Here is a 125,546-nt window from a genome sequence, read left to right as displayed (position 1 = left end):
GCTCTGTCACCTGCAAGGGCACAACATTATTCCATCAGATATTGGCCAAGTTGTGCTAAGTCTATAAATATATAGTAAGAGAGAGATTTTTAAAACATATCACATGATGAACCTGGAGGACACTATGCCAGGTGCAGAGAAACAAGTCCTACATGTGCTGTCTTTACAAGGTCAAACATACAGAAACGGAGTACAGCCGCGTGGCCAGAAGGAGGAACCAGGAGGGCTGCGGGTCAAAGGGCACAGAGCAGCAGTGACGTGGGATGAGTACAATGAGCTGCAACGCGCAGCGTGAGGACATCGTTCAGAGGATCGTACATTAGAAATTTGCGGAGAGACTTTAGGTGTTCTTTCCATGCTCAAAAAAAAAAAAACCCCACACGACTGTGAGGTGATGAATATGTGAATCTGCCTGACTGTAGCCATCATGTCACTGTGTGCATGTGTACCAAAACATCACATCGTGCACCTTAAATAAATACAAAGAAAGGGAACAGCCGGGAGTGGTGGTGGCACGTGCAGTCCCAGCAGGAGAATCACCTGAACCTGGCAGGCGAAAGTCTCATTGAGCCAAGATTGCGCCATTGCACTCCAGCCTGAATGACAGAGTGAGACTCTGTCAAAAAGAAAAAAAAAGAGAGAGAAAGAAAGAAGGAAAAAAGATAAGATAAAACACATGTTTGCACTGGTTTGTACATGTGTAGACCAATGAGGAGGATCTGTGTCTGAAACTTGGCATAGGAAGTGGGAGAGCACGAGGAACTTGATTTTCTAGACCTTATCCATTTCTGTATTGATTGACTTTTTTCCGAAGAAGCATACATAACTTTGTGATTAAATGAAGAGAAAAGGAGGTGTTCCTAGGGCAGACACCAGGTTGGTACGATTCTGGTGGCCGTGAAATGAGGTGATAGTGACAGTGGTTCTCTCCTGCGTTTTCAGGCCCTGTTGTCACACCAGCCTTCAGGTGGCAAAGCTCCTTTTTCAAAACGTCCTCCTTCCCCAGCACGCGCCAGTTCTTCCTCCAGTTACAGGGCACGCGCTGCATGAGGCTTGTGCTCTGCCTTGTGATACGGCACAGTATTTGAACAGGGGCAGCGGATCCCATAGGTGATCCGACCATCCATGGGGGCAGAACCTATCAGATCTAGCAGAGAGCAACACACCTCACGGTCCCGACGTGACCCAGAGAAAGAAACGTCTCTTCTAAAACAACAGGGAATGGGTACCCAGGTGCCAGCGGAGCAGGCCAGGACATGCTCATGAAACACTGCACGGCTCAGGCCCAAGGAAGAAACAGAAGTTTCTGAGATGACAGGAAATCCCGGGAGGCCTGACGCCGGGTTGAGGGTGCGGTGCCAGACACAGCTGAGGAGGCGGCTAGTGCCCAAGCTGCTGTGGCCGGAATACTGGTGTCCCTCCAAAATTCACGTTAGAAATTCATCCCGAGCTGGGTGCCTGTAATCCTATGACTGGGAGGCCGAGGCAGGAGAATCTCTTGGGTCCAGGAGTTCAAGACCAGCCTGGGCAACATGCTGAAACCCTGTCTCTACAAAAATTGCAAAAATTAGCCGGGTGTGGTGGCACATACCTGTGGTCCCCAGCTGCTTGGGAGGCTGAGGTGGGAGGATCGTTTGAACCCTGGAAGTCAAGGCTGCAGTGAGCCGAGATTGTCACTGCACTCCAGCCTGGATGACAGAGCCAAATCCTGCCTCAAAATAAATAAATGAATAAATGAAAATACATGAATAAACAAATTTTTAAAAAGAACTGAAAACCGTATTAAGGGGTGTGGTCTTTGTAGGGTAATTAACATGCGGGCTCTGCCTTCACGAATGGGATTAACACCCTTGTGAAAGGGCTCAAGGCTCCAGGGGGTGCAGTCTCTTGCCTTTGTGCCACTGGCCACATGAGGACACAGCAGCTGGGCAAGAGCAGTCCTCACTGGGCGCCGAGGCCAGTGCCTTGACCTTGGACCTCATGGCCTCCCAAGTTCTAAGAAATAAATTCCTGTTCTTCATAAATTACCCAGTCTCAGGTGTTTTGTGAGTTCAAATGGACGGAGACACGAGCGGCTCAGCAAAGGCAGAGATCAGCCCCGAAGTCAGACCCCCCCCACCAGAGGGAGCAGAAGAGATGGGAGGGAGCATTCACCGACAGAGAGACTGCATTTCAGACGGAAAGCGGCTGACATGGAAATGGCAGTTTCACTCTCTCTCACCCGTGAAAATGTGACATAGCAGGAAGGGGAAAGTCATGAACAAAGACAAATTGGGTTTTAGAAAGTGCCATCAGAACACGACGGAGATTTTGTGAGATCTTGTGAGGAGAAGCCGCCTTCTGCTGCCCTGCTGCTCCTGCCCCTTCCCAGGGATGAGTGTTACCTGGGACCCGAGTGCCGGGCTGAGACGGCTTCCCCGGCTGAGACGGGTTTTCCTAATGTGTCCGTGACCCAAGAGTCCCAGGGGCCCCAGTTCCTGGTCCTCTGCACTTTCTGAGACACGGCTTAAAATGTGGATGGCCATCATGAAAAAGCTGTTTACTTTCTAAGAGACAAGTCCTTAAGGTGAGCATGCTATGGAACATGCTTGGAATTGGCCTCTCAGCCCCATTTAGCTTCTCCTTTTCCTGTTTAGAATCCGGCCTCTAGAACGTACCGAGAGTGTCAGAGGCCTTTCTCACGGTTCTCAGGGGCCTCATCTATCTTTGAGGAATGGCCCCAGTGCTCTCCAGTATTTCTGAAAGACACATTCCAAGTTAAAGCAAATTGAGAAGACTTTATTGCAAACTCAAAAAGAGAAGGAAAATAGATAAGTATTCTTCATTACATAAGTAATAGATAGTATGAATTTGGTTTTTGTTTGTCTGAGACGGAGTCTCACTCCGTCTCCCAGGCTGGAGTGCAGTGGCGCGATCTCAGCTCACCGCAACCTCCACCTCCGGGGTTCAAGCGATTCTCCTGTCTCAGCCTCCTAGGTAGCTGGGATTTCAGGCACACGCCACCACGCCAGGCTAATTTTTGTATTTTTAGTAGAGACGGGGTTTCACTATATTGGCCAGGCTGGTCTCAAACCCCCAGCCTCAGATGATCCACCTGCCTTCGCCTCCCAAAGTGCTAGGATTAAAGGCGCGGGCCACCACGCCCAGCCAACAGTATGAGTTTGTGAGCCCTACATGGCTTGACTAAAAACCAGAGACTGGGTCATGTATACTTCATTGTATTGCTCAAATATAAACAGTTTCACATTTGAGGGAATAAATTCAATCCCACCTACATTTTTTTTTCTTTTTCATAATTGTGGGTACTTTTAAAAATTTTTATCTCCTTTTGAATACATTTTTAGTTAATTCATCTTTATTGTGATGTATAGAAACAAAATATTGGCCTCATGGTATACTTATATTTGTAAGTTGTTGCCAAGATGTAAAAGCAGGCTTTTACATGAAGTAGACAGATTTCAGGTTTCTCTTTAAAAGTTAGAATTCAGAGGCTGGGCATGGTGGCTCAAGCCTGTAATCCCAGCACTTTGGGAGGCCGAGGTGGGTGGATTACGAGGTCAAGAGATCGAGACCATCCTGGTCAACAAGGTGAAACCCCGTCTCTACCAAAAATACAAAAATTAGCTGGGCATGGTGGCTCGTGCCTGTAATCCCAGCTACTCAGGAGGCTGAGGCAGGAGAATTGCCTGAACCCGGGAGACAGAGGTTGCAGTGGGCTGAAATCATGCCACTGCACTCCAGCCTGGGTGACAGAGCAAGACTCTGTCTTAAATAAATAAATAATAAAGACAAAGGAAATTATGACACACGCTGTAACATGGATGAACCTTGAGAATATTTGCTGAGTGAAATAGGCCAGTCACCAAAGGACACAGACTGTATGAGTCTATATGAGGTTTCTACACTAATCAAATTCACAGAAACAAAAATTAGAACCGGGGGCAAAAAAAAAAAAAAAAAAAAAACTGGGAGGATGGGGAAGAGAAGAAGAGGAAATTAGCCTTTCCTGAGGTCAGAGTTTCACTTTTGCAAGATGAAAGAATTCTGGAGAGGTTGTGCAACAATGTGACTATTAAAAGTAAGAAACTGCCGGCGCGGTGGCTCACGCCTGTAATCCCAGCACTATGGGAGGACGAGGCGGGTGGATCACGAGGTCAAGAGATTGAGACCATCCTGGTCAACATGGTGAAACCCCATCTCTACTAAAAATACAAAAAATTAGCTGGGCATGGTGGCGCGTGCCTGTAATCCCAGCTACTCGGGAGGCTGAGGCAGGAGAATTGCTTGAACCCAGGAGGCGGAGGTTGCGGTGAGCCGAGATCGCGCCATTGCACTCCAGCCTGGGTAACAAGAGCGAAACTCCGTCTCAAAAAAAAAAAAAAAAAAAGTAAGAAACTGTATTTCACATTACCAGACATACCAATATAAATAATAAACGGACTGAAGTTGTGAAATACATTGATAAGCATAGAGAAAATGATGGAAAATACAGACCACTTTTTCCTCTGAGTTCATCCCTAGGAGGGGTGACTGAGTGGGGAGAAGAAAGAGAAGTTTCTGCTTCATGCAATTCTGTATCATTTGTTTGTTGCAAATAGCATCAGCAATTTATTAAAAAGTTATGGAAAAAGTTAAAAAGTGTTCCTGTTAAAGAGGGCAGGGGACGCCGGGCACGGTGGCTCACACCTGTAATCCCAGAACTTTGGGAGCCGAGGCAGGTGGATCACCTGAAGCCAGGAGTTCAAGACCATCCTGGCCAACATGACGAAGCCCCATATCTACTAAAAATACAAAAAATTAGCTGGGCATGGTGGTGCTCACCTGTAACCCCGGCTACTCGGGAGGCTGAGGCAGGAGGATCACTTAAACCTGGGAGACAGAGGTTGCAGTGAGCTGAGATCGTGCCACTGCACTCCAACCTGGGCAACAAGAGCAGAAAACTCCATCTCAAAAGATAAAAGGTGGGGGGCAGGGGAGAAAGTCCCAGTGTCACTTCTAAAATAACTAAGAACAACAATAAAGAGAAACAGAAAAGGAATGTCCACTTCTCTGAGAGGACTGACTGCAGGTGGGCCTGGGAGGGGGCCCAGGGTGAGGGAGACCCTCTGCAGACCTTGGGGCTGGTAAAGAAAACCAAGGTTTCTCCAGGGCTGAAGCACGAAGCATTGGGACTTGTCACCCTGAGCCCCACGCTCTTTGGAACCACAGGTCAATATGTGGGCAAACCCCAAAACCTCTTGGGCACCGTGAGCCACGGCAGGAAGTGGGGAGGAAACACGGGCATCATGGCACGAGCAAGTGTTACCAGCACGCGAGCAACTGCGGGCCGGGACCACCTAAGCCACGCGGACACCATCGGCTGAGCAGTGCAGGTAAGTCACCCCAAATCTGTGACACGGAGGGTTTCGTGGTGAGTCAAGGAGACTTCCCGCTCGTCTGGAGAGGACCACACCCAGCACGGAGGCGCAGGGAGCACAGGAGGAAGGAGGAAGGCGGCACTCCGCTGCCTGCGCGGCTGCTGGTCCCCGGCCTGGGGGTCCCCGGCCTGGGGGTCCCACTGCTTCAGCGCCAGAACCTCGCTGCCAGTGTGACGAGTGATGACCTGACACTTCCTTTCTCAGAACAAGGACTTCTCAAGTGCCTGAAACACAACGCAGAGATGATAAAGGGGACGTTAAAATACTTTTACAGTTTGTGCATGTATGCGCTGATTAATCAGGTCTGGCAGTGGGCCTCCTAACTGGCATCATTTGAAGGTGGTCGTGACAGTAACTGACGTTTCAGCAAATCTGTGGCAATATGAAAGTGTCTAATTTCCACTGGTGGGCAGTGTGTAGACTCTGCTGATACTGTTCGCCGACGTCACTCACATTCACCAGAGAAAATAAAGAAGAGAAAATTCTCCCACCCAGACTCACAGACCTCCCTGCACGACATCCACAGACTCCTTGGGGATATTCGCTAGGCCTTCTCCCAGCGACTCTCCAAATAAGCGCTACTCCAGGAAAACTTCCATTATTTCAAAGAACACTGACTCAACTTTTTTAAAACAACCACCGTGGAAACTGTTAAAGATAATGTCAGAGGAGAAACGAAAAGCAGAAAGGCACATGGCAGCAGAAAGATCGTGAAGCCTGAGCAACGGTGACCTCCACAAAGCCGGCGAAAATCAACGTGGCAGGCACAACAGGGGTTAGGACAAAGGTGCCCGTGCCCTAACCCCTGAAAACCATAAGTACAGGGTCCCAGCACTTTGGGAGTGCCGGTGCTTTGGTTTGAATATGCCCCCACAAAACCATGTGCTGGAAACCTACTCACCAAGGCGATGGTGTTAGAAGGTAGGGCCTAATTAGATAGGTGATTCGTTCACGAGGACACTGAGCTTCTGAATGAATTAATGTCCTTATCCAGGGAATGGGTCAGTTATTGCAAGAATCGTTTTGCTATAAAAGCCGCGGCTCATGCCTGTGATCCCATACTTTGGGAGGCTGAGGCAGGAGGATCACTTAAGGCCACGAGTTCAAGACTAGCCTGAGAAACATAGTGAGACCCCCTCTTTACAAAAAAAAAAATTTTTAATTAGCTGGATCACTTGAGGCCAGGAGTTCAAGACGAGCCTGGTGCACACCTAACATCCCAACTACTTGGGAGACTGAAGTGGGAAGATCATTTCAGCCCTGGGGTTCAAGGCTACAGTGATCTGTGATTGTGCCTTGGCACTCCAGCCGGGATAACTGAGAGAGACCCTGTCTCTCAAAACAACCACCACCACAACAACAACAACAAGCAAGCTCAGCCTCTGAGGACAGATGTCAGAAAGAAGGTTTCATGGGGCACGCTTCCCCTACGCATTCCCATCATGCTCAGAGTCCCCTGACATCCACAAGCAAGCCATTTCAAACACAATGATACAGGTGGGCTGAAAGTTAAAGGATTAAAAAAATATATATGGGGGCCGGGCGCGGTGGTTCAGGCCTCTAATCCCAGCACTTTGGGAGGCCGAGGCGGGTGGATCACAAGGTCAAGAGATTGGGACCATCCTGGTCAACATGGTGAAACCCCGTCTCTACTAAAAATACAAAAAATTAGCTGGGCATGGTGGTGCGTGCCTGTAATCCCAGCTACTCAGGAGGCTGAGGCAGGAGAATTGCCTGAACCCAGGAGGCGGAGGTTGCGGTGAGCCGAGATCGCGCCATTGCACTCCAGCCTGGGTAACAAGAGTGAAACTCCGTCTCAAAAAAAAATAAAATAAAATAAAAAATAAAAAATAGGCTGGGCACGGTGGCTCAAGCCTGTAATCCCAGCACTTTGGGAGGCCGAGGCGGGTGGATCACGAGGTCGAGAGATTGAGACCATCCTGGTCAACATGGTGAAACCCCGTCTCTACTGAAAATACAAAAAAAAATTAGCTGGGCATGGTGGCGCGTGCCTGTAATCCCAGCTACTCAGGAGGCTGAGGCAGGAGAATTGCCTGAACCCAGGAGGCGGAGGTTGCGGTGAGCCGAGATCGCGCCATTGCACTCCAGCCTGGGTAACAAGAGCGAAACTCCGTCTCAAAAAAAAAATAAATAAATAAATAAAATTTAAAAATAAAAATAAAAAATAAAAAAAATAAAAAGCTAGAAGCAAATTCCCCAAAGTGGGGACAATTCTAGTTGTGTTTTACTACACAATTAGAATAGATGTTTTCTAAATTTCTTTTTTCTAAATTTCTGTACTTTCACATTTAAGTCATTGTGTCTTGTTTTTGCTTCGTTCTGTTAAATAACACATAATATTACATATGATAATCATTTTAAGATTAGGGAATTTATTTATGTGGTGATACATATTTTATGACCCCATAATATGTGTGAGTTGAAAGCCAGAACCATGACTATCGGGAAGCTGACAGACCCCTGCTGTGGTCTAAATGTTTGTGTCCCCTCTAAATTCATATGTTAAAATCTAGTCACCAGCAGGGGGCTCATGGGCTCACGCCTGTAATCCCAGCACTTTGGGAGGCTGAGGCGGGTGGCTCATGAGGTCAGAAGTTCAAGACCAGACTGGCCAACACAGTGAAACCTGGTCTCTACTAAAAATTACAAAAATTAGCTGGGCACGGTGGCTTCTGCCTGTAATCCCAGCTACTTGGGAGACTAAGGTAGGAGAATTGCTTGAACTGGGACCCGGGAGGCGGAGGTTGCAGTGAGCCGAGATTGTAGGACCTAGAAGGGCAGCGGCCGGGGCCCCCAGGAGTTACAGAGCCACTGGGCCAGCTGGAATGACTGTCTTGAAGTTTCTGTGCTCGGTATTTGAGCTTTTTGACAGCGTCTCGTACTAACCTAGATTCACTGAGGTAGAAACAGCATTGCTTATTTAAAAAGAGGCACAGACCTCCTTTTTCAGCAGTAAGGAGGTGGGTCTAAGCCTCTGCAGTTTTGTGGGGTGACTGTTGCTAAAGAGTCTAGCTGGTTTTGAGGGTGAGTGACAGGGTCTGTTGTTTCTTCTAGTGATGATTGGAAGTCTCGGGAGAGTGACTAGAAATATGATAATGAGTTTCTAGGCTTCCCGCTTTTAACCCGACACTGGTCGTGACTCCAGGGGCTGCTAAGAAGGGAATGAGCTGTGTTGCTCCTCTTGGGTGGGCGTGTAGCATAGCAGGGACAGGGAGTTCTTGGTCTGGAGGGACAAGGTAAATGTTGGGGGCCAGGCAGACTAGAGTGCAAGTACCTGTCCAGTGGGCAGGAGACAGAAGTAGGTTGTGGATCTGCAGAGGAAGGAGATGCCTGCCCTGTTAATGAGACAGACAAGTGGATGGAGACCAGGTGTTGGAGTGCAGAGGTTCCTCGTTCGGAGGGACTCGGGTCACCTTCAGCAACTCAGAGTAAGCAGGAGAGAGAGACCCCTTGGAGAACCCCTGTCTGGGGACAGGGCTTCCATGTTTGGGAGGTATTCGGAGGGGCTGGGTAGAGGTCGGTAGCCTCAGGGGAAGCTGAATGGGAAGAGGGACAAGAGACAGTTTGAGCTGAGCCACAGGCAGAGGGAGGGATGGTGCCCACGTGTCTGTCCATCGAAAGAGGTGACACATAAGTGGGCGTGGCCAAGCTCTGGGGTGTGGAGGGTGAGGCAGTTTTGCACGGCTATAATTGGCAGTATATGTGGAGAGAAGTTTGGTGGCTGTTAGCGAGGGCAGTGGGACAGTTCCCAGTGAGGGTGAGGGCTTTGTCTGCAAAGGCAGAGCCTTTTTGGACGCTGTGTGAGAAGCCAATGGAAATACGGTCCCAGGGCTGAGAACCTGGGATGCTGGGCAGGCCGCGGAGGAAGGAGAAGCAGGCCCAGCTGCAGGAATCGAGTGCACAGCTGGATAGCAGCAAGGAGTGCGTGAGATCAGGAGATCCCTCAGGCTTTGCAGAAGTGAGTGGAGACCCCGAGGGAGCAGAGGCAGTGGGGCTGGCGGTTAAAAGAGTTGGAACTGGAGGAAGATTTGGAGCCTGTATCTGGGGGAAGGAGCTAGTGAATAAGGGGCCATTCGTGATGGGGGTCCCTCTGGCAGTAAGAATGTGCTCTCTTGCCAGATGGCTGCATGGGAATGCAGGCAAACTTGGAGTCTGTAAAAATGTTGGCTCGTTTGCCTTTGGAAAGGGTTAGGGCCCTGGTGAGAGCGACGCATTCTGCTTTCTGGGAGGAGGTTCCGGAGGGTAGGGGTTTGGCTGTAATTACTCTGTCAAGAGTGACAGCTGCATACCCAGCAGTTTTATGGAAGGTGACCGACTTGGAAGAGTAGCCACTTAGAAATAACCAATCATCAGGATCGGGGAGAGGCTCAAAAGAGATATTAGGGGGCCGGGCGCGGTGGCTCAAGCCTGTAATCCCAGCACTTTGGGAGGCCGAGGCGGGTGGATCACGAGGTCAAGAGATCGAGACCGTCCTGGACAACGAGGTGAAACCCCGTCTCTACTAAAAATACAAAAAAAAAAAAAATTAGCTGGGCATGGTGGCGCGTGCCTGTAATCCCAGCTACTCAGGAGGCTGAGGCAGGAGAATTGCCTGAACCCGGGAGGCGGAGGTTGCGGTGAGCCGAGATCGCGCCATTGCACTCCAGCCTGGGTAACAAGAGCGAAACTCCGTCTCAAAAAAAGAAAAAGAAAAAAAAAGAGATATCAGGGAAACGAGGCTGTAGGTGATGGAGGATTTCAGCACAGGAGTGGGTGGGAGGAGAGGAAGGTACAGGAAGCAGAGATGCAGGATTGAGGGGAACCCCTTCGGAGAGGCCGAACGCAGGGTTTCCAAGAAAGAGGGCGTGCCGCAGTTGGATGCAAGGACGAGGAAGTGCCCAGTGCTCGGAGGAGAACGGATCTTGTAGACGGCGTGGGCTGTGGACTGTGCTGTCTTGACGGAATGTGAGTTTCTTGCATTCTAAGGCTGGGGCTGTGAGGCAGGTCTAGTTGTTTGGAGAGGCAAGCTATGGGGGCAGAGGAAGGGGGGCTTCCTCTTTGCTGGCCAAGGACACCAAGGGCTGCTCCATGGTTTTCGGCCGTGCAGAGATGTCAGGCAGAGATGGAGCAGGAGCAGTGACGAGGGCGGCTTTAAGTTTGAGGGAGCCAGGGAGGATGTCGTGTGAAGGATTTAGGGGCTTATTTAGAGGCCCTTTCGCTGCTTCAAAGAGGGGTAGAGGACGAGAAGGGCAAAATTGGGAATCCATAATCTGAAGAAGCCTGCAAGTCCTAGGAAAGAGAGGATTTCACCCTTAGAGGTGGGTGGGGGCAGGCCACCTGTCAATGCCGCCCCTGCTGAGGTCTGAGGTCATGGTTCCGGCCCCGGGGCACAGCTGGACCCCTAAGTACGTCACTGTTGGAGTGGACAGCTGTGCTTTGGAGGGGAAACCCCGTATCCTTTATTAGCAAGAAAGTTTAGAAGGGCAATAGCGTGAGTCTGAGAGTCCTCTCGGGAGGGGTTACAAAGGAGAAGGTCATCCAGGTGCTGGAGAAACCGACCAGGGGAGGGGTCTGCAGCTAGAGCTTGTCCCGAGAAATGGGGGTTATCTCCAAAGCCTTGAGGGAGGACTGTCCAAGTGACTTGTCATGACCGGAGGGTTTCAGCGTCAGTCAGTGAAAGCAAAGAGGCTGTGGGAGTCAGGGTGAAGAGGAATGGTAAAACAGGCATCTTTTCAGTCTATTACAGGGTAATGGGCTGCGTCCGGAGGGATAACGGAAAGGAGCGTGTAGGGGCTGGGGACTACCAGGTGGACAGGAAGAACTGCCTGCGGGACAGCCCAGGGATCCTGGATGTCGGAAACAGATGCTCAGTTGGAGCCGCAGAGAAAATCAGCACTGAGAGAAAAGAGCTTTCCACAACGCAGTTACCTCCTGGACTGCAGGAAGGGGACCCTCGGTAGCCAGCATGCCACGAGAGGACAGTGAGCAAAGGAAGCGCACACACGTCTCCCTTACACATTTGGGGTTGTCCCTACTGCTGTGTCTGATCTCCGTTGGCTGGAGCCAGACCTCACCGTCTAAACTAAAACCCGATTGGCTAACAACATAAAACTTTCTAAACATGTCAAAGCCGTGGAGAGCTGGGACACCCCTGTGAGCACGTCCAGCACAAGGACACAGAGTGTACTACGTGCCTGTGAGCATGGCATGTCTAACAGCTGCGTCGGATAGGGCTTAACAGACCTAACAAGAAAGAAAACTTTACGGCCGGGCGCGGTGGCTCAAGCTTGTAATCCCAGCACTTTGGGAGGCCGAGGCGGGTGGATCACGAGGTCAAGAGATCGAGACCATCCTGGTCAACATGGTGAAACCCCGTCTCTACTAAAATACAAAAAAAATTAGCTGGGCGTGGTGGCGCATGCCTGTAATCCCAGCTACTCAGGAGGCTGAGGCAGGAGAATTGCCTGAACCCAGGAGGCGGAGGTTGCGGTGAGCCGAGATCGCGCCATTGCACTCCAGCCTGGGTAACAAGAGCGAAACTTCGTCTCAAAAAAAAAAAAAAAAGAAAGAAAGGAAACTTGAAAAAGAACCTTTTCTCCTTCCCACACTGGACTAGCCAACGTGAGCCATGGCCTTTGTGACGCGGAGTACAGGGGTATCGTATGGAGAATGAGTCGGCCTAAGGTGGCCTTGGAGAGGAGTCTGTTTACAGTGGGTCAAAAGCCTTTAGGTGCGTTAATGAAATGCGATACTGGGGAAATTAGGAAATTTAGACGGGTCTTTAGCTGGATTTTGATGAGATCATGGTGAGCCGCTAGAGAAGGGGCAATGGAATCCCAAACTACTGGATTAACAGGAGAAGCCAGGAGTGGATGTTGTGGGGAGGGGTTGAGGGCTGGCGTGGCAGTGGGGGAGAGAAGGTCATGGAAGCTCTGAAGTTGGTGAGGAAGTCTCTGCCTAGGATGGGGGTAGGGCAGGAGGCGTGACAAGGAAGGGGTGTGAGAAAACAGTATCGAATAGGGAGCAAGGGAGAGGTCCGGTGGCACGTGGGTGAAGATGGGTCCGCCAGCCCCCCACAACTGAGACCTGAGAGCGACGAGTGGGTCCTGAGAATTCAGGCAAAGCCCAGTGGGTGGCCGCGGTATTGATTAAAAAAGAGATGGGCTTGCCTGCTACTAGTAGGGTGACCCTGGGTCCGATGCAGGGATGGCAGCTGGGGCTGGGGCCCCGGGCCGCGGAGCTGCGGAACTGCAAGCGATTCTTCCCTTGCCTTGCTGAGTGGGTGGTGGCTCTGAGGTGCTGGCTTTTCAGTCATCTGTTGAGAGGACAGTCAGACGTCCGGGGCCTGTGTGCCGGCAGACTGGGCAGGGGCTCTTCGGCACGCACGGGTCAGGACATACCTGCACCCGGTGGCCTCCTTTGCTGCACTCAGAACAGGGCCCGGAGCATGACGACCTTGTGGCCTTGGGTACCACGGCTGGGCTGATGGAGAGCCGCAGCTAGAAGCTGGTGTTTAGCACGGTCTCTTTGGGAATCTATTAGTTTATTTTGCTTATCCCTGTTACGGAAGACTTGGAAGGCCAGGCTGAGGGGGTCTCGTTGTGGGGTTTGAGGCCCTCTTCAGCCTTTTTAAGTTTGCGCCAGATGTCGGGGCGGAGTGGGAGATAGAATGGGTGTCAAGATCAGCAGGTTCTTCTCGGGAGGCAGGGCCGACGCAAGTGTATTTTGGGGGAGCCTCTGTAAGGCGGGAAAGGGGTTGGGCAGGACTTTCATCCGCCTTTTGGGAAATTTCTTTAACTTTTTCAAAATGTACGGTCTGTGGGCAGCCCTGTGAAGGTCTGCAATAAGGCAAGTCATCGTCCGTGGCAGGAAGCCCGGCCGGGGTCTGCGGGTTGGTGCTTCCAGGAAGGGTTTTCCCAGGGAAGGCAGCGGCTCCGACGGGCTCAGGGGGGCCTCGCTGATGAAGACTATCAGCTTGTGCCTGGGCCGTGAGCCACACTCTTTGCTTCTCTCATGGAAGGAGGGTAGAAGAGAGGATAAATAACATAGGGATCATGCCAACTGAGTTCATAAGACTGGGCGAGATATTTAAATTCTTTGATGTAAGTATTGGGATCGGAGGAGAAGGACCCAAGACGTTTTTCAGTCCGGGAGAGATCAGAGGGGAAGGAGATGTGGATACAGATGACCCTGCAGCCCCAGCTGCCTCCCCGGGGGGAGCAAGGGAGCGGGTTGCCTGGCATGCTGGGCACGCGGGGTGCGCCGGGCACGCTGGGCTACAGAGCAGGGAGAGGCGGAGACAGAGGGGTGGCTGAGGAGAGGTGGGGACCGGATCGTGATGCTGTCAGGAAGGGGGAATTGGCAGGGTCAGAGAAAGAGTCATTGGCTGGGGCTGTGGGGAGGGAGGCAGGTTTGGAGGAAGCCAGGAGGATTTGAAAGCAGAGCAGCAGGACCTGCCAGCTGCTCCGAAACAGTCAGAGGGGCAGCCCGGAGCTTACAAAACAAGGGGTTTATATGGGGTGAGAGGGACTTAAGGGAGTTTCGGGACCAAGATAGTGTGTCAGCTTGTAACAGGCACAGAGATAGTCTGTCAGCTTGCGACAGACTTACATCATCCTGTGACTTTTGTGGCAGCAGTTTAAATAAAACAGGAATTCACAGGTATGTGTAAAACAGGAATTTACAAGTCCCTATGACAAAGCTCTGTTTCCCGTGACCCTCCCCATCTGCTCAGCTGGCTGTGGCCTGTCGGGTGGCCTTGCTGCTGCGGCGCCTGCACGCGGGGTTAGGAAGGCGGCTGCAGAGCAGCAGGGTGAGGGCCAGCTGCGCCAGGGCGTCCTGGGGGCGGCTCGTCCCTAACAGCTCACTGTACCGGAGTCTTGAGTTTTCTGTAAAAGGAAGTTATTCGATGTAAACGGTTAAAACACAGCAGAGTTTCGTAACTCTGCTTTGTCATTTCTTGTTTTTCTTTTTTAATATAGTAAAAAGAAAGAAAGAAAAAGAAAGAAAGAAAGAAAAAGAAAGAAAGAAAGAAAAAGAAAAAGAAAGAAAGAAAGAAAGAAAGAAAGAAAGAAAGAAAGAAAGAAAGAAAGAAAGAAAGAAAGAAAGAAAGAAAGAGAGAAAGAAAAAGAGAACGAAAAAGAAAGAAAGAGAAAGAGACCGCTGCTGCCTGCTCTTCCTGGCACTCTGAGCACCGCGCTTTTCAGCCGCCCGACTCCAGCTGCTGCACACCCTAAACCGGGGCGCCCCAGCACCCGGGACGGGGCCTCTGTCCCCCGGCCTCCTGGCCCGGCTCACCGGCTTCCTGAGAGGGGAGCCCCTCGTTCGGCTCCGCCGGAGGCTCCTGCCGCTCTCTTCCGCCCTCTGCTGGTCACGGGTGTTCGTGGCAGTCACTCCTCGGCCCTCCCCAGGTGACAACAGGAAGGGGAGGGAGCGCACCTGCGGATGGAGAAAGTCACCTGCTGTAAAACAGAGCGCCTGATGGGCGTCACTGAAGTCCCCAGGAGAGAAGCGGAGGGTGGGGTGTTGGGGAAGATGCACCGCTGCATGAAAGCTAATATAAAGAGGTGCTGGCATAAATGAAACGTTCGTGTCTCTGCCAAATTCATATGTTGAAATCTTAACCCCCCAGGTGAGGGGAGGCTTTGCGGAGGTGATTATGTCCTGTGAGTGGAGCCGCCTGCATGCAATTAGCGCCCTTAGAAAAGGGGCCGCAGAGCCAGCTGGGTCCTTCCACCATGTGAGATTATAGCTAACTGACATACATGGCCATCCGTAGAAGAGAAAGTGTGTTCTCATCAGACACCAGATCTGCTGGTGTCTCGATCGCGGAGTTCCCAGCCTTCAGACCTGTGAGAAATAGATTTCTGTTAGGCCAGGCGTAGTAGCTCATTCCTGTAATCCCAACTCTTTGGGAGGTCAAGGCAGGAGGATCACTTGAGGCCAGGAGTTTCAGACCAGCCTGGCAAAGCAGTGAGACCTCATCTCTACAAAAACTTAAAAGTTAGCCAGGCATGGTGGCATATACCTGGAGTCCCAGCTGCTTGGGAGGCTGAGGCAGGAGGACGACTTGGGCCCAGGAGTCTGAGGTTGTGGTGAGAGCTATGATCGTATTATAGTCCAACCTGGGTGTCAGAATGAGACCCTGTCTCAAAAAAAATTTTTTTTAATCCTGTTGTTTCTTTTTTTTTTTTAATGTTTTTTCTTTTCTTTTCTTTTCTTTTTTTTTGAGATGGAGTTTCGCTCTTGTTACCCAGGCTGGAATGCAATGGCGCGATCTCGGCTCACCGCAACCTCCGCCTCCTGGGTTCAGGCAATTCTCCTGCCTCAGCCTCCTGAGTAGCTGGGATTACAGGCACGCGCCACCATGCCCAGCTAATTTTTTGTATTTTTAGTTGAGACGGGGTTTCACCATGTTGACCAGGATGGTCTCGATCTCTTGACCTCGTGATCCACCCGCCTCGGCCTCCCAAAGTGCTGGGATGACAGGCTTGAGCCACCGCGCCCGGCCAAACTCCTGTTGTTTATAAGCCACGCAGTCCATGGTACTGAAGCACAGGAGCTCGGAAGGACGGGGCAGGAGGGGAGGAGTCAGTCTTGCACGCAGTTGTCACTTTGAACTTAGGTGAGAATTCTCACTTGGCTGTAAAATCGGTCAGTAGAAACCTAGATTCTATAGGTCAGCAGGAGCAACTCCCTTTCCTGACTGTGACCAGGAAGGGAAGACAAAGGGTCGTGGCCTTTCCCCACGCTCCTGCTGGTCAGCTTCCCTGACACCAAGGCCCAGCAATCCTGCCTGGGCGGCTGGGAGAACAAGCCCCTCTTTTGTTAGGAAGTTGGACCAAAGACTCCCCATGGGCCCGTCCCGCTCTGGACATCTGGAAATCCAGGGGCAAAGACACAGTGTTCCTCCCCACCGTTTCACAGGGTTGTGACATGGCCTCTTAGTGTGCTCTCGGGTTCCTCTGTCTCTTGAGGTCAAGGACCCTGGCAAAACCCTTTACTTGGATAGAGCAACCGTGACAGTTAATCTTATGTGTCAACTTGGCTGGGAAGAGATGTCAAGAGAAGCGGTAAAACATCATTTGTAGGCATGTCTGTAAGGGTGCGTCGGGAAAATGTTAGCGTGTATATCCGGGGCTAGGTAAGGAAGAGCCGCCCTCACTCACATGGGCAGACATCTTTCGAACCACTGAGGAACTGAACAGAAAAGCGGAGGAAAGGCAAGCTCTGTCTCAGCTGGGACACTCATCCTCTCCTGTCCTCGGAAATCAGTGCTCCTGCTTCTAAAACCACCTTTGCAAAACTGTGGCTGAGACACTGAAAGAGATCTAACTTAACTGACTCCATCTTGCTTCTAACCTCCCAGCTGTCCTTGTTCATTCCTGGGCATGGGCTGAACTAACTTTGGGAGAGCCTTAGTTTATAGTTAGAAACAACGACCGTAACAGCCCTTTCCCAAAGCCCTTTCCCCAAACCTCCTTCTTGCCTGGGGACTAGAGTGTCTTTGTAGGACTAGCAAATTAGCCACAGGATTAGAAATGACGGTTTAGGAGCCATGCAGCTGGAGGCCACAAGATTCCCAGTCTCTCTAAGATCAGTGCTTGAGACACTTTGCAGACCCTGCTCTTGACGGACAGCTGGTGCCACCCAGACTGACCATCTGGCTCAGCGGACCTTGTGGGCCCCACCCAGGATCGGACTCCGCGCAAGACAACACCTTTGACTCCCTATGATTAAATCTCTAACCAATCAGCACTCCCGGCCCACTGGCTTCCCCCAACCCACTGAGTTGTCCTTAAAAACTCTGCTGCCCAAGTGTTCTGGGAGACTGATTTGAGCAGTAGTGACACCCCGGTCACCCGCACGGCCGGCTCTGCGCGCATCACCCTATCCGTTGCAATTCCCCTCTCTTGCTAAATTGGCTCTGCGTAGGCCCTGGGCAAGGTGAACCCACTGGGCGGTTACACTTCTCCGGCCTTCAAGCTCAGACTCAGTTTCCCCGCTGGCTTTCCTGGCTCTCTAGCCTGCAGAGAGCGGGTGGTGGAGTTCCTCTGCTTCCAGAATCGCGGGAGCTGATTCCCACAATAAATCTCATATACTGTATGTATCCTATTGGTTCTGTTTCTCTGAAGAACCCCCCAAAATACAGAAGTCAACCCTGATTTTCCCACCACTCACTCCCCAGCAACAATTTGGCCAAGTTCTCTTGGTTAGAGTGGAACTCAAAAGCACCAAACTGCGAGCAGAACAGGGAAGCAGGAATCCGTTTCTTTGAGACTCAGGGCACCACGCTGTGGAACGGTTCGCTCTAGGGGGGGGGCCTCCCCTCCCTTCACCCCCAAAGTCAGGCTCGCTTTAAACCTACCAGCCAAGTTAGGCCATCTTCAGCTGCCTAGAGCTGGAGATACTAGAAATCATCTTATCTCCATGTTCTTCTTTTAGGAAGAATACACTGAGACCAGAGAGGCCGGCTTCCTCCGGGTTTAAAACACTCTCAGTTCTAGGGCTGGGGCTCCCAATCGATTTGGTATCAAGGCCCCATGACACTCTTGAAAATGAGAACTCCAGGGGGCTTTGGTGTGGGGATTACGTCTATTGATATTTACTGTATCAGAAGCCAGAACTGAGAAAAGCCGTGACGGGCCTGGTGAGAAGAGCAGCTCCGGCTGCCTGCACGTCTCACTCACGTCTGACTCAGCAGAAAGCAGCTGGAGTCTCTCACACTTCTGCATTCCGTCTGTTGCAATATCACAGAGTAGTCGCCTGTAGAAAATTCCAGTCTAAGCCGGGCACGGTGCCTCACGCCTGTAACCCCAGCACCTCGGAGGGCTGAGGTGTGTAGATCGCTTGAGCTCACAAGTTAGAAGCCAGCCTCGGCAACATGAAGGGACCCCATTTCTTCACAGACTTAAAAATCGGTTGAGCACGGCGACGCACGCCTGTGGTTCAAGCAACTCAGGAGGCTGAGATCAGAGGATTGCTTGAGGCCGGGAAGTTGAGGCTGCAGAGAGCCGTGATCACGCCACAGAACTTCAGCGTGGAATTCAGGGGAATGAAGTGAGGCCCTGCCAAAAAAAGGAGAGAAAGAGAGGAAGGGAGGAACGAAAAGGAAAACTCTAGTCTACACACGTGAGAGCGAAAAAGAAACGCAACGTCACAGCATGACGATGAAAATCGTTTTGACCTTGCAGATCCCCTGAAAGACCTCAGGGGGTCCATGGGGTCCCCAACCACACACTGAGAACTGTAGGTATCGAATAAGCAGGAGTATGTCTGGAGTGCTCGCCTCCCAAATCTCCATCTGGCACCTTTATTTTTTATTTTTATATACTGATGGTGAAGAATCCCTGTTTTATTATTATTATCTTTATTTTTATTTTTTTTTTGAGATGGGTCTTCCTATGTTGCCCAGGCTAGGCTGAAATGCCTGGGCTCAGTCTACAGTATTTCATGACAGCATAAATCTGACACTTCTCCCCTCAGTCCACCTACATAGTTAACGTGGTTGGGGAGAAAAGAATAACGTGGGAAAAGCCAGAAAACCCTGAAAAGGAAGTAAAGATGAAAAATCAACCCGCCGGATATTAAAATGTCTAGAGACCAGAGCTGGCCCGTAGAGGCGGACGAGAAGGGCTTGCTCGTCCGGCCACCGCGTCTTGCGCCATGTCCCACATTATATTTGTTTATGTCTGGCTCCCCAGCTGGCCACCCACATCCTCAGGTCCATGGCCCAGTGTATTCATCTCTGCATACCCAGTGCCCAGATTGCCTGACACACAAAGGGAACTCAGGGAATGCCCCGCGGAGCAACATGCTCTTCCTGCTCCCTCCGCGAAGGGACACGTGTGGGGGACGGGGGGCAGGCAGAGCAGCGTGGCCAGGTTGGCAGAATCGGATGCTCCTAGGTTTCAGTGCCCACGTCACACCTCTGAATGTTGAAAGCAGACGGATCACTGAGGTTCTCCGCTCACACTGCATGAGTTCTCTTTGCTTCATGGGAAGTTGTTCTCCCACTGTCTCCCTTGCCAACAGCCAAGCTGCCCGGCGTCCCTTTCCTGACAGAGGGTGTGTTGTAGGGTTCAGCTTCTGTCCAGGAGCCTCAGGATGATAGACAGCCTCCTCTGTTCTTGGAAACACCCCTGCACCTCCAAATCCGTAAGTCAGGGTGCCTGGAACCACCCCGGAGCCATCTGTTGTCCCTGTTAAAGTGATCACGTTACTGGAAGTTTGGTTTCTTCTGAGGCCTTTGGTTTTTTTCCCCTTGGCTTATAGGTGCCCACCCTCCTGCTGTGTCCCCCTCTGCCCTTCCCTCAAGACGTGTCTGTCCTGATCCGCTCCTCCACATGCACACTCACGGTGCACCCTATGTACAGAGGCCTTCTCATCCCACCTCTCCCAGGGGTCAGCACCATGCTTTGCAAATAGGTGCACGATCAGCATCTCTTGGATTTATATGCAGTCGTGAAAAAGAACTTGATTCGTTTTTCTTGGTAACGTTAATGCAATCCTTATGAAAAATCAGGTCCAAGAGCTACGCAAAGCACCGTGTAACATCACCCCGCTTAATCCTCTGAACTGGGCTTGTCAAAGGCACGTGAGCCAGAACCGTCTTGAATGGGGCTGAGGCCTACTGGGCTTCATTCCCAGACAGTTGAGGAATTCTAAGTCACGGGATGAGACAGGAGGTCACCACAAGATACAGGTCACACAGACTGTGCTGATAAAACAGGTCGCAGTGAGAAAGCTGGTCACATCTCACCAAGCCCAAGACGGCCGTGGCAGTGACCTCTGCTCGTCCTCCCTGCTGCACTCCTACCAAGTGCCGTGACAGCTTACAAATGCCAAGAAGTTGCCCTAAGTGGTCTAAAAAGAGGAGGCATGAATGATCCACCCCTTGTTCAGCACACCACCAATACCATAAAAATGGGCGACCAGCAGCCCTGGGGCTGCGCTGTCTGTGGAGCAGCCACTCCACTCTCTGGCTCCTTTACTTTGCTAATAAACTTGCTTTCATTTTCCTCCGCAGACTGGCCCTGAATTCTTTCTTCTGCAAGATCCAGGAACCCTCACTTGGGGTCTGGACATGGACAGTTTTACTCACAACACAGCTGACACCAAATCTGTGGGTTTTTCTTCCACCCAGCAACCAATCAATTCTGATTCTCCAGATATCAACTAGGTATCCTACAGTTCAATTCTGACCTGCCTACCTGGAGCTAGAATCGAATTCCACAGGTTACGGTTTCGGTCTCACAAAACTGCCCCCACTTCACGGGATCTCCAGGTTCTCACCGGCACTTTTGACTGACCAGCTATAAATTCAAGGGTTCCCACACACAATTCCTCCATCTCAGATTTGATAAATCAAGAGAACAGGCTCATAAAACTCAGGAAAGTATTTTACTTACTATTACCAGTTTCTTATAAACAGCACAACTTAGCAACACCCAGATGAGAGAGACAGGCAGGGCAAAGCACGGGGAGAGTGTGCAGAGCTTCCCAGCCTTCAGCCGGCACCACCCCCTCCCAGCGCCTGACAGTGCCCCTGAACCCAGCAGCTCTCAGATACTCTTCTTCGGGTTTCTTAGGGTTCCATCATTTAAGCATGATTGATTAATCACTGATCGTCGGTGATTAACCTGAATCTCCAGCCCCTATTCCTTCCTGGGAAGTCACGGGCTGGAGCTGACAGTTGCAATCCTCTCATCAAGGCAGAGTTGCTCCCCCTGGCAACTAGCAACCAGCCCCCACCCTCCAGGAGTCCCCTCATTAGCAAAAACTCAGGTATGGATGAAAGGGGCTAGTTAGGAATAACAAAAGATTTCCTCTTGCCCCTATCAGTCAAGGAATTCCAAGGGGTTCAGAAGCCTCCATCAGGAAACAGGGACAAAGACCGAATATGTAATTCTTGTTATCACAAATTCTCACAGCCATCCTGTCTGGCACGCACTGTTAACAACGTCCTCATTCTATCGATGAAGCAACTGGTAGATAATAATCACAACATAAATTATAGCGTTTGTTATGTATAAGCAACAGTTCTATAATTATAGATTATACCCTATACTGCAGTACATATATAATCACACATATACTATACATAAGGTATTATCCTATAACCTAAAAGTAGTAGATATTAGACCAGGTGTGGTGGCTCACGCTTGTAATCCCAGCCCTTTTGGGCCGAGGCGGGTGGATCATCTGAGGTCAGGAGGTCGAGACCAGCCTGGCCAACATGGTGAAACCCTGCCTCTACTAAAAATACAAAAATTAGCTGGGAACGGTGGCACATGCCTGTAATTCCAGCTACTTGGAAGGCTGAAGCAGGAGAACCACTTGAACCCGGGAAGTGGAGATTGCAGTGAGCAGAGGTCGAACCACTGTACTGCAGCCTGGGCAACAAGAGTGAAACTCCGGCTCAAAAAAAAAAAAAAAAGTAGTAGACATCAATACTTGTTGTTGTGTTATATATATATATTTATTATTATTATTATTTTCTTTTTCTTTTTTAAAGACGGGGTCTCACCACGTGGGTCAGGCTGGTCTTGAACTCCCGACCTCAGGTGATCCGCCCGCCTTGGCCTCCAAAGGGCTTGGATTACAGGCGTGAGCCACCACGCCCGGCTGTGTTATATATGATTTCTACAATAACGCTATGTGGAGAGAACTACTTGACCCTGATTTGATGAGTGAGGAAACAGTTCTACAGAGAAGTTAAATAACGTGCACAGATCCACTCTATGATGTGCCCTAAAGAAATTCTGAGCCGTGTTCACAGTGACACACACAAGGGTACTCAGTGAGGAACTGTTCGCTGCACCGAGAGTAAACACTGCCAGGGGGAAGCGTATCCGTGTCACCCAGCAGGCTCACCTTGCCGCTGCTAGATGGAGCCCGTTGCTCAAGACAGGGGAACCGCAAGGGAGAAAGGAATTCCCGCAGAGCCGGCTGCGCAGGAGACCTCGGTGCCATTATCACTCAAATCAGTCTCGGTGGCAGCAGAGTTTTTAGGAACACTTGGTGGGTGGGGGAGAGCCAGCGAGCCAGGAGGGCTGACTGGCCAGAGATGAAATCGCAGGGAGTCCAGGCTGTCCTGTGCTGAGTCAGCTGCGGGTGGGGGCCCGGGACCGGCTGGCGAGTCCAAGTGGAGCCATCAGTTGTCAGCTCCACAGGAGCCCGAAAAGGCCTCTGACGAGGCGGATCTGAGGTTCTGCAATAGTGATGCCATCTGCAGGAGTAGTCGGGGGAGCTGCAAAGCTTGTGTCCTCAGGAGTAACTGGCGGGTAATTATTTAACTATGCCCACAACTCGGAATCCAGGCCTCTGTCATCCTTCTAACTCGGTGGCCTTTCGTTAGTCTGTTTTCTTCTGTTTTGAGACGGAGTCTCGCTCTGTCGCCCAGGCTGGAGTGCAGCGGCACCACCTCTGCTCACTGCGACCTCCTCCTCCTGGGTTCAAGTGATTCCCCTGCCTCAGCCTCGAGAGTAGCTGGGATTACAGGCACCTGCCAGCACGCAGGTGTCTATTTTTAGTAGACACGGGGGTTTCACTGTGTTGGCCAAGCTGGTCTCAAACTCCTGACCTCATGATCTGTCTGCCTTGGCCTCCCAAAGTGCTGGGATTACAGGCATGACCCACCCCGCGCAGTGGCCTTTCATTAGTTTGATGAGGGCAGTTTAGTTTTGAGGAAGGGTTACGATCATTTAAACCAGGCATCCCTAAACTGCGGCCCCCTGAGGCCATTTATCTGGCCCCCGGCCGCACTTCAGGAAGGGGCACCTCTTTCATTGGTGGTCAGTGAGAGGAGCACAGTATGTGGCGGCCCTCCAGCGGTCTGAGGGACAGTGAACTGGCCCCCTGTGTACAAAGTTTGGGGACGCCTGATAAACCATAAACAAGATTTCTCCCAAAGTTAGCCTGGCCTGTAACCGCCCAGTGGGTTCACCTTGCCGGCTCTGCAGACAGCCGATCTATCACGACAGCAATTGCAATAGAGAAAGAGTGATTCATACAGCCGGCTGTGCAGGAGCCTTGTTTTATTATCACCCAAATCAGTCTCCTCCAGCACGTGGGGATCAGAGTTTTTAAGGACAACTTGGTGGGTGAGGGGAGCCAGTGAGCCAGGAGTGCTGATTGTTTAGGTAGGATTAAATCAGGGAACTGAGATCATATGAGCCAGTTTATCTATCTGGGTGGTGCCAGCTGACCCATTAAGCACACGATCTGCAAAATATCTCAAGCACTGAGCAGTTCAGGGAGGGTCAGAATCTTGTAGCCTCTAGCTGCATGACTTCTAAACTATAATTTCTGATCTTGTGACTAATCTGTTAATCCTAAAAAGGCACTCCAGTCCCCAGGCAGGAAAGTTAATTTCCTCCCAAAGTGAGTTCAGCCTACACCCAGGAATGAACAGACAGAGGTCAGAAGCAAGACAGACTCGGTTAGGTCAGGTCTCTTCTGCTGTCTCAGCTGCAGTTTTGCGAGGGTGGTTTCAGGCCCATGCCCAGGAATGAGCTCAGACAGGCAGACTGTGAGGCTAAAAGCAGGATGGAGAGAGCTGCCTCAGATTCTCTCACTGTCTGCGCTGAGTTGGCAGCTCATGCACATTGCGCCTGAGGGTTGCCAGGTGAAGAAAGCTGGGTGCTGCATATACGTATCCTCTGATCCAAATGAATTTTGTTAAAGATTGTTTTAATTGTTGTGTAGATAATACAGACGTGTACCGCACCACACACACGCAAACTGCAGAAATACAAGAAACCTATAGGCCTTGTCCACAGCTCGACCCTCTGTGAACAGAGCCACCCTGGTATAAAAAAAAGGATGCCGGAGCCGGGCGCGGTGGCTCAAGCCTGTAATCCCAGCACTTTGGGAGGCCGAGGCGGGTGGATCACGAGGTCAAGAGATCGAGACCATCCTGGTCAACATGGTGAAACCCCGTCTCTACTAAAAATACAAAAAATTAGCTGGGCGTGGTGGCGTGTGCCTGTAATCCCAGCTACTCAGGAGGCTGAGGCAGGAGAATTGCCTGAACCCAGGAGGCGGAGGTTGCGGTGAGCCGAGATCGCGCCATTGCACTCCAGCCTGGGTAACAAGAGCGAAACTCCGTCTCAAAAAAAAAAAAAAAAAAAAGGATGCCTCCAAAATATCTCGATATAAATAAAGAGGTATCTAGAGGGAAACAGTGATACAAAAGCGCGCATTCGGGCCTGCGTGTGCGGGTGTGCGTCAACAATTCATCAACAATTAACGAACTTTATTTCCTTCCCACCGCCAGCTCTAAAGCGAGCCCAGCGAAGCCCGAAGTCAGCAGGACGCAGGCCGGCCGCGGGGCCTCCTTCGGGAACGTCACACGCTTCAGTCCGAAATCGGTGCAAAGAAGGAAAAGGGAGGAGGGAGGAGGGCGGAGGGCGGAGGGCGGAGGACGGGAGGGCGGGAGGGCGGAGGGAGGAAGGCGGAGGGCGGGAGGGAGGAGGGAGGAGGGGGGAGGGAGGAGGGGGGAGGGCGGGAGGGAGGAGGGGGGAGGGGGAGGGGGGAGGGCGGGAGGGAGGAGGGAGGAGGGCGGCAGGGCGGGAGGGAGGAGGGAGGAGGGCGGCAGGGAGGGAGGGAGGAGGGAGGAGGGAGGGAGGAGGGCGGGAGGGAGGAGGGCGGAGAGGAAGCAGAGGAGGAGGAGGAGGAGGGGGAGCGCCCTGGGTCACGGGCGGACGCTCACGTGGGTGTGCGGAGAAGCGAACACGCGCCACGAGAGGGCGCGGGAAAGCGGCCTGACCTGCTCGGCGGAGACGCGGCCTCGTGCATCTAAGAACGCAGAGCAGGCGCTGGGCGCGGGTGCGGCGGGCCTTGGGCCGGGACCGCGGGAGCCAGGGCGTGCTGAGGGGCGCGGGGTGGGGCCGTGGGGGGCGCGGGGCAGGGGGCGGGGTGCGCGGAGTCGGGGGTGCGGAGTGAACCAAGACGGAGCCCTCATACATGGAGTTAGCGCCCTTATGGAAGAGACTCCAGAGAGCTCCACCCACCCCCGTCATAGAAACACCGCCTTCGGCCAGGTACGGTGACTCACGCCCGCAGTCCCGGCATTTTGGGAGGCCGAGGCGGGCGGATCCTGAGGTCGGGAGTTCCAGACCAGCCTGGCCAGCACGGAGAAACCCCATCTCTACTAAAAATACAAAATTGGCCGGGCCTGGTGCTGCGTGTCTGTAGTCCCAGCTAGCGGGAGGCTGAGGCAGGAGAATTGCAGGAGAATCGCTTGAACCCGGGAGGCAGAGGTTGCAGTGAGCTGAGATCGCACCACTGCACTCCAGCTTGGGCAACAAGAGCAAAACTCCATGTCCAAAAAAAGAAGGAAAGAAAGCAAGCCCTCTATGAAACGGAACGGATCTATTTGATTATACCGGCTCCTTGATTTTGGACTTCGGAGCCTCCAGAAATAAATGTTTGTTCATGTCACCCAGTCTGTGGTACAGACTGAGTATCCCTTATCTGAAGTGCTTGGGAGCAGCGGTGTTTCGGATTTGGGATTTTTTTTTTTAAATTTTGGAATCTTTACAAATATATAATGAGGTATCTTCAAGATGTGACCTGCGTGTAAACATAAAATTCATTTATTTCTTTTTTTTTTTTTTTTTTTTTTTTGAGACGGAGTTTCACTCTTGTTACCCAGGCTGGAGTGCAATGGCGCGATCTCAGCTGACCGCAACCTCCGCCTCCTGGATTCAGGCAATTCTCCTGCCTCAGCCTCCTGAGTAGCTGGGCTTACAGGCACGTGCCACCACGCCCAGCTAATTTTTTGTATTTTTAGTACAGACGGGGTTTCACCATGCTGACCAGGATGGTCTCGATCTCTTGACCTCGTGATCCACCCGCCTCGGCCTCCCAAAGTGCTGGGATTACAGGCTTGAGCCACCGCGCCCAGCCATTTATTTCTTTTAAAAAGAAAAGTCAGTGTCTTGGTCTGTTGCCCAGGCTGGTGTGCAGTGGTGGGAACACAGCTCCCGGCAGTCTCAAACCGGGCTCAGGCAGCTCAGGCGGGTGCCACCGTGCCAGCTAGTTGTTTGTTTGTTTAAAGTCCTGCTCTTTTCACCCAGGATGAAGTGCTGTGGTGCGATCTTGGCTCACTGGAACCTCCTCCTCCCAGGTTCAAGAAGCAGCTCCCTGCCTCAGCCTCTTGAGTAGCTGGGATTACAGGTGCCTGCCACCACACCTGGCTAATTTTTGTATTTTTAGTGGGGACAGGGTTTCACCATCTTGGCCAGGCTGGTCTCAAAACTCCCGACCTCATGATCCACCCGCCTCACCCTCCCAAAGTGCTGGGATTACAGGCATGAGCCACTGTACCTGGACTTTTTTCTTTTTAATGTTTATTGATACAGTCTTCCTATGTTGCCCAGACTGATCTCGAACTCTTGGCTTCCCAGTGTTGGGATTACAGGCGTAAGCCATGACACCTGGCTCGTTTTTGTTTTATATACACCTTATACTTATAACCTGAAGCTAATTTTGTACAGTATTTTAAAGAACACGATACAACCATCACATGAGGTCAAGTGTGCAATTTGCTGCTTGTGGCATTATCTTGTCACTTGGCCAGTGAGCCAGTGGCCTGCACTTCTCTCTCCTGGCCTTGGGGCTGCAGTCTGTCCCTCTCAGATATGCTAACAGAACCCTGCTACCTGTTAAGGTGCCCTTAGCCTGACGAGAACCTTTCACTAACATCTTGTCTTTTTTGTTTGCTTTCAGACACAGGGTTTTGCACTGTTGCCCAGGCTAGATGCAGTGGTGCAATCACAGCTCACTGCAGCCTTAACTTCCTGAGTTCAAACAATCCTCTCAAGGCCAGACACAGTGGCTCATGCCTGTAATCCCAGTACTTTGGGAGGCTGAGGCAGATGAATCACTTGAGGTCAGGAGTTCAAACCAGCCGGGCCAAAATAGTGAAACCTCATCTCTACTAAAAATGCAAAAATTAGCTGGGCGTGGTGGCATGCACCTGTAGTCCCAGCTACTCAGGAGGCTGAGGCAGGAGAATTGCTTGAGCTCGGGAAGCAGAGGTTGCAATGAGCTGAGATCGTGCCACTGCACTCCAGTCTGGGTGACAGAGCAAGACTTTGTCTCAAAAAATAAATCAATAAAAGTCCTCTGGAGTAGCTAGGAATCTAGATGTGAGCCACCGTGCCTAGCTAATTAAGTCAGGCGTCCCCAAAGTACGGCCCCGCAGGCTGCATGCGGCCCCCTGAGGCCATTTATCCGGCCCCCCACCGCACTTCAGGAAGGGGCACCTCTTTGGTGGTCAGTGAGAGGAGCACAGCATGTGGCGGCCCTCCAACGGTCTGAGGGACAGTGAACTGGCCCCCTGTGTAAAAAGTTTGGGGACGCCTGTATTAAGTTATTGATTTTACGTAGAGGTGTGCCTAGGCTGGTCTTGAACTCTTGGGCTCAAACAATCTGCCTGCTTTGGCCTCCCAAAGTGCTGGGATTACAGGCATGACCTGAAAGAGTCATTATAACATGTGACAGTGTTCATGAAAAAATCATGATGCTACTGACTGAAGAATAGTAAAGTAGATGTTATCCAAGTGGCCAATCGGGATAAGTATGGGACCACCGCAGTGATGCATTACAACAGCGAAGAGAGATTGGGCTCAACTCTGAACACAAGTAAAGGTGGAAATCTATAGCCAAGGAGCAGGGTGGGGGTCAGCAGATAAATTACTAAGAAGAAACACCACAGGTCGGGGGATTCTGGCTAAACTGGCCTAGCAGGATTCTTGCTGAAGGCAGGCCATGGTGATCAGATGCCACATCACCGGAGGGATCACTGAAGGAACTCCGTCAGACATCATGGTGATCAGCACCACTAGACTGACACCAGGATTAGACAATGCGGAGAGAAACACAGAAGCCCAAAAGCAGGACTTGAGGAGTTCAGGGAGCACGAGCAGAGTCAATAGCAGTCCTGCCTTTTTCTCTTTTTTGAGACGGAGTTTCGCTCTTGTTGTCCAGGCTGGAGTGCTATGGCTCGATCTCGGCTCAGCGCAACCTCCGCCTCCCGGGTTCAGGCAATTCTCCTGCCTCAGCCTCCCGAGTAGCTGGAATTACAGGCGTCCGACACCACACCTGGCTAATGTTTTGTATTTTTAGTAGAGATAAGGCTTTACCATATCAGCCAGGCTGGTCTTGAACTCCTGACCTCAGGTGATCCACCTGCCTCGACTTCCCAAAGTGATGGGATTACAGGTGGAAGCCACCATGCCCGGCCTAGTCCTGCCCTCATCTAACAGAATAGAGCAGGAATTATCAGAGCGTGTGCCTTTTTTGGGGATTCAGGCAAAAAATCATAAAACTAGCCTGCAGAGTAAAAACCAAATTCTTTAGCTTGGTGTACAGTGGGGCCTCCAGGTCTCACCTCCCAGTCTGTTACACAGTTTCCTCCAGGGTTTTCAAGACGCTTGGCCAGGCACGGTGGCCCATGCCTGTAATCCCAGCACTTTGGGAGGTCGCGGTGGGCAGACTGCTTGAGGCCAGGAGTTTGAGACCAGCCTGGCTAACATGGCGAAACCCCATCTCTACTAAAATTACAAAAACTAGCCGCCCATGGTGGTGCATGCCTGTAATTCCAGCTACTTGGGAGGCTGAAGAATGAGAATTGCTTATACCCAGGAGGCAGAGGTTGCAATGAGCCAATTGCACCATTGCACTCCAGCCTGGGCAACAGAGTGAGGCTCTGTCCCCACCCCCCCCAAAAAAAGAGACCACACCTTTGTGCAGGTCACTTGGATGCTTGTCCCTCTTTCAAGATGGTGGATCTCAAATAAGCCTGAAAGAAAACCTAAAAGATGCCACTTTGGAGCCATCCCTGGCTGCTGGCAGGGCAGGGAGTGCAAAGCTGATGTGGGTCTGCTGACTGTCCTGCCAGCTCTTCCCCAAATGCATGGTGCCCTCTTCACCCGCAGGCCTCCCCTCCCGGCTGTGAACACTTCGGTAGGGATTGAAGCTTCTTGTTCTTGAGGTTCAGAAGATGACACCCCAAAATGAAGACCTCAGTAGCAGCCTCAGAAGCAAATTTTCTCTCTGACCTTCTCCTGCCTTCTTCTCTCTGGCCCCTCATTTTCTCCTGAGGTCAACAATAGAAACTAGAATTATTCTTCCCCAAAGTGAAGCCAGAACCCCTTTTCCCTAAAGCCAGCCATTATAGCTAAAAACATTAATCTAACTTTCTCCCCACCTTTCTGCATAAAAACTGACCACAAATAAATCATCTGGGCTGGGCACAGGAGCTCACACCTGTCATCCCACCACTTTGGGAGGCTGAGGTGAGTGGATCATGAGGTCAGGAGTTCAAGACTTGCCTGGTCAAGATGGTGAACTCTGTGTCTACTAAAAATACAAAAAATTAGTTAGGTGTGGTGGTGTGCGCCTGTGGTACCAGCTACTAGAGAGGCTGAGCCAGGAAAATTGCTTGAACCCAGGAGGCAGAGGTTGCAGTAAGCCAAGATTGCGCATTGCACTCCAGCCTGGGCAACAGAGCAAGATTCCATCTCAATGAATAAATCATCTGACTACCTTTTTTGATTGTAGGTCATAAGACACCCCCCCCCGCCCCCCGCCATTCCACAGAGGGCCTACTCTGTACTCAGAAGCAATGCTGCACACGGAGGCCAGGAAGAATCTGAACAGGCTCCGTGGGGCTTCCTCACTCCGTCTGCCTTCTGCCCAGTCGTTTCTCTGCATAGCTTTCTACACGCTGTTGAACCACAGCATAAAAATAGACGTTTTCCCTGTGTCTTTGGTCTTCGTTCCGAAGGCTCCTGAGTCACCTAAAACTGTGATCAAATCAATCTGTATGCCTTTTCTCCTATTCATCTGACTTTTGTGAGTTGATTTTCCAGCAGACCTTCAGAGGGCGATTCCCTTGGCTGCCACACTGTCTTGTTGGTGGGAGGGGACTTACCAGGGAGGCTTTCTGTTCCTCTCCCTGGGAGGTGACCGCCCACCTCTTTGCATGACTGTCAGTCTCATTCATCTCACCTTCCTGTTGCACCCGTGGGGTTTCCAGGTCATCCAGAATAAGCCCCACCTGCTCACGCCTGAGTGGGGCTGCTCGCTCATTTGATACCCAGCAGATGCCAAGCTGAATTAACTCAGAGGGAGAGAAATAAAGGCACTGAGGTCTGTTGGCAATTATCTCAATATTCCGGGAGACAACTGAACAAAAGGCTACCAGAATTCAAAAGAGCTGATGGATCGGAGTTGGGGGACATTGCAAATTTCAACCAGTGAGGTGTGGGAACTAAAAGGCAGGGAAAAGCCAGTCATGGAGGTGTGCGCCTGCAATCCCAGCTACTCAGGAAAATCCTGTGGGCCTGGGAGTTCAGGGCTGCCTGGGCAATGTGGCAAGACCTCACTTCAAAAAAAAAAAAAGTGTTGGTGGGAAAAGCTGAAGGTGACAAGCTTCGAGCCCCCACGCAGGGGCTCAGAGTTGTCCACAGGATACTCAGTGTGAACAGACTGGGAACAATCATCACAGAACACGCAGAAAAGCAGGAAGGCAATACATTTCCTAAGACCGTCGGTCAGGTCAGTGGGTGTAAGGGTGCGTGCACACAAGCCTCTGCTTGATTCCGAGGGCTGCTGTCCTGACTTTCATGAAGCAAGTGGCCTGAAACAACAGTCAGAAATCAAGGCATCTGCAGGCCACGCTGTCCCCGAGGCTCTGAGAACGGACCCTTTCCTGCCTCGTCCGAGACTCTGGCGATTGGCAGCCATCCATGGTGCTCCTGACCTTGTACACACCCCTCCAGTCTCTGTCTCTGTCATCACATTGGCCTCACAGGGACACCAGTCATTGGATTTCGGGCCTACTCTAGCTCAGTCTGACATTTATTCAGTAAAATCTTAACTTGATTACATCTGCAAATAGGCTGCTTCCAAATTAAGTTCACATTTTCAGGAACCAAAAGTTAGGACGTAAAAACCTCGTTAGGGGACACAGTTCACCCGTTAATAAGACTCTCCCCGCCACTCCTGTTTGCAACAGGGTCTGAAGGAATGAGGACGGAAGAAGACTGGCAAAAGGAAAAAACAGCAGCTACCGAGTGCTAAGGAATTCCTGCAACAGATCATGCTATGCTTACAAGATTCAGTGGCCTGGCACAGTGGCTCACACCTGTAATCCCAAGACTTTGAGAGGCCAAGGTGAGAGGATGCCTTGAGCCCAAGAGCTCGAGACCAGCCTGAGCAACACAGTGAGACCCCACCTCTACAAAGAATGTTTTAAAATTAGCAGGGCATGGTGGTACCTGCCTGTAATTCCAGCTACTTGGGAGGCTGAGCTGGGAGGATTGCTGGAGTCCAGGATGTAGAGGCTACAGTGAGCTGTGCCTGTGCCACTGCACTCCAGCTTAGGCAACAGAGAGAGAGCCTGTCTCAGAGAAATAAATAAATAAATACGTAGAGAAAGTCCTTGCAATGTTTGGAGACTAGGGAGGAATTTAGAATACCTAACGTTGGAGCACAAATAATTGGCAGGTGGTGTTTGTATTAGAGTTATTCAGAGAAACAGAACTAGCCGGATACAGACAGAAACATAGATTAAGAGGATATTCAGTATGAAAACTGGCTTGGATAATGGTAGGGACTGAGACGTCCCATGATATCCAATCTGCAGGCTGGAGAACCGGTGAAGCTACTGGTGTAATTCTCAGACCAAGGCTGAAGGCCTAGGAAACCGAAAGGCCACTGTCAGAGCACGAAGGGGCAAGAGCCTGGAGCCCCAGTGCCCAAGGCCAGGAGAAGACGGGCGCTCCAGCTCAAGAAGCAAAGAGAACACCTCCTTCCTCTGCCTTTCTGCTCCCTCTGGCATTCAGCAGACTGGATAATGCCGGCCCACGTCAGTGAGGGCGAATCTTCATTACTCAGTCTCATTCAAACACCAGTCTCTTTGGTAAACCCCCCATAGACACACCTGGAATGATTGTCTGACAGAGGGAAAATACCCAGGACAGCTATCTGGTCATCCCTTAGCCCTGTCACTTTGACACCTAAAATTAATTATTACAGTGTTCACTGGCAGGAGGGCCGACTACCATACACTAAAATGAGAGATGTCATACACTATCAAGTTTAAAAGTTTACATGCAGCTAACGGAGGAGGAAGAAGGACTGTGATGAGCAGTCACCTGTGAACTGTCTCTAACTCTGCACTGGGAACGGATTACGTACTAGATTCTGTTTTATCCATTTGAGCCAGGTGTTGTATCAATGGTTTATGAATGGAAAAATTAACCTATCACCTCCCACTACTTAAGTAATACACACAGTAACGGGACAGAGATAGAATTTCCCTGTACCTGGGTCTGACAGAGGGAAAATACCCAGGACAGCATGGCTTAAATTGCACCTTAGTGAACAGGCTAGAGAGAGATGTTGAGGCCAGGGAGAAGTCTGAGCTCTGAGCTGCAATCAGGACACACATCGGGATGTGGGATCCAGGATGAGATCTCTGCTCTGAGGTGGAATCAGGATATAGATTAGGGTTCCTTTTTCTTCTTTTTTGAGACGGAGTCTCAATCTCTCGCCCAGGCTAGAGTGCAGTGGCACAATCTTGGCTCACTGCAACCTCCTCCTCCCGGGTTCAAGCAATTCTGCCTCAGCCTCCCGAGTAACTGGGACTACAGGCGCCTGCCACCATGCGCAGTTAATTTCTGTATTTTTAGTAGAGACAGGGTTTCACCATATTGGCCAGGCTGTTCTCAAACTCCTGACCTTGTGATTCACTCGCCTCAGCCTCCCAAAGTGCTGGGATTCCAGGCGTGAGCCACTGCACCCAGCCTACGTTAGGGCTTCTAGGCAGTATTGCACAGAAAAAAATAAACCTAAGACACATTGAGGCTGCCAGACTTTATATCAATTGGCAAATACGAGATGTGACGAGAGAAATGCTGAGATGTCAAAGGCGACTTGAGTTTCAGAAAATGCTATGGAAAGAGCAAGATGGCAGGAAGCTGAACAGAACTGACAGCTGTTTCGTTTGAGACAGTCTCGCTCGGTCGCCCAGGCTGGAGTGCAGTGGCACAATCACAGCTCAACTCCTCAGCTCAACTCCTCAGCTCCAGCGATCTTCTTGCTTCAGCCTCCCAGGCAGCTGGGACTACAAGTGTACGCCACTTGCCCAGATGATTTTTAAGTTTTTTGTGGAGACAGGTTCTTGCTACGTTGCCTACGCTAGTCTCAAACTTCTGGACTCAAGCAATCCTTCTGCTTTGACCTCCCAAAGTTCTGGTATTATAGACATGCATGAGCCACCATGCCCAGCCAGATAGTTACTTTTTAAATGTTCCTAACTGTCACGGCATACAAGGAATAGCTGGACATAAAATTCCAGAACTGTCAGTAAGGATGTTTCCCCCTTTACTAGATCAACCAAAACACTGTCCTGCAATATACAGGATCTGCATTTACTCACCCAGAAACCAATCACCCCATTTGAGGCCTGCAGCAAACCCTTCTTTCCTGGAAGGCAAATTCCAAACTCTACTCAAGGCTCCAACTTCCTGGAATAGAGCTGAGAATTCGGCAGTAAAATACAGATAATACGCCCAGCAAATGAGTGATTCAGCAAATGCTGAACAGATGCTGTACAAAGTCTGCTTTCTCATCCCTCCCTCACTCAGACTCAGACACACACACACACACACCCGTAACACTGGGTCCCTCACTCAGACAGACACACACACATACACACACACACACCCCTACATACCTGTAACACTGGGTCCCTGACCACTATCCTTAGGGATTCAAAGCACTTAAGGAGCAGACAGCAAAGAAGATCACGAAGGATCAAACTCACATTCATGGAAATATCTGCAGAACTGTGATGATCAGGGTGTTTCCCTCCTAAGAGAGTCAAAACCTCTCCAGGAGCGAAAGTGAGAAAATTTGCAAGGACTGAAAAAAAGAACAGGTAGCCCTGCCTTTCATCAGGCTAAGGAGACAGACAAGTAACCCGCTGTGCATTCACAGGACACGGTTTCCCCCAACGTCTTGCGGAAGTGGTGAAATGCCACAACAGCCACTTGACAGAGGGACCCCTTGCTTCACTCATTTGTGACTGGGGGAACTCAATGACTAAGCCACCCTTGCCTCCTGACAGCCGATAGACCTCAGTGAACCCCAACTTTTCCCAAGCCCACCTCTAAACAACAACCAGTGCAGATTTGACTCCCACTTCCCTGACATGATCAGTTATTAAAACCTCATGCTTCCATGAGGCCTCACCATCACACACAGGCTGAGCACCCCAAGCAGCTAGGCACACTGGTGTGATAAGCCTGGTCACCACCTGGAGGTCCTTCCCCTGTGACCCAGCAACATGCACCAGTAAAATCCCCTCATACCTTTTGCTCGTGGTGTACCCCACCCTGACCCCCCAACATGGGTGCTTGTCCATAGGTTCTCTTTCTTGGCTCCCCACCTGCACTTCGCAGCCTGCTCCCTTCGCGGTCCTCCAACATGGCCCCTGTACCTCTCCAGGGCCTTTGAGCGTAACAAATCCTTTAATTGCATATCATTCCTGGACTCCAATTGCTGCAGCCACTTGGGTTAAAAGATCCCACAAGGGAGACTTACTCTCACATTTATATCACACCTGACATCCTCACCCTCCTCCATCCTCCACCTGGAGCCAAACCTTGCAAAGATGTCTCCCCTGATCAAGCCACGCTCCCGCCTCCTCTGGGTGCCCCCCTCACTGCATCAAGACGATCAATCCGGTCATTTCAGCAAATCTGAATTTGTCAAGGTACAAGCTTGTCCCTGATGGTCTGGATGAATAAGCATTAACCACCCAATGCTCAAGATTAGCTCTAAATACCAATGGTTGGGGTCTCTGCTTTATTTTCTTGACTGTAGCATCCAATACAGATTTCAAAGACAGAGATGTCATCTCTTTAATGATAAATCCGACATTTTTAGAGGTACTTTCACTGGAGCTTCTGAGAGAGGGTTATGTCGGTGTATCTGCAGACCTCAAAGTGTTTTTGCTTTCAACAAAAGAAAAAAAAAAGATGAACAGGCCTCTGTGACAGTTGAGAGGCCTCTATAGTGAAAAAATATAATCATGCAAAGCTCTTTCACCGAACAGCTTCTCACTAACCCCTTTCCACAGGCCACGATAAGGGACCAGAGCAATGCTTTTGCTGTCCATGCCCCCTCCAAGCCTGTGACCAACACAGTAAGAACTAGCACTTTTTCCGAGGACTGTTCCTAAAGCACAGTTTATTGAGCATTTGCTATGCCCAGCTTACAACAGAGCTTCTCACACTGCAAAAAAGCAACCCAGTCCCTGCTGCCTGGTTAGCACTCAGGCTGTGGTTGGGGCCTGTGAGTTCTGACAGCTCCCAGAGAAGGCAGGTGCGGTTGGTCCAGTGATGGGTGGTGGCGCTTCACACATTTGCACACTTGTGTTTGTTGTAGTCTACACGCATGTTTTGAGGCACGATGGCCTCCTCCGCAGGGGGCCGACGTCAATGTGATGGCTGCCCACCTGCACAGCCCTGGGCTTTAAGCCACACAGCGCATTTCCCTGTGCACACTTCACTTTAGGGTTATACCTCATTCACACTTGCCTTTGCTATCGTCCATTCCTTTCCACTCTGCAAGATGACTGTCTCCCGCCCTCTGCCTCCTGCCCTCACGTTGCGCCCGCTCTCCTCCCGTCAGCTAAGGGCCCTGGGTCGCAGTCAGGGTTCTGCAGAGAAACAGAACGAACAGCTTATGGAGCGGGGAGAGGGAGAGGTGGGGGACAGAGAGCTAGAGATCAACAGAGAGAGGAGAGAGAGATCGTTTTCTCTTAGGGAACTGATGGGCTCCGTAGATTGCAGGGGCTTGTGAGTCCAAACTGCAGCGCGGGGGCAGATTCCGAGTCGGGGCTGCAGCCGGTCCCAAGGCGCCGCGGGCGGAGCTCCTTCCTCTGGAGGCCGCAGGCTTTGCTCCCGGGGCCTTCAGCAGATCCGACAGGGCCCACCCACGTCCCGGAGGGTGACCCGCGGCAGTCAAAGGCCACGGATTGAACTGCTCATCACATCTTTAAAACAGCCTCCCAGAAACAGCCTGACCGGTGTCTCAACAGAAACCGAGCACCGCGGCGAGCCAAGACGGCCCCTAAAACGAAACGCCACACTGACTCCCCGTTGCCTGGCATCGGGCTGTCATCCGGGGGACGGTCACGGTTCCCCCACGGGCGCTCCGCTCCCGCGCTCGGTCGGAATGTGGACGGTGCCAGCCCGCGGCGCGCAGAGGCTCCGCCCGGAGCAGGAGGCCCACGGCCCCGAGGTGAGAAGCGCGACGGAGCCTGCGCCCCGGTCCGACCACCGTGTCCCATCCACTCAGCGGGGCCCCCTTCTCTGGGGACCCTGACGTCCTTCTGCTTGCCCTGGAAAGGGGCGCCGGAGTCCCCCCCGGAACACGGAGCGGGGCGCGGGGAATCGGGCCTGCTCAGGGACCTCAGCACGTCCTCTCAAGCTCTGGAGCCCGAAAAACGAGCTTGCCCCGGGGACGGCGCACGGAGGGGCCGGCAGCCCCGTCTCAGGTGGGGTCCCCTAACTTCTGCCTGCTCACCCCCTCCCTGCGCCACCGCGGCCCCTCCCCGACCCCGCTCCGGGCCCGGACTCACGGCAGCCCCTCTGCGCCCTCCCCAGGGCTGTCCCGTCCTCGGAGCGGCGATCCCGGGACCCCGCACGTGGGCGTCAGGCCCGGAAGCGCGTCCCGCAGCGGTGGGGGGTGGGGGGGCTGGCGGTCCCGGCTTCGGCGGGGGAGTCCCCCCGCTCCGCCCCCCACTCTGCACCCCGCACCCCAGTTCCAGCTGCCAGCCTCGGCCGTTCCGGGCGCCCACCGGCCGGCGCGTCCCGGGAGCGCCGCAGGAACGAGACCGGCGGAGCCGAGAGCCCCCGGGCCGCCCTTCCGGACCGCGGCCGCCCCCGCGAGCGCCTCCCCCTGGCGGGCCCGCGGGGAGGCCGGGCGCGGCGACGCGGCCGACCCACAAAGCCCCCGGCCCGGCGGCCAGGCCCGGGCGCGCGCGGCGCGGGGCGGGCCGGGGGTGTCGGGTGTCACCCCCGGCGCACACCTCGGCCGGGGGGCGGGGGAGCGAACCACTGAGATGCGGAGACCTCCCCGGTCCTAGAGCGGAGCAGGAAGTGTCCCAGGGGAGGGAGCCCGGGGGCTCCGGCCTTTCCTTCCCGCGGCGTCCGGCGCGCGGCGGCGGCGAACGGCCTGCGCGCCCGCCAACAGGGACGCGCGGCGGCGGTGAGTGCCCCGGGCCGGCCCCGCCCCGCCCCCCCGGCCCGGCCCCGGCGCTCGGGAAGCCGCGGGCGGCGGCCAGAGCAGCGCGATTGTCTTTCAGGCGCCCCCATCTGCCCCCGAGCCGAGCCGCGGCTTTCCGGATGAGCCAGAGACGCGGCGTGGACGCGCCGGGAGAGGAGCCGGGCGCCGGCGGGGCGCGCGGGGAGGATGCGGACGGCCGCGCTGGACTTCCGCCGCCGCGGGGCGGCTTTCGGCCGGGCGCCGCGCGGGAGCCGCAGGCCGTGAGGTGAGGCGGGGGCCGGGCGCGGGCGGGGCGGGGCGGGGCGGCTCTTCCTTCCGCCGGCCCCGCGCGGCCCTGCTCCGCCCCGCCCGCGCGGGTCCGTTCCCCGGGCGGCTCCCCCGGGCCCCCGCGCGCCGGGCGCCGCGGTGACAAAGACGGACGCGGCCGTCTGCTCGGACCCGACCCGAGCGCGAGCGGGCGGCCGCGGGCGGTCCCGGGCGCCGCAGGTGTGTGATGGGCGCCGCGGGGCCGCCGAGCGGGGCGCGCGGGCCGGAGCCTCCCGGGAAGCGAACCCGGGGAGGGGAGCGCGGCGACGTTTCCGCACAGGCTGGGACTCCGGAGAGCGGTCGTGCCGAGGAGTGGGTTTTCCGGAGCCGCTCGGTCGTCTGGCAGCTTTTCGGGCATCACCTGCCTTCCCGGGACACGGGAGTGAGGCCCGTGCCCCCTTCCCACCTCCGAGCCGTGGGAGGTTGAGACCCGCCACGCCGGACGCCCTCGTGCGCGTGGGGGAGTGGCAGGCTCCTGCCGGCGCCCGGGGGTCACGGAGGCCCGAGGGCAGAGAAGGGCGCTGTGAGTGTCCGCAGGTGCCTGTCCCGGGCCCGTGTTCTCAAGCGGGGACCGTGGGCACCAGCCAGGCACGCGGGGTGCGGATCCTTCGCCACCCTGCGCGTGGCGGCCAGCTGTCTGCACGGCAGCCGGGAGGTGTGAGCCTCGCTGAGCCCCACCGTGGGGCGGTGGTGGCCGCAGCGTCTAGGGGTTCGAGGAGGGCCGAGCCAGGCGCCGACCGACCCGCTCTTAGGGAAGGCTGTGCCGCTGCCTGGAATGTGGTTTGAGGACGGCGAGCGTAGAGAAGGGAGCGGAGGCGCGGTTGAGGGTCACGGCATCTAAGTGTGTGCGAACGTGTAGGTGTTCTGAGATGCCCCAGAGAGTTGGCGGAAGGCTTCGGTGAAACCAGCGAGATTTCTGAGTGCCGCCGCGTTGTGCCTCTCTGGTGAACTGCGTGTGGCTGCCTCATGTGCTTTCCCTGCCTCTGGGTGTTTTCTCACCTGTGCAGCGTCCCCTGCCTCCCATAGCAGACTCTCTCTGCTGGGCAAACCTGATTCCGGCTGGGTAGTCCATCAGCCCTCCGCCACCAGCAGGGTGGATTTTCTATTCCTGGATGTGCTTTTGAAGCCTCATCCAGTGCGTATCTGTCTTTGTTTTCCCAGCTCTGTTTGTAAAGGTCTTAAGAGCAAGAACAGTGACTTCGGCTCCAAACCTTCAAGATAGTGGCCTGCTTGGCCTGCCCATCGCAGCGCTCTCCAGGAGGACCCAGCCACTCAAGGTACCAGAGAGTCTTGATTACATCTGCATGTGGCAGCTGTTGGTTTCCTGAGATGCTCAGAACACCAGTGTCACGTCGAAATGCCACCACTTTTCTCCCAGATTTCCAGCCTTGTTCACCCAGTCACTGACTTAGGGGAATCCACACTTAATGGTACTGTCGTGGGTGGGGGAGGGGAGGGCACCTTTCTGTCTGTTTCATCCTGTGTGCAAAGCCCAGCGACACCAACACTCCCTGCATTTCCCAGGGCTTCTCCAAAGGGCTGGTATCTGAGGGCGTTGACAGTTTCCTTGTCACTATCCCCCAGAAACGACCGCAGGAGACCAGAACACTGAAGCCAGTGATTTCTGTTTGGAAATAGGGTCGTCTTCTGCCGCTGACCCCCATCAAATCCCATCATGCCCACAGCCCTGTGCCCCCGAGTCTTGGCTCCGAAGGAAAGTGAGGAGCCCAGGAAAATGAGGAGCCCACCGGGAGAGAACGCTAGCCCCCAGGGGGAGCTTCCCAGCCCCGAGTCCTCTCGGCGCCTCTTCCGCCGTTTCCGCTACCAGGAGGCGGCGGGCCCCCGGGAGGCCCTGCAGCGCCTCTGGGACCTGTGCCGGGGTTGGCTGCGGCCAGAGAGGCACACCAAGGAGCAGATTCTGGAGCTGCTGGTGCTGGAGCAGTTCCTGGCCATCCTGCCCCGGGAGATCCAGAGCTGGGTGCGGGCCCAGGAGCCTGAGAGCGGGGAGCAGGCTGTGGCCGCAGTGGAGGCACTGGAACTGGAGCCGGGGAGACCCTGGCAGTGGGTGAGTAGAAGGCGTGGAGCTGGCACCGGGAGAGAGCTGGTGCTCAGACAGTTTGGCTGGGCCATGCATCCGCATGGGGAGCAAGGAGTTCCATCTGGAGCCATGTACTTTGGTTAGGCCCAGACTAGAGTTTCCTAAGAAAGCAAGTGTTACTCCCTGAAGGCTCTAATTTGGGTGTGATAGTGTCATCCCCCTTTACTGCCCAGTCCAAGGCCTAAGTTGAGCCTTTGGTGGTCTACTGTGGTCACCAGACCCAGGGAGAGATGGGACCTCTTCACCTAGCCCTGAAAAGCTCTCTCTGGGATTACAGCTCAAGCACTGTGAAGACCCTGTGGTGATTGATGATGGGGACAGCCCTCTGGACCAGGAGCAGGAACAGCTGCCGGTAGAGCCCCACAGCGACCTTGCAAAGAGCCAGGATGCCCAGCCCATGGCCCTGGCACAGTGCCTGGGGCTCCCAGGCAGACCATCAAGCCAGCTCAGTGGCGACCCAGGTATGCAGCCCAGGGGTGTGTAGGAGGGGTAGTCTGGGGGAGTGCATACCCCATACTGTGCACTGGGTGTGGTTTTTGTTAAGCTGATGGCTTTTCCATCAGCAGTTTTCTCCTATCTGTGAGCTGTTAGCAGGGTCTGAGTCCCTTCCTAGAGCAGTAAATGGGAACCTCATCAGCATGTTTGTCCTCTTCGGGGTTCTGGATCCTCTCAGAGGGAACTCTTCTGTAGTGGGTGTTGTGAAGTTGTGCCCTCTCAATCTCTTTGAGGATGCATCTCTGCAGCATATGTCAGCTGCATGACAGCTAGGGCTTGCTGCATGAACTGAGCATAACCATCTCTTCTTGTCCCTTGGAACCTGTTTCTTTGGCTAAACAACTCCTGTCTACAGAATCATTGTGATGCTGCAAAAAGATATAAAAAGATTTTGGAGGACATAGGGTGGAATCTACTGTGTGGGGCCAGAACATCAGCTAGAGTTGGTTTGAGTATGTATACAAAGTACACGGTGGGTACAGAAGGTAGTTTTGTCATCAGATAAACTTAGAGTTGAATCTTTGGGTTTGACCTGAGGCGTACTTCTAAACTCTGAAAGCCTCGGTTTCTTCCTCTGTCCAACAGAGATGGTAATTACCCTTTTTGGGGTTTTTAGAAGATTAAATGAGATACAGCCTGTAAAAGGTTTAGCGCAACTTCTGAGGTGCCCAAAATTTAACTTGAAGTACTTGTCCTGGGAAATGGGCGCCCTTGGGTTGAAGGAAGTTGGGCACATGAGTTCCTTTTGCCACGTGCTCTATAGGTACAATGGAAAAAAAGTGTCTGGGGGGCCAGGGATGCTTTCTGATGATTTGTGGAAGTCATGTTTGGTGTTATGGTAAACTTTTCCATAGTAAAACCAAAATGCCTATTAAATTTCTCTGTGTGGAAAAACTATGGTGGCTTCTGTGCAAACCACATAAACTCTTCTGCCTCTTCTTGCTGAAAGTCAATATTGGTGTGATAATTTGCTACCATAGCAAACTACCACAGACTGGATGGCTTATGTAACAGAAATGTATTCTCTCACAGTTCAGGAGGCTGGAAGTCTGAAGCCAAAAATATCAGCAACCTTGGGTTCTTCAGAACGTTTTCTTCTTGGCTTGTAGACAGGTCTGATGTTAACACTAAGAGAAGTTTGCAGATAGACATATAGAAGGAGCTAGGGGCCGGCGTGGTGGCTCATCCCTGTAATCCCAGCATTTTGGGAGGCTGAGGTGGGCAGATCACCTGAGGTCAGGAGTTTGAAACCAGCCTGGCCAACATGGTGAAAACCCATCTCTGTTAAAAATAAAAATTAGCCATGTGTAGTGGTGGGCACCTGTAATTACAGCTGCTTGGGAGGCTGAGGCAGGAGAGTCATTTGAACCTGGGAGGCGGAGGTTGCAGTGAGCTGAGATCACGTCATTGCTCTCCAGCCTGGGAAAAAAGCAGTGAAACTCCGTCTCAAGAAAGAAGGAAAGAAGGAGCTAGGAGGGGAGACCTCTTAGGCCACTGGCTGTCCTTGGGACCCGTAAAACCTGTGACTAACCAGCCCTGAAAGCCGACAACAAGCTTTGTGCCAGGACTCTGGATGAAGGGCAGTTTTTTTTCAGGGAAAGGAAGAAGATGTTTACACTAAAAGTTTGTAGAGCAGGTGTAATAGATACTGTCTCTCTCTGCGTATCTTTACATGGTCCTTCCTCTGTGTGTGTCTGTGTCTTGATCTCCTCTTATAAGTACAGCAGTCATATTGGATTAGGGTCCACCAGTATGGCCTGATTTTCTCTTAATTACTTCTTTAAAGACCCTGTCTGCAAATACAGTCACATTCTGAGGAACCTAAGGGTTAGGGCTTCAACATGGGAATTTGAGAGGGGCATAACCTAGCCCCGTAACAACAGGCATAAGGGAAGCAGCCAGTCGCCCACATCAGCAATGCACGTGCAAGTGGCTTGTGTTATGCAGGAAGTGGGGGGCTGTGAGCGGCCTTGTAATGGGGTCTGGGAAGGCACGGTGGAGTGGGGGAAGGAGTTTCAGGAACCACAACAGCCTGTGCAGTTGCTTCTTGGTAAAGTTCTGAGGTAAGCCAGCAACGCAGGTGGGCTCTGGGACAACAGGGCCAGCTGTCCCGTTTCCATGAGCAATAATGAGTAGGCAAAGCAGATGGGAGGAGAGTTCGCAGTCAGGACAACCTTGACTCTTAGGACAGTTTCCGACTGGAATGTACTACCCGTCAGAGCTCTATAGTTCCTCATCTTGAAGGCCTTCCCCAAAAGCTAGATTCTGTGTAGGGCTGCAACTCTCTGAAGTGATTCTCGGAAGAGTCTGTGTATTCATTTATCAGGGCCAGAAGTAGGGCAGGGCTACGTATTCATCCATGTACACATATGTAGGATGTCTACATGTCCATGTCCCAGAAGGCGGCAGGTGCGAGGGAGCAGAATGAAAACACCACCTCCTAGCCAGGCTCGGTGGCTCTCACCTGTGCTTCCAGCTACGCAGGGAGCTAAAGCCGAAGAATCGCTTGAGGCCAGGAGTTCGAGACCAACCTGGGCAACATATTGAGGCCCCACCTCTAAAAAGTAAAATACCCCTCTAGGGGATGTTGGTCAAACAGTAAAGTTTCTATTAGATAAGATGAATGAATTCTGGAGATCGATGGTACGGCATGGTGATGGTGATTAAAAACAGTGAATCTTATACTTGAAAATTGCTAAGAAAGTAAATAACAAATGTTCTCATCACAAAAATACATGAAGCTTGTTAATTAGGTTAATTTAATCATTTCACAGTGTATACTTACCACATTGTAGAGTTTTTATACGCAAAATACATACAGTTTTTCTCAGTTATACCTCAATAAAACTGGGAGGTAAAAGGCAGTTAAATGAAGATAGAAACTCAAAACAGAACATACACACAAGAAATACCACGTCCTCAGATCTACACCCGTCCAGCCTGAGCTTCCCTTCGGACACTGGGAAGAGGCTGCCTTGCACTGGGACCCCTAGAATGGCACTGCCATCTTCATGGGTTCCTGCCCCAGGCCTTAGCTCCACATAGCCACTCCTGCAGCTGCCGTTCTGAAGCCTTCGTATCCAGGTCTGAAAGGTCCCAGGCCCTGGCTTCTGGGGTTTGCTTTGGTAATGACTTAACATGTGACCTAGCATTAACCAGTAGACTGTAGCGCAGCTCTCCTAGTCTTACTCTGAGAAAGGAGTGCCTTCTGAAACACAGAGTCCGTTTTACATGGCCACACTGTTGGCAGGGGATGGGGCTCATTGCAGAAGCCTGCGCAAGGTGTAGTTTCCAATCACAGGACAGAAAGTGGCAGAGTCCCTCGTAGGCTGGTGAGATTGTCCGAAAGCCACACTCAGCACTTTGTATGAGGGTCTTTAGGGTACTGTGCCAAATGCTTTTTCACAGTGCCTACAGTGATAACAGTTTTTCTTTTTTTGTTTAATTTCTGTTTTGAGATGGACAAAAAATTATATGTATTTACGGTGTGCAGTGTGATGCTTTGATATCTATACACATTGTGAAATGACTAAATCAAGCTAATTAGCTAGGCATGGTGGCACACCTGTAGTTCAGGAGGCTGAGATGGGAGGATCCCTTGAGCTCAGGAGTTCTGTTCCAGCCTAGGCAACATGGTGAGACTAGTCTCTTAAAAAAAAAAAATTCAAGCTAGTTAATATAATGTGTTACCTTACATACCTGTCCTTTTTGTGTGTGTGGTGAAAATACTTCAGATCTACTCTCTAAGCAGTCTTCAAGTACGTCGTGCGTTGTTACTGCCTGTAGTCACCATGTTGTGCAAAAGGACTCCTGGACTTATTCCTCACGTAATTGAAATTGTGCACCCTTTAGCCAGTGCCCCCCAGTCCCTCCATTCCCTACCCTCTGGCAACCAGCACTCTGCTCTCTGCTTCTATGAGTCGAACTTGTTTAGAGTCCACGTTTAAGTGAGAACATGCCGTATCTCTGTTTCTGTGCCCGGCTGATTGCTTGCAGCATGTCCTTCAGGTTATTCCATGTTGTCACTGATGACAGGATTTTCCTTCTCTTTTCTGGAGTTCCACAGCTATTCTGATTGCCAATAGCCCTTACCTTTTTTTTTCTTTTGAGACAGAGCCATGTTCTGTCGCCCAGGCTGGAGTGCAGTGGTGGTAGCTGTGGCTCACTGCAGCCTCGATCTCTCAGGCTCAAGCAATCCTCTGCTTCAGCTTCCCAGTTTTCTGGTTTTTAGTAGAAGTGATGTTTCGCTGTGTTGCCCAGGCTGGTCTCGAACTCCTTAGCTTAAGCAGTCCTCCCACCTTGGCTTCCCAAAGTGCTGGGATTACAGGCATGAGCCACCACATCCAGACCCGAACAATCCTTAGAGATTCCTCAACTCTATAGCTTTTTCTTCTTTTTCTGCTGCTGCTTTTTTTTTTTTTTTTTTTTAGACGGAGTTGTTGTTTTTTTTGTTTGTTTGTTTGTTTGTTTTTGGAGACGGAGTTTCACTCTCGTTACCCAGGCTGGAGTGCAATGGCGCCATCTCGGCTCACCGCAACCTCTGCCTCCTGGGTTCAAGCAATTCCCCTGCCTCAGCCTCCTGAGTAGCTGGGATTACAGGCACGCACCACCATGCCCAGCTAATTTTTTGTATTTTTAGTAGAGACAGGGTTTCACCATGTTGACCAGGATGGTCTCGATCTCTCGACCTCGTGATCCACCCGCCTCAGCCTCCCAAAGTGCTGGGATTACAGGCTTGAGCCACAGCACCCGGCCTTCTTTTTCTTTCTTTTTTTTTTTTTGAGACGGAGTTTCGCTCTTGTTACCCAGGCTGGAGTGCAATGGCACGATCTCGGCTCACCGCAACCTCCGCCTCCTGGGTTCAGGCAATTCTCCTGCCTCAGCCTCCCGAGTAGCTGGGATTACAGGCATGCTCCACCATACCCAGCTATTTTTTGTATTTTTAGTAGAAACGGGGTTTCACAATGTTGACCAGGATGGTCTCAATCTCTCGACCTTGTGATCCACCCGCCTCGGCCTCCCAAAGTGCTGGGATTACAGGCTTGAGCCACCGCGCCCGGCTCTTTTTTTTTTTCTTTTCGAGACGGAGTTTCACTCTTGTTACCCAGGCTGGAGTGCAATGGCACGATCTCGGCTCATCGCAACCTCCGCCTCCTGGGTTCAGGCAATTCTCCTGCCTCAGCCTCCCGAGTAGCTGGGATTACAGGCACGTGCCACCATGCCCAGCTGATTTTTTGTATTTTTAGTAGAGACGGGGTTTCACAATGTTGACCAGGATGGTCTCAAACTCTCAACCTCGTGATCCACCCGCCTCGGCCTCCCAAAGTGCTGGGATTACAGGCTTGAGCCACAGCGCCCGGCGGCTCTTTTTCTTTTTAAGAGAAAAATACTCTCTGTGTTGTCCTTGCTGGTCTGGAACTCCTGGGCTCAAGTGATTCTCCCACCTTAGTTCCCAGAATAGGATCAGCTAAGATTACAGGCATGCATCACTTCCCACGGTTGAACTCTGTAGAGTTTTAACCTTTATTTTCCCATATTTTGGATAACAATGCTGAGGTCTGAGTACTTAACCCGAAGTGAAAGAGTTAATATAATTGACCGTGCTTTCATGAACTCAGCCAGGCACACTCTGTTATAGCGCCCTTTATTATATCTGAAAACAAAGACGCAGCAATCTTAGTAGCTACAGAGTGCTTTTTGTGTACATCATTTTGTAATCCTCATTTTACAGGTAAGAACAGAGCCTGGGGTTTTATGAAAAGCACCATGAAATAGCTCCCTCTTGGTGCCTCTCTTGTGTTTTTCTTGGCTACCACAACTGAAATGAAGAGCCCCAGGAAGCTCAGGCGGTGGCACTAGGCCTGGCCCTGGCCCCCTTTGGGACACCCTTTTCTGATTTCTTTCAGTTCTGCAAGATGCTTTCCTTCTTCAGGAAGAGAATGTACGGGACACCCAGCAGGTGGTGACCACCCTGCAGCTACCCCCGGTGAGTGATTTCTACAGGAGTCCTTGAAAGTCCCGTATTTACCTCTCTGTAGGCTACAGGGCAGCTTTCCTAGGACCCCAGCCAGCTTCCAACTGCCGCACCGGATGTTCAGTCCCAGCCCAGAAAAGCTAAAATAGACAGAGTGTGGCCTTAAGAGACACCCTGTTTCTCCACCGGCTCTTCTAGTCCCAGCCGCTCACTGGGTTGACTGTCATCAGGGCACCTTCAGGAAGCTTTGTGCAGACAGCAGCAGGAAGCAAAGGCCCATGAGTTCCCACGGATGGGCCTCTCCGCATGTCTAAGCTCCCCTCTTGTGAAAAAGGAGGTCTCTCTGTTCTTTTATTTTTCAGAGAATTTTTCAAAAAATTTAATAGTTAGTTATATGTTAGAAATACCAGGAAGTGGAGGGGAGAAAGCACAGGTGATTTCAGTCCTGCTACAGATCTATGTGACGAGTCATTCCAGAATTCCCTCAGATGTTCTTGTTTGTGTTTTCGTCTAACACTTGCTTATTCAGGTGCTCTGAGGAGTCAGAGTCCGGGCTGGGGGCTGGGCCCGCAGGGGATCCTGCGCACCTCTTTCCAGCCCAGTTGCCGCCTTTGGCTGTGCTCTCTGGCAGTACCGCCTTCATTTTCCCTCCTGACACTTTCCGCTGGCCGGCATGACACTTAGTTCTGGCAACATCATCCCCTCACATGGGAACAGGAGGTGTGTTTCCTGCTTTTGTTTAGTTACTCCTCACCCAATAGAAAGAAAACTGAAAAACAGTAGACACGCTATGATCGTGTCTCAGCAGAATGTAAGAAGCTGAGCACTTTGCTTTCTGCACAGTTCATTCGACATGACTTTATCTTATTTCATTTTTAGAGATAGGGTCTTGCATTGTCACCTAAACTTCAGTGCAGTGGCGCAATCATTGCTCACTGTAGCCTCAAACTCCTGAGCACAAGCGATCCTCCCACTTCGGTCTCCTGAGCAGCTGGGACTACAGGTACATGACACTACACCTAGCTAAGTTTTGTAATTTTTTGTAGAGACAGGATCTCACTATGTTGCCCAGGCTACTCTCAAATTCCTGACCTCAAGTGATCCTCCTGCCTCAGCTTCCCTAAGTGTTGGGATTACAGGCATGAGCCACTGTGCCCGGCTGACATGACTTTGAACTTGGAGAAGGAAGGCCAAGGATGGGAACGAGTTAGCCAGGTTACCCAGTTCCATAACTTGCTTTTGCCCCACCAGAGTTGTGGCACACACCCTTGTACTCTGATGCTCAACACATACATGTCAGCATCTACTGCATACTGTGACCATTCCCAAACACAAAGGAGCTAAAACTGGTATTTCTTATTTTTTTTTTTTTTTTTTTTTTTTTTTTTGAGACGGAGTTTCGCTCTTGTTACCCAGGCTGGAGTGCAATGGCACGATCTCGGCTCACCGCAACCTCCGCCTCCTGGGTTCAGGCAATTCTCCTGTCTCAGCCTCCTGAGTAGCTGGGATTACAGGCACGTGCCACCATGTCCAGCTAATTTTTTGTATTTTTAGTAGAGATGGGGTTTCACCAAGTTGACCAGGATGGTCTCGATCTCTTGACCTTGTGATCCACCCGCCTTGGCCTCCCAAAGTGCTGGGATTACAGGCTTGAGCCACCGCGCCCGGCCTGCTGGTATTTCTTATTAAACGTTGGTAGCTTTAACCAGAATAACACAAGGGCATGCTGTTAATTCAGTACCTAATGAGGTTTGGTCTTCAGCTTTCAATTCTGTAGTACCTAGTAAATGCCATGGCGAGCACAGTACAGAGATTTCGATAAGTCAGTGCTGTTTTCTTACTCTGATAGTTTCTGCCCAGTGCACTAAAAGTCACCATTATGAATGTCTTGTTTGTAAATGTTTTTAATTTTTATTTTTAATTGTGGTAAAACACTTACAGCTTTAAGTATGAAGTTCAGTGGTGTTAAGTACAATTACATTGTTGTACATCCAATCTGTAGAACTTTTTCATCTTCCCAAACTGTAATTCCTTATATATATATATATATTTTTTTTATATGTATTTATTTTATTTTTTTTAAATTTTTATTTATTTATTTTTTTTTTTGAGATAGAGTTTCACTCTTGTTACCCAGGCTGGAGTGCAATGGCGCGATCTCGGCTCACCGCAACCTCCGCCTCCTGGGTTCAGGCAATACTCCTGCCTCAGCCTCCTGAGTAGCTGGGATTATAGGCACGCGCCACCATGCCCAGCTAATCTTTTGTATTTTTAGTAGAGACGGGGTTTCACCATGTTGACCAGGTTGGTCTCGATCTCTCGACCTTGTGATCCACCCGCCTCGGCCTCCCAAAGTGCTGGGATTACAGGCTTGAGCCACCGCGCCCGGCCTATTCCTTATATATTAAATAATAACTCACGATTGACCCTTCCCCTCAACAACTGGCAACCTCCATTCTACTTTTAGTCCCTATTAATATGACTATAAATACCTCATATAAGTGGAATTAAGCAGTGTTTGCCTCTTTATGACTGGTTTATTTCACTCAACATACTGTTCTCAGGTTCATCTATGTTGTAGTATGTGTCAGAATTTCCTTCCTTTTTAAGGTTGAATAATACTCCACATATGTATATATCACATTTTTTCTTTCTTTTTTTTTTTTTCCTGAGACAGAGTTTCGTTCTCGTTACCCAGGCTGGAGTGCAATGGCGCAATCTCGGCTCACCGCAACCTCCGCCTCCTGGGTTCAGGCAATTCTCCTGCCTCAGCCTCCTGAGTAGCTGGGATTACAGGCACGCGCCACCACGCCCAGCTAATTTTTTGTATTTTTAGTAGAGACGGGGTTTCACCATGTTGACCAAGATGGTCTCGATCTCTTGACCTTGTGATCCACCCGCCTCGGCCTCCCAAAGTGCTGGGATTACAGGCATAAGCCACCGTGCCTGGCCAGTATTTGAAAATTTTTAATCTATATATAGTAGTGGTACATATTTATGGGGTGCATGTGTTATTTTGATATAAGCACACAATGTGTAATTGTCAAATCAGGGTAATTAGAATATTGATCACCTCATTTATCATGTCTTCATGTTGGTACATTCCACATCTTCTCTTCTGTTTTGAAGTATACGGTAAATTTTTGTTAACTGTAGACTTTCTATTGTGCTATTGAACAGTAGAGCTTATGTCTTCTATCTGCTTCTATCTAACTGTATATTTCTTCCCATTAACCAACCTCTCTTCACCCCATCGTCGCTTCCCAGCATCTGGTAATCACCGTAATTCATGTAGTTTGTCTTTCTATCCCCTTAATGGGGTCATTAGCAGAGCAAAAATTTAAAATTTGGATTAAGTCTAATTTGTCATTTTTTCTTTTAAGGATTGGGTTTTTGGCGTAAAGTCTAAACTCTCTTTGCTTAATCCAGATTGCAAGATTTTTTTCCTCTGTTTTCTTCTAAAAATTGTAATTATACACTTTACATTTAGGTCCATTATCTGTAATCCATTTGCTTTTCAGCCCTGATCTATAATTTTTATATATGACGTGCGACTTAGATTGAGGTATGTGTTTTACCAGTAGATGTGAGTTGCCAGGGTTCCAGTACGTTGCTTGGAAAGGTTATCTTTCCTCAAATTGCTTTTTCACCATTCTTTCCTTTTTTTTTTTTTTTTTTTTTTTTTTTGAGACGGAGTTTCGCTCTTGTTACCCAGGCTGGAGTGCAATGGCGCGATCTCGGCTCACCGCAACCTCCGCCTCCTGGGTTCAGGCAATTCTCCTGCCTCAGCCTCCCGAGTAGCTGGGATTACAGGCATGTGCCACCATGCCCAGCTAATGTTTTGTATTTTTAGTAGAGACGGGGTTTCACCATGTTGACCAGGATGGTCTCGATCTCTTGACCTCGTGATCCACCCGCCTCGGCCTCCCAAAGTGCTGGGATTACAGGTGTGAGCCACCGCGCCCGGCCATCCTTTTTTTTTTTGAAACATGATCTTGCTCTGTCTCCCAAGCCGAAGTGCAATGGTGCACGTCAGCCTTGCCGCCTAAACCTCCTGGGCTCAAGCAGTTCTCCTGCCTTGGCCTTCCAAGTAGTCGGTACTACAGATGTGTGCCAGCATACCTGGCTAATGTTTTGGTTTTTTTGTGAGACTGGGTCTTGCTATGTTGCCCAGGCTGGTCTTGAATTCCTGGGCTCAAGCAATCCTCCCACCTCAGCCTCTCAAAAGTGCTGGGATTACAGGTGCTTCCATGCCCAGCCTGCTTTTTCACTTTCATCAATTGGGCATGTTTGTTTAAGTCTATTCTTGGATTCTCTATTATGATCCATTGATTTTTATGTCTCTCCCTCCACTAATATTATACAGTTCTGAGTACTGTAACTATATAGTAAGTCTTAAAATTGTGCTCAATGACTCTTACCATTTTATTATTCTCCAAAATTATCTTAGCTATTTTAGTCCCTTTGCCTTTCTGTATGAATTTTAGAATAATCTTGTTTGTATCTATGAAAAGTCTTGCTGAGATTTTGATAGGAGTTTCATTAAACCTGTATAAATTTGGGGGTCATTGGCGTCTTGATAGTAAATGTGAATTTCTATCTGCGAGTGTGGTATTCCTCTTCATTTATTTATTTATTCAGGTTCTTTTATCGGTGTTACGTAGTTGTCTGCATACAGTTTCCGTACATGATTTGTTAGATTTAAACTGTTTTGTTTTGTTTTTGAGACAGTGTCTCGCTCTGTCACCCAGGCTGGAGTGCAATGGTGCAGTCTTGGCTCACTGCAGCCTCCACCTCCTGGGCCCAAGTGATACCTTCAGCCTCCTGAGTAGTGAAATGAATTTTTATTCGTTTCAGTGTGTTTTAAAATTTCCATTGTGCCTTCCTCTTTGACTCAAGAATTTTTTAGAAAGGTGGTGTTTAATTTCCAAGGATGTGCAGACTTTCCTGTTATTTTTCTGTTACCGATATCTAGTTTCATAGGTATCAGTCAAACCTACCTAGTTTGATTCTATGGTAATCAGAGGACACACTATGATTTCAATTTTTTTTTTTTTTTTTTTTTTGAGACGGAGTCTCGCTCTTGTTACCCAGGCTGGAGTGCAATGGTGCGATCTTGGCTCACCGCAACCTCCGTCTTCTGGGTTCAAGCAATTCTCCTGCCTCAGCCTCCTGAGTAGCTGGGATTACAGGCACGCGCCACCATGCCCAGCTGATTTTTGTATTTTTAGTAGAGACGGGGTTTCACCATGTTGACCAGGATGGTCTCGATCTCTCGACCTCGTGATCCACCCGCCTCGGCCTCCCAAAGTGCTGGGATTACAAGCTTCAGCCACCGTGCCTGGCCAAGTGTATGTATTTTTTTAGTGGTTATTCTAAGTATTGCATTATATATGCATAACTTATCATATCTATTGGGTGTCATTTTATCAGTTTGAGTGAAGTACAGAAACTTATTTCCTTTGGTCAGGCGCCATGGCTCATGCCTGTAATCCCAGCACTTTGAGAGGCCAAGATGGGAAGATTACTTGAGCCCAAGAAGTCGTGAAGTCGTGGCTGCACAGTGAGCTGTGATTGCGTCACTGCACTCCAACCTGGGTGACAGAGTGAGACCCCATCTCAAAAAAAAAAAGCGAAAGAAAGAAATAGAATGCATCTCCTTTTACGTACCTTCACCCTTCTTCCCCTATTATAATTCAGTTGTCTTAAGTATTTCCTCTACATACATTTAGAACTACATCGTACAATGTTGTAATTTGTGCTTCAGCTGTCAGACATTACTTAGAAAACTCAAAAGGAAAAAGAAAACCTATTTGTTACCCATATTTCGGCTTACTGTTTTCTTTCTTCTTCTGTTCCAAGGTTCCTTCTTTTTGTTTGCGCTATTTCCTTAGCCATTCTTTTATGATAGCTCTGCTGGTGATGGACTTACTTATTTTTTCCTGATCTTAGTAGATCTTCATTTCCCCATCATTTCTGAAGGATGTTTTCACCAAATAAAAGATTCACCGTTGACAGTTTTCTTTCAGCATTTGAAAAACATAATGTTACCTCCTGGCCTCCATGGTTTCTGATGAGAATTGTGCTCTTTCAAAATTTTTCCCTGTAAGGAAGGTATTGTTTTACTCTGGCTGCCTTTAAGATTTTTTCTTCTTTTGTCTTTGGTTTTCAGAAGTTAAATTGCACTGTGTCTTGGTATGGATTTCTTTAGATTAACCTGTTTAGAGTTTGCTCAGCTTCTTAAATTTCTAGATTATGTCTCCTTCCAAGTTTGGGAAGTCTTGAGTCTTGAGTCTAGATTTTTCGAGTACTTTTTTAGTCCCTCTTCCTTTCTCCTTTCCAGGGTGCTAAAGACACAGGTTTTAGATCTCTTGTTAGAAACTTTAATTTATAAAGGTACCTGAGACTGCTCCTTTTTTTCAGCCAGTATTCTCTCTGTTGTTCAGATTGGATAACTTTACTTTTCCGTCTTCAAGTCGACTGAGTCTTTCTTCTGTCGCCTCCTCAGCTGAGCCTATTCACTGAGCTCCTTATTTCATATTGTGGTTTGTACTGTTCACATTTCCAGTTGTTTTCTGTTTCTTTGCTGAGACGTTCTCTGTCTTTCCAGACACTTTCTGTATTTTCGTTGTTTTGAGTTTGCTTATAATTGTTCACTGAAGCATTTTATCACAGCTTCTTTGTCAGATAGTTCTGACCTATGAGGGCTGGCATCTGTTGGTTATCTTTTTTCATTTGGTTTCAGATCTTTCCAATTCTTGGTGAGTGAGTTTCTGCCTGCACATTTTTATGTTATAAGATTCTGGACCTTAACTTCAGTGTAGCAGGCTTTGGTTGGTTGGTTGGTTGTGTTGTTTTGACATTGCTGCAGCAAGCAAAGGGCAGGTGGTGCACCACGTGTTATTACCCGGTGAGGGAACATCAGGTTCCCTCTGTGATCTCCACTGGCACCAAAATGGGCGTGCTCCTCATACACCTGAGTCGGAGTGGGAGTTAGCTCCCTACATGGTCTCTACTGGTGAGTTGGCAGGGGGGGCTTCAGCCAGCAGGGATGGAGGTCCCACCTCCCTACTTGGCCTTCTCTGAGACCACCCCAGCAGGGGTGTGAAGGCACCTCATTGTGCCCTGATGAGGGTGAAAGTCTGGGGTTCCCACTCGTTCTCTGCTGGTGTTGGTAAGAAAGGGCAGTTTTCTTCTGCGGTGTGGAGTAGAGCAGTTACTATCTGTTTTGCTGGGCTGCCCCTTTCCAGGTCCAGTGGCTGTGAGAGCAGGCTTTTGTGGGGGCTTGTTTTTTTGGTCTGTGCCCATGGGCATTTCTGGGTAGCTGGCTCCTTTGGCATCAAGTCGGGGAAATACGTGGTGGAAAGAAGAACTGGTGAACTTAGCATGTTGTTCCAGGGTCCCTGGCCATTCCGCCACCCTCTCTCTGCCTTTCAGAGCCTTCCTGTGCTCATTTGATGTGCAGTGTGCAGGGCTTTTATTTGTATTTAGTGGGAGGAATTAGAAAACTCTCCTCTGGGCCGGGCGCGGTGGCTCAAGCTTGTAATCCCAGCACTTTGGGAGGCCGAGGCGGGTGGATCACGAGGTCGAGAGATCGAGACCATCCTGGTCAACATGGTGAAACCCCGTCTCTACTAAAAATACAAAAAATTAGCTGGGCATGGTGGCGTGTGCCTGTAATCCCAGCTACTCGGGAGGCTGAGGCAGGAGAATTGCCTGAACCCAGGAGGCGGAGGTTGCCGTGAGCTGAGATCGCGCCATTGCACTCCAGCCTGGGTAACAAGAGTGAAACTCCATCTCAAAAAAAAAAAAAAAAGAAAACTCTCCTCTGAAGATTTAATCTTTTTTTTTTTTTTTTTTTTTTTTTTTGAGACGGAGTTTCGCTCTTGTTGCCCAGGCTGGAGTGCAATGGCGCGATCTCGGCTCACCGCAACCTCCGCCTCCTGGATTCAGGCAATTCTCCTGCCTCAGCCTCCTGAGTAGCTGGGATTACAGGCACACGCCACCATGCCCAGCTAATTTTTAGTATTTTTAGTAGAGACGGGGTTTCACCATGTTGACCAGGATGGTCTCGATCTCTCGACCTCGTGATCCACCCGCCTCGGCCTCCCAAAGTGCTGGGATTACAGGCTTGAGCCACCGCGCCCGGCCAAGATTTAATCTTAAATAGACATGTTTATCTATTTTCCCCATCCCTTCTCATGTTAAAAATTTACAAATTTTAGGAAGTGAAAAGATACCACTCATTCCCGGTTATGTGAGAAGACTCCGAATGAATGACCTAGTGAACTTCCTTCTAGATTTTTCTCTGCCATTTCTTGTGCCTCATTAGGATCCTGCTGTAGATCAGTGTCCTGTTTTTATGCTTCTCCCCAACATGGAAGCATTTGTCTGTATGGTTCTAAAAGCTCTCTGGGTATCCTGCAAAACAGGCCTATCGGATTCTGTTGGTGACTGGAGTATTGTCTGTCTACCCACCTGGCCCCTGGACTTGGGTTTGCTTCTGTGATACCATGACTGTCTAGTCAGTCTTCTGTTGCTTATAACAGAATACCTGAAATGGTAATTTATAAAGAAAATAAATTTACTTCTCATCGTTACAGAGGCTGAGAAGATTCAGGGGGATGGGCTCCATCCAGTGAGAGTCTTTGTGCTGGTGGGGGCTCTGTGGTGTCCCGAGGTCGGTGCACACAGCGAGGGGGCTGAGTGTCCTGACATGCTTAATCGAGTCTCTCTTCCTCCTCTTACAAAGCCACCAGTTCCACTCCCATGATAACCCATTAATCACCTCTTAAAGGTCATACCTTTCAATACTGCCACATTGGGGATTAAGTTTCTGACACATGAAATTTGAGGGACACATTCAAACTATAGCAAGTAGACTCTCAAACACCTAACCAAGGCTCAAAAAAAAAGCAGCCAAATCTGCTGTTAATGTACTCTCTCAGTTTTTCCCTCGGAACCCCCACTGCACACACACACCCCTTCCCTGAAGTCTTGTCAGAGTGCTGGATTCTTTTATATTTTTGTCAGCCTGGCAATTACCATTTTTTTCCCCATTTAAGAACAAATATCAAGTTGTCTCCCACAAGTCCTTGTAAGGAAGTCCCGTGGCTTCTTGAGGCCTGTTTTGCATGCCGCAGAACAGCCTGGGAAGACAGGCTTTTTCACACTGACCTCTTCCTAGCCGCAGATCCACTTAGGGGCTCATTCAGATACAGCCTCTGACTAAGGCTTCATCCCTGGACCTACTGAGTCAGAATTTTTACCAAGATGCCTGGGTGATTCATTTGTACAGGCAAGAGTCCTTGTTCAAAAACCCTGATTCAGATTTAGAATTTTTGAGGTATTCTCCTTATTTTTATTTTAAACTTTTTGTTTGGAATTAATTTTAAAGTTAGGGAAGATAGCAAGAATAGTACAGAGACTTCCAAATACCCTTTACTTCACTTTCCCCCATTCTCTCCTCTTTTTTTTTTTTTTCCTCACCGTAACAATTTTTATTGCCCTCAAGAGAAACTCCAGTCCACGTACTTCACCCGCCCTCCTTCGGGACCAAAGAAAACACCCAGAGGGCAAAACAAAAAGGGCGTTCAAATCTACGGGAAGCCAGCCCCACCGCAAGCCAGACTGCAGTTAACTCGTGCCCTCCACGCTCAGGCGTGGAAGCTAGGGCCGCCAGGCCTGGCCAGGCCAAGCAGGATGACAGCAAACGCATTCTGAACCTGTAGCAATCAGGTCCCCTGTGGTGTGCTGGGAGAGTGTGGACGGGGGCCGAGATGACGAACTATGCGCTGCGGAAGGGACTGGGGGAAGCAGAAGAGCACGAACAGAAGTACCAGAGGGAGAGGCCCGGCTCTCAGGAAGCAGCAGGCACGTGCCAGGTGGAAGCCGGCTGCAGGCAGGGGAGGAGGGAGGCCCTTACTCCTCCTCCTTGTCCGTGGGACCATCTACTGCAGCCTGCAGCTTGGCGTGCTCCTCCAGCAGCCGGTCGTACTCCTTGGTGAGACCCTCGGACTGCTTCTGCATGGCCAGAGCCTGGTTTTCAGCTTTCTCTCGTTTTTGCTTAGTGCTGGCCAGCTTGTCCGTTAGCTTCTGCAGGTCAGCCTTCAGGCTCCTGTTCTCTTCCTCCAGCTTCACCTCGGCATTCCCGACATCCAGCTTGCCTCCATTCACAGTGGCTCCCTTCCTGAGCTGCTCATTCTCCTCCAGGTACTTCCTGGCTGCCTCACAGTGCTCTCCGCCTGCCTTTTAAAGGCTTCATTGGAGGCCAGCAGTGTGGCCTGCCATGAGATGAGAGTCACCAGGCGTCTAAACAGGAAGGACAACAGCAAGGAAAAGGCCCAGATTCCTCTGGGCACGGAAAATCTTCATGTGGACGTGTTCCCTGGCCCCAGGATTGTTCTGGACGTTCACCTTTTCGGTCACATCATCGTACTTTTGAATCTCGCGCACGGCATCGATGACCAACAGCACAAGGATGGCAATGAGAACCACAAAGAAGGTGTTGCCATAGGATGCTACCAACTCCACCAGCTGGGACTTGAACGTTTTCTGCCATCTTTTAGGAGAAATGAAAGGAATGCAGAAAAGCAACACAATAAAGACCTCCGCATAGAGGAAGGTGGCAGCTGCAGTCTGCTGCAGACTCATCCTGTTGCTAGAAGGTTCCCCACAGGGGCATGTGAGCTTGTTTCCCTGCGGCTGGAAACCGGAAGCCACCCTGCCCCTTTTTTTTTTTTTTTTTTTTTTTTTTGAGACGGAGTTTTGCTCTTGTTGCCCAGGCTGGAGTGCAGTGGCACATTCTTGGCTCACCGCAACCTCCACCTCCTGTCTCAGCCTCCCATGTAGCTGGGATTACAGGCACGGCCACCATGTCCAGCTAATTTTTTGAATTTTTCGTAGAGACGGGATTTCACCATGTTGGTCAGGACGGTCTCAATCTCTTGACCTCATGATCCGCCTGCCTCGGCCTCCCAAAGTGCTGGGATTACAGGTGTGAGCCACCGCGCCTGGCCTTCTCTCCCTTTTTCTTACCTCCCCCATCCCCTCATTCTGTTTGTCCCCACATCTTCAGTTAGATGCAGACGTTTGTGCCCCCTTATTCAGGCCAAAGGAGCGTATTTCCTAAACACAAGGACAGTCTCTTAAATAACCACAATACAATTATCACGTAGTAGAAATTTAACGCTGAAACAGTCATGACCCAGCAGCGTTGCTTCTCATTTCGTTGTTCCATCTCTTAACACTCTCTAACACTTCCTCCTTGGGTTCTCAATGTTAGTCATGCTGTGGATAGTTCTGAAGAGTAGGATGTCGTGAGGGGTGATATAGTTTCCTTCCCTCAGGTGGGCTTTGACTCACAGTGACACTCAGGCACACATTCTGCAGGAGAACCACACTGGCTTGTGCACTCCCCAGTGCAGCACGTCTAGAGGCATTGAAGGTGGCGTGTCCTGCATGGGTCATGTCAGCTCTGATCACTGGGACACGTGGGCAATTTATGTATAATGATTCCAGAGGTGAGGCCAAGGTGGTGGAAACACTTGAGCTCAGGAGCTCCCGACCAGCCTGCCAACATAGTGAAACCCCATCTCTACTAAAAATACAAAAAAAAAGGAGCTGGTCATGGTGGTGAATGGCTATAGTCTCAGCTACTCAGGGGACTGAGGCACAAAAATCGTTTGAACTTGGAAAACAGAGGTTGCAGTGACCCAAGATTGTACCACTGCACTTCAGCCTGAGCGACAGAGCAAGAGCATGTCTCGAAAGAAGAAAAGAAAATCATTCCTTCCCAGCCCTGTTGTGGGTTCCTGGCCCCAACACCCAGGGAAACCATCTGACAGTAACTGGTAGTTTTCCAGAAAGGTAGGCAGATGCAAGATAGGTTTTAAAAATTATTCTGAGCCGGGCGCGGTGGCTCAAGCCGGTAATCCCAGCACTTTGGGAGGCCGAGGCAGGTGGATCACGAGGTCAAGAGATCGAGACCATCCTGGTCAACATGGTGAAACTCCGTCTCTACTAAAAATACAAAACATTAGCTGGGCATGGTGGCACGTGCCTGTAATCCCAGCTACTCGGGAGGCTGAGGCAGGAGAATTGCCTGAACCCAGGAGGCGGAGGTTGCGGTGAGCCGAGATCGCGCCATTGCACTCCAGCCTGGGTAACAAGAGCGAAACTCCGTCTAAAAAAAAAAAAAAAAAAAAAAGTCCTATGAGTTACTTTTCTTTTTTCTGCAAAAATTTTATTTTGTGGTCCTTGCCAATTATTTAAAGGACTGCCTTATTTTCCTGGTTCCCTAGTATTATATGGATATACCATCATTTTAAAAATGAAAATTAGGCCAGACATGGCTCACATTGGTAATCCCAGCACTGTGGGAGGCTGAGGTTGGAAAAGTGCTTGAGCCCAAGCGTTTGAGACCAGCTTGGGTAACAGCAAGACCCCATCTCTACAAAAAATTAAAAAATTAGCCAGGCGTGGTGGCTCACACATGTAGTCCCAGCTACTTGGGAGGCTGAGCAGGAGGATTGCTCGAGCCCAGGAGATTGAAGCTGCAGTGAGCTGTGACTGTGCCACTGCAGTCCAGCCTGGGCAACACAGCAAGACCCTGTGTAAAACAAGGTAAAGATAAAAATAGAAATTAGATTTTGACACATCCACATGGTCCATGATTTAAAGTATATGAAAAATATCTCCCTGCCACACCCAACCCCAGAGTCCACGTCCCTCCTGAGAAGCAGCTAACCTGACCTCCCAGACATCCTGCGCTTGGTAGCAATCTGGTACGCTTTAAAATCTCTGCATTGAAGGGTGAGCATGCTGGTACCTTCATGGACATTGCCCAGCAGCCCACCACGGGGGTGGATGTGCAGCTACCCCAGCTCTAAGTAGGAAGGCCTATTTTTGCACATCCGTGGCCACCCAGCGAGGCAGCTACCATTGGATTCTGCCTAACAAGATAGGGTGAGGTGGACCCAAAAGCGGAAATTACAAAGCAGAGTGTGTCCTGGAGCCTGCACCTGGGGTAGTCTGTCTCCTTTCTCCTCTCCTATCTGTACATGTTGCTGTGGGCTCCATGCCCCACTCCCCTAGTGCTGTGGTCTGAATGTTTTTGTGTTCTCCTTCGCACAAATTTCCCATGTTGAAATGCTAGCCCCCAAGCTGCTGGCATTAAGAGGTAGGACATTAGGGAGATGATCAGGTTAGAAGGACAAATCCCTCATAAATGGATTGGTGCCTTTATCAAGGAGGCCTCAGAGAGCGGCCCTGCCCCTTCCACCATGTGGGAACACAATGAAATGATGGCCATCTGTGGAGCGAGAAAGTGAGCCCTCACCAGAACCTGACCCTGCTGCTATCAGCTGGGGACTTCCCGGCCTCCAGAACTGTAAGACACATGTTTGTTGTTTACGAGTCCCAGTCTGCAGTATTCGGTTATAGCAGCCCAAATGGATTAAGACAGAAAATTGACACCAATAATTTGGGGTGCTACTCTGACAAATACCTACAACGTGGAAGAAGCTTGGGAATTAGGTAATGGGTAGAGGCTGGAAGGGTTTTGAAGTGCAGGGTAGAAAACCCTGTTTTGCCTTGAACAGACAACTTTTTTATTTTAGCTTTTGAGATGGAGTCCTGCTCTGTCGCCCAGGCTGGAGTGCAGTGACGCAATCTCTGTTCACTGCAGCCTCTGCCTCCTGGGCTCAAGTGAGTCTCCTGCTTCCACCTCCTGAGTAGCTGGAATTACAAGCATGCACCACCACATTTCTGTATTTTTAGTGGAGACAGAGTTATGCCACGTTAGCTACACTGGTCTCAAACTCCTGACCTCAGGTCATCTGCCAGCCTTGGCCTCCCAGAGTGCTGGGATTACAGGCATGAGCCATTGCACCCAGTCCATGAACAGACTGTTACAGGTGATTCTGGAGAGACTCCAAAAGAAAAGAGGAGATTTGAAATCCTCAGCTTTTTTTTTTTTTTTTGAGACAGAGTCTCGGTCTGTTGCCCAGGCTGGAGTGCAGTGGTGCAATCTCAGCTCACTGCAACCTCCAGTCCCTGGGGTTCAAGCTATTCTCCTGCAGTAGCTGGGATTACAGGCACCCACCACCACACCCAGCTAATTTTTCTATTTTTGGTAGAGATGAGGTTTCACCATCTTGGCCACGCTGGTCTCAAACTCCTGACCCCAGATGATCTGCCTGCCCTCGGCCTCCCAAAGTGCCGGAATTACAGATGTGAGCCACTGCGCCCAGCCTCACCACTATATTTTGAAGGCACATAACTTGTTTGATTTCACAGGTTCGCAACTGGAGAGAAATTTGTCTCAGGTAGAATTGTGCCTTGAGTCTCACCCATAACTGAATTAGATGTTATTTATTGATTTATTTATTTATTTTTGACGGAATTTCGCTCTTGTTACCCAGGCTGGAGTGCAATGGCGCGATCTTGGCTCACCGCAACCTCCGCCTCCTGGGTTCAGGCAATTCTCCTGCCTCAGCCTCCTGAGTAGCTGGGATTACAGGCACGTGCCACCATGCCCAGCTAATTTTTTGTATTTTTAGTAGAGACGGGGTTTCACCATGTTGACCAGGATGGTCTCAATCTCTTGACCTCGCGATCCACCCGCCTCGGCCTCCCAGAGTGCTGGGATGACAGGCGTGATCCGCTGCGCCCGGCCTGAGATGTTATTTAGATGAGATGTTGAACTTCGGACTTTTGAGTTGATGCTGGAATGAATTAAGACTTCAGGGGTTATTGGGATGAAATGAATTTGTTTTGCCTGTCAGAAGGATATGAATCTAGGGGAACCGGGGCAGAATGCTATGGTTTGAGTGTTTATATCTCCCCAAAGTTTGTGTTGAAATTGTAATCCCCAGATGATGGTATTAGGAAATGGAGCCTTTTGGGGAGGTGATCAGGTGAAAAGGGCAAAGCCGTCATAAGTGGGATTAGTGCCCTCATGAAAGAGGCCCCAGAGAACTCCCCTGCCGTTTCCATCATGTGACGACACAAAAGGTGCCTGTCTCTGAACCAAGAAGTAGGCCCTCACCAGACACCCCACCTTCTGGTGCCTGGATCTTGGAATTCCAGCCTCCAGAACTGCGAGAAACAGATTTCTGTTTTGTATAAGCTGCCCGTCCTATGGTATTTTGTTATCACAGCCTGAATGGACTAAGACTAAGACACCAGCTTGTCCCTGGACTGAGGCATCCCTGTTCTACTGTGGTTTCAGAACCGGGTTTCTCCATTCAAGGACATGATTTTATGCTTCTCTGAAGAGGATTGGTCCCTTCTGGATCCTGCCCAGACTGGCTTCTACGGAGAGTTCATCATTGGGGAGGATTGCGGGGTCTCAATGCCTCCAAGTAAGACATGACTTCCCCCAATACCTCAAGACCAGGGAACTGGGCGGGGGGCTCACTTTGAGTAAGAGTCAGCTTCCTCCCATAAGGTCAGGGAAGCGGGGGTTGCATCAGATCTCTCTGTTCACACCCAGCCTTGAGGGGAGGTCATTTGCACAGAGCAGGCCTACAGGCAGTTTGTCTGGTTGACCATCACCTGCCATCTCACATCAGGCTTACCAGGCTATTTGTCACACAGAACCAAATAGAACATGTGCTGTATGTTCATTTCCGTCCATTGCTCTTACCCTTTCGTCCCTTTATGTCTGCTTTACACCTGACAAGCCTCAGAGAGACACCTCAAGCCCATAGCTCTCCCCACCAAGTGTTCCCCCCACTGCCCCTGTGCTGCCTGCTCTGGCCTTTTCACTTCTCACCCTGATGGTGCCATGCCCGTTGGGCATCCCTCCACCTTCTCTCTTCTGGACCAGTCCTGGTTGCTGCAGGAGCAGATTACTAATAAACATTCACCCTGCGTTTTTCTTTGAATAGACGACCTAGCTGCCCAGCCAGATCTCTCCCAGGGAGAGGAGAATGAGCCGCGCGTTCCAGAGTTGCAGGATCTCCAGGGGAAAGAAGTGCCCCAGGTCTCCCACTTGGGTGAGTAATGATTCCAGAACTAAGGGCACAGAGGAGGGTGAAGGGTTGCTGGCAGCAGAGGCGAGCCCACTCCCTGGCTTCTCTGCAGCTCCAGATTGCCTTCTCGATTTCCCCAGACTGTCTGGGTCTTGCATGTCTTGCCTTGTCTCTGACTTTTCATAGAAAGAATGGGGGATCTTAACTTTGCCCAGCATTGGGATTGTACTCCCTCTGCCAAGGACTGGGAAATAATAGGAATGTCTTTCTCCTCTGCCTGTAAGTAACATCTGGTTTGTGCTGATAAGACAGTGACCCCTCTAGGAGTGAGGTCAGAGACTCATGACAAGCCTGGTTGCAGAGGAAGTGTCTCCTTTCAGCTGGTCACTGAGCGCAGCCCTTTCTAGTGCCTCACCTGTTCAGTCCTTCCATCTGCCTGGTACAGGGGTGCTGTGATGTATAGGGAGGTGCTGGGGGTCAGCAGCATTTTCCAGCCCTCCTTCAGGCTGTGTCACCAACACTTGCACCCATGACCTCCATGCCATGGTGCTTCGAAGCATCTGTTCCTTCAGGAGAAAATAGCTTTGCACAGAATCATCAGCAGCCCTATACCTCCTTCCGTTTGGGACCTGGAGCTGGCATGAAGCAGACAGGGTTTTGATGCAGCATCCCCACCTGGAACAAGCGTTCAGAGCCTTGGCGTGTCCCACGTCTACCCCACAGGCTCTGCACAAGCTGTTTGCGCACGCTGTGCAGAGTGTGCAGGAACCTGTTGTGATAACTGTGGAAAACCCACTGCAGAAAGTGGAAATAAATGCGGGCTGGGGGAGCTACTTGTCTCTGGCCACAGAGTAGGTGGAGTAGAACCCAGATCTGCGTAGATTCTGTCTAGCTTCAGAGCTCATGTTCATGGAGTTGGCCCATTTTGCCTTCAAGTTCATTCACTCAGCGAACACTTACTGAGTGTCCACCCCCAGCCAGTCCCCAGGAGGGAGCCCAGGGGACTCCCTCATAGCCTGCTGTTTATTCAGATAGCATCTCTTAGTTAGTGCTGTAGGTGCCAGACAAGTCAGTTTTTCTATTTCCTCCTCTGGAAAGACTCTCCAAGTCTCCAGCCATTCCAGGTAGAAGAAAGAAGAAAACGTGATGAGCTGCAGGTGCCAGAGTTCCAGGCCTGCCCGCAGATGGCAGTACCTCAGAGCACCTGCCCAGGTAAAGCAGGATCAGGGAGGTGTGGGGTGGCCTGTGCGTCTGTATGTGCACATGTGTGTCTGGTGTGTGGCATGGGGGATGGTTGTGTTGAATGCATGTGTGCGTGCACGCACATACGTGGTGTATGTGTGAGGTGTGGCATGTGCGGTGTAAATGTGCAGTGGTGAGAGCATGGAACAGTCGAGAACTGAACTCTTCAGGATCCCCGCTGACCGCTGCCGTGGTGTTCTGAGATGCTTGTTCTGATTCTGTTTTGCTGGGGTTGTTCCCCAGCTCACTTTCAATCCAGGCTCACCCTCCTTGCCTTTCCCAGGGGCTCGGGAGGGTGTGTCAAAGCAGGGTGCTGCTGTGGTGCTGTTGGTGATGTGGTGAGTGTTTTTCTTCTCTCAGCACGGATGGCCAGCATCCTGGCACAGGATCTTGGAATTGGGATTAAAGAGCTGGTTTCTGGTGTGCTGAAGCTTCACAGGACTCCTGGAAAGTGTATGTTCCATTCCTGCTTTCAGAGAAATGGCCACAGTGTAGACCGAGTCGTCTTGGTAAAGGTGGCCACCTCCAGAAGCAGAGGCTACAATGCTGCCGTCTCTTTCTTTCTTTCTTTCTTTCTTTTTTTTTTGAGACAGAGTCTTACTCTGTCACCGAAGCTGGAGTGCAGTGGTGCTATCTTGGCTTGCTGCAACCTCTGCCTCCCTGGTTTAAGCAATTCTCCTACCTCAGCCTCCCAAGTAGCTTGACTTACAGGCATGTGCTACCATGCCTGGCTCATTTTTTTGTTTCTTTTTAGTAGAGACTGGGGGGTTTCACTATGCTGGTCAGGCTGGTTTGAACTCCTGACCTCGTGATCCACCCGCCTCAGCCTCCCAAAGTGCTGGGATTACAGGTGTGAGCCACTGCACCCAGCCCATAGGTTCTTCTGAATACCAAACCCAAATCTCTGATTCTTACCGAATCCATGTGTCATTGTAGTTTTCTGCAGCGATGGAGACTGACTACACACATGATCTGTTCTACCTGTGATGCTTTTGAAGGCAAGATTTGTGCCATTCCGACCCAGCTCCATGCGTCTTGTGCTTGGCCCCCTTTCCTGTGTGGACAAAGGGGATTTTCTAGTGTGGGAGATCTGAAAGGATGAGATCCTGCTCCGCAAGCATTGATGCCCACTCCCGGTTTTGCAAGAAGCCCACCTCTGCGTGCCAAGGGTGATGCATTCATGTGGGGTCCACTTGGAGTTCAGGTGTAAGCTGGATGTTTGTGATGCACTTTGAATCTTCTCCAGCTGCTTTCTGCTCATAGCGTGTCTCTCAGCCCCATTAACATCCTTTTAGAAGGTGGATGGGTGTTCGTTTACGCATAGGAGTTTTCAACACCATTCTTCTCTTGCTGGACTCTGACACAGACTATGAAACAGCCAAAAGCAAAGGGCTGCTCCTGAGAAGGGGGAGAGATGATGGATTTCAAAGAGTAGGCACTGTTTTAGCTCTTGCCAGCTCGCCTTCCTAAAAGGCTTTTCCCACCAGCTGATGCCCGGATAGCTGGTGACAGACCTGCTTCTTTATATCCATGCTCATGCGGGACACTCCCACATGTTCAATCTGTACCAATCAGACAATGCTACTGCATCCGCCACTGAGGTGGAGCATCTCTTCTTGTTTATTGTGTCCTCTCTGTTAATTTGCCTAGTTAGTATTCATTTATCCTTATTCGTTTATTTTCACACTTGTTTTTTTTTTAATGTTCCAAACATTGCACCAGGATTCAGTGATTTATTTACATGATTCCATGCATTGTAGCTTCATGGCATCTTCTGAGATGGGTACTATAATGTCTCTGTATTGAAGGTGGGGCACCCGAGAGCTCAAGTCATTTGCCCAGAGTCCAGTGCTCACAAGCCGTAGGTGGCGGAGTGAAGATTTGAACTCAGGCCGGCACAGTGGCTCATGCTTGTAATCCCAGCACTTAGGGAGGCCGATGTGGGCACATCACCTGAGGTTAGGAGTTTAAGACCAGCCTGGCCAACATGGCAAAACCCTGTCTCTACCAAAAATACAAAAATTAGCCAGACACGGTGGCACACACCTGTAGTCCCAGCTACTGAGGAGGCTCAGGCAGGAGAATCAACTTGAATCCGAGAGGTCAAAGCTGCAGAGATCATAACGCACTCCAGCCTCAGCGACAGAGTGAGACTCTGTCTCAAAAAAAAAAAAAAAAAAAAGGCTGGACATGGTGGTTCACGCATGTAATGCCAGCACATTGGGAGGCTTAGGCAAGCAGCTTGCCTGAGGTCAGGAGTTCAAGACCAGCGTAGCCAACATGACGAAATCTCAACTCTACTAAAAAATACAAAAGTTAGCCAGATGTGGTGGTGGGCGCCTATAATCCCAGCTTCTCAGGAAGCTGAGGCAGGGAGAATTGCTTGAACCTAGGAGTCGGAGGTTGCAATGAGCCGAGAACTGAGGTCGCATCACTGCACTCCGGGGTGGGTGACAGTGAGACTCCTTAAAAGATTTGAACTCAGGCTGTCAGGCTTCAGACCCATGCCTTTTACTCCACATTACTAAATCACAGTTTGCTTTTTCTGTGGATTCTTAGAAACTGAAAATAATGGGTCTGAATCCCTTGCCCCTGCTGCATTTATACATAGTTTCTTCCATTTCCCTAAACTTTGTCTCTTGCAACATATAAATGTTTTGTTTTTTTAAAGATGGGGTCTCTGTGTTGCCCAGGCTGGTCTTGAACTCTTGGCCTCAAGCAGTCTTCCTGCTTTGGCTTCCCAAGTAGCTGAGGAGACTGTGGGCATGTGCCATCATGCCTGGCTTAAGTGTTTTCTTATAGTTTTTAAATGTAGATAAACTTATTTGTCATCTTTTTGGTTTTATGTCTTGCTTAAGAAAGCTTCTCCATTCTAACTTTACAAGAATATGTAATAGTTTTTAATGACGCCTTTATCGTTTTGGTTTTTCACATCCAGCTTCCCAGCCTCCCTTGCTTTTCCCCTCAACCCCCTCAGCTCACAGGAAGTCATTCATTCCCGGCCCACAGAGCATCCTTGTGGAGGTGTCAGTCACGGACTCACCTGCATGCTGGATGCCTCTGCCACTCTGCCTGCAGCAAACATTTGCAGCAGCCTGGCCGTTTGCTTGCTGTGTGGCGACAAGCCCTGGTCCCCATCTCCATTGGGCTCAATTCTGCTGAAACCTTGGGCAATTTCACTTCTCTGTCTTAAATTTTTGATTTGTAAAACAGAGATAATAGTTATAGCTGCCTTGTAGAGTTATTGTTAAGGATTAAATGGTTTAATGCACATACTGGCACTTAGACCAATAGCTTTTTTTTTTTTTTTCAGACAGAATCTTGCTTTGTCACCCAGGCTGGAGTACAGTGGTGCCATCTTGGCTCACTGTGACTTCCACTTCCCGGTTCAAGCAATTCTCCTACCTCAACCTCCTGAGTAGCTGGGATTACAGGCGTGTGCCACCATGCCTGGCTAATTTTTGTGGGGTTTTTTTGTTGGGTTTTTTTTTTGGAGACAGAGTCTCCCTCTGTTGTCAGGCGCCATGCTGGAGTGCAGTGGCACTATCTCGGCTCACTGCAACCTCCGCCTCCTGGGTTCAAGCAATTCTTCTGCCTCAGCCTCCCAAGTAGCTGGGATTACAGGCACACGCCACCACGCCCAGCTAATTTTTTTATTTTTACTAGAGATGGGGTTTCACCGTGTTGGCCAGGATGGTCTCGATCTCTTGACCTCGTGATCTGCCTGCCTTGACCTCCCAAAGTGCTGGGATTACAGGCTTGAGCCACCACGCCCGGCCAATTTTTATGTTTTTAGTAAAGACAGTGTTCCACCATGTTGGCCAGGCTGGTCTCAAACTCCTGACTTCAAGTGATCCACCCACCTCGACCTCCCACAGTGCTGGGATTATAGGTGTGAGCGACTGTGCCGGCCTAATAGCTCTTTTCTGTCTTCCCTAACCTTATCCTGATAGCTAATTCAGGGACAACACCCCCCACCTGTGGGTAACACCCCCCTCCCCATGGGCACCGAGGAAGGAGAACTCTCCAGACCCCAGGCACAACCAGTGCCTGAAGAATATCTTAGTTCCTAGTGTCATTGCTCAGCTGTTTCCTTTATATAATTGTTCCTATATAATCATAGATTAGTTTATAGAATTAGTGCTTGAAGTGTAACTTATTGCTTAACATATATCTAGCATACTTAGTTCTATATAATCTTTCTATATGATCATATAGGTATTATAGTCGGAGCTGTACTGACACATTTAGTGCTGATTTATAGAATCCTTCCATACAACCATATAGTAGTTTGTAGTAGGAAGAATTCCTAGAGCAGTCACAGAACAGAAGCAGCACATGGGAAAACAGCCAGACCAGGACAAGAACCAAAGACCCAGGCAGTGGTGGCCCTGCCTGAAAGGGCATATGCTGTATGGCAGGCTTGGAGCAAGAGCACCTTGCATCCAGTTCCTGTGGAAAGTCGGCCTCAAGCCTGAGATCCTGGAAGTAACTGAGGGAGAAGAACCCCTCTGGTGTGTCCAGTCACGGAGGCTGTACACCCTGTCAGTCTTTTCTCGCTTCTGTGCTAGCTCAAATCATCCTCCCATAAATATCTTAAGAGCACAAGTCTGTCAGCTCCCGCTGCATTAAGCTTACAGTATCCTATTAGAAACCCTTTGAAGTCTCCAGCCCCCAGGTAAGAAGTGTCGCACACGACACCTGCTGCACACAGCCCACCTCCTTGCCTCGGTGACCTAATGGGGGTGGACCCCTTTTCTGTACACAACCCTCTACTACTGCGCACGGCACAGCTCCGGCTGCAAACGGCCCACCTCTCTGCCCAGGTGACATAATGGGGTGGCCCCCTCGACTCAAGTGATTATATATGCCCTATTACTAAGCCTGTAGATGATGACCTCACTCACGACCCTGCCCCCTGCTTGTACCTAATAAATACAGATGCTCTTGGGCATTGGGGGCCGCCGCTGATCTCCACTCACAGGTGGTGTGACCCCCCCGAATCCAGATGCTCTTCACCAGTTCTTCAGTGTCCTGTCTCTTTACCTCTTAGATCCTGTCCCTCAACACAGCATAAGGGACACCCCACGACCCTGTGGGGCCCCCACAGCCCTACGCCCACCCATCATCACCATCTTATACACACACACACACACACCCTTTTGTTTTTATTGCTGAACTGAGAACTCTTTGATGGTGCTTATCCTCTGGTATTTTGGGCAGGCTTCTAACAGTCTCATCTACTTTCCATCTTCAAGGAATTTTCTTCATATTGTGTTGATAGTACATAATAAGACTATCATTGATTTATTTCCCCTTTTGTAGAAATTATGCATGGCGTTTTGGTCATTTTAGCTGACTGGAGGTGATGTCTGCTATATTCTGTATTACTCTGTCAGGCCTTTCGTAATAAGTACGACAGACTGGGTGGCTCAAATAACAGGATTTTATTTTCTCACTATTTTGGAGGCAGCTAATAGAAGATGAAGGTGTCAGCAGAGTTGGTTTCTTCTGAGGCCTCTCTCCTAGGCTTGGAGATGGCCGCCGCCTTGCTGTGTACTCACGTGGTCTAAGCTCTGCATTTGTCTTGTCTTGATCTTCTCGTATTAGAACACCAGTCACATGGAACTGTGTGGAGCCCACCCTCCCGGATGTCCTCATGTTGACCTAATTACTTCTTGAAATAGCCTGTCTTCAAATACAGTCACATTCTGAGGTCCTTAGGGCTAAGACTTCAATGGGAAATTTTGGGAGAACACAATTCATCCTGTAAGACCTCACCCTTGGAACCTTCAAAATTCATGTCCTTCCCACATGCAAAATCCATTCACCTCATCCCAGCAGCCCCCAAATTCTCAATCTATTTCAGCATCAAATGTAAGTCCAAAATATTATCTAAATATCAGCATCTCAATTGGGTATGGGTGAGACTCAAAGTATGATTCATCCTGAGGCAAAATCCTTTCTAGCTATGCACCTATGAAACCAGATATTTTCTGCTTCCAAAATACAACTATGAGAAAAGCATAAGATAGACCATTCTCATTCTAGAAGAGAGAAATCCAAGGGTATTGGGTCCCAAGTAAGTCTTAAATCTAGCAGGTCAGGGCTAGGTGTGATGGCTTACACCTGTAGTCCCAGCACTTTGGGAGACAGGTGGGTGGATTGCCTGAGATGGGTGGATCACTTGAGCCCAGGAGTTTGAAACCAGCCTGGGCAACATAGTACAACCCCACCTCTATGAAAAAATTTTTAAACACACACACAGAGTCTCTGTTATCTGGGCAACATAGTGCCACCCCATCTCTACAAAAAAAATGTTAAACACACACACACACACACAATCTCTGTCATCTGGTGCTTTCCCTCCTGTAGCACACGGGTTCTTGGCAGACTCAGTACCCACTCCCAGACTCACATTCCCCTGACTCCCTTATGACTGATTTGACAAATGGCCCCACTGCTTCCACTACTGCTCATCTCTGATCTCCCTAGTCTGTGTGTCTTCTGCCCTGCTTCTGTGTGTCCAGCTTATCCTGTCCTGAGCTTCTCTGACCCGCCAGGGCTCTCCTCCCCACAGCCATGAAGCCCTGACCAACCACATTCCTGCTAATATCTAGGAGGGCCTGGCACCACTAACCCTGACCTCTAGATTTGTGTTCCACATTTCACAGAAGTGAGGACACAGGCCACCTGTATGATGGGCTCTGCCCTGTAGGCCAGGATCTTAGGCTGGGCTCTGCACTGCCCACCCGGCCCCTCCCTATGGTTCTCTGTTCTCAACATCACAGACTCAGGATGCTCAATGCTTCAGTCTAGGTTAGGAAGTCCAGAGCATGTTTGCCCATCACCACCTGTGGCCTCAGAAATGCGGTGCTACTGAGAGGGGGAAGCTGGACCCTGGGCAGTCTGGGACTGTTGAGCAGCCTAGCGAGGCTGAGTGGCACTTCAGCCCTCCTTCCTGGGACAGATCATCTTAGTTTATGTGTAGATGCGGCAACCAGTAGGTCATCAGCTTGCGTCCAGGGGCATCTAGGGCTGTGCATGTCAGAAGTTTGGCACAGGCCCTGGAGCATGCAGGCGCCAGCACATGACATCGGCACCTTCCTGGAACCGCATGTGCAGGATTCAGGGTCTTCCTGTCTCCCAGGTCCTGGCTATATCCCGATGGACTTTCCCGCATGCCTCGTTAGATAAGTGATCTGTAAATGGTCAGGCTTTACACAGATAGAGACTTCGAGCTTGGGGGATGAGGTGGTCTTGGTGGTTAGAGAAGAAAAGGGTTGGGTGTGGGAGGTAAGGGAAAATGGCTGGGAAGAGGGCGAGCAGGGAAGAAGGCACCCAGCATGCTCTGGACACCACGTGGCCCATGCTGAAGATTTCCTCACAGGCTACACCAATGGCCCCTGGAGGGCTGGCCGGGCCACCCCTGTCACCGAGGAACGTTGTAAAAATGTGGGTTTGCAAGCTCAAGCCGAGGCTTCCGGCGCGCGGTCGGCGGGGCTGGGGTGTGGCCTGCACAGCACCACTGACCTGCGTGTTGCGTTCCTGCAGCTGGCGGCAACCCACGGTCTCTAGAGAACAGTCCGGACCCAGAGGTGACCATCGAGATCGTTCTCTCCAGCTCCGGGGACGAGGACTCCCAGCCCGGCCCGTACTGCGCAGAGGAGCCGAGGAGCCCCCCCGAGAAGCGGCACAGCCTCCCCGCCTCCCACCGGAGCAGCGCGGAGGCCGGGGGCGAGGTGCAGAGCTCCGGGAAGTCCTACGTGTGTCCGAACTGCGGGAAGATCTTCCGCTGGAGGGTCAACTTCATCCGGCACCTGCGGAGCCGCAGGGAGCGGGAGAAGCCGCACGAGTGCTCGGTGTGCGGAGAGCTGTTCAGTGACAGCGAGGACCTGGACGGGCACCTGGAGAGCCACGCGGCCCAGAAGCCGCACCGCTGCGGCGCCTGCGGGAAGAGCTTCCGCCTCAACGCGCACCTGCTCTCCCACCGGCGGATACACCTGCAGCCGGACAGACTCCAGCCGGTGAAGAAGAGGGAGCAGGCGGCGTCCGAGGACGTGGACGAGGGTCCCAACGGCCCGCTGGAAAACGGCCAGGCCAAGCTGAGCTTCCAGTGCTGTGACTGTGGGAAGGCCTTCCAGCGGCACGACCACCTGGCTCGGCACCGCAGCCACTTCCACCTGAAGGACAAAGCCCGGCCCTTTCAGTGCCGGTACTGCGTCAAGAGCTTCACGCAGAACTATGACCTCCTGCGCCACGAGCGCCTGCACATGAAGCGCCGCTCCAAGCAGGCTCTGAACTCCTACTGAGCCTGCCCGCGTGCTGCGGCCTCACCCTGGGCGGCGCTGCCCACTCACACTGGTACTGATCAGCATCCCCGCCCAGGACACACCATCCCCAGCATAGAGGGCACACCTCCCTCCTCCTGTCCTTTGCTCTCAGGTAGTGTCCAGCGTTCAGGTGGCGCCATGGTAGCACTCTCCCTCCCCCAGGTAATGAGAGTGGGCAAGTGAGTGTTCTCTTTCTGCTGTGCCAAAAACCGGGCATGTGCCACCACCAGGTTGGATATGCCAGGTGTTCTGTGTCTTAGAGACCCTTGCCCATGCTCCCCAAGCTCGGGGAGTCAAACTGGGCTCCCTCGTCGGGGCAGCGCCCTGGTCACCAACCAAACCTCAGTATCCTCCCTCCCTCCCTTCCCTGTCTGAATGCTGGGATCTGCTGCTGAAGCTCCAGGGTGCCTGCCCTTCCACTCAGAAGCTGCTGGAGGGTGTTGGACTGGAGGGAGCAGGAAGGCAGTGTGGGAATGATGGGCTCAGTGGGGAGCAGGGCCAGGCAGAGGGAGCACACCTCCGGCCTGTCTGAGCCCCAGGTCTGTGGCCATCAGGTGGGCAGGAGCACCCCGCAGATCCAAGATTGATCAGACAGCCCTTTTGGGCTTGGAGTGTGAGGCAGGGGTCTGCAGAGCTCCTCCTTGAGTTCACAGTCATCATACCTTTTAATTTGTCCCAGGGACCAGTTACTAGGGATCTGGAGCACACCAAAAACAAAGCTTACATTTTAATTGTTGTTACACACGTACCCCACGATGTCTTTGTACCCTAAAGATGCTTGGCAAATGCCTGTGGGTTGGAAGCTGAGGCATCATCATTTAAAAGGCACTTAAGTCCCTTCCAGTCTGTACTGCCTAAGAACGTGGAGCTCAGCCCCCGGTGAGGGGTTCTCCTGTCGGGGTGAGCCAAGCTCCGGAACAGGACCTTCCCTGGCATCACACTTTACGTACGCATTAGCTTGGACTGCCGGTGTCAGTTTTCTCGGTATGTTTTAACACTGGCTGGTTTAGAACAACAGGAATGGATTCCCTCACGGTTCCGGGAGCTGCAAGTCCAAGATGACGCCTTCCAAGGGCTGTGAGGGAGAAGCGGCTTCGTGCTGTTGCCGTTCCTTGGTGTGTGGAAGCGTCACAGTCTCTGCCTTCATCTCCACGTGGCACTCTTGCCGTGTGCGACACCAGTCCTGTCGGATTAGAGCCCATCCCACCGACTCCAGTATAACCTCATCTATGGCCACAGCAACCGTTCACCAGTAAGGTCACATTCTGAGGTGCTAGAGATTGGGACTTCAACACTGGAATTGGAAAGGGACAGAATTCAGCCCACGACTCCAGGTAAACGTGAGGTATGCTGTCATTCCTAATTCACAGATGAGTCAGTACAGTCGAGCGAGCTTGCTCACAGCTCCATCGAAGGCAGGGTTCAGACCCAGGTGTTGGCATTCAGCACGGGTGTCCTCTGCATGGAAGAATCTTACTCAGTAGCCTTAAAGGCTGACAAATTCCCCTCCCTCCCTGCCTCCTGATTGGGGCCGGGCAGGCCAGCTGGAGCTTTGTCTTCACCTGGGGTTCTGGACTGAGGGTGACAGTAGGTAGTGAGACCTCAAGCAATTTAGAACATGGTATTCCTGAAAACCTGCTTATGTTGGCTAGGGTCAGCATGAGAGGGCATCAAGCCTGTAGTGTGGCAGTGGTGTAAACTGCAAGTGAGACCAGACTAGTATTTTGTACTATTTATATGTCAGATCCTACCAACAGGCAGTAAGCCAGGCAAAGCTCCTGGTGCTCCTTGTCACGTAATTTTCTCATCAAGAAGCCTCTGGGCCAGGCAGAGAGGCCTGTAATCCCAGCACTTTGGGAAGCCAAGGTGGGTGGGTCACCTAGCTCAGATAACACTAGCCTGGGCGACATGGCAAACTCTCATCTCTACCAAAAACACAGAAAATGAGCTGGGTGTGGTGGTGCACGTTTGCAGTCCCAGCTACTCTGGAGGCTGAGGTGGGAGGATTGCTTCGCTCTGGGAGGCAGAGGTTGCAGTAAGTCAAGATCACACCACCGAACAACAACCTGGGTGACAGAGTGAGACCTGACTCAAAAACAATCAAAAAGCCTCAGCCCCACACTCATGACAAGATTCTGTAACCACAACTACTGTTACTGTGTGGATGCACAGGAACAGTAAATGCAATAAAACCATTTGGTTATGCTTTGAACAAGAAATAAGCCGTTGAGGCTTTTAGTTTCTAAATAGTTTGTCTCTTGTATCAACCTATCTGGACAAGGGAGAAATTGGATTTTTAAGGCCAAGGGAGGGGAAAATTCCGAGTGGAAGCCAGGCTCTGTGGGTTCACATTTACCCCACCTACCTGTGTGATCCTACCTCTCCTGAGGATTCTCTCAGTAGCTCTGAGGCCTTGGGAAGGTTATTCACCTTCCTGCTGCAGACATCTGACACAGAGGAACATTGTTCTACTTACCCATGTGTTTTATGTGTGAAACCACATCATGAACGAGAAAGCGACAAAGGGAGTGTGAGGGAACAGAAGCCACAGGGAGGGAGGCGCTCTCGCGTTCCTGCCACCGATCCAGAGCCGGCCAAGGCACCTCAGGAGATGGAAGGCCATGTCGCCTCTGGGTTTGGAACTTCCCCTGGGAAACGTAGCTGAAACCCAGGTTTATCCCAAGCAGCAGGAACAGCTAGGGGCTACCTGCTCTGAGCAGAGGTCTGACAACCCTCCAGCCCAACCAGCACCTTCCATCACAGTGGTGTAGGGGCTGCACCCAGGTGATCTTTGTCTCCCTTTTGGCCACTGATACTTCCAGCCTCAGCTGAGAACAGCTGCCCCTCAGTTCCTCCCTCCCACCCCAGGGGCTGGGCAGCTGTCTGGAGCTACGTCTCCACCTTGCTCTGGAGGTTGAGACCCTGTCTGAGCAACCTCCTCCCTCTTCGTTCCTCTGATCCCTTGGCATTGCCACAAACCCACAGGTGCATAATAAAAACTCACTCTCTGAATAAATATTCGTGTTAGGCTTTTCATTTAAAAGTAAAAGGTGGCCAGCCATGGTGGCTCATTCCTGTAATCCCAGCACTTTGTGAGGCCAAGACAAGGATTGCTCGAGCTCAGGAGTTTGAGACCAGCCTGAGCAACATAGTGAGACCCCATCTGTATGGAAAAATAATAGAAAAATTAGGTTGCTGTGGTGGCACAGTCCTGTAGCTACTTGGGAGGCTGAGGCAGGGGAGGATCCCTTGAACTCGGAGGCAGAGGTTGCCGTGAACGGTGGAGCGCCACTGCACTCCAGCCTGGGCAACAGAGCAAGGCCCCACCTCTAAAAAAGGTAAAATGTGAAGCACAGCCAAATGGTGAAAATCTGATGTTTTCTAGGACGTCACCCGCTATGTCCGCTCCCCGAAAGAAAGAATAAATGTGTTTCATACACGGGGTAGATTGTACTCCTGGTCACACCACAGCTTTAACCTGACATTAGCCATTGTTCCGTTTTCTCTATCTCCCCAGCTCTTGCCTCAGAAGAAGCAAAAGTCGAGGCCACTGGTGGGAGGGTCCCTATCAGTCCTAAATCATACTGTGGCACAAAGGAAAGAAAAGGCAGAGATCTTGTCCAAGTCACTCTTCTGTGAGATGGTTTCCCTTCCTCTGCCAAAAGCAGAGTTTGGACCAGACACGAGTACTTCTGCTAGCAGAGTTATGTCGGCGGTTCGGTGATGATTATAGCACTTCAGAAATTCCATCACACAAGCTCATTTTTTTCCTGAGAGGCGGGGGTCTCACTATTTTGTGCAGACTGGTCCTAAACTGAGTTCCTCTCACCACGGCCTCCCAAAGTGCTGGGACTATAAGTGTGAGCCACCACACCCAGCCTCCAGACACTCTTAATATTAGCGACAAACACTGATCCTGTTTGGTCTTAAAAGTGATGGTCGGTGCCCACTGCTATTCCATGCAACAAGGCTAGAGGTTAGAAAACTTGCTTAGGGCACAGTGGCCACAGGAAAAGGGGTGTGGAGGGGACCCCTGAAAGACCAGGTACCTCCAGCAGCCCAGGCCCATATAGAGGGCAGCCAGCAGAATGTCAGTAGCCCAGCACCTGGGGAAGGGTCGGGAGGGATCGGGAACTCATCAAGGGCAAAGCCCACAGGGTCCATTTATACCTGTTTTGCCCGTCAAATACCAGTTGGGAACTATCTTCTCTTGAAACCATAGCCTATAACCAGGTCACCATGATTAATGTCCATGTAATCACCGAAGTACAGAGAAGCCATAGAAATTCCCTGTGAGCAGATGCAAAATTATTAAGAATGTGTGGGAAAGCAGATTCCTCGGGAATCCCACTGACCAAGTGGGATTACCTCACACATTTTGGCCACAGCCAGGAATCTCACAGGCAGGCTGATAACCGTGACAAAGGGCTGTCTTCTCATCACACAATCAAATGGCAGAAGAACCACCCTTTCCCCATCACCTGCTTTAAAAAAATGCCTTGCTGTTTGCGTCCATCTGGGCCCATTTTACTGGTTTTGCTACACCTTGTCAAAACATGGTGAGGTTGGATACCTGCTGTTTTGTACTTTTTTATGTGATCAGTCAAGTGTAGCCACAAGAGAAGACAAAGGAGAGTCTTAGGAAAAGACAAAGTTTATTCTGCTTACAGGTCCTGGAGACAGGAGGCCCAGGAGGCCGTGCAGGGCCACGCAGGAAAGACCAGGTGGCAGGAGGCAGAAGACACGAGCCAGAAGGTTTGGGCCACTGTCTTTTTGGGGTTTCCTTGGACAGAGTCAAGGCAGGGCAAAGTGAATAGTTTAGGATTGACTAGTTTGGAAAATTTCTGTGGGCTTTGGGTTACAGAGATGGTTCCTAATTGCCTGGCACCAGACTCGGGGATGTGTAAGGCAGAGGAACGTTGCCTCCCAGGGTGTCAGGTCAGATACTGGAGGTTTGGGTCTGGAGGGGTTAGTTCGCATATCAAAGGCACGCTCCTTGCTGGGCAAGAATTCACTGGCACAGAAACCTCAGATAAGATAAGGAGGCCTGAGGACTAAACTCTGACCGGTGTTGTCTTAAATTTCCTCCTGAGGGACTGGGAGGAAGTCATTCCCAAGGGCCAGACCTAACATTCTCTTCCACTGGCCCCGAATTTTAAACCAAGCTGCTCTTCTGTAACCATTACAAATCAGAAAATCTGTGAATTCTACCTATGACCTGTAAGCCTCCGCTTCAAAGTATCCCGCCCTTTTGAGGCTAAACCAAGATATCATTTCAATGTATTGATTCACGAATTTGCCTGTAATTTCTGCTTTCCTAAAATTTACCCCTGCCTTTATGTTTCTCCTTTTTTTTCTTTTCTTTTTTAAATGACGAGTCAAATGCAGTAGTGAGAAGCGGGGAATGATAGAACAAGGCATTTGATGTGTAACTGACTGTGAGCAGTCGAGGTAACTCATTACCTTTGCACCAGCCGCCTCGCCTTTAAAAACCCTTACTTGCAAGCCACTGTGGAAGACAGATACTCAGTGTGAGCTGCCTGATTCTCCTTGCTTGGCATCCTGCAAATAAACACCTTCCTTTCTCCTGACATAAACCTCAGTGTGGATATTTGGCCTGACTGCGCTGGACGAGTGGATCCCAGTTAGATTCAGTAACAGCCAGGTGTGCAGTGTCGGGGCTCCGAGATGGTAAGTGCATTACAGCTGAGAAGAGGTCAGGTGATTTCCAGTGCATTCCTTTCTCACCGCTCTCTCCGCTGCCGACCACCAAGGGCAGAGACCTCTTTGACTGTGTCTTGGACAACCTGCTCCTGCAAAATGAGAGTTTGATGTGTATTGGACAGAGCTGCACCCCATCACTTCTGCCCTCCCTAAGGAAACAGAACTTCCATCCAAGTGGGTGCTTGGAAACCAGCATGTTCAGGTGCTGGGGAGAGCTCCCACTGCCCAGACGCCAGTCTCTGGTATCAGCTAGGTATCCTGCAAACACCCTTTTTCCAAATAAGGTCACATCACAGGTCCCAGGGGAAAGATCTTCATGGGGGGCCCCATTCAGACCACTACTGTTCTGTTTTTGTTTTTGTTTGTTTGTTTTTTTTTTTGAAGTTTCGCTCTTGTTACCCAGGCTGGAGTGCAATGGCGCGATCTCGGCTCACCGCAACCTCCCAACCTCCGCCTCCTGGGTTCAGGCAATTCTCCTGCCTCGGCCTCCTGAGTAGCTGGGATTACAGGCACGCGCCACCATGCCCAGCTAATTTTTTGTATTTTTAGTAGAGATGAGGTTTCACCATGTTGACCAGGATGGTCTCGATCTCCCGACCTCGTGATCCACCTGCCTCTGCCTCCCAAAGTGCTGGGATTACAGGCTTGAGCCACCGCGCCTGGCAGCACTACTGTTCTTTTAAGGGAGGATTTAAATCTCAAAATCATGTTCTTCCAGCTTTGGCAGGAAACCAAAGCTGCCTTCCATGTTCTGGTTTCCACAGTAAAGTGACACCCCCTCAGGAAATAGTTATCTTCACGTAACCAACTCAAGTTCAGCTGCTCACAAGAAGCAAGGTGCGGTAAAAGGAAAGCAGCTTTATTGGTGAAATGCTAGCAGATGGGAAATGCCAAGGCCTTAAAGAAACCGTTTCCAAAGTTTGGGCTGAGGAAGGGGCTTAAAGAAGGGAAGCCTGATGTGAAAGGCATGCTGGAGTCGTGCAGGGAGCAGGGCTGTGTCTTGCTGTGATGCCTACCTTGAGCACAGGCTGGCACCGTCTTCACAGCTGCCATGGCCATGTAACTGAGCAGCTTAGCAGCCAAGCCTCAAACCACGTCTTAAAACTCTTTTTTCCTTTTTCCTTTTCCTCCTCAAACCCCCTAGTCTCAAGCTATAATAACTTCATTTTATTTATTTATTTATTTATGAGACCGAATCTTGCCCTATGCCCCAGACTGGAGTGCAGTGGCACAATCTGAGCTCACTGCAGCCTCCGCCTCCTGGGTTCAAGCAATTCTCATACCTCAGCCTCCCTGGTAGCTGGGATTACAGACATATGCCACCATGCCCAGCTAATTTTTGTATTTTTTAGTAGAGATGGGGTTTTGCTATGTTGGCCAGGCTGGTCTCGAACTCCTGACCTCAAGTATCTGCCCACCTCAGCCTCACAAAGTGCTGGGATTACAGGCGTGAGCCATGATGCTGGGCCAACTCATTATTTTGGCTTCTTTCCACAAGCGGTGAGCAGCCAGAGCCTTTTTACACTGCTTACAATCAGGCAACAGATTATCCATCTTGAGGCAATCTGTAAGTCGGGGAGAATTTCACAGCTGGACCTGCATGCCTGGTGTGTTTTAATCCCTGGGATTTTTTAACAAGCATATGGTTAGATAAAGGTGCATGGGGTAAAGAAGTATACAGTGCAAAAGGGAAGGGGCTGGAGTTTCAGAGTGCATTTCAAGGCTATATTTTAAGACTAAGGAAAAAGGTTTTTAGTTTGTTTCAAGGTTATATCTTGAGACTGGAAAGAAAGGAGGGAAGAAAAACGTTTTAAAATGTATTTTGAAACTCAACTACTAGCTCACATTCAGTAAAAGTCTTGAGTGTTACTGGGTGTGGTGGCTCCTGCCTGTAATCTCAGCACTTTGGGAGGCCGAGGCAGGCGAATCCCTTGAGCACAGGAATTTGAGACCAGCCCGGGCAACATGGCAAAACCCTGTTTCCACAAAAAATACAAAAATCAACCAGGCGTGGTGGCGTGCACCTGTGGTTCCAGCTACTCGGGAGGCTCGGGCAGGAGGCTAGCTGGAGCCAGGGAGGTCAAGGCTGCAGGGAACCTCGATGATGCCACTGTACTCCAGCCTGTGTGACAGTAAGACCTTGTCTAAAAACAAAAAGGAACCCAGAGTGCTAAAGCTGAAAGAGCCACGATCAGTTGCCCAGAGCCGTCCTTTGGCCACTGAGGACAACTTGGTTAAATGTTTTCTCCGAGGTCACAGGCAGGCTTTGGGCTGTACCCAGTTTCCTGCAGCCTCATTCCTGCTGTGGCCACGGCAGGCGAGGACGCGGGCGCAAGGACTCTCAGCGCCTCGCCCTCAGGCTTCAGCAGAGCGGTGGGAAGCCCCAAGTCCTCGCGGTGGCTTCAGGCTGGAGGAGGAGTAAACCCGAGAGATGTGGCCGCCTTCCTGTGAGGAGGAGGACACTCTGAGAATCCTGAATGGGTGAGTGATGTTGTCATTGTTTTTGTCAGGATGGAGGGGGTGAGATTGTTCTCAGCTGGGTTTTAAGCGAATTACTTTTCCTCATCCTACGGCGGGACGGGAAGAAGCTTACGAGGAAGGCCTGGCTGAAGCTGGGCGGTCCCTGCCCGCCTGGGCTCCCCTCCCGCAGCCCCGAGGGAAGGTGGGGCCTGGAGCTGCTCCGGCGGCTGGGCCTTCCGCAGGCTGCCTGGGTCTCAGGGTGTGGCTGAAGACAGGATGTCTGCCAAGCCTCAGGCCTGGCAGTAACAGTGAAGTCAGGACACATCCAGAGAAGAAACAACGGTTTGTAGTAAGGAGAGCCTGGTCTGTTGAATGGGGTGGGGAGAAGCGACTTCGGGAGAGGTCTTCCCTCTCCTGGAAATGCCCAGGAGCCGTACTTGCCACCCATGCCCTCTCCTTTGCCCAGTCAGCCATCGCAGCCGCCAGCCCCACTGGAAAGGGGCGCAGGAAGGTCCAGACGCTGTGGCCCTGCTGCCCTGTGACCCTCACACCCCCTCCTGTCTCCTCAGAGGGGCATCTCTCTTTGCAACCCCAAAGCGTCACTTTGGGGGCCGGTTTACTCCAAGCGTGCTGCAGCAGGCTCAGGGAGGGTCCAGGTCTGCATGTGGCGGTGCATCCTGCCCCCTCTTTGTATTGATAATGAATTGACTTCCCAGCATAAGTCCTGGAAACACTCGTGCGCCACTAACTTAGGGGTATTCAGTTCCCCGTTCCAGTCCCCAGTCTGCCTATCTGTTTCCTAGAGAGGCCTGCAAGTGCTGTGGGGAGAACCAGGGGTGGGCCCTACCCAGACTCCAGTCTCACCACGGCTGCTTGGCTCTGAGCAATTTCTTAGGAGTCTATAGAGGTGTCTCTAGGGCAGTGCCCTGGGGCTGCCCGGGCAGAGGTGCAGCTGTGCCTGCCAGCCCTTAACCTGAGCTGGAGGGTGGAGGGGTGAGGGCGGGAGTGGCCAGTGATGCTTTTTCTTCAAGATTTTATCTTACCTCAAACTGCCCTCCCTCTGGCAGATGATGATCAGGCCAGCAGAAAAAGACTCAGGAGTCTTCCTATGACTCGGGAGAACAGACTTGCATTATTCACCATTTCCCTCCTGTGGCAGCTGCTGAAACGTCAGGCCCTCTTGGATGAGCTTGGCACATAGCAGCTCACTGAATCTTCATGATCACCCTGCAAAGGGGGCACAGTCATTATGCCCATTTTACAGACGGGGCATAGAGTGGTAGAGGAAGTTGCTTAGGGATACACAGCAGACCCAAAGTTTCCATTCAGGCAGCCTGTCTAGAGTCTGGGCATTTCATAGTGTGCGGAGCTGCTATATACCAACAGAGTAATTAAACCAGGCGTCCCCAAACTACAGCCCGCGGGCCACATGCGGCCCCCTGAGGCCATTTATCCGGCCCCCCGCCGCACTTCAGGAAGGGGCACCTCTTTCACTGGTGGTCAGTGAGAGGAGCACAGTATATGGCGGCCCTCCGACAGTCTGAGGGACAGTGAACTGGCCCCCTGTGTAAAAAGTTTGGGGACGCCTGAATTAAAGCCATAAAGTAATGAACTCTAAGAAATGATTTGTATATAACCGCTGTGATAAGGGTTACAGATTAGGAATACATAGAGAATGTAACAGAATTTTCCCGTAGTCTGTAGGGTCAGAGAAGCCTTCCAAGAGAAGTAACTTTGAAAGGAAGATGTGGAAGATGAAAAAAAGGCATCAGGGGAAAGGGAGCAGGCAGGGCTGTCCATGGCTGGTCGGACTTCAGGAGGACCCAGGAAGCTCTGGGAACAAGGGGCCGAGTGGCAGCAGATCTTGTTGGAATGAACCTTGAGAGCCTATCACAGCAGGGAGGCAGCGTAACCAGGTTTGTATTTTTACTTCATTTATTTTTTGAGACAGGGTCTCACTCTGTCATCCAGGCTGGAGTGCAGTGGCACCATCATAGCTCATTGCAGCCTTAAACTCCTGGGCTCAAGCTCTCCTCCTACCTCAGCCTCCCAAGTAGCTGGGGCTACAGGCACACTCCACCATGCCTGAATAGTTTTTAAGTTTAGTTTTTGTAAAGACAAGGTTTCACTATGTTGCCCAGGCTGGTCCTGAACTCCTGGCATCAACCTCCCAAAGTGCTGGGATTACAGGTGTGAGCCACCTTCTTGGCCGAGGTTTGTATTTTTAAAGGTGGCTCTGCTGCAGTGGGGTGTAGAGGAGGGAGAAACGGGGTACAGGAGAAGGATATTGGGGTGTGGGGGCAACAGTGGAGTACAAGGGAGAAGACAGTGGGATGCCGGGGAGAGGGCAGCGCTGGGGGATTTAAGGTGAGTTTCAAGGCCCCTGAGCTGGGACAGGTGGGACTCCAGCGTGACGCGGTTTGGCGGCAACAGCTTGGGTGAAGACAGGTACAGGGATTTGGGAAGGATTTGGGTGGCAAGCTGGGAGGCAAAGTTCCAGGTTTCTGCATGAACACAGGGGCGATGTCTTGGGGAAGAAGGAGAATTGCAGCAGAGTTCAGTGTAAGGGTAACCACGGCAGAGGCAGCTGAACATGCGAGTCCAAAGAACAGAGAGAGCTTTAGGCTGCTGGGGAAATGTTGGGGGTCTTGCCCTGTGGCTGTCATTGCGGCTGTGAGAGCAGATGAGGTGTTCGGGGAGAAAGCGCACAGACACCTGGCTGGGCGCCGTGCCTCAGGTCTGCCATCCCAGCCCTTCGGGAGGCCGAGACAGGCGGATCCCTTGAGCCCTAGAGTTCCAGACCAGCCTGAGCAACATGGCAAAACCTCATCTCTATAAAAATACAAAAATTGGCTGGGTATGGTGGTGTGTTGCCTGTAGTCCCAGCTACTCAGGAGGCTGAGGTGGAAAGATTGTTGAGCCCTGGAGCGGAGGCTGCACTGAGCCCTTGATTATGCCACTGTGCTCTAGCCTGGGTGACAGAGCAAGAACCTATATTGATAGACTTTGGCTCTGTGTCCCCACCCAAATGTCATCTCAGTTTATAACCCTCATGTTTTGAGGGAGGATCCTGTAATCCCCAAGCATCAAGCAGGGCAGGTGATTGGATCACGGGGGTGGTTTCCCCCATGCTGTTGTGGTGATAGTGAGTTCTGGCAAGATCTGATGGTTTTGTAGCCTTGGGAATTTCCTCCTTTGTCTCTCTGTCTTGCTGCCTGTGAAGAAGGTGCCTGCTTCTCCTTCCACCGTAATTGTCACTTTCTTGAGGCCTCCGCAAACATGCGGATCTGTGAGTTAATTAAACCTCCTTTATTTATGAATTGCCCACTCAGGTAATATCTTTATAGCACTGTGAAAATGGACTCGTACATATACCAAAAAACAAAAAACAAAAACAGACAACGGAGGCCGGATGCAGAGGGCTGGCTGGGCATTTAAAAGTCAAGAGGGAGTTTGTATGGTTATAAACAAACGATTGGATAAACAAATGGGGAGTTTATTTATCCAATCTTTACATAGCTGATCTGCCCTTGAGGAGCAGGAGCGTAACACTGTGCCCTCAGGTGTGGATTGTGCATAGTGACCGCCTCTCCAACTACACAGTGTGGAAAGGGGGACGGAGTCACTGTGTAGTGGACAAACCTGACAATCATTACCAGAGGCAGGTGACCAAAGCCAACATCAACAATGAGAAGTCAAGTTGACAGTTTGAACCCTTGATAATGAAGTGCTGAGAAGGGCTCTTTACCTCTGTCATCTTCCAACCCCAAACTATCCCCCATCCCAAACTCTAACCACGAGAAAATCATCAGACAGATTGGGCGAAGTGGCTCATGCCTGTAATCCCAGCACTTTGGGAAGCTGAGGCAGGAGGATCACTTGAACCCAGGAGTTCCAGACCAGCCTGGGCAATGTAGCAAGATCTCATCTCTATTTAAAAAAAGAAAATCAGGCCGGGCGCGGTGGCTCAAGCCTGTAATCCCAGCACTTTGGGAGGCCGAGGCGGGTGGATCACAAGGTCGAGAGATCGAGACCATCCTGGTCAACATGGTGAAACCCCGTCTCTACTAAAAATACAAAAAAATTAGCCGGGCATGGTGGCACGTGCCTGTAATCCCAGCTACTCAGGAGGCTGAGGCAGGAGAATTGCCTGAACCCAGGAGACGGAGGTTGTGGTGAGCCGAGATCGCGCCATTGCACTCCAGCCTGGGTAACAAGGGCGAAACTCCGTCTCAAAAAAAAAAAAAGAAAGAAAGAAAGAAAGAAAATTATCAGACAAACCTTGGTTGAAGGATATTTTACAAAATACCACCATACCTCAAAACCACTAAGGTCATCAAAAACAAGAAAGTCTGAGAAACTGTCAGTCAAGGAGAGGCTAAGTAGGCAGGACGGCTGGGTGTAAGGAGGCATCGTAGATCGACGTCCTGGGACAGCAAAAAGACATCAGGTGAAAACAGAGGAAATCTGAAGAAAGCTTGGGTTTTAGTTAGTAGCATAGCTACATTGATTCATTCATTGTAACGTGTACCCAACAAATACATTAACAAAATGTTAGTAATAGAAGAAACTGAATGCAGAGTTTATGAGAACTTTGTATTATGTTACCAATTTTTCTGAATATGTAAAGCTGTTCTAAAAACTGAAGTTTACTTTTTTTTTTTTTTTTTTTTTTGAGACGGAGTTTCGCTCTTGTTACCCAGGCTGGAGTGCAATGGCGCGATCTCGGCTCACTGCAACCTCCGCCTCCTGGGTTCAGACAATTCTCCTGCCTCAGCCTCCTGAGTAGCTGGGATTACAGGCACGCGCCACCATGCCCAGCTAATTTTTAGTATTTTTAGTAGAGACGGGGTTTCACCATGTTGACCAGGATGGTCTCGATCTCTTGACCTTGTGATCCACCCGCCTCGGCCTCCCAAAGTGCTGGGATTACAGGCTTGAGCCACCGCGCCCGGCCTGAAGTTTACTTTTTAAAAAACTGATGGGAAAATGTTCACTGGTATCCTAATGGATTGTTTGGGATTCCCAAAGTGGGGAATTAATGAGATAATTTTAGTTGCCGAATGGGTGTAACATTAAAACATTAAATCATATACTGCAAAGTTATTCTTTTCTTCAGCTCTTCTGATTAGATCACACAGTGAACCCTCTCAGTGCTAGGATGTCTATGGCTTCTTTGACATTTACTAATCTCCATTATTTAATGAAGACAAACTCATAACCCCAGCTGGACTCCATGTCTACAGTTTAATAGCATTGCTTTGCTTTGAGTCCATCGTCAGGCCCCTTTCTTTACGGCAAATGCTACCAGTTGTCCTTTTGTGTGAGCAATCTGAAACTTTCTTTAAAGAACCTGATTACAGTTATTAAAAGGAAGAACATCAAGTGTACTGGTTGACAATGGTGACTTCTACCTGATCCCTGTGGGTGTGAATTAAAACAATCCTTTTACCCTTTGTGTCCTGGAAATGGCTTCCAGCTGATGATCTGCAGGTCCCAGTGAACCACCTGGAGAAGGTCTTATGATCTGTGGCTGACATCCTGTCCCTGAGTAAAATATCTTTGCACTGAGTTCCTCAAATCTCATCATGCCTCCCACTCTATTCCAAAAAAATAGCTACTAAGATTTAAAATAAAAACAAAAAACTGGCCGGGCGCGGTGGCTCAAGCCTGTAATCCCAGCACTTTGGGAGGCCGATGCGGGTGGATCACGAGGTCGAGAGATCGAGACCATCCTGGTCAACATGGTGAAACCCCGTCTCTACTAAAAATACAAAAAATTAGCTGGGCATGGTGGCGCGTGCCTGTAATCCCAGCTACTCAGGAGGCTGAGGCAGGAGAATTGCCTGAGCCCAGGAGGCGGAGGTTGCGGTGAGCCGAGATCGCGCCATTGCACTCCAGCCTGGGTAACGAGAGCGAAACTCCGTCTCAAAAAAAAAAAATACCAAAAAAACAAAAAACTAAAAACTACATACCTTCCTCACAGTTTGTGGACAGAGGCAGGCAGAACTCAAAGACATCCCTCTGCTGAGGTCAATGCACATCTACTTCCTTTGGAAGGGCTCATCAGAAACTCAAAAGCATACAATCCTTTGTCTCTTACCTAACTTTATATATATGCCTGGAAGCCCCTCCTCGCTTCAAGTGGTCCCGCCTTTCCGGACTGAACCGATGTACATTTCACATATACTGATTGATGCCCAGTGTCTCCTGTGCCCTGATCACCTTGGCCACATGTCGCCAGGACCTCCCGAGACTGTGTCATGGGTGCGTTCTCAACCTTGGCAAAATAAACTTCCTAAATTGAGACTTGTTTCAGATGCTCTTTGATTTACAAAACATTTATAAAAGAACTTCCCTTCCTCATATGACTTAGAGAAGGCTTGAGGATGTCCCCTCATTGACCTGACACAAGGCCACACACAGACCTTCCAAATCCCCACTCATTGCCCCACAAATGATTAGGCTGACCGCCGTACTCACTGATGCATCAGAACGGAGCGCTTGTTAACCAAACTCTCCTCCCAGGATCCCAGGACCGTGAACCTGAACCTACCCTCAACTTGAGGCAGCAGACAACCCCTCCTGAGAACAAGCTGGAGGCCAGGTAAAACTTTCTCTGATTACTCGGTTCACTCCACCTCCCACCCCTCCCTTCCTGTGGCTCCTCCCATTTGCCCACACTTCATTCTTCCTAGCTTTTTTTTTTTTTTTTTTTTTTTTTTTTTTTTTTTTTTGGGTCACATAATTCCACTTCTAAAAATTTAATCTATAGAATATAGTTGCATGAGTACACAAAGATTACAAGAAGGTTCATTGACAAGTTGCTTGTAGTAAGAAATTTCTAAACACATACAGTAGTTATCTGCCCACAAAATTATAGGACTTCTATTCAGTGGAGTACAATGCAGTTTTGAAAACAATGAGGTAGATCTATGGAGACCAACAAAAAGATGTTTACAATATACTGTAAAACAAAAGCAGATGTAGCTGAAGAGCATCTACAGCATGGTCCTACATATGTAAAAGGCAAAAAGACAAATACAAAAATCCTTATATATGGAACAAAAACTTCAGAATGTTAGATAAGCAGTCTCTTAATAAGTAGCTTCTTTTTTTTTTTTTTTTTTTTTTTTTTTTTTTTTTTTTTCTTTTTCTTCTTCTTTTTTTTTTCTTCTTTTTTTTCTTTTCTTTTTTCTTTTTTTTTTTTTTATTGCATTTTAGGTTTTGGGGTACATGTGATGAACATGCAAGATTGTTGCATAGGTACACACATGGCAGTGTGCTTTGCTGCCTTCCGTCCCCTCACCTGTATCTGTCATTTCTCCCCATGCTATCTCTTCCCACCTCCCCACCCCCCGCCCCTCCCCCATTTCCCCCCAACAGACCCCAGTGTGTAGTGCTCCCCTCCCTGTGTCCATGTGTTCTCATTGTTCAACACCCGCCTATGAGCGAGAATATACGGTGTTTGATTTTCTGCTCTTGTGTCAGTTTGCTGAGAATGATGGTTTCCAGGTTCATCCATGTCCCTATAAAGGACGTGAACTCATCGTTTTTGATGGCTGCATAATATTCCATGGTGTATATGTACCACATTTTCCCTATCCAGTCTATCATCGTTGGGCATTTGGGTTGGTTCCAGTCATTCTTCCTAGCTTTAGTCACTCTTCCCTCTAGAAGAAAAACCCCTTTCTTTCTTTCTTTTTTTTTTTTTTTTTTTGAGACGGAGTTTCGCTCTTGTTACCCAGGCTGGAGTGCAATGGCGCGATCTCCGCTCACCGCAACCTCCGCCTCCTGGGTTCAGGCAATTCTCCTGCCTCAGCCTCCTGAGTAGCTGGGATTACAGGCACGCGCCACCACGCCCAGCTAATTTTTTGTATTTTTAGTAGAGACGGAGTTTCACCATGTTGACCAGGTTGGTCTCGATCTCTCGACCTCGTGATCCACCCGCCTCGGCCTCCCAAAGTGCTGGGATTACAGGCTTGAGCCACCGCGCCGGGCCAGAAAAACCCCTTTCTACCCAACGTTTGAGATGCTGGCAGATTTCACAGTAGGAGTATAGTCCCCCCACTTCCTATCACAGCAGCCCCTTCCCCTTCCCCTTGTAATAATCCTTTTCTATTAAGTGACTCCTTACCAAGTCTGGATTTTTTTTTTTTTTTTTTGTATTTGACACAGTACAGGTGGTATTTGCAGTGGCAATATAGTGAAAGTGGTCTGTGAATGAATTAAGAATCAGAAATGCTGTATTCATAAGACACAACAAGACAATGGTTCGGGGAGAGAGCTTCCCATATTCATTTTGAATCCTTGGTGTTTGGCTGGATGCCATAATAATTGTGAGCTCATATCTTTGTCACACCAGAGTTGAAAAAGCACCTGGATCTAGGAGGTGTTTAATAGTATTCTGGGTGTGGTGACACAAGCCTATATAGTCCCAACTACTCAGGAGGCTTAATTGGGATGGTAGTTTAAGTCCACAGTTCAAGCCCAGCCTGGTTCACACTGGCATACCTCATCTCAAAAATAAATACACAGGCCAGGTGCGGCGGCTCATACCTGTAATCCCAGTACTTTGGGAGGCCGAGGCGGGCAGATCACTTGAGTCCAGGAGTTCAAGACCAACCTGGATAATGTGGTGAAACCCCATCTCTACTAAAAATACAAAAAATTAGCTGGGCATGGTGGTGAGCACCTGCAGTTAGCTACTCAGGAAGCTAACGTGGGATGATCGCTTGAGCCCCGTGAGTCGAGGCTGCAGTGAGCCATGGCCATGCCCCTGCATTCCAGCCTGGGCAACAGGAGCCAGATTCTGTCTTAAGCAAAAATAAATAAGTAACTGTGTCTAATCAACTCATTTGTTTAACTAACATCACATGTGTACTTTTCTTTATTTATGTCTTTTTTTTTTTTTTTTTTTTTTGATACTTGTCCTCCCTCTGTCACCCAGGCTGGAGTGTGGTGACATGATCATCGCTTACTGCAACCTTGAATTCCTGAACTCAAGCAACCCTCCCATCTCAGCCTCTGGAGTAGCTGGGACTACAGGTGCGTGCCCCCACACCTAGCTAGTTAAAATTTGGTTTTTGTAGGGATGGGGGTCTCACTTTGTTGCCCCAGATGGCCTTACACTCCTGGGCTCATGTATCTTCCTGCCTAGGCCTCTCAAAGCACTGGGATTATAGGCATGAGCCACTGGGCTCGGCTGACATCTCGATTTTTAGCCCACTATGGCTCATATGAGATGTCTGACTCCAGAGTTGCAATATAATAAATATATTTTATTTTAAGCAATTAAATCTGTGATAATTTTTATCGCACCAGTAGGAAATTAGTACAACACACATATAGTTATATATGCTATATATACATGCTATTGTATGTATAAAATATTTTGGGGACATTTACATAGCAATGTTAACATCATTTCCTTTGGAAAAGGGAACTCAGGGTCCAGGTGATCAAAGGTCAGAGGGAGACTTTACCTGTTATTTTGGTTTGTCCTTTTGAATTTTGAAGCTTTTTTTTTTTTTTTTTTTTTTTTTTGAGATGGAGTCTTGCTCTGTTGTCCAGGCTGGAGTGCAATAACATGATCTCAGCTCACTGCAACCTCTGCCTCGTGGGTTCAAGTGATTCCCCTCCCTCCACCTCCCAAGTAGCTGGGCTTACAGGTATGCACCACCATGCCTGGCTAAGTTTTCTATTTTTAGTAGAGATGGGGTTTTTTTGGTCCGGCAGGTCTCGAACTCCTGGCCTCAGATAATTCACCCACCTCAGCCTCCCAAAGTCCGAGGATTACAGGTGTGAGCCACAATGCCCAGCCCCTGAGTACATTTTTAAACATTAATTAAATTTAAAACCTTTTTTATACAAAAATTAGCTGGGTGTGGTGGCATGCACCTGTAATCCCAGCTACTGACTGAATGGAAATCAGCCTGACTCCCAGGCTGATGTAGGAGGATCTCTTGAGCCTGGGTGTCTGAGGCTGTAGTGAGCTGAGATCGTGCCACTACACTCTAGCCTGGGTGACAGAGCAAGACCTTGTTTCAAAACAAACAAAAATTATTTTTTTCTTGTTGGATTTCTCGGCTGTATGTCCTAGGCAATCTCTGTCCCTTCAACTTTAAAGGGAAAATGCACTTTCCCATGGCTTGTCTCCACAGAAACTCACGTTGAAACCTAATTCCCAATGTGGCAGTGTTGAGAAATGGGACCTGTAGGAGGTGATTGTGCCATGAGGGCTCTGCACTCATGAATGAATTTTTCATTCATGGATTAACTGATTAATGGGTTTTCATGGGAATGGAGCTGGCAGCTTAATAAGTAAAGGAAGAGAGACCTGAGCTATTGCACTCAACCCCCTTGCTGTGTGATGCCCTGCCCTACCTTGCACCTCTGCAGAGTCTCCACTAGAAAGAAGATCCTTACAAGATGCAGCCCTGCACTCGACTCAGTTCAGTCTGCTCCAGCTCACTCCACTCCTCTCCACTCCATTTCACTTGTTCCGTTCTATTCCATTCCACTCCATTCCACTCCATTCCACTCCATTCCATTCCACTCCATTCCACTCCATTCCATTCCATTCCATTCCGTAGTATTCCATTCCGTTCTATTCCACTTCACTTCATTTTGTCTGACTCTATCCTATCCTGCCCTATTCTACTCCACTCTATTTCATTTTGCTTATTCTATTCCATTTCATTCTATACGATTTCATTTTATTTTATTCCACTCTACTCCATTCCATTCTATTCCCCTTCCTTTCATTACACTTCACTCCTTCGTTTCATTCCATCGCATTTTTTTCTATTCTCTTCCATTCTTTTTCATTTTGCTCCACTCTATTCCATGCCACTCCATTCTATTCTATTCTGTTTTACTCCACTCCATCCCATTTTTCCAGTTTATTCTGTTTTATTCCGTTTTATTCTTTTCAATTCCCTTCCACTGCATTCTGCTGCACTCCATTCCACTCCACTCCATTGCATTCTATTTTATTTTATTATGTTGTTATATTCTGTTTTATACAACTCCATTCCATTTTATTTCAATTTATTCGTCTAGTGCATTTCTTTTTTTTTTTTTTGAGGCGGAGTTTCGCTCTCGTTACCCAGGCTGGAGTGCAATGGCGCAATCTCGGCTCACCGCAACCTCCGCCTCCTGGGTTCAGGCAATTCTCCTGCCTCAGCCTCCTGAGTAGCTGGGATTACAGGCACGTGCCACCATGTCCAGCTAATTTTTTGTATTTTTAGTAGAGACGGGGTTTCACCATGTTGACCAGGATGGTCTCGATCTCTTGACCTCGTGATCCACCCGCCTCGGCCTCCCAAAGTGCTGGGATTACAGGCGTGAGCCACCGCGCCTGGCCTTTTTTTTTTTTTTTTTTAAGATGGAGTTTTGGGCCGGACGCGGTGGCTCACACCTGTAATCTCAGCACTTTGGGAGACCAAGGTGGGTGGATCATGAGGTCAAGAGATCAAGACCATCTTGGCCAACATGGTGAAACCCCGTCTCTACTAAAAATGCAAAAAATTAGCCAGACGTGGTGGCACATGCCTGTAATCCCAGCTACTTGGGAGGCTGAGACAGGAGAATTGCTTGAACAGGAGGTGGAGGTTGCGGTGAGCCGAGAATGCGCCATTGCACTCCAGCCTGGGCAACGAGAGTGAAACTCCGTCTCAAAAAAAAAAGATAAAAAAAGATGGGGTTTCACCATGTTGGTCAGGCTGGTCTTGAACTCCCGACCTCAGGTGGTCTGCCCGCCTTGGCCTCCAAAGTGCTTGGATTACAGGCGTGAGCCACTACGCCCCGCAAAACCCTATCTTAAAAAAAAAAAAAGAGAGAGAGAGAGAGAGAGAAAGAATGAGAGTTAGTCAGACATAGCCGGGCATGGTGGATCACGCCTGTAATCCCAGCACTTTGGGAGGTTGAGGTGGGCAGATCACCTGAGGTCAGGAGTTCAAGACCAGACTGACCAATATGGTGAAACCCCATCTTTTAAAAAAAAAAAGTTAGTCAGACATAAAATCACGTGACTGTTGTCCCAGCCACTCAGGAGGCTGAGGCAGGAGGATGGCTTGAGACCAGAAGGTAGAGGCTACAGTGAACTATGATTGCTCCACTGCACTCTAGCTGGGGCAACAGAGCAAGACCCTGTCTTAAAAATTAATTAATTAGCCGGACGCGGTGGCTCAAGCCTGTAATCCCAGCACTTTGGGAGGCCGAGGCGGGTGGATCATGAGGTCAAGAGATCGAGACCATCCTGGTCAACATGGTGAAACCCTGTCTCTACTAAAAATACTAAAAATTAGCTGGGCATGGTGGCGCGTGCCTGTAATCCCAGCTACTCAGGAGGCTGAGGCAGGAGAATTGCCTGAACCCAGGAGGCGGCGGTTGCGGTGAGCCGAGATCGCGCCATTGCACTCCAGCCTGGGTAACAAGAGCGAAACTCCGTCTCAAAAAAAAAAAAGTATGAACCAAAATTAAGGGAGGAGCAGAGCAAGGTGGCAGAACAGAAGGCTCTGCTAATCATTCTCCCTGCAAGGACACCAATTTAACAACTAACTGCACAAAACAAGCACCTTTATAAGAACTAAACATCAAATGTAAACTCACAGTATCTGGTTTTAACTTCATATTGCTGAAGGAGGCATTGAAGAGGTAGGAAAAACAGTGTTGAATCACAAACACCATCCCTGCCCCCTTGCCAGGCGACTGTGGCGTGGTGCAGAGGGTGACTCTGTGCACTGCAGGGAAGCCACTGTGAGGCGCTGAACTCAGTGCTGCCCTGTCATAGCAGAAAACAGAATGGGACAAAACTCAGCTGAAGCCCACCAACGGAAGGGACGTATAAACCAGCTCTAGCCAGAGGGAAATCACCCATCCCAGCAGTCCAAACCTGCAGACTTCACTGCCACAGGCTGAAGTGCTCCAGGGCCCTAAATAAACTTGAAGGGCAGTCTAGGCTACAGGCAAGTTCCAGTGCTGCACTGGGCCGTAGTCCGTGGACTGTGGGAGCACATGACCCACTGAGACACCAGCTGGGGCGATTAAGGAAGTGCTGGCATTCCCTCTTCCCTACTCCCAGGCTGCAGAGTTTGTAGTTCTAAAAGAGAACTTCCTTCCACTTCAGGAAAGGAGAGGGAAGAGTGAGAGGGCTTTGTCTTGCACCTTGGATGCCAACTCAGCCGTAGCAGAATAGGGTCCTAGTCAGAGTTATGAGGCCCCTTTTCAAAGCCCTGGCTCCTGGACAACATTTCTAGACACACATGGGCTCAGAAGGGAACCCAGTACCTTGAAGGGAAGGACACAGCCCTTCCAGGAGTCATCACCTGCTAACTGAAGAGCCCTTGGGCCCTGCATAAGGAGCAGTGATACCCAGGCAGTATGTCATGGTGGGACTCTGAGATGTTCTGGCTGTAGGTGAGACTCAGCACATTACCATCTTTGTGGCTGTGGGGCAAGGGCCTGCTGGAAGCTGTGGGGTGAGGGGAGGGAACTTAGAAGATGGGTTAATACGTGCAGCAAACCACCATGTCCCACGTATACCTATGTAACAAACCCGCACATTCTGCAAATATATTCCTTTTTTTGTAGAAGAAGAAATTAAGGAAAAAAAAGCCCATTTTCAGGGGAGGAATTCAGCAGGCTGTAGTAATTTGCTTAAGTAAAAAGAAGTCAAGTACCGATAGCTAAGGCAATAGGGAAAAGGCCTCCAAGGCATTTCAGAGACCTTGGCGAGAGCCCGTGCCATCACAGGCCTAGAAGCCTAGGAGGGAAAAATGGTTTCATGGACCATGACCAGGGCTCACCCTGCACAGCCTTGGGACACAACTTCCTGCATCTCAGCCATGCCAGCTCCAGCTTTGGCTCAAAAAGACCGAGGCACAGTTTAAGCCACTGCTTCAGAAGGTGCAAGCTAGAGGCCTTGGTAGCTCCACCCGGTGTTAAGCCTGTGGGTGCACAGAGTACGATAGTTGAGGCTTGGGAGCTTCCACCTAGATTTCGGATGATGTGTGGGAAAGCCTGGGTATTCAGGCAGAAGCCTGCTGCAGGGACAGATCCCTCATGGGGAACCTCTACTGGCTATGGAGGGGAAATGTGTAGAATCCCCACACAGAATCCCCACTGGGCCACTGCCTAGTGGGGCTGTAAGAAGGGAGCCACCATGCTCTTGACCCTGGAATGGTAGATCCACCGGCAGCTTGTTCCCTGCGTCTGGAACAGCTACAGGCAATCATCACCAGTTCGTGAGATCAGCCGCTGGGGATGAACCCTGCAAAGTCACAGGAGTGGAGCTGCCCAGGGTCTTGGGAGCCCACCCCTTGCACCGGTGTGCTACAGATTTGAGACATAAAGTCAAAAGAGATTATGCTGGAGCTTTAAGATTTATGACTGCCCTGCTGGGTTTCAAGCCTGCATGGGGCCAGGAGCCCCTTTCTTTTGGCCAGTGTCTCCTTTTTGGAACTGGAGTATTTACCCAATGCCTGTACCCCCATTGTATCTTGGGAGTAACTAACTTGTTTTTGATTTTACAAGTTCATAGGTGGAATAGTCTTGCTTTGTTTCAGACGAGAATTTGGACTTTGTACTTTTGAGTTAATGCTGGGATGTGCTTAGACTTTGGGGCACTGTCGGGAAGGCACGATTATGTTTTGAGATGTAAGAATAAACTAACACAGACGGCATTTCTAGATGTGCCCTGGACCGGAGGGGAGCCCACTGCCCTTAAGGGTGAGTCTAGGCAAGGCAAAATTTACCACAAGCTGAGTGGAGAGCGCTTGGGCCTTCAGGGAATGTCAGCAGTTGTCCTGCTGTTCTCCCCATGGGCCTGTGGTGGTGGCCATAGGGTGCAGCTCCTCTGCCTTTGGGAAGGAGAAGAGTGGAAAGGACTGCATCTTCCGGCTGGAGTGCTAGCTCAGCTGCAGAATGGTTAGGACGCTAGGCGGTCTTCTAAGGTTTCTGACATTAGTCCCCGCCTCCCAGACAGCACCTCTGGGCACGTTCCTGGCCTGGGGTAGCTTACCATACGGAAGAAACAAACACAGGCTTGGCTGGCTTTGCCACGTGCTGAGTGTGGAGCCCCAGAGCTTCCATCAACGGCTGTAGTGACACAGGGGTTGCAGCAGGCCTTGGGTGAGACCCTGTGCTTGCTTTGGGAATGACCCAGCACAGCTCTAGAAGGGGTGGCCTTAGGGGTACTTGTGTCACTCCAGTGCCAGCTCCAGGTGGCTCAGATTGGAAAGAGAGACTGTTTAGAAGAAAGTATGAAAAGAAAACAAGAGTCTTTGCCTTGTGAATCAGAGAATTCTTCCAGATCTTGTGCAAGACCGTCAAGGCAGTACCTCCATAGTCTGCAAGGACCACAGTATTAGTGGACTTAGGGTGCCCCTAAAGCAGATACAGCTTAGCTCACAACGCTCAAGTCCTTTCGAATATCTGAAAAGCCTTCTCAAGAAGAATGGTAACAAGCCCAGACTATGAAGACTATAATAAATACCTAATGATTTAATACCTAGGCAGACAGACATTTGCAAGTATGAAGATCATCCAGGAAAACATGACCTCACCAAATGAACTAAATAAGGCAACAGAGATCAATCCTGAAGAAACAGAGATATGTGACCTTTCAGACAGAGAATTCAAAATAGCTGTGTTGAAGGAACTCAAAGAAATTGAAGATAACACAGAGAAGGAATTTAGAATTCTATCAGATAAATGTAATAAAGAGGCTGGAATAATTTTAAAAAATCAAGCCAAAATCCTGGAGGTGAAAAATGCAACTGGCATACTAAAACTTGCATTAGAGTTTGTTAATAGCAAAATTGATCAAGCAGAAGAATTAGCATAAAGACAGACTATTTGAAAATATGCAGACAGAGGAGACTAAAGAGAAAAAGAATAAAAAAGAATGAGGCACACCTACAAGATATAGAAAATAGCCTCAAAAGGGCCAATCTGGGAATTGTTGGCAATAAAGAGGAGGTAGAGAAAGAAAGTTTATTCAGAGAAACAACACAGAACTCTCCAAACCTAGAGAAACATACCCATATCCACTAAAGAAGGTTATATATTAGAACATCAGACAGACTTAACACAAAGAAGACAACTGCAAGGTATTTAATAATCAAACTCCCAGAGATCAACAACAAAGCTAAAGGATCCTCAAAGAAGCAAGACGAAGGAAACAACTCACAATGCAGCTTTAATGTGTCTGGCAGCAGACTCTTCAGTGGAAACCGTACAAGCCAGAAGAGAATGGCATAACATATTTAAAGTGCTGAAGAAACAACCAGAAATCCCCAAAAAACCCTTTATCCTGAAGTAGTATATCTGGCAAAAATATTCTTCAAATATTTGAAGAATGTTTGGGAGTGAGAAATATAGACTTTCCCAAACAAAAGCTGAGAGATGTAATCAACACCAAGGCTGTCCTCCAAGAAATGCTGAAGGGATTCCTTCAATCAGAAAGAAAAGAATGTGGTCAGGCTCAGTGACTCACAGCTGTAATCCTTGCACTTTGGAAGGCCAAGGTGGGTGGATCACCTGACATCAGAAGTTCAAGACCAGCCTGGCCAACATGGTGAAACCCCATCTCTACTAAAAATACAAAAATTAGCTAGGTGTGGTGGTGGGAACCTGTAATCCCAGCTACTTGGGAGGCTGAGGCAGGGTAATTGCTTGAACCCACATGGCTGAGGTTGCAGTGAGTGGAGATGGGGCCACTGCATACCAGCCTGGCAACAGAGCAAGACTCCATCTCAAAAAAAAAAAAAAAAAAAAAAAAAGATGTTGGTTTGCCCTAATTTGAATTATAGATTCAAAACAATCCCATTAAAACTCTTTAAAAGTTATGTAGTCAATAATGAAAAATTGACCCTAAAAGTTATATGGAAAGACAAATAATCCAGAATGGTTAACAGAACAATGAAGAGTAAATTTCTAGTGTTCATATTACATGATTTTAAGATTTATTATAAAGTTGCAGTAATCAAGACGGTATGGTATTTGGAGAAGAATAGACAAATAGATCAATAGAACAGAATAGAAAATTCAGAAATAAACCCATAAAATGCAGTCAACTGATCTTTGACAAAGAAGTAAAGGAAATTTAATTTTAAAAAGTAGTTTTTTCAACAAATACTGCTTGACACCTAGACATCTATATGCAGGGAAATAAATGAGACAAAGACCTTGCCTTTCTCACAAGGTTAGTTCAAAATGAATAAAAAACCTAAATGTTCAGTGGGTAATAGTGTCAAAAGAGAGAGAGAGAGAGAGAGAGAGAGAGAAAGACCCTAAATGTGAAATGCAAAATTTGGAACTTCTAGAAGATAAGACAATAGAAACTCTAGGATACCTTGGGTTTGACAATAAGGTTTCAGATGCAACACTAAAAGCATGACTCATAAATGACAAAATTGATGAATTGGACTTTAGTCTTGTTTTGCAAAAGATACTGTTAAGACAAGAAAAAGACAAGCCAATGAATGAGACTAACAATTGCAAAAGACATCGTTGATAAAGAACTGTTAGTAAAAATAAAAAAGAGGTCTTAACAACCCAGATGCAGTCACAAGCCCTGAGGGACCATATATACTTCTGAGCTATTGCCTATGAATTGGTCCTGTTAAAACTCTAAGGATGACTTTAAGACGTCCTCAGATATTTTGCTAAGTTGCAGCAGGAGAAAATGTCTTTATCAGCAGACCTATCTTTATGTCACTTGCTTCCAGAATAAGAGGTTATTTCAGGCACAGTAGTTTTAGTCTGTGTTAAAAATCATAAGCAGCCTTAAAAAACCCAAAAATGAAAAGAATTTGCAGATATATGGAATACATTATATGTTTTCAAAGTCTCCTATGATGAAAAATAAATACGTTGTTTGGCTTTGATTTCCTAAATTCATTCCCCAGCTATTTTCCTAAATATTCCATATCCTCCCAAGATGCTTCTGCAGTTTCTTGAGGGGTTATGCCAATGATAAACAGTACTATATGGGCACAAATATCAAAAGGATCTGCTTCTACTGCAGAAGTGTAACTCTCTAGAACCTTGAAGAACCAGGGAAGTTGCATGAGTAGTGTGGTGGGTCTATGGAGATACATAGGCTTTGGAGTTAGTCAGAGTTGAGTCTGTATTCCAACACAGCTGCTTAGTAGCTATGGGGTTTTGGAAGTTTCTTGCCTTAGAACAGTTACATAAACCTCATCTGCAAGAAAAGGCATAATGATACTGATTGCAAAAATTCTTCATTCCTCCCTGCATACTTGCCCTTTGCAATGTGCTTTTATAGCTGCTCCCTTCAAGAGGCAAAATCTGTACTTCAAAACTTTTAGATCTGGCTGGTCTTATTTGCTTTGGTCAACAGAAAGTTGAACATATAACAGTGTGCTCGTTTGGGACCTAGGCTCAAAAAGTCTTGAGTGCTTTTGTTTTTCTTTCAGAATCCTGTTATCTCTATGATAATAAGCTCACATTAACCTGCTGGGGGATGAGATACCACATGGAGAAGAACGAAGGTGCCCCAGTTCACAGGCAACTCACCCCTAGAAACAGTTACAATCAGCATCTGACCACACGTCTGAAGGATCCCAGCTGAGAGCAAAAGCATTGCCCAGCTGAGCTTAGCTGAAATTGCTGACCAGCTGAATCATGAGCTAGTAAATTTTAGGTGGTTTGTTATGCATCGCTAACTAATACATACACCCAATACAGACAGGATGTCAAAATTCAATGAGAGACTGATTACCACTTAGATGCAAACAGTAGGCACCCTATAGATATTGATTTTGTTTTCCCTTTATTTAAATTTGGATCTTGTTAGACGGTGATGAGTTATGTAGAGATACATATGTCCACATGTCTATGTGTACATTTGATTGGTAAACTCACCCAGTCTCCCACACCATAGGAGGAAAAATACAACCAATAGCCTGTTTATTAGGGCCAAGGCCAAATACCAATATAAGAAGTTTGTTTAATCTATTTTCTCTATATCTAAACTTTGGAAGTCACAGCTGTGGAAAGACCTAAAGACTTGGTATTAGGTCCTGCTGGGGCTCCACTGTTCTTTTTTCACTGTCTGATCTTTGGAAGGAAGATGGACAGCAGAGGGGGCAGCAGTGGTCTACCTGTGGACACTCTTTTTGCAGCCCTTGCTCTCTCTAGGGCCCTGTCCCTTCAGCCTTTGGCCTGGGGAGAGATGTTGATAAGGAGGCACTGATCTTTCGCTTCTGGAAGGAAATGAAGGTTCAGGCCCTTCACCTCCCTCGGAGCTGCGCTCAGTGTGCCAACCACTGGCCATGTGCGGGTACTGAAGGGCCTGGAATTTGGCTGCACACAGATGTGCTGGAAAGGTCTGACGAAATACAGAGTGGGTTTCACAGACTGACTACCGGAAATTATATAGTTCATTCATATATTGATTATATATTTAAATAAGAATGTTTTGAATATATTGGGTTAAATGACAATCAATTTCACCTGTTACTTTTAATTTTTTTTTTTTTTTTTTTTTTTTTTTTTGAGACGGAGTTTCGCTCTTGTCACCCAGGCTGGAGTGCAATGGCGCGATCTCGGCTCACCGCAACCTCCGCCTCCTGGGCTCAGGCAATTCTCCTGCCTCAGCCTCCTGAGTAGCTGGGATTACAGGCACACGCCACCATGCCCGGCTAATTTTTAGTAGAGATGGGGTTTCACCATGTTGACAGGATGGTCTCGATCTCTTGACCTTGTGATCCACCTGCCTCGGCCTCCCAAAGTGCTGGGATTACAGGCACGCGCCACCACGCCCAGCTCGTTTTTTTGTATTTTTAGTGGAGACGGGGTTTCACCATGTTGACCAGGACGGTCTCGATCTCTCGACCTGGTGATCCACCCGCCTCGGCCTCCCGAAGTGCTGGGATGACCGGCGTGAGCCGCCGCGCCCGGCGCACTTTATTTCTTAAAGGATTGTCTCCTCTATGGAATTTCACGCTGCCTGATCAAAGTACCAGAGGCCGGAAAGTTCCTAAGATCCGAAATGTTAAGGTCCTTGCCACTATATTGTTTTCATTTGCGAATAGAATAACATATATATATATAACTTATAAATGAATATAACCTTATACAGACGTTAAAGGGAAACACTCCCCTGGGCTGCGCGCGGCCCAGGGCATCGAGGAAGCCGGGCAGGAAAAGGCTGCAGCCGAGAACCTGCTGCTTGCTCGTCAGCCCAGTGTCGCGTCACACCCTCCGTCACTCAGGGCCTGAGGGGGCGGGGACTGGAGCCCTAGCCAATCAGCGACGCCGACGTCCAATCCGCGCGCGGGGAAGGGTCCAATCAGGCGCGCAGCCAGACAGAAGGGCGCGGCTTCCGGGAGGTGGCGGGGCCTTCGTCTCGCCCAGTCCCCGCGCCGTCGCCGTCCGCGCTCCGCGTGCTCTGCTCGGGGACGCCCAGGGGGCCGCCGCAGCGCTTGCCCTGTGTCCTGCGGGCATCAGGAGACCCACAGCCTAGAGGCCTGCACAGCCGGGAGGCGGGGAAATGGTGGGTACACGCACAGGGGCCCGAGGTGGGGGCGGGGCGGGTGCAAACGGCCGCCACTGGCCGCCGGCCCCAGGCCTCCCCGCGTCTCCCTCCGGAGTCTGCGGACCCGCGCGGCGCTCGGCTTCCCCTGGCCGCGGGACGGGATGCGGCCTCGGCCGCCGGCCGCGCCCGGCGTCCGGTCCGCTTGAGCGCGCGGCTTCCGCCCGGCCGGGGCCCTCGCCGGCGGCTGCGCGCTGGCGACTGAGGAGCCGCTTGGTGCGGGCGCTGCGGGTCCAGGCCCTGCTTTTCCCTGGTGGACGGGAACAGGGAGCCGCGGCTTCAATGTGAGAGTTCGTTTGAGCGAGGGCCTGTGCACCGGTGCAGAGCGCGCAGCCGGGGTGTGCGGTGTCCAGAGCCACGGCTTCGTGAGCTGCGTGGGGACGCGAACCGCGCCCGGAACCGGGTGCAGGTGGGTGGGCGCCTCGCTGGGGCTGCCCGGGTGCAGACTCGCTGCTTCTGTAAGGAGAGGCTCGTTGCAGGTGTGTGGTTGGTCCAGCCTGAACATGGTTTTCCCCTAAGGTGGTCATTTACAAGGCGTGTATTTGAGTTTTCTCTCTTTCCCCAGGAACCCGGGGCGCTAGTGCTGCTTCAGCCTAAGTAGCGACTGCTGGTTAATGGCTTCAAACTCTGCAGAGGGGCTGGGTTCCATTGCGCATCCAGATGTGCGGCGGGCAGGCGGGCAGGGCCTCACGTCCGCCATCCCGTCCTCGCAGCCTGTTTGTCCTTGGTTGTGCATTTCACATACAGCGTTTTTAAAGTCACTTTTTCACAGAGCATTGGATGGCACTTTTTTTAGACATCTGTTTTCTGTTTGGAGACGTTTTATGTGAACAGAGAAGAATCTCCTGACACTCTGCTCCTGACACACACACAAAACCTTTGTGCCTGTTCTTTTATCTTCTCCAGGCACAGACACCTTATCAGAATGTCTTTGGTTTGAGGTTCCGCTTTGGAAATGTGACAAGGTCATGTGTCCCAGACACCCTTCGGTCTTACCCTGTGCCTGGGTTTCATTGTTGTCTGGGGTGACCCAGAATGCCCCCAGCAGTCCTGCCTCAGGGAATGTGTAGTGGATATTAACCCCTTGTTCCTTTCCTCCCAGAGGACAGCCTCAGTGATGGAGGTGGAGCCTCTTAAGGGAGCAGCTGGATTCTCTGGGGCTGAGAGAAATCTACCCTTAGTTTACAAAGCTAACCCGAGAAGTTAAGATTGTCTTCACCCAACTCGAGCTTCTCTGCTCCTTGGAGACACATTGCCGGTCAGCCAGTAGGATGCCGATATTGAGAGGAAAAGACAGAAATGATTTCTGATGTCTGGATCCTCTCAGACTTGTGAAGGTGAAAAAACTGTTGCAAAGGACAAGGAAAACCCACTCCACTGAGATGGTGCAAGAATCTGCAAAGCCAGACCACTTAGGGCACACAGTGGGACACAATGTGGTGGCTCCTGGGCGAGCAGGGAGGGTGGGCATTGCGCAGTTCGGTGGACAATGGGGAAACAGGAGAACGTCCCAAGTGACAGGATGGCCTGACGTCGCACTTGAGTCAGATTTGTCTGTGTTCCAGTCAGCACTGCCACTTCATGGCTTTTACACCTTGAAAACTTTTTTCACTTAATTCAACCTTAGTTTTTTTAATTAACTGTCTATTGCATTTTAACAGTAGAGCTTCAGACGTAAGAAAATGTTTAAGAGGTGGATTTCAGAAAAGACATTCAGTATATAGTCAAATATTCACTGATTTACCTTTTTTCTTCACTAGAGTGAGTGTATAAGCTTGTCAGGCCTGTTCTTTTTTTGGAGGATGATTGTAAACAGAATCCCAGGGCTTAGCTGTGGGAATGCTACCAGGGAAAGTGATAGGGAAAATCTCTCTTCCAGTATGGCTGTAGGAAATGAATATATTTCCACAAAATAAATGTAGTAGATTAATTGGCGAATTACACTGATTCATCAGAATATTAGTTCCTCTTTTTTAAAGGGTGGAGAATTTGTGGAGTTGATGTCTCTGTTAGTTAGATGTGTGAGTTTAATATTGAATTTTAGCTGGGCACGGTGGCTCAAGCCTGTAATCCCAGCACTTTGGGAGGCCGAGGAGGGTGGATCACGAGGTCAAGAGATCGAGACCATCCTGGTCAACATAGTGAAACCCCGTCTCTACTAAAAATACAAAAAATTAGCTGGGCATGGTGGTGCGTGCCTGTAATCCCAGCTACTCAGGAGGCTGAGGCAGGAGAATTGCCTGAACCCAGGAGGCGGAGGTTTCGGTGAGCCGAGATTGCGCCATTGCACTCCAGCCTGGGTAACGAGCGAAACTCTTGTCGCAAAAAAAAAAAAAAAAAAAAGAATTTTAGAGGATGGGACTTGGCATCTCCTACATATGTTCATAGGTGTGTTATACTAGGTGATTTGAATTATGGAAATAATTTGACATGTTTATTGTCTGAAACTGATAGACACTTTTGCTCTATTGAGGTATAAAATATAAGTGCCTTATAATTTTATTCTCTTAAACACTGTGTTTGAGTGGTTTTGCTGGATTCTTCAAACACTGGGCATTTTCTCATTAAAACTAAGTGAATGGCCGGGCGCGGTGGCTCAAGCTTGTAATCCTAGCACTTTGGGAGGCCGAGGTGGGTGGATCACGAGGTCAAGAGATCGAGACCATCCTGGTCAACATGGTGAAACCCCGTCTCTACTAAAAATACAAAAAATTAGCTGGGCATGGTGGCACATGCCTGTAATCCCAGCTACTCAGGAGGCTGAGGCAGGAGAATTGCCTGAACCCAGGAGGCGGAGGTTGCGGTGAGCCGAGATCGTGCCATTGCTCTCCAGCCTGGGTAACAAGAGCGAAACTCCGTCTCAAAAAAAAAAATAAAAATAAAAATAAAAAATAAAAAAATAGAAAACTAAGTGAATAACCCTGACTGGAAAATGGAAGTCTGAGCCCAGTGACTCTTAAGTTAAGGCCAATCTTTTTTTTTTTTTTTTTGAGACGGAGTTTCGCCCTTGTTACCCAGGCTGGAGTGCAATGGCGGGATCTCGGCTCACTGCAACCTCCGCCTCCTGGGTTCAGGCAATTCTCCTGCCTCAGCCTCCTGAGTAGCTGGGATTACAGGCACGTGCCACCACGCCCAGCTAATTTTTTGCACTTTTAGTAGAGACAGGGTTTCACCATGTTGACCAGGATGGTCTCGATCTCTCGACCTCGTGATCCACCCGCCTCGGCCTCCCAAAGTGCTGGGATTACAGGCTTGAGCCACCGCGCCCGTCAAAGTTAAGGCCAATCTTGAGCCTGCAAAAGGAGATCATTGAAGGCCCAGTTAGTTCTTGCTGGGGAGCCTCCCCTGCAGATGTCCCAGTCTGCACACCCCAGCATGAAAGGAGCCCTTGATACGGAGAGGAGCTCTAGAGCCGTGGAGAGCTGGGATCCACAGGTGGGTGCTGCTGGGTGGGAATGGAAGTGGAGTCAGGAGGCTCTTTCTGAGGATGGAATTGTTACTGTTCTGGGGCTGTTTCTAGACTTTGTCAAATAAAACAAATTCACATTTAGGTAAGAAGTTACTTAATTCTAAAGGAGTGTTACAACAGAGGGAAAGCACCAGCTGCGGTATCTTCCAGGATCTCGAGGCTTAGGCAGAACACCAGAGGAGAAGGAAGGTGAGAGTGAGAGGACCAGATGCAGGGCGGCAAATCAGATCCTGATGAGAAAAAGTTTTACTTACTCCCAAAGTGGCCTGTTCTTAGTGGGGGTCATAAATAGGAGCTATATGTTAACTAAAGCAGAGGGTGGTACAAATTCAGGGGCCTGGGAGAAAACAGAATCTTAAGCAGTTTGGTTCATAATTATTTTGTTCTAAGAACTGAAGACAAAATTGTTGAGCTGACTGGTTATAGGAAAAAAAGGGGAATTATCTGTGCCTGGCTTTGTGATAGGTATAGGAGGGAGCGTCATCTAAGTTATAATGAGAGAGCTGTTGCTTTTTATTAAGCTGTTCTTGGAGAACACAGAGCTGAAGGATTTCAGTCATCACAGCTGTTTACCCACCATCTTTCCCCGCCAATTTCCCTTGCCATATTCAGCTCTTCCGTTTGACTGTTCTGGAGTTGTATCTTTTATAATAAACTGGTAAGCATAAGTACAGTGTTTTCCTGAGTTCTGTGAATAGCTCTATCAAATTATTGAACTTGAGGAGAGGGTGATGGGAGTTTCTTTCTTTTTTTTTATTTTTTTATTTTTTAAGAGACTGGGTTTCTCCATGTTAGCCAGACTGGTCTCAAACTCCTGACCTCAGGTGATCTGCCCACCGTGGCCTTCCAAAGTGCTAGCATTATAGGTGTGAGCCACCGCGCCTGGCTCTGGGAGTTTCTGATATATAGGCAGTAGCCCAGAAGTATTGGTGGGCCCAGGGGACGTGACTGGCCTCTGCAGCGGCGGCAGTGTTGTGGGACTGAGTCCTGAACCTGTGGGGTCTGTGCTGACTTTGGGTGGTGTCGGAATTGAGTTGTTGGACACTCCGTTGGTGTCCAGCAACTCCACACATTTGTTGTCAGAACAAAGACGTCACAGTGGCCTGGGCTGGAGGCCATCTCAGGGTGTCTCAGGAATGGGAAGTTCTGTTCTCATGCACGAACATTGCACATTCTCCTCTGATTCCAGTTCTTTCAGGGTCAGAGAGGACTGAGGACTTAGAAGCAAAGACTTCTGCGGACACAACCCTCTCTCCACTCTGCTGCCACTACATGATTTTCACCTACTTGTAAACATACCCACTAGGCACTGACATGGCCATGTCCCTTCCAGGACCAGGCTTCACCCTCAGGAGTCCCATCACAACACCTTTGCTTCGAGAGCTTTCCATGAAAAACCCACATGGGTACCTAGAAGACTCCTGGGCTATCCCCACCCCCAGCAGCCTGATCCCTCCACCCTGCCCCCACCCGGCTTTTAGACGATATGGCTGTAATCTCTTCTGCCTCCATGGATACAAGAATGAGCTGGAGCATACCCCACTTGGGCCAGTATCTGTAGCACAAACCGCTTCTTTACTAAGTCTGTACTGAGTACTTAACATGGGTACATGATAGCACTTCTCTGCTTTTTCTTTTCCACTAACCCTCTTTGATATGCACAATTTGTCCAGGACTCCCCCTCAAGTACTTGAATCCAGACCTACTGAAATTCAGGTATCCATGAGTTCCAAGACCATGGATATTTGAACTTGGCTGTGGTAAGTCATTGAAGCCCAGTTAGTTCTTCTCGGGGAGCCTCTCCCTGCAGGTGTCTGTACACCCCAAGTATGAAAGGAGCTCTTTCTACTGAAAGGAGCTAGAAATAAGAGGTTTAATTCCCCAACAGAAAATAAGAGAATAAATTTTGCTCTTCTCCCCTTTTTTAAAGCTTTTATTAACTTTATTTGTTGAGATACAGTTTCACACTTTTCATTCAGGCCAGAGTGCAATGGCACATTCATGGCTTACTGCAGCCTCAAACTCCTGAGCTCAACCCCCACCTCTTGGCAAATTTTTAAAATTTATTTTGTGTAGAGATGAGCTCTCACTTACGTTGCCCTGGATGGTCTGGAACTCCTGGCTTCGTGCTGTTCTCGCCTCGGCCTCCCAAGTGCTGGGATTACAGGCATGAGCTACTGTGCCTAGCCAACATAGACATCTTAAAGCCCCATTTTCAGAGTGGCACCCTTTGAGTTTTCCAAATCCAGGGACCTGTTACAGTTGTGTGAGAAGCTCCTGGTATAACAAGAGCCTGGTGACAGAATCTGTAAATGTAAACAAGAACCCCAGCAGCGGAAGGTCAGGGCCACAAAATATGCAGAGCCATGGCCACAGCCGCACCCATCTGTAAAGTCGGTATGGAAGCACTGTTGTCTTTTTCGTGACTCAAGATTTAGCCAATTAGGGACAAGTGACACCTCTGGGTTAAGAATCTGCTGCTCTGGCGGGCATGGCCGCTTACCCTTGTAATCCCAGCCCTTTGGGAGGCCGAGGCAGGTGGATCACAAGGTCAGGAGTTCAAGACCAGCCTGGCCAACACAGTGAAACCCCATCTCTACTAAAAATACAAAAAAATTAGCTGGGCATGGTGTCAGGTGCCTGTAATCCCAGCTAATCTGGAGACTGAGGCAGGAGAATCACTTGAACCCAGAGGCAGAGGTTGCAGTGAGCCAAGATCACACCACTGCAGTCCAGCCTGGTTGGCAGAGCAGATTCTGTCTCTAGAAAAAAAAATGACTCTATACATTTTTTTTCCCTAAAAATCAGTGATAGAGAAACAGGAAAAGAAAAGCTGGGCCCTTCATGTAAATCCTGGGGATTACGGAACACTCAGTACCCACCTCCCTGGGTGTTAGAGGAATGACCTCACTTCTTATTAGGTTTTCAGCACTGTCCTCTGTAACATACTTCTGAGCATGTAGTAGGTGTTCCATAAACATTGCGTTAATGCACGTATCCATGTTTTTTTCCCAGTGCAGACTTGCTCAGACATTGCTGCCTTCCCTAGACTATAGTAAACGTTAAAGGTTCAGCAGAGAATGCCATTTTTCAAGATGGCAGTTGGTGGTCCTCACTTGCAGTCGGAAGCATTTGTGTTGTAATACCAGTGTTGGGAAGGAACTCTGCTGTGCTTGCCTTCTCTAGCCGAGTGCTGCTGATAAGGAGTCCAAGAGGAACAGTATCGGAGGACTTGATAAAGAAGCCAATTTACAGACCCTTTTCACAGCTGCAGAAACATTACTTAGAGTGGGGCCTGGAATATCAAATTAGAATACCAAATTATTTCTATGTACATTGAAGCCTGAGAGACAGTGCTCAGCTGTGTAGTTCTCAGCCCAGGCTTCCAGTTAGAATCACATGGCCAGTTTAGAGAGCTACCGTCATGCATGCCCTCTCCAAAGATCCTGTCTGTGGTCTAGATGGAGGCATCATTGTTGTTTTAAGTAAGTGCCTCCCCGCCCACAATGATTCTAAGGTGAGATCAGAGTCAAGCTTGAGGGCTCCCAGATACCGTCACGGGACTTCAGTTCCAAAAGGAGGTCAGAGGGCCTGTTCTACTTGGGTTTGGTGGGGGTCGGTCACCAAGGTCCATGTTTCCTTAACTGTGGGAGTTCATGGCAGGGGAGATCACCTGAAGGCAGGGGATTTTTGGTCTTTGTGTGGGAGCTCATTTTTTCTCCCTCCTGTGACAAAGAATAAGGGAACGTGCCCTCTTCTGTGCTTCAGGGCCTTCTGCCTATAGGTGTGCTGGTTGCAGGGGAAAAGGTTGTGCTGACACCTTTAAAGGCATATTCTCAGATACGGGTGTGATTTGTCCAGATAATCTCACCTGAGAAGGAATCCCAGAGAAGAAGGAAGAGGAGGAAGAAATGGCTGGTTCTCAGGTGAATGTGTCTGGGTGCAGGGGATGTGTCCTCTCTTTCTTTGGAATGCCATGTGTTGAGAACTTGCAGACCTTTATTTCTGTACTCTGATGTGCCTGCCTAATACGTTTTTTCCAACCACTTTCCCCCACTTTTTTTTCCTTAAGATTGTTAATCAAGGAGCTTTGTAAAATCCTTCCTCCTGTGTATTCCTCCAGAATATTCTCTCCATCCAGGCTTCTTATATGTCATGACCAAATCTCACCATCAATGTATGATGAGCAGTATTAAAAATGTTCTGTGACAGATCAACATGGGAAAGTGCGGATGCCCAAGATTCCCACTGGGGATGGGGTTGGGTTTTCGGGTGCCAGTGAAGAAGGGGACTGTGCTGTTTAGATTTCATCCACATGCTCCATCAGCTCTGTGCAGAACAGAATTAAGAAAAGGGACGTTTAAAGAGGATGGCATTAATTGCCTAAAATAACTTAAAGTTCCGAAAAGAGAATAATTAGAAGACACTCCTGTTAAGGATACTAAAGAAACACTTTTGAAATGCACTGTTAGAGATGATAGTACCTGAGAAATATCTATCGCTTGAACTTTGCATAAAACTGATGTTTCTGGCCAGGCGCTAGGGCTCACACCTGTAATCCCAGCACTTTGGGAAGCTGAGGTGGGCAGATCACTTGAGGTCAGGAGTTCAAGACCAGCCTTCCTAACATGGTGAAACCCCGTTGCTACCAAAAATGCAAAAATTAGCTGGGCATGGTGGCACACACCTGTAATCCCAGCTACTTGGGAGACTGAGGTGGGAGAATCACTTGAACCGAGGAGGCAGAGGTTGCAGTGAGTGGAGATTGCACCATTGCACTCCAGCCAGGGCAACAGAGCAAGGCTCTGTCTCAGAAAGCAAAAGAAAAAAAGCAGATGTTGCTACGTTATTAGATTCAGATTGTAATTTACTATTTTTGTGGCCAATAATATTAGAGCGGTGATTTTGTGTCCCCATGTGTGATCCTTGATATTAATTTATCCTATTATAGTTGATCAGATTTTTCCAGTGTAGAGTTACTTTTCTCCTTATTTAGTACCTTGGGGAGATTACTGACTGATGTGTATAAGCCATCAATCACATTTAATTAGGAAGCTCTTCTTTCTTTTTAGATTCTCCTTGTTTATAGCTTGCTTTGGAAAATGAAGGCTCTCAAGCTTGTTTACTGGTTAGATAAACTGAAACTGAAATAAACACAGGCTCTGCCACTTCCTGTATGTTTGAAAAAATATTTTCCTTTGGCCAGACATTGGTATCACTGTATAGCTTACTAGAAATTGGGGAAACTCAGGCTTCACCCTAGGTCTTCTGAATCAGAACCGGCATTTTCAGAAGATCTCTAGTTTATTGTGTACACATTAAAATTCGAGGGGTACCTTCTGATGAATCATGATTTCTACATATGAGAAATATTTACAACTTATCCTGTGTGATATAAATATAGCAGGAAAAAAATATATATGCCTGTGTTGATGCCCTTAATTTTCTCCTGTGTTATTCACAAAAGTATATCATCGATACTGGTTCTGTGCGTCTTAATGCCAGCCTCTTAAGAGTTACAGAATACATTAGAGAACGTTTCTGTGTTTACAATTATTTGATCATTTCAGTCTCTTCTATAAGTAAGAACCAATTCTTTCTGTCTCTCTTTGTGCCTGAAATCAAATTAAAAACTCTACCCATGGACACTTGATAAGTATGTGTTTTCTTTTTTTCCAGGGACTGTTGATATTCAGGGATGTGGCCATAGAATTCTCTCCTGAAGAGTGGAGCTATCTGAACCCTGCTCAGCAGAATCTGTATAGGGATGTGATGTTAGAAAACTACAGAAACCTGGTCTCCCTGGGTGAGGATGACATCATTGCATTATTTCTGTTTTACACAAAGGATTTTATTTCCTTCATTATAGAATATTTTGGGGAATTTCTGCTTTGCATGAATCAGTTTCAGATTTCTGCTTTCAAGGAAAACTTGGGGATTTGTTGGTATAGAAAAAAATAATCTTCGAGGTATTTTATCTTGACATTAACCTTACTTTGTTGAAGTGATGCACATACTCTAGATTAGTGGTAATTCCAGAAATTTAGTGGCATAAAATAGTGTTGCCCACACCCTAAAACCTAGTTGCCATCACCAGTTTTTGATTCAGTACTATTAGGTAGTAAAGCTAGGGACTCATAAATTTAAAATACTTTCTTTTTTTTTGAGACGGAGTTTCGCTCTTGTTACCCAGGCTGGAGTGCAATGGCGCGATCTCGGCTCACTGCAACCTCCGCCTCCTGGGTTCAGGCGATTCTCCTGCCTCAGCCTCCTGAGTAGCTGGGATTACAAGCACGGGCCACCATGCCCAGCTAATGTTTTGTATTTTTAGTAGAAACGGGGTTTCACCATGTTGACCAGGATGGTCTCGATCTCTTGACCTCGTGATCCACCCGCCTCGGCCTCCCAAAGTGCTGGGATTACAGGTGTGAGCCACCACGCCCGGCCTAAAATACTTTCTAAATATTCTAAAGGTTCTATCAGGAAACAGTATTTTGGGATTTATTTTCTAGAATCTTCCGTTACGTCCTTGTTTCTCTAGTGAACACAGTACTAGGTTGGTAATTGGAGAATTCAAGCAAGAGTCATGCTACTTTAAAAAAAATAAAACACGTCCTTTTTTTTTTTTTTTTTTTTTTTTTTTTCTTTTTTTTAAATAAAACAGGTATTGCTATCTCTAAGCCAGACCTGATCACCTGTCTAGAGCAAAGGAATGAGCCGTGGAGTGTGAAGAAACGTGAGACAGTAGGCAAACAACCAGGTAAGTGGGAGTAAGTTAAATGGATGCCACAGATGAGAGGTTCAGAGATCAGGGAGGAAGCCAGACCTTAAAATGTGGGTTTGGAGGCTCTGCGCCAATGGAAATGGCTTCTGGAAGCCTGAGTTTCTTTCCCTTGCTCTCACGTAGGAATGCCTCTGTCCCACGCTCTTAAATTCTTCCAGGGCTCTGCTTCCCTTCAGTGATCTTTCTTCAAGATTTCAGTGAGGCCGGGCGCGGTGGCTCAAGCCTGTAATCCCAGCACTTTGGGAGGCCGAGGCGGGTGGATCACGAGGTCAAGAGATCGAGACCATCCTGGTCAACATGGTGAAACCCCGTCTATACTGAAAATACAAAAATTAGCTGGGCATGGTGGCGCGTGCCTGTAATCCCAGCTACTCAGGAGGCTGAGGCAGAAGAATTGCCTGAACTCAGGAGGCGGAGGTTGCAGTGAGCCGAGATCGTGCCATTGCACTCCAGCCTGGGTAACGAGAGCGAAACTCCTCCTCCTCAAAAAAAAAAAAAAAAAAAAAAAAAAAAAAGATTTCAGTGAGAACCAAAGCCCTCCTCACAGCTTGTAGCAGACCGTGTGATCTGCTTGTTCTTCCATTGCTTTGGCGACACAGGAATATCTGTATTTTTTAGAAGCTCTTTGTTAACCTATTTTTTTAAGTTCCCTTTTCGTGCTATGTCTAAGATGTGTGAGAGTAGTGGAATTTGGCTTAGAATCCTAGGAACACCAGAACAGCTATTACATATTTTCTACTTTGTGATTTCCCATTCTATAGAGGTTTTAAATGTCATTCTATAGAAATGTATACTCAGTGATTTTATGAGAACACTAGACATCTCTCTAAATACAAGAAACTGTTACTTTTTAATTAAACATTTATTGTTTTATATAAACCGGGATTGGTATTTTATACTGCCCAAAATTCTCAACTGTAGTGTAGTTTAGTGTATCTGTTCACTTTGTATTAGTCCTTTTTCACACTGCTGACGAAGACATACCTGAGACTGGGAACAAAAAGAGGTTTAATTGGACTAACTAGTTCCACATGGCTGGGGAGGCCTCAGAATCATGGTGGGAGGCGAAAAGCACTTCCTACTTGCAAGCAGCAGGAAAAAGTGGGGAAGAAGCAAAAGCGGAAACCCCTGAGAAAGCCATCAGATCTCATGAGACTAATTCACTATCATGAGAACATCACCCGGAAGACCGGCCCCCGTGATTCAGTTACTTCCCCTGGGTCCCTCCCACAGCACGTGGGAATTCTGGGAGACACAGTTCAAGTTGAGATTTGGGTTGGGCACAGCCAAATTATATCAGCTTCCTAGATTCCTTAAGTATGCTATGTATTCGGGTAGCTTGAAGCAGTGCTAAGCATGTATTTAACTTTCACTTGCTACCTTAGTTTATAATAACTGTCATTTTATAATTTTCTCTTGTTTACTATGAAATTTACTGGAGCTGTTACATATTTTTCAGTGTGTATACATTTGTGTATATATGTACCTGTGTGTAACATGGATTTTTTCTCCAATAAAAAGTGTGTAAGTGCTGCGTACAATGGGATGATTTGATACAACTATCTTAGCAAATTTTAAGCATGCAGAATGCATTATGAACTACAGTGACAATGCTATACACTAGACCCCCAGAATGTATCCTGTAATGGAAACTTTGTACTCTGAACAACATTCCCCTGTTTTCCTACCTCCAGCCTCTGGCAGCCGTCTTTGTACTCTCTGCTTCTATGAATTCAACCCTTTCTGATTCCCCTTATAAAAGAGATTATGCAGTATTTTTCTTTCTGTGCCTGGCTTATTTCACTTAGAATAATTTCCCCCATGTTCATCTATGTTGTCGAAATGGTAGGATTTTATTATTTTTAATGGCTGAATAATATTCGTGTGTGTGTGTGTGTGTGTGTGTGTGTGTGTACTTTTTAGTGTCTGTAGACATTTAGGTTTTCATATCTGGGCAATTGTGAAGAATGCTGCAGTGAACATGAGGGTACAGATTTTTTTTGATATAATTATTTCCTCTGGTTTTTTACATAGAAGTGGGATTGATTATATGGTATTTTTTTTTTTTTTTTTTTTAATGTATATGGTAGTTTTATTTTTCCAGGTTTTTTTTTTTTTTTTTTTGAGACAGAGTTTCACTCTTGTTACCCAGGCTGGAGTGCAATGGCACGATCTCGGCTCACCGCAACCTCCGCCTCCTGGGGTCAGGCAATTCTCCTGCCTCACTCAGCCTCCTGAGTATCTGGGATTACAGGCACGCACAACCATGCCCAGCTAATTTTTTGTATTTTTGGTAGAGACGGGGTTTCACCATGTTGACCAGGATGGTCTCGATCTCTCGACCTCGTGATCCACCCGCCTTGGCCTCCCAAAGTGCTGGGATTACAGGCTTGAGCCACCGCGCCCGGCAATTTATTATTCTTTTTACTGAGTTTTAGGAGGGTTGTATTCTGTATATTAACTCCTATCAAGTATCTAATAGGCAAATATTTTCACCCATTTCTAAGGTGGCATTTGCACTTCACTAAATGTTTCCTTTAATGTTCAGAAATGCTGAAGCTTGGTGTAGTTCAGTTTTTTGTTCTTTGTTGCTTATGCATTTGCCTTCATATCCAAGAAAACAGTGTAAAGAGCAATTTGATGATCTTTTCCTCTATATTTTCTCCTGAGAGTTTTATTAGTTTTGTTTAAGTATTGAATCCTTTCAATATATTGTTTCCATATGATGCAAAGGAAGGGCCAAATTAATTTTTTTCATGTAGTTACTCAGTTTTCAACGTGATTTGTTGAAGAGATTGTGCTTTCCCTATTGTGTGGTCATAGCGACCTTGTGGAAGGTCATTTGATTCTATACAAAAGAATTTATATCTGGGTTCTTGCTTCTGTTTCATTATCTATTTATTAATATTTGTCTTTGTATCAGTGCTACATTATTTTTAGAGCTTTGTATAATATATTTGAAACAGGAAGTATAAAGCCTCTTCTTTTCATTTATTTATTTATTTATTTATTTATTTATTTATTTATTTTTTGAGAGAGAGTTTCGCTCCTGTTACCCAGGCTGGAGTGCAATGGCGCGATCTCGGCTCACCGCAACCTCCGCTTCCTGGGTTCAGGCAATTCTCTTGCCTCAGCCTCCTGAGTAGCTGGGATTACAGGCACACGCCACCATGCCCAGCTAACTTTTTGTATTTTTAGTAGAGACGGGGTTTCACCATGTTGACAGGATGGTTTCGATCTCTTGACCTTGTGATCCACCCGCCTCAGCCTCCCAAAGTGCTGGGATCACAGGCTTGAGCCACCGCGCCCGGCACCATTGGGTTTTTGATAGAAATATGATGAATTTGTGTATCACTGTTGGTATTGAATGATACCTTAACAAAAAAAAAATCATCTGAACCTTGAGCAAGAATACCTTCAAGAGTGTGTTTAATTTTTATATATTTTGGATTTGGTTAGAAAAAAATACATTGTGTGATTTCAGTCTTCTTAAATTTGATAAGTTTTGTATCTTAACAGAATGAATATGCAATTGAGAGTATTGTAAAAATATTCTGCTGCTTTTCCTGGGGAATTCTGAACATGTCTGTTAGGTCTAATTTGTCTATAATACTTAAATTTTCTGTTCTCTTATTGATCTTCTATGGGATTTTTCTATTCATTATTGAAAGTGGAATCTTGAAGTCTATAATGTTGTGTTGCTGTGTATTTCTTATTTCATTTCTGTCAATATTTGCTTCATATATGTGGAAGCAAATGTTGCTTTATACACACACAGACACGCATATATATACACATAAGACATATATATGTATGTTTGTGTGTGGAGTGTCTGTGTATATAAAACTGCTAAAGATTTTTGGTAAATGGGCCTATTTTACCATTATATCAATCTTTGCCTTTTGTGACAGTTTTTCATTAAAAATGTATCTTCTATAATATAATTGTGGCCATACCACCCAATTGTGGTTATTGTTTTCATAGAATATTTTTCTTCATGCTTTACTTTTAACGTATTTGACTCTTTTAAACCTGCAGTTGAGTGTCTTGTACACAGCATATTCTAGAATCTTGTTTGTTCTTAATCTATTTTCTTTTCATTAAGAAATATAATCCATTTATATTTAAAACAATTCCTAAAGGAAATGGCAGTACTGTTACCATCTTGTTTTTAATTGTTTTCTGTTCCTTGTAGATATGTTATCCCTCATTTCCATCTATCTCATAACGTCCCTATAGGAGACTACAAAAACTATCTTTATATTCCCCAATTTAATATTAATGTCAAAAATGATATTTTATATTGTGCATTTATTAATAGATTATTGGAGATTTATGTTGTTTTTCACATTCTACAGGGTTTTCAGTTTTTTTTTTTGTTTTTTTTTTTGTTTTTTTTTTTTGAGACGGAGTTTCGCTCTTGTTACCCAGGCTGGAGTGCAATGGCGCGATCTCGGCTCACCGCAACCTCCGCCTCCTGGGGTCAGGCAATTCTCCTGCCTCAGCCTCCTGAGTAGCTGGGATTACAGGCACGTGCCACCATGCCCAGCTAATTTTTTGCAGTTTTAGTAGAGACGGGGTTTCACCATGTTGACCAGGATGGTCTCGATCTCTCGACCTCGTGATCCACCCTCCTCGGCCTCCCAAAGTGCTGGGATTACAGGCTTGAGCCACCGCGCCCGGCTGGTTTTCAGTTTTATGTACTGAAATTGTTGTATTCCGTATCTGTGTGTATATATATATATACACATATATATATATGTGTATATATATATTTACCTTTAACAGCTTTATATTTTCATGTGGTTTTATGATGTCATCCAGCGTCATTTTATTTTTCAACACAATAGACTGCTTTTATAATTTCCTTTAGGACTGTATTAGTAGCAACAAATATTCTCAGCTTTTGTTTCTCTGGGAAGTCTATTTTTCACTTATTTTTGAAGGTAAATTTTTTTAAAAGTATTCTTACTAATATTTTTGGTTTTATCTCACATTTTAGAAGTTCTCAGCCCCTCCCTTTTAAAAAAAAGAAAAAACTTGCCACTTTTTACCTATGTCTTCTAAGTCTCTTTTTATGAATATATTGGTCTACTGAACGATGTCCATTAAGTCCTGTATTCCATCTTCATTTTTTTCCATTTTTACAATTTTGCTTCCACAACTCAATATTTATAAACGATAGATCTTCAATTTGCTGATGTTTTTTCTGCCTCATTAAGTCTGCTGTTATAACTCTTTAGTAAATTTTTCAACACAGTTGTGTTCTCCAGCTCAACGATTTTAGTTGGGTTCTTTTTTATAGTTTCAAAAAAAAAATCTCCTTGTTGATGTACTATTTTCCTCATGCATGGTTTTTCTTTCTTTTTTTTTTTTTTTTTTGAGACGGAGTCTTGCTCTTGTTACCCAGGCTGGAGTGCAATGGCGCGATCTCGGCTCACCGCAACCTCCGCCTCCTGGGTTCAGGCAATTCTCCTGCCTCAGCCTCCTGAGTAGCTGGGATTACAGGCACGAGCCACCATGCCCAGCTAGTTTTTTGTATTTTTAGTAGAGATGGGGCTTCACCGTGTTGACCAGGATGGTCTCGATCTCTTAACCTCGTGATCCACCCGCCTCGGCCTCCCAAAGTGCTGGGATTACAGGCTTGAGCCACCACGCCCGGCCTTTTTTTTTTTTTAAACAAGGTCTTACTCTGTCATCCAGGCTGGTGGAGTGCAGTGGTATGATCATAACTCACTGTAGCCTCAAACTCCTGAGCTCAAGTGATCCTTCCACCTCAACAGCCTTCTACGTAGCTGGGACTATAGGCACATACCACCGTATCTGGCTAATTTTAAAAAAAATTATAGACAGTCTAACTGTGTTACTTAAGCTGGTCTTGAACTCTTGGTCTCAAACAATTCTCTCACCTCAGCCTCCCAAAATGCTGGAATTTCAGGTGTGAGCCTCTTTGCATAGCCAGAATTTATTTTTAAATGAACAAAAACCTGAATATTTTACTTTATGTAAACCATATTGCTCTTGTCAGCATGCCCAACCTGATTTTGTGTAGTTAATTAAATGTGTTCTGCTTTTGGTCATTGAACATGTTTAAGGTGATTACTTTAAATTCTTTGTCCAAAAAATGCAAAAATCTCCCTTTCTCGAGGGTTGGTTTCTGGAGATTTGTTTCTTCAAGTAAGGCAGGTTTCCTGTTTTCTCTGTATGCCCTGTGATCACATACACAAAAATAAAATTCTGTAATACTAGAATGGTGGTTTATAAAACAGCTTTGCTCTGGCAGTCTCATAGAAGCATGCTTACAGACGACACACTGCATTTCCATTTCTGTTTTCAAGATTCTCTTCTCATCTGTAATTTTTTGAAACTGCCTATAATGAGTCTTGTTATGGGTCTCTTAGTGTTTATTCTATTTGAAATGTGTTAAGCTTCTTAATTTTTTTTTTTTAATATTTGAGAATTTGTCAGTTATTTTTTTTTGGTATTCTTCAGCTCCAAAATTTCAATTTCTTTTTATACTTTTTTTTTTTTTTTTTTTTTTTGAGACGGAGTTTCGCCCTTGTTACCCAGGCTGGAGTGCAATGGCACGATCTCGGCTCACCGCAACCTCCGCCTCCTGGGTTCAAGCAATTCTCCTGCCTCAGCCTCCTGAGTAGCTGGGATTACAGGCACGTGCCACCATGCCCAGCTAATTTTTTGTATCTTTAGTAGAGACGGGGTTTCACCATGTTGACCAGGATGGTCTCGATCTCTCGACCTTGTGATCCACCCGCCTCGGCCTCCCAAAGTGCTGGGATTACAGGCTTGAGCCACCGTGCCCGGCCCTCTTTTTATACTTTTAATCTTCATGTGGGTAATGTCATTTTCTTAATTTCAATGTCTGTGTTCCCATTTTACTCATTGGGCATTATTCAGATGGTTATCTCAGATTTTTCAGGTAACTTACACATCTTCATTTCTTTAAGGTTGATTTCTGGATATTTATTTATTTACTTATTTTTTTGATTGAGCCATGTAACCCTAATGTATATGTTGTGATCTTTGGTTGAGATTTGGGCACTAAAAGTCACCTGTCCCAATCTTTATAAAATGGCCTTGTCCTGGGTAGTCTGACACCAATTGACCGGAGCTAGGATTTCCATGACCCTCTCAAACCTGTTCACAGGATGTATGTTCTCTGGAATTTTATGCTTAATTTCCAGTTAAAGAGGTTTACCCATGTTTCTTCTTCTGTAATCAGTTATCTGCCAAATCTGTTGTCTGTCTGTGGTACTGCAGCCTCTTTGCTGCTATAACAATTATTTACCTTTGGTCTCAGCAGAACCAGCCTGTCATTCTAAGGTTGCTTCTGTTCTACCACTGTTCATTTCAGCACCCTGTGTCACGGGAGACAGAAGCTAGTCTTTGAAAATTCCATCAAAAGTACAGACATATGTGCCGCTACTTTCTGTCTTGAAGGAGAAGCTAGGAGCTGGGAGTTTATTCCTGAAGTCATTATGGTGTGTTGAGGGGAAGAAAGAATTGTGGTGTATAAACATAACAAGCATGCCTTCCCCTTCTCTATAGCTTTTAACGTGGTTTCTAGAGTTCTCACAAAGGCATTCTGTTCAGTATGGTTTTGTTATATTATATTCAGGAAAAAGTTAGGGCTGTCTTTATTATGCTGTCTTGCTAATGTGTCTGGTATAATTGTATAGATTTTTAAATTATATAATTTTTAAATTTAGATTAATTAAAAATTAAATTTTTTAAATTTTATATAATATTTTAAAATTATATAATTTAAATTGTATTATTTTTAAATTATATTCACTTAAGTCTAGTAAGTTGGATAATTTATGTTTACTTTTTTCAGCTATTTCTTCTCATTTCACCCAAGACCTCTTGCCAGAGCAAGGCATAAAAGATTCATTTCAAAAAGTGATACTGAGAAAATACGGAAGCTTTGGCTTTGAGAATTTACACTTACAGGAAGATTGGGAAAGTGTGAGTGAATCTAAGGTGCAGAAAGAATGTTATAGTGGACTTAACCAGTCTTTATCAACTACCTATGCCAAAATCTTTCAGTGTAGTAAACATGTGAAAGTCTTTAGTAAATTGTCAAATCTAAATAGACGTAAGATAAGACATACTGGTGAGATATCTTCCAACTATAAAGAATGTGACAATTCCTTTTACATATCCTCAATTCTAACTCCACTTCAGAGAATCCGCACTGCAGAGAAATTCTACAAGTGTAAAGAATGTGGCAAAGCCTTTAAGCACTGCTCATGCTTCATTGAACATAAGACAGCTCAGAATGAAGAGAAACATTACAAATGTAAAGAATGTGGCAAAGCCTTTAAATCCTTCTCAAGCCTTTCTAATCACATTGTAATTCATACTGGACAGAAACTCTATAAATGTGAAGAATGTGGTAAAGCTTTTAACCACAGTTCAAACCATGCCAAACATAAGAAAATTCACACTGGAGACAAACCCCATAAATGTGAAGAATGTGGCAAAGCTTTTAACTGGTTCTCATACCTAACTCTACATAAGAGAATTCATACTGGAGAGAAACCCTACAAATGTGATGAATGTGGCAAAGCCTTTAACCAGTGTTCAAACCTCACTAAACATAAGCGGATTCATACTGGAGAGAAACCCTACAAATGTGAAGAATGTGGCAAAGCTTTTAACCGGTGCTCACACCTTATTGAACATAAAAGAATTCATACTGGAGAGAAGCCCTATAAATGTGAAGAATGTGGTAAAGTCTTTATATCTTGTTCAAGCCTTTCAAACCATAAGAGAATTCATACAAAAGAGAAATGCTACAAATCTGAAGAATGTGACAAAATCTTTAACCACTGCTCACACCTTAATGTACATGAGAAAATTCATACCTGAGAAAAATCCTACAAACATAAAAAATGTGACAAAGCCTTTAATACCTGCTCATGTCTTACTCAGGATCAGAGTTCATATTGAACTAAAGCAGTATAAATGTAATGACTGTCAAAACACCTTTCACGGAAAAAAATAATTTTGCCACAAGTTAATTTGTTCATTAATGGACCTTTAATTCTTTTTTTTTGTCTCCACAAATCTGCCCTTATGCCAGTACCATATTGTTTAATTATTTTAACATCATAGTAAGCATTTTTATCGAGTGTAAGCTACTGAATTTTGTTATCATTTTTCAGAATTCTTGTGAGTTTGATTTACTTTGCATGTTTATATAGATTTTAGGAAGAGCTTGTCAATTTATATTAAAGAAAAGCTATGTTGGAATTCGCGTTGAATGTAGATAAATTTGTTGGGTATTTTCATCTTCATATTCAGTATTAATATCTTTGAATATTGGATATTATCTCAGTTTATTCAGCTTTTTTTTCAGCATTTTAAAATTTTCAGTATAGTATGTGCATTTGTTTTGTTAAATTTATAATTGTTTTCGATACTATTAGTGAAATTTTAATGTAATTCTTTTGCTTATTGCTATAATATAAAAGTATTATCCAACCTTGTATATTGATCTTGTGGCATTGGTGAACTTCTTTATTAGCTCAAGTAGGTTTTTTGTTTGTTTTGTTTTGTTTTGTTTTGTTTTTTTGAGATGGAGTCTCACACTTTGACTCAGGTTGGAGTGCAGTGGTGCAATCTTGGCTCACTGTAATGTCTGCCTTCTGGGTTCACACTCAGCTTCCCAAGTAGCTGGGATTACAGGCAGATCCCACCACATTCAGCTAATTTTTTGTATCTTTAGTAGAGATAGGGTTTCACTGTGTTGGCCAGACTGGTCTTGAACTCCTGACCTCGTGCTCCACCCGCCTCGGCTACCCTTAGTGCTGAGATTACAGGTGTGAGCCACCACACCTGGCCTCAAATAGGTTTTTAATGAATTTCTAACACCTTTAAAATACAACATTTCATTCCTGTAATTCCAGCACTTTGGGAGGCCAACGCAGGCAGATCATGAAGTCAGGAGTTCGAGAGCAGCCTGACCAACATGATGAAACCCCATCTCTGGTAAAAATACAAAAAATTAGCTGGGCGTTGTGGCATGTGCCTGTAATCCCAGTTACTTGGGAGGCTGAGGTAAGACAATCGCTTGAACCTGGGAGATGGAGGTTGCAGTGAGCTGAGATCATGCCACTGCACTCCAGCCTGGGTGACAGAGCAAGACTGTCTCAAAAAAAAAAAAAAAAAAAAAGGTTGGGGGGGCCGGGCGCTGTGGCTCACGCCTGTAATCCCAGCTCTTAGGGAGGCAGAGGTGGGAGGGTAGCGTGAGCCCAGGAGTTCAAGACCTGCCTGGGCAATATAGCGAGACCCCGTTTTCCACAAAAAGGAGAAAAAAAAAAGGACCAGGTGTCTCACACCTGTAATCCCAACACTTTGGGAGGCCAAAGTGGGCGCATCACAAGGTCAGGAGTTCAATATTGTGAAACCTCATCTCTACTAAAAATACACACACACAAAATGAGCCAGGTGTGGTGGCACATGCCTGTGATCCCTGCTACTCAGGCTGAGGTAGGAGAATCACTTGAACTCAGGAGGCAGAGGTTGCAGTGAGCTGAGATCACGCCATTGCACTTCAGCATGGGCAACAAGAGTGAAACTCCGTCTCAAAAAGAAATACAAGATAAAGGCAATAAAAGACTATTTTTTTCTAATCTGTTGCATTTTATTGGTTTAGCTAGTATAACTTTCTGGCTGATACCTCCAGTACAATGGTGAATAGTGGTAAAAGTAGAAATTCTTGTCCTGTTTTCAAACTTACAGATAAAGCTGCCAGTCATTCACCGTTAAGTGTATTAGCTTTTGGTGTGGGGTTTTTCTTCTTGGCTCACTGCAGCCTCAACCTCTTAAACTCAAGTGATCCTCCCACTTCAGCCAACTGAATAGCTGGGACAAGCATGCACCACCATGCCCAGATAATTTTTTTTCTAAATTTTTTGTCAAGTTGGGATCTCCCTATGTTGTCCAGAATGGTCTTGAACTCCTGGCTTTATGCAGTCTTTCCAGCTTGGCCTCCCAAGTTCTGGGTTACAGGTGTAAGCCACTGTACCTGGCTGTTCATTAAATTTACAACTTGGCCGGGCGCGGTGGCTCACGCCTGTAATCCCAGCACTTTGGGAGGCCGAGGCGGGTGGATCACGAGGTCAAGAGATCGAGACCATCCTGGTCAACATGGTGAAACTCCATCTCTACTAAAAATACAAAAAACTAGCTGGGCGTGGTGGCACGTGCCTGTAATCCCACCTACTGAGGAGGCTGAGGCAGGAGAATTGCCTGAACCCAGGAGGCGGAGGTTGCGGTGAGCCGAGATCGCGCCATTGCACTCCAGCCTGGGTAACAAGAGCAAAACTCCGTCTCAAAAAAAAAAAAAATTTACAACTTAAGCAGTTTATAATAGCTATTCTATCTAAAAATATTTAATTTTTTTGTTACAGGGATATAAATATATTTATTTTATATAAATAATAAAATCATAGAATGTCTCTTCACTTTTGCAATCCATCGTAATCCATCCCTATTAATATTTTTAATTTCATAGTATGTCATGAAATATTATTCTAGGCACTTGACATGGAGTAATTTGAAATAAAAATATAGAATGCGTCCTGTACTCAACTCAAAATTTTCTCTTTTTAGGATGAAGAATATGAATATAGTTCTGTTACATAATATTTGTGTTTACTGTGTGAGACAAATGAGTTACTGAATATAAAAATAATTAGTAAAACTGCGCTTTGATTTTGGAATGTATGAAGTGGGCAAATGCCCTATCTTCTATTTTTTTTTTTTTTTTTTTTTTTTGAGACGGAGTTTCGCTCTTGTTACCCAGGCTGGAGTGCAATGGCGCGATCTCGGCTCACCGCAACCTCCGCCTCCCGGGTTCAGGCAATTCTCCTGCCTCAGCCTCCTGAGTAGCTGGGATTACAGGCACGCGCCACCACGCCCAGCTAATTTTTTGTATTTTTAGTAGAGACGGGGTTTCACCATGTTGACCAGGATGGTCTCGATCTCTCGACCTCGTGATCCACCCTCCTCGGCCTCCCAAAGTGCTGGGATTACAGGCTTGAGCCACCGCGCCCGGCCTCAAGAAGCCCATCTTTAACAAGACTTTCTATTACAGGTTTTTAACCCCCTTCTTCCTTCCAAAGAGATAGGGTATTGCTTCCTTCTATTTCCCCTGGAGTCTTATATTTAATGTGTATTCAGGAAATTCATAGCTTTCTCCATTTTCCTTCCTTTGCCCAGACGTCGGGATATATGAACTTTTCATCTACTGTAGTTAGCAGATTTGGAGAGGTTAGAAAACATGTCGGGCCAACCTGTAAAATGATACCGAGGTTTCATATCACATCTCTCCCTAGCAGATTAGTTCCTGCTTCGGGAATTCACAAAAATTGGATGTAAGTTGAATGATTTTCTTATTTCACTTCTGTATTTTCCAAAACTTTTGCTTTAAATCCCTCCCCTTTACCCCAGAGATTAGCAATTTTTCTGGGGAACAAGTTAAATCAGCTGGGGAAAAGCAAACAGATGAGCGAGCAGCTCCTGAGTCAATTAAAAAGGTAATTGATTCACATATGGGTGCCACCTCTAAATTTATCAAGGGCTCTTGATGAGACTCAAAATCAAAAAGACAGGCCGGGCGCGGTGGCTCAAGCCTGTAATCCCAGCACTTTGGGAGGCCGAGGCGGGTGGATCACAAGGTCGAGAGATCGAGACCATCCTGGTCAACATGGTGAAACCCCGTCTCTACTAAAAATACAAAAAATCAGCTGGGCGTGGTGGCGCGTGCCTGTAATCCCAGCTACTCAGGAGGCTGAGGCAGGAGAATTGCCTGAGCCCGGGAGGCGGAGGTTGCGGTGAGCCGAGATCGCGCCATTGCACTCCAGCCTGGGTAACAAGAGCGAAACTCCGTCTCAAAAAAAAAAAAAAAAAAAAAAAAAAAATCAAAAAGACAGAACCCCTGATGCCCCTATTCTTCTTCAAAGGTAGGCATGAGCAGAAGGATTTCCTCCTCTTTCTTTAATTCAGGACACTCTCTCTTGAAATGGCTTGGTTTTACACATTTGTAGCGTTTACCCTGCGTCCCTTCTCTCCCCAACTCATGGCCCTTTTGTTTTTGTCTTTACAACGACAAAACACTTGGTTTGGTTCTATTCTATAACGTACGAACCTTGCCATCTATCTTTCTGTATTCCTGAATTCCTTGCCCTCCCTCTCTCATCTACTCCAGACGATTATCTAAATTTAGCCCCTGGTATCATTTGCCTTGGCGAGCTCTGCCAAAAGATTCTCACTTTCTGTCTTTGCTTCTCTTCATCTCTCCTTACATACACTTTTTGGGCCTCTCCTAGGAGCTCCTCCATAGATCGAGTTTTCCAGTTTTCTAATTTTTGCAACTTTTTTGCAATGTCTGGCCAGCTGTTAGTGACAAAACCGTAGCATTTACATGCTTTGTCCCAGAGGTTCTTCTGAGTCTAAATCTGCAGATTTCCTCATCTGTTCCCTCAATCTGTCCAAAAACTTCATGGGCTCCTCATTTTTTTCTTGCTGTATATTAAAAGCCTTAAAAAGATTTTGAGGTCGGGCTGTGGACTTCCAAATCCCTTTAATTATCATTTCTCCTGAATCCCTCATATTATCTCGGTGGGCTGCGTTTTTATCCCACTGTGGATCCTAAGCTGGGAATTTAAAATCCACAGCTGGGACGTTGTGGCCTGGGGGATGTTCATGCTCCCAGACTGCCATAGTAGCTCTAGGGATCATGCTCCTTCCCTCCCAAGAAGAGGACACTTAGAATGGACATTAACGCAGCCCATCAGTTTCTCCTGCCACTCCACAGGGATCATCTAAAAGTGGCTTGAGTTCCTTCTTTAAACTTTAGACTTCAGATCTGGTCAAGGGGACATTCACAAAGCCAACAGTCCCCCACCCCACTACTCCTTGTGGTACTCACCTCAAAGGGAAGAGCTTTGGGGTCGAGTCCTTAGATGCAGAAGGAAAACAGACTCTGGATCTCTCTCCTACATTGTTCTGCTTCCCACTGAAGCCCTTTCCTCAAAAAGGATGCTCAAGCTGGCAATGTGCAGGTCTTTGGGGTGACAGCTTCCAAGAGTCTGGGTTATATGGGGGAGAAATAACCTGGACAGAAGGATCTGGAACCAGGTCCAGAACAGGATCCAGAGCGGCAGCAATTGCCAAAGGAGGAGGCAGGTCAGGATTGGGGAATGGGGGAAGATGGCTTAAAGAGTCCCACTAACTAATATTAGAGGCAGACTTTTTTCTTGTCAAACGTGGCAGTTTCTGATTCCTTCTTTCCCTCTGTTTCCTTCTCTATCAATTTTAAGGGATACAGAAGGACAGGCCCTTGCTGCCAACAGA

General features: G+C 48.4%; 3 protein-coding genes and 1 pseudogene across 13 annotated transcripts; 2 read left to right on the top strand and 2 right to left on the bottom strand.

Annotated features, from left to right (window-relative positions):
• Positions 1–14,079: 14,079 nt before the first annotated feature.
• Positions 14,080–38,397, bottom strand: LOC104652532 (uncharacterized). Its single transcript, XM_074385722.1, has 3 exons — positions 37,087–38,397; positions 14,715–14,855; positions 14,080–14,305 (listed from the first exon to the last, which is right to left on the bottom strand). Exons 1-3 carry the CDS (start codon positions 38,395–38,397, stop codon positions 14,273–14,275), a joined length of 1,485 nt encoding a protein of 494 aa, XP_074241823.1. The 3' UTR covers positions 14,080–14,272.
• On the top strand, positions 36,356–84,925 carry ZNF496 (zinc finger protein 496). Of its 8 annotated transcripts, XR_012513624.1 has the most exons (12): positions 37,648–37,715; positions 37,813–37,998; positions 39,201–39,316; positions 39,678–40,104; positions 40,415–40,598; positions 46,539–46,618; positions 61,839–61,971; positions 62,500–62,607; positions 63,682–63,795; positions 71,380–73,503; positions 76,829–76,913; positions 77,547–84,925. XR_012513624.1 is itself a non-coding variant. In XM_074385482.1 (10 exons), the coding sequence occupies exons 4-10, from the start codon at positions 39,715–39,717 to the stop codon at positions 72,135–72,137; spliced, it is 1,767 nt and encodes a 588-aa protein (XP_074241583.1). In that variant the 5' UTR covers positions 36,356–37,002; positions 37,813–37,998; positions 39,201–39,316; positions 39,678–39,714; the 3' UTR covers positions 72,138–75,174. The 8 variants fall into 8 exon arrangements, 6 of the variants coding, with proteins under 6 accessions (XP_074241583.1, XP_039320134.2, XP_074241584.1 ...); XR_012513623.1 differs by having other exon boundaries at positions 76,829–84,925; XM_074385482.1 differs by lacking the exons at positions 37,648–37,715; positions 76,829–76,913; positions 77,547–84,925 and adding an exon at positions 36,356–37,002 and having other exon boundaries at positions 71,380–75,174.
• On the bottom strand, positions 56,076–57,298 carry LOC101033819 (B-cell receptor-associated protein 31 pseudogene; annotated as a pseudogene).
• A 1,339-nt stretch (positions 84,926–86,264) lies between the features above and the next one.
• Positions 86,265–122,944, top strand: ZNF695 (zinc finger protein 695). Of its 4 annotated transcripts, XM_074385480.1 has the most exons (5): positions 86,265–86,949; positions 89,293–89,390; positions 110,057–110,183; positions 111,042–111,137; positions 119,017–122,944. In XM_074385480.1, exons 3-5 carry the CDS (start codon positions 110,150–110,152, stop codon positions 120,051–120,053), a joined length of 1,167 nt encoding a protein of 388 aa, XP_074241581.1. In that variant the 5' UTR covers positions 86,265–86,949; positions 89,293–89,390; positions 110,057–110,149; the 3' UTR covers positions 120,054–122,944. The 4 variants fall into 4 exon arrangements, with proteins under 4 accessions (XP_074241581.1, XP_039320156.2, XP_074241582.1 ...); XM_039464222.2 differs by lacking the exons at positions 86,265–86,949; positions 89,293–89,390 and adding an exon at positions 100,705–100,869 and having other exon boundaries at positions 119,017–122,943; XM_039464221.2 differs by lacking the exons at positions 86,265–86,949; positions 89,293–89,390 and adding an exon at positions 100,894–101,387.
• Positions 122,945–125,546: the final 2,602 nt, after the last annotated feature.

This window comes from Saimiri boliviensis, chromosome 14 (assembly GCF_048565385.1).
Source record: "Saimiri boliviensis isolate mSaiBol1 chromosome 14, mSaiBol1.pri, whole genome shotgun sequence".
In the NCBI taxonomy this organism is placed as follows: Eukaryota; Metazoa; Chordata; class Mammalia; order Primates; family Cebidae; genus Saimiri; species Saimiri boliviensis.
Note: the sequence above shows the minus strand (reverse complement) of the source record. Positions and strands in the feature narration are given on the sequence as shown.

What these genes read in the sequence shown, in the direction of transcription:
- LOC104652532 (XM_074385722.1), bottom strand. Translation starts at nt 38,397, where the DNA reads ATGCCCGAAAAGCTGCCAGACGACCGAGCGGCTCCGGAAAACCCACTC. An exon ending in GAGGGCGCAGAGGGGCTGCC is followed by an intron (nt 14,856 to 37,086) that starts GTGAGTCCGGGC and finishes CTCCATCCGCAG; the next exon opens with GTGCGCTCCCTCCCCTTCCT. An exon ending in GCTCCCCTCTCAGGAAGCCG is followed by an intron (nt 14,306 to 14,714) that starts GTGAGCCGGGCC and finishes TTCCTTTTACAG; the next exon opens with AAAACTCAAGACTCCGGTAC.
- ZNF695 (XM_039464222.2), top strand. An exon ending in CAGAAACCTGGTCTCCCTGG is followed by an intron (nt 110,184 to 111,041) that starts GTGAGGATGACA and finishes TAAATAAAACAG; the next exon opens with GTATTGCTATCTCTAAGCCA. An exon ending in GACAGTAGGCAAACAACCAG is followed by an intron (nt 111,138 to 119,016) that starts GTAAGTGGGAGT and finishes TACTTTTTTCAG; the next exon opens with CTATTTCTTCTCATTTCACC.
- ZNF496 (XM_074385482.1), top strand. Translation starts at nt 39,715, where the DNA reads ATGCCCACAGCCCTGTGCCCCCGAGTCTTGGCTCCGAAGGAAAGTGAG. An exon ending in CCAGCTCAGTGGCGACCCAG is followed by an intron (nt 40,599 to 46,538) that starts GTATGCAGCCCA and finishes GATTTCTTTCAG; the next exon opens with TTCTGCAAGATGCTTTCCTT. An exon ending in CCACCCTGCAGCTACCCCCG is followed by an intron (nt 46,619 to 61,838) that starts GTGAGTGATTTC and finishes CTGTGGTTTCAG; the next exon opens with AACCGGGTTTCTCCATTCAA.